General features: G+C 45.4%; 1 protein-coding gene across 5 annotated transcripts; it reads right to left on the reverse strand.

The window, feature by feature from the left end:
- Positions 1–40,409: 40,409 nt before the first annotated feature.
- PUM2 (pumilio RNA binding family member 2) lies at positions 40,410–99,912 on the reverse strand. Of its 5 annotated transcripts, none has more exons than XM_040427378.1 (22): positions 99,630–99,912; positions 85,827–86,133; positions 84,943–85,011; positions 83,363–83,468; positions 75,542–75,729; positions 73,055–73,227; positions 72,271–72,541; positions 71,545–71,647; positions 70,976–71,092; positions 68,494–68,648; positions 67,449–67,578; positions 67,226–67,369; positions 66,722–66,994; positions 64,583–64,729; positions 61,823–62,090; positions 61,494–61,623; positions 60,061–60,189; positions 52,356–52,493; positions 48,176–48,301; positions 47,517–47,638; positions 43,513–43,705; positions 40,410–42,752 (listed from the first exon to the last, which is right to left on the reverse strand). In XM_040427378.1, exons 2-22 carry the CDS (start codon positions 86,118–86,120, stop codon positions 42,621–42,623), a joined length of 3,408 nt encoding a protein of 1,135 aa, XP_040283312.1. In that variant the 5' UTR covers positions 86,121–86,133; positions 99,630–99,912; the 3' UTR covers positions 40,410–42,620. The 5 variants fall into 5 exon arrangements, with proteins under 5 accessions (XP_040283312.1, XP_040283311.1, XP_040283309.1 ...); XM_040427377.1 differs by having other exon boundaries at positions 64,493–64,729; positions 66,722–66,991; positions 99,630–99,911; XM_040427375.1 differs by having other exon boundaries at positions 64,493–64,729; positions 70,976–71,089; positions 99,630–99,909.
- Between the last annotated feature and the right edge of the window lie 31,262 nt (positions 99,913–131,174).

The following is a 131,174-nucleotide window of genomic DNA, read 5'->3' on the forward strand; positions in this document are numbered from 1 at the left end:
AGGCAATTATTGGAAATGAACTGTTCGTACCCAATAACTACCTGGTTCTCACTTGTATTTACTGTACATGCAACAATCATCTCCTCTGTATCGAGCTAGTGACCACTACAGCGATCATTTGTCCCCGTAGAAAATCATTGTTTCTGGGCAGCAGATCCCTGTTGAGCTGCACAGAAATGATGATTTTTGGTGCCAGCTGAAAGACGCAATCACCCGATGCCAGTTCATCAGGTCATCGCTGGTACTATACAAGGGCTAATTATCGGGAACGAGCGCTTGTACAAATACTCACTTTTCATTCTGTGTAAAAAGACCTTAAGGGGTTAAAAAATGGATAGATCAAGCCAAACCCATGGAAACAGTTAAATATTAATCATTATTCCAAGACGACAAATAGTGATATCAGCTCATAGAGGTAACTGCATGCACAGTGCCCCCTAGTGTACTAGAATGTAATTACAAGCTGCAGAGCATAGAGGAGTCAGAAAGGGAAGCGAATCCTCAGAAACACTGCAAGTTCAGATATTTTCCAAATGCATTTATGCAACATCTGCTCGCTGTGATCTCTACCATCCATCTGAATGGGGGGATTTTTGCAGCACGTGTCAGATGAATAGGAGAGTCAGATTTTTCTGACACTTATGATAACGGCAAACGTTGAGGATTACGCATGGTTTTTTCAGCTCAGATTCTCGTGTGGGAAAACTGCAGCGTAATGCAGTACCAGCAAAGCGTATGAGATGAACCCCTTCAGGACCTGGTGATTTTCAGTCTCTGTGTTTTCGTTTTTCACTGCCTGCCTTCTCAGTGCCATAACTTTTTTGTTTTTCGTTCACATAGCCATATGAGGGCTTGTTTTTCCCAGGACAAGTTGTACTTTCTAATGGCACCACTTAATATTGCATACAATGTAGTAGGAAGCTGGAAAAAAAATTCCAAATGGGGTGGAATTGGGAAGCAAACACAATCCCACCACTGTTTTATGGGTTTTGTTTTACGACGTTCCCTATGCGGTAAAAATGGCCTGTTACTTTCATTCTCCAGGTTAGTACGATTACAGAGACACCACATATATAACGTTTTTCTTGTAGTTTAATACTGAAAATAAAATTGAAAAAATTTGTTGTTTTTTTTCATCGCCATATTCCGACCCTCATAACTTTTTTACAGTTATGTCTATGGGTCATTTTTTGTGGGAAGATCTGTCGTTTTTACTGATATTAGTGCGAAAACTGCAGGATTTTATGGTTTTTGTTTAAGTATATTGACAGGTAAAAGAAAATTCTTTAAAAATATGTTAAACATAAAAATGTGATTTAAACAATAGGTCGTTTTCTGATGACACATTCCCTTTAACTGCATTTTAACCCATTAGTGACATAACTAATGTTAAAGAGGACCTTTCACCACTCCTGACATGTCTGTTTTATTAGCTTTATGCATTCCCCGTACAATACTGTAACATCTATTCTTATGGCTAGAAGTTATGAAAGAATTGCCAGCAGTCCGCAGTAAGGGTACAGAGGGGTGGTAACCAGTTGGGGGGTGTACCTGCACATACTCACTCTATCCAATCAGTGCTGCCATTCAGACTGTGCAGGTACCAGTGGCGTAGCGTGGGAGGGAGCGAGGGGGGCCATGGCAGTAAAATGAGGGCGATGGAAGCCTATGGCTCCCGTCCCCTCTGTTGTGCCTCATAGGCTTTAGAGCGGCGCAGGAGATCGCAATTACCTCACTGTGACCTCCTTTGTCGGGTCTTGCGAGATGATGTGATTACGCAGCACAGGAGGGCAAGGTGATGTTTTGGTGACCGCCTGCGCTGGGACGTCACAAGCGGTGATGGAGTGAGGAAGGCCGCGCTGGGGGCACTATGGGGTGAGGGCGAAAGTATACCAAGGAGGCAATTATATATAGAAAAAAAGGGGCCATTATTACAATAGCTATAGAGAGGGTCAGTAATAATACCACAGAGGGGGGCATTATAATAATGCAGAATGGCCCCTCTGTAGTATTATTATTATAGACCCTCTGTATAATTATTAAATATTATGGCCCCTATATTTAATAATTATACAGAAGGTCCATAATAATAAGGCTACATGCGAACGATAGTGAAAAACGGATGTGTGATGTGAATTTTTTTTAACGCCCATCACACGTCCATTTTAAGATTAATAGTCGTCTATGGGGTTATTCACACTGCAGTTTCTTTGACTGTCAATGAAAAACGGAAATAAAAAAATAGAACACGTTCTATCTTGTCCGTTTTTTACTGACAGACTTTCCCTATGCAATTGAATGGGTCAATGTTTAACGTCCGTTTCTCAGAAAGGCATCAGTGAAAAAAACATCCGTTAAAACTACAGTAAGGGTCATTATAATGCAGAGGGGCCATTATAATAATACAGAATGGCCCCTCTGTATTATAATAATGGACCCGTTGTATAATTATTAAATATAGTGACCCCTATATTTAATAATTATACAGAGGGTTCATAATAATAATAATAATAATACAGAGGGGGCCATTATAATTAGGGATGAGTGAATCGACTTCGGATAAAACATCCAAAGTCGATTCGCATAAAACTACGTTTCAATCCTGTACGAGACTTCGCATAGTAACTTCATAAATTGATTTATACTGTAAAAAAAACTTTTCTTGAACTCGGGTTCAGTTCCAAGTGGTACCTGTTTTTTTTTACAGTATAAATGAATTTCTGAAGTTATTATGCAAAGTCTCGCGAGACATCACGAAGTAATAACTTCGGCTCATCAGAGCCAATACATTCTAATACTAATGTTTCATCCGAAGTCGATTCGCTCATCCCTAATTATAATAATAATACAGGGGGACTAGAATATACAGGGGGAATAATATTATGGGGGACTATCTGTCTGGCACTAGCACAGTATTGGGGGCAGCAGGATGACAGTGTTGAGGCACCAGAAGAAGCCGCGGCACTCAGAAGGATAAATTCCAATTTCTTTATTTCACCTCTTGTGGCAACGTTTCGACCATAAGGTCTTTATCAAGCACAATACAATCATGGTATAGTGAACATATATACCTCCCCCTGGCCTCACATTGGCCACAATTCAAACATTCCCTTTTAACCCTCTATGTATATTCTGTGTCATTTCTAATATATACTACAAAGCACAAATCCTCATTAATTCGATTATACAGGTCTTAGCATACCGTGCCACCATGCTGTTCGAGCTCCGTCCGGGTCTCCATCGCTGAAATATGCCAATAAACTGTATAAACTGTGTATTTCCTCGCCGGGCGTCCCTTAGTTCAAACTGCGCCTGCGCCGACCGCGTCACTTCCGCCCTTCTGAGTCACTTCCGCCAGTCCCTCTGACCTGCGACGGAGCTCCCGATCACATGACTAGAGGTCTATAGTGACGTACTCACAGGTTGCTATGCTACCGGACGCCAGGTACCAGTTATACATACAGCCTCAGGGGAGAATCCTTCAGAGACATATTGCGGGCGATCAGGGGTACACCAGGACATCAATTATACCAGTTATTCTACTATATGTGAAACGCTGCAATATGGGAACTACCGATGTCATTCAGGGTCCATTTTCATATTCTATTCTATTCTGGGTGAATCACATGGTGCTATTCGATCACTGTCAGGCCTATCCACCATTCAATCTACAGCTGGTATATAGACCATAAGCTCCAGGGGAGTCAACCCCCAGTTCTCATGGCCATCCAGCCCTATAGACACATACATTCTTACGGAGTCAAGGGGATGGAGGACTATAATCCAAAAATTTGGATAAGTCATCTCCCTTACCCCTTTTAATTTTCATGGATAGAATGCCTGTTTCATTAGTCAGACTAGTCACCATCCCACTCCATTTCCATCCCTATCATCCCTAGAATGACAGCAGCAGGTTCCCCGTTTGCAGTCACCAATTGTTAAATCCGTTTTTTATCCGGTATACATCTGGACAGCACCACACTACCTCCCAAGGGCTCTCCAAATAGATTTTTAACTCCACTGAGAAGGCTTTTATAGATTCCAGGCACGGTACTTACACAGCATGTGCACGGCTGCATCTGAAAATCAAGATAAAAATATAAATGTGAGTAAAAAATGAGGATGCATAAAAATAAATATATTACATATACAGAGAGTATAATTCATATACAAAGAGGTAAAATTATACAAAAAGGGAACACACAGGGCTTTTGGCCAAGCGCGTACATCACACATCCTGACTTAGGGTTCAGAAGAGTGAGCCCACCTTAAATTCCCTATTCAGGCCCTTTGGCTCCATGGTCTCTAGTTCATAGATCCATCGTAGCTCTTTCTTTTTTAGTAGCCTCTCCCTATCACCTCCCCTCCTCAACTTAGGAATACTGTCTATTATTCTAAACCTTAGCTGGGAAACATTGTGCCTATTTTTCCAAAAATGCTCCGGTACCGGCAACTCGACCTCGTCCTCACAGTTCTGATTTTGCTGGCTTTCTTTTTTAGCAAATAGTTTGCGTATAGTGTACCTGTGCTGTTTTATTCTATTTTTACATGGTTGTGTTGTTTCTCCAATGTAAAGAAGCCCACACGGGCACTGCAAACTATAAATAACAAATTCTGTATTACACGTATAGCGCCCTCTGATGTCATATTTTTTTCCGGTTCTCGGGTGGGAGAAGGAGTCGCCCTTGATTAGGTTGCCGCAATTGCAGCAGCCCAAGCAAGGGTAACATCCCCTCTTCCCAACTTCCTTTTTCGTGATTTTTACATCAGCCGTGAACAGGCTGTCCCTAAGGTTTTTTGGTCTCTTATATGACATTAGCGGGGGAGATTGGAATTCTACCACCTTCGGGAAGGACTGTCCCAATATATGCCAGTTTTGTCTTATTATGTTGGAGATCTTATTACTCATATTTGTATATGTGGATACAAAAGGGATTCGACTAGCTTTTTGCTCCTTATTTTTCTCTATTGTACCTAATAGCTGTTGTCGATCTTGTTTCCTCACTTTTTCAAGATGTCGATCTATCAACTTTTTGGGATATTTCCTGTCCCTGAATCTTTGCCCCATTTTTTGTAGCCTATCCTCAACCATATTCTCATCCGATATTATCCTTCTTGCCCGTAAAAATTGGCTCAAAGGCAGGGATTCCACTGTCCTCCTTGGGTGTGCGCTATCAAAACAGAGCATGCTATTTTTATCCGTTGGTTTAATGAAGAGGTCGGTTTCAAGTCTACCCTCCCCAACATAAACCATTGTGTCTAGGAACTGTAAGGATTCCGGCGAGTGTACCATGGTAAACTTTAACTGGTCATGCAACTGATTCACAAAGTTAAAGAAACCGTGTAAATCTACCTCTGTGCCATTCCAAATGAGGAAAATGTCATCTATATACCTCATCCACCCCCTCACATTCGAGAAGAAGGTGGATGGGTATATAGACAACTCCTCTAAACTAGACATGTATATATTTGCATATGTCGGGGCCACGTTGGACCCCATCGCGGTGCCTCGACACTGCTCATAATACACATCTTTATTGGAAAGCTGGGATACCAGTGAGTAGTGCTGACCTAACAATATTTTTAGTGTTGAGGCTCCAGGAAGGAGAGGATGATAGTAAAGTGAGGAACCTAAAGAAAAACATTCTGTGAAACTCTGCAAAAACGAGACGCGGCTGAAAGAAGGTATCATGGTGGTCCTATCTCCGAATGAAGACATTGAGGAAAGAGTCTACATGACAGGAGATGTCACTGGATGTAAGAGGTATGTGGTGCTGTATTCTCCTGTATATATCATAGCAATGTATGTCATGTCCATCCATATATCTGTTTATGGTAGGATTTGGGAGGGGTGGATATAGAATTTGGCCCACACTGCCGCAGCCCGGCCCCAGACTTCAAGTCACACTGTACGTGTTCTGAATTCTGGGGCCTCACACCCATCTTCTACATTATCTGTACTCAGAGAGTTCTCACTGTGTTATCTGTGGTGTTACGTAGGACTGCAGGTGACATCTTCTACATTATCTGTACACGAAGAGTTCTCACTGTGTTATCTGTGGTTTTACGTAGGACTGTAGATGACATCTACTACATTATCTGTACGTGTTATCTGTGGTGTTACGTAGGACTTCAGGTGACATCTTCTACATTATCTGTACTCAGAGAGGTATCACTGTGTTATCTGTGGTGTTACGTAGGACTGCAGGTGACATCTACTACATTATCTGTACTCAGAGAGGTATCACTGTGTTATCTGTGGTGTTACGTAGGACTGCAGGTGACATCTACTACATTATCTGTACTCAGAGAGGTATCACTGTGTTATCTGTGGTGTTACATAGGACTGTAGATGACATCTACTGCATTATCTGAATAAAAATAAAATAAAAAAAGGGGGGGCATGACCACAGCAGGTTGAGTATTGTTATTACATGGGGAATGCATGTAGCTATAAAACAGTCATGTCAGGAGTGGTGAAAGGTCCTCTTTAACCTAGGTTGAAATCCAACTCAAGGACAACATCTGCATGGAGGTTGTATTTTCTCCCAAAGACATACTGATAGGGAACTGAGACAGCGAGCTCCACCGGAGACAGCGAGTGATGGTATCGTCTGTACAGCGCTGCAGAATATGTTTATGCTATATGAGTATAATAAATAATATACTGCATAATGTACTGTATCACTTATGTTCACTGCCTACCTCCGCTAGGTAAAGAATCATACTCGTCTGCTCTCTGCCGCTCCGATCCTGCCCATCTTCTAGAGTGTGACTTCTTCCCACCATGGTCACCTGCTCCTCTGCAGCCAACCACTGGTTTTAGCTGGGATATGTCTCTTGTGGACATGTCACTGCTGAAACCAGTCACCAGCAGAGCAGGTGACCATGCAGTGAGCGGGCAAGTACGACTCTTTCCCTAGCAGAAGCACTGGGCATCAGTGAAAAGTTATTTATCCCCAGATAACCCCTATAGGGCTCATGCACACAAGTATTTTTTTTCAGTTTTTTTTTTTTAACAGGCCCGTATGCGGAACCATTCACTTCGAGTCCGCATTCTGTTTCCGTATGTCCATTCTGCAAAAAAATAGAACATGTCCTATTCTTCTCTGTTTTCCACGGACAAGGACAGGCATTGTTACAATGGATCCGTAAAAAAAGAAAAACAGATGCAATAAGGATGTCATCAGTTTTTTTATTGTTTTGTTTTGCAGACCGCAAAATACATACAGTCGTGTGCATGAGCCCTTAGGCTGTTTTCAGGCGAGCGAGTGTCACGCTCCGGACTCTCAGCGCAGCTCCCGTACTGGACTTCCAGCACTGCCGGGGTCGCATAGCATTATATTGATTTATTATGATGCTATGTAACTCTTACAGTTCTGCAATGTACTGGATAACACTGACAGCATTATGTCAGTGTTATCCAGTACACTCCAGAGCTCTAAGGGTTACATAACATCATAAATCAATATAATGCTATGCGACCCGGATGCTGCGCTGCGATTCCGGAGCACGACACTGCCCATCTGATTATGAGCTCACTGCTCATTAGCCCTTTCAGCCCCAGAGGATTTTTGGTTTTTCACTTCCTGCCTTCTGGGGCCATAACGTTTTTATTTTTTTGTTCACAAAGCCGTATTAGAGGGCTTAATTTATGCGGGATAAGTTGCACTTTCTAATTCCACCATTTAATATTGCATATGATGTAGTGGGGAGCTGGAATGGAGTGAAGTTGGAAATTCTGCAAGTTTTATAGGCTTTGTTCTTGGACCTGTTATTTAAATTCCCCAGGTCATATGCATAGATTTTCTTGCGTTTTAATACTGAAAAAATATACACTCACCTAAAGAATTATTAGGAACACCTGTTCTATTTCTCATTAATGCAATTATCTAGTCAACCAATCACATGGCAGTTGCTTCAATGCATTTAGGGGTGTGGTCCTGGTCAAGACAATCTCCTGAACTCCAAACTGGATGTCAGAATGGGAAAGAAAGGTGATTTAAGCAATTTTGAGCGTGGCATGGTTGTTGGTGCCAGATGGGCCGGTCTGAGTATTTCACAATCTGCTCAGTTACTGGGATTTTCACGCACAACCATTTCTAGGGTTTACAAAGAATGGTGTGAAAAGGGAAAAACATCCAGTATGCGGCAGTCCTGTGGGCAAAAATGCCTTGTGGATGCTAGAGGTCAGAGGACAATGGGCCGACTGATTCAAGCTGATAGAAGAGCAACGTTGACTGAAATGACCACTCGTTACAACCGAGGTATGCAGCAAAGCATTTGTGAAGCCACAACACGCACAACCTTGAGGCGGATGGGCTACAACAGCAGAAGACCCCACCGGGTACCACTCATCTTCACTACAAATAGGAAAAAGAGGCTACAATTTGCACGAGCTCACCAAAATTGGACTGTTGAAGACTGGAAAAATGTTGCCTGGTCTGATGAGTCTCGATTTCTGTTGAGACATTCAAATGGTAGAGTCCGAATTTGGCGTAAACAGAATGAGAACATGTATCCATCCTCTGATGGCTACTTCCAGCAGGATAATGCACCATGTCACAAAGCTCGAATCGTTTCAAATTGGTTTCTTGAACATGACAATGAGTTCACTGTACTAAAATGGCCCCTACAGTCACCAGATCTCAACCCAATAAAGCTTCGTGCCCTGGATGTGCATCCCTCAAATCTCCATCAACTGCAAGATGCTATCCTATCAATATGGGCCAACATTTCTAAAGAATGCTATCTGCACCTTGTGGAATCAATGCCACGTAGAATTAAGGCAGTTCTGAAGGCAAAAGGGGGTCCAACACCGTATTAGTATGGTGTTCCTAATAATTCATATTAGGAACACCATTATTCAATACACCATATTTTGACTCTTGTAACTTTTTTGAAGTTGTGTATAGAGCTGTGTGAGAGCTCATTTTTTGCAGGGCGATCGTTCCTTTTCATTGATACTATTATGGGGTGTGTATGACTTTCTGATCACATTTTATAAAAAAAATTGTGGGAGGTGAATCAACCAAAAAACAGCAAATCAGCTATTTTGACATTTTTTTCCATTTCGCCGTATTGGATAAGTGGGATTACACTTACTGGTAATCTCTTTTCCTTGAGCCTATGACAGCACCCCTGAATAGTGACCGCCCCCTCCTCAGGACAGGAAACAGGAACCGCAACCTCTTTAAAAAGAGGGACCAGAGGGGGGGCGGAGCTAACCAATGGCCGGGTAAGACGTGCTTTACCTCGGCTCCCGACCGACTCCAGCTCTACCGACTCACAGGACACCCTCCGCTCCGCTGATCACATGAAAGGTCGCAGGAGGAGACCCCCATCGACGCCTGCTCCGACACGCCGCAAAACGGGAGCGATTTCCCGCTTCTTCGCCTCCTCCAGCCAGACAGACGCTGACAAAGAAGGAGATGATTCTCCCAAGATGGCGTCTAAGCAGGTCAGAGCAGCGTCCCCTATACAGCATAAGGACTCAGGCCCACAAGCCCCAGAGTCACTGCAGCAGCTGAGGGGTACACCTACTGGTTCACCAGCATCCTACAGTCATGTGAAAAAATTAGGACACCCTTTGAAAGCATGTGGTTTTTTGTAACATTTTTAATAAATGGTTATTTCATCTCCGTTTCAACAATACAGAGAGATTAAAGTAATCCAACTAAACAAAGAAAACTGAAGAAAAGTCTTTTCAAGATCTTCTGTAAATGTCATTCTACAAAAATGCCTATTCTAACTGAGGAAAAAGATAGGACACCCTCACATGTATTCCCTCTTAAATTGGCTCAGATCTCACACAGGTATATCACACCAGGTGCACATAATTAGTAGATCGTTACTCTGCATGTTGAATGAGGCTTGCCCTATTTAAACCTCAGACATTTAGTTTGGTGTGCTCCTGACTGTTGAAGTGAGAGTGAGCACCATGGTGAGAGCAAAAGAGCTGTCAGAGGACTTCAGAAAAAAGATTGTAGCAGCCTATGAGTCTGGGAAGGGATTTAAAAAGATCTCAAAAGATTTTGAAATCAGCCATTCCACTGTCCGGAAGATAGTCTACAAGTGGAGGGCTTTCAAAACAACTGCCAACATGCCCAGGACTGGTCGCCCCAGCAAGTTCACCCCAAGAGCAGACCGCAAGATGCTAAAAGAGGTATCCAAAAACCCTAAAGTGTCATCTCGAGAACTACAGCAGGCTCTGGCTACTGTTGATGTAGAAGTACATGCCTCTACAATCAGAAAGAGACTGTACAAGTTTAACTTGCATGGGAGGTGTGCAAGGAGGAAACCTTTGCTTTCCAAGAGAAACATCGAGGCCAGACTGACATTTGCCAGCGATAAAGTTGACAAAGACCAGGACTTCTGGAATAATGTTCTTTGGACAGATGAGTCCAAAATTGAATTATTTGGACACAACAGCAGAGGACATGTTTGGCGTAAACCAAACACAGCATTCCAAGAAAAGAACCTCATACCAACTGTGAAGCATGGAGGTGGAAGTGTCATGGTTTGGGGCTGCTTTGCTGCAGCAGGACCTGGTCAGCTCACCATCATAGAATCCACGATGAATTCTACTGTGTATCAGAAGGTGCTTGAAGAACATGTGAGACCATCAGTTAGAAAATTAAAGCTGAAGCGGAACTTGACCATGCAACATGACAATGACCCAAAACATACTAGTAAATCAACCAAAGATTGGCTGAAAAAGAAGAAATGGAGAGTCCTGGAATGGCCAAGTCAAAGTCCAGATTTGAATCCCATTGAGATGCTGTGGGGTGACTTGAAAAGGGCTGTACGTGCAAGAAACCCCTCAAACATCTCACAGCTGAAAAAGTTCTGCATTGAGGAGTGGGGTAAAATTTCCTCAGACCGATGTCGAAGACTGGTAGATGGCTACAAGAACCGTCTCACTGCAGTTATTTCAGCCAAAGGAGGTAACACTCGCTATTAGGGGCAAGGGTGTCCTATCTTTTTCCTCAGTTAGAATAGGCATTTTTGTAGAATGACATTTACAGAAGATCTTGAAAAGACTTTTCTTCAGTTTTCTTTGTTTAGTCGGATTACTTTAATCTCTCTGTATTGTTGAAACGGAGATGAAATAACCATTTATTAAAAATGTTACAAAAAACCACATGCTTTCAAAGGGTGTCCTAATTTTTTCACAAGACTGTATGCTGCGGCAGCAAGCTCCGGCTCGTCGGCGGCTTCATCTCCGGCATACGCAGGGTCGTCCTCAGCAGCACCTCAGGGACATTCCCCAAGAAGCCGCTGCTCCCAGGCCACGATCCTTGAATCAGGGGCGTCCATGACCCCACAAAGAGAAGATGAGGCTTGGGACTGGAAGGTTCACCTCAAATCCCTCCCCACCAGGCATGAAATAGATGCCTTATTTTCCAGGCTGGAAACGTCTCATAAAAGAGACATGGAGGCCTTGCAGCACGACTTGAAGCAGGTGGGTCAGAGGGTGGAGGAGGCTGAATCCATGCAAGATCAAGTACTGGGGGTCTTAGAATCACACCAGCAAGTCATCCAGACACACTCTGCTCAGATCCAAGATATCATCACACATCTGGACGATATTGAAAATAGAAATAGGAGGAATAACCTACGCATTAGAGGCCTCCCTGAAGATATTTTACCACAAGATCTTGAGAAATGGGCCATTTCTTTTTTAAATACATTACTGTCCAGAGATCTAGGACAATCCCTTGAAATAGATCGTATCCACAGAGCTCTCAGCCCTAAATTAAGCGATCCTAATCGACCCAGAGATGTCATATGCCGTATACATTTCTTTAAAGATAAGGAGGCCATCTTGAAAGCAGCCAGATCTGCAGGCAAAGTCATGCATGCTGACAAGGAAGTCATCATTCTACAGGATCTAGCTAGGCGCACCTTACAGCTACGCAAAGCACTGAAGCCGCTTTTGACAGCACTCAAAGCCAAGGACATTCCTTACAGATGGGGGTACCCATTTCAACTGTCTGCTTCTAAAGAAGGGAGGTCAGCTGTATTCAGATCCCTTGATGACCTCGCTAACCTCTGTGCAGCCTTTGATATCCCGCCCTTGGAGTTACCGGACTGGCCTAGTCTGAGGCAACCCATTCCCATCCCACAGAGGGAAAGATGGCAGATGACCTCACCCAAGCAGAAGAGGGCTCCTAGACGTGGGCCTAACCCTGACGATTGACTGTTGGGATATTCCTGCTCACTCACCTGAGGGGATCTTCACCCTCTTGTTGCCTTCATTGTTCTATATTGTTATAGAAGTTATGTGCACATTATTATTTTGTGGATGGGTCTTCTAGACCTTCATACACACCTGTCCTCTTACATCCAGCAAATGTTATGCTTGTGTTATTGTAAGTTGGAGTCCAGTAAGGAGACGGTCGGTCCTTGCTTTCTCCCTACCCAACTTAGGGACCGCGGCACACACCGCTGCGAACGACCTTAGTCGTCACCTAGCACCTTTTGAACCGACGATGTTGGTTCTTCCAAAAAAGATTCACATGTTCTATATTTGCACTACCTTGTGTTTTATTGTTCCCCTTTCTGTCTTCCCTCCCTTATGTGTACTTCCCTATACCCCAACTGTATTCCTGATGGTTTTGAAAGGATCTGGAAGATTATGCTTTCCGCTCACTAATATTCCTCAAAATGGCACCCATATCGTTTTGCACTTTTAATGTCAGGGGCTTTAATAAGCCCGAGAAGCGTATTCAGATTTTATACAGCCTCCATAAAAAGAGAGTTATGATTGCTATGATTCAGGAAACCCACTTTAAAGCAGGTGCCGTTCCCAAATATGCTAACCGTTATTATCAGAATTGGTTCCATGGTCCTAATCCCACCAGCAGGTCAGGGGGAGTTTCTATAGGACTCCACAAATCATTTAGCCATACAGTCTTATCTTCTGAGATAGACTTGAAAGGCAGGTTTGTTTTCATTAAGCTCTCTGTGGATCACTCTGTTATAACTGTAGCTAATGTCTATTTTCCTAACCAGGGACAGACAACCTATGGATCCAAGATTTTGAAAAAATTATCTAAATTTGCAGATGGTTCTCCGACCATACTTGGAGGCGACTTCAATCTAGTGATGGACCCGCTGTTGGATTCCTCATCTGGTAAGTCCTCAATCTCCCCGAGTTCTTTGCGCAGATTCAAATCTGAGCTCATGGCACTCCGCCTAGTGGACTTATGGCGCATTTTGCATCCAGGTGTCAGGGATTATAGCTTCCACTCTCCAATCCACAACAGTTATGGTAGACTCGACCATATCTTTATATCTCAACAACTGCTGGATTCTGGGCCTAAATGCTCTATTGACACCCGCCTGTGGTCTGATCATGCACCGGTGTGTGGTATTATTTCGTCCCAACCCTCTTGTCCCCTCTCCTTCTCATGGAGACTGAATGACAACCTGCTATCAGATATAGCCTGCTTAGCAGACATCCGGAAAGCTATCACAGACTTTACTGAAGATCATCTAACGGATTTGACTGCCCCCCCTATTAAATGGGAGGCCCTCAAATGCGTGCTTAGGGGGTGTTTATTTCACATGGCTCCAGACTGAAAAAAGAACGCTCCCACAAATTGAAAGCTCTTCTATCTGAACTTGCCATAAATGAAAATTTAAACAAAAATTCCCCTACTGACACCCTAAAATCAGACATTTCTTTAGTTCAGCATCAAATACTACAGATCCTCGATCAAAAATCCCTATGTTTTAGAGATAAAATTAGACACGGGTTCTTTGAATATGGTAATAAATGTGGTAGCTGGCTAGCTAGAGCCTTACATCCTCGAACTGCTCTGACTCACGTTCCATCAATTAATACAGGTGCAGGAGGTTCCGTACATAACCCAGTAGATATCACAGCGGAGTTTCAATCCTTTTACACATCCTTATATAATCTCCCTGCATCTACTCTCCCACGGGAATCCTTTGGGGATGAAACTCGTGAATACCTAACCCAATTTGGCCCTACCCCCATATCTGATGAAGATGCAGCCACGTTGGAAGATTATTTTACCCTCCCTGAACTAGAATCAGTGATCAAGAATCTGAAGAATGGGAAATCCCCAGGCCCTGATGGATTGACCTCTCGGTTCTATAAAATCCTCAGAGAAGATCTTACACCCTTATTGGTGAAAACCTTTAATTCCATCTCACCGGATTGTCCATTTACACGGCAAGCTCTTCAGGCACATATCACAGTCATTCCTAAGCCAGGCAGGGACCCAGCTTCATGCTCTAATTATAGGCCTATTTCCTTGCTCAATGTGGACCTCAAAATGTATGCCAAGCTTTTGGCTTTGAGGATCCATCCACACATTCCAGGTTGTATCCACAAAGAGCAAGTAGGATTTGTACCAGGACGAGAAGCCCGAGATAATACACTTAAAACGCTAGGGCTGATAGCGAGGGCTCAGCAAACCAAAATCCCGCTCTGCCTTCTCACTGTAGACGCTGAGAAGGCGTTTGATAGGGTAAGCTGGAGGTTCTTGGAGGAAACCCTGCGCCAAATTGGCTTAGGAGACAAAATGATCCATAGGATATTAGCTCTTTACTCCTCCCCTTCAGCCTGTGTTCGTGTTAATGGGCTTCTGTCTGCCCCTTTTGAGATTCGGAATGGAACACGTCAAGGGTGCCCCTTGTCGCCCTTTTTATACACTCTTGTGATGGAATCCCTTGCCAATGCTCTTCGGGCAAATCCTTCCATCTCGGGTCTCAAACTTGGTAATACGGAGCACAAACTGTCCCTGTTCGCAGATGACCTGCTTATATACTTAACCTCTCCCAGGATTGGCCTGCCCTCGATTCTTCGTGAATTTGATCTCTTTGGGCGCCTTAGTAACTTTAAAGTCAATGTGCAGAAATCAGAGATTTTAAACATAAACATACCCCAACGGGAAGTACATTCTTTAAAGGACTCTTTCTCCTTTAAGTGGACCTCCCAACATATTAAATATTTAGGAGTATACATTCCAGCAAATTTGACACATGTTTTTAAACTTAACTATTTACCCTTGCTTAGAGCTATTGAATCCAGTTTCCATAAATGGACTCCACTCCAGATCTCTTGGTTTGGGAGGATTAATGTGGTGAAAATGGACATTTTACCGCGCCTCCTATATTTGTTCCAGACGATCCCGTGTAAAATTCCTTTAACCTATTTTGCTAAGATCAGAAGAATGGTATCGGTTTTTGAATGGAAAGCACCCAGGGCTAGACTTAGTTATATAACAAAACAATAACAAACACATGTGCACTCTGCAGTATCACTAAATCCTCAAACTGATTTTAAAATTGAGAGATTAGTCAACATGTCCTACGGTGTAGAACATGTCTAAGCCCAGACACCGCGACAAGGTTTCTCAAGTAGCCCGGGACCCTACACTCTCCTACCTGAGCCGTATGGGTGATACCAGGAGCCAGTGGGCAAATTACAGGAGCATAAGGCCGACTCACAAACAACTCACCAGTTACCTCCAGCATAAAACCATGCTTGCAATAGGAGGAGGGAGGAGTCTGTGAGTCCCACTCAAGACTTGCTGATATGTCCCAGGCCTCACAGGTGCACCTAAATGTGGCCTGTAGATGGAAAACAGGCACATTTAAATAGGAGTTTATACACCTCCAGAAATCTATATATACAAACTAAGAAGACAGGTTGGCATTAGCAGGAGGTGCTTCAAACCCACATGCAGTTGTGCATATATATATATATATATATATATATATGTGGTTGCTGGTCTGGAATTTAGAGAATATATACCATGGGTGCTCTTGGATTTATTTCCGGAAGTCCCCACGGGCTTGTTACTTGAAAATAATGTTCTGTAATGCTAATCATAGAATGCACTACTACCTCAGACTTATTTCTATGACCAGTTTTCGACCTTTGTAATTTTCATGTTTATGTATACATATTGGATATATTTATTCATTACTCATTTATATGCTTTAATAAAATAATGATTGAACCGTAAAAAGAGGGACCATTCCTCTGCACACCAGTATTATTCCAAGAACTAAGGAAATAATCATCCAATAATAATAACTTTTTTATATATATATAACCCACAGACAGAAACACGTTCCTACGTTTTGACAGTAACCATCCCAGGAACACGATTAAACATCTTCCCTTTTCACAGTTTCTGAGAGCTAAACGTATAGTTTCGGATAGCAATATACTTACTTAGGGCCCTTTCACACTTGCGTTCTTTTCTTCCGGCATAGAGTTCCGTCGTCGGGGCTCTATGCCGGAAGAATCCTGATCAGTTTTATCCTAATGCATTCTGAATGGAGAGAAATCCGTTCAGGATGCATCAGGATGTCTTCAGTTCCGGACCGGAACGTTTTTTGGCCGGAGAAAATACCGCAGCATGCTGCGCTTTTTGCTCCGGCCAAAAATCCTGAAGACTTGCCGCAAGGCCGGATCCGGAATTAATGCCCATTGAAAGGCATTAATCCGGATCTTGCCTTAAGCTAAACGTCGTTTCGGCGCATTTCCGGATCCGACGTTTAGCCTTTTCTGAATGGTTACCATGGCTGCCAAGACGCTAAAGTCCTGGCAGCCATGGTAAAGTGTAGTGGGGAGCGGGGGAGCAGTATACTTACCGTCCGTGCGGCTCCCCGGGCGCTCCAGAATGACGTCAGGGCGCCCCATGCGCATGGATGACGTGATCGCATGGATCATGTGATCCATGCGCATGGGGCACTCTGACGTCATTCTGGAGCGCCCCGGGAGCCGCACGGACTGTAAGTATACTGCTCCCCCGCTCCCCACTACTACTATGGCAGCCAGGACTTTAATAGCGTCTTCGGTGCCATAGTAACACTGAACGCATTTTGAAGACGGATCCGTCTTCAAATGCTTTCAGTTCACTTGCGTTTTTCCGGATCCGGCGTGTAATTCCGGCAAATGGAGTACACGCCGGATCCGGACAAAGCAAGTGTGAAAGAGCCCTAATACACTTGAAGTTATGTCCGATAGATTTAAGAAAAGGGGATATCCACACAGTCTACTAAAAACCCAAAGGGAGAAAGTATCTATCATTGAAAGAAAGGATACACTGATTAGTAAACAATCCAAGGAAGCCTATACCAGAATTCCATTTATTTCAACATACACTGAATGTAGTGTAGGGATTAACCAAATAATCAGACGACACTGGGGTATCTTGAGAGGGTGCCTGGGTAAGATTACAGAATTTAAATCACCTCCATTGTTCTCGTACCGTAGGACGAGGAATTTACGTGATCAATTGACCAAAGCTGATGTTGGTCCCAAAAGTAAGATGATGCAGACTACATTGACACAGCCAGGCTTGGGCAGTTTCCCTTGCCTGTGCTGTGTCAAATGTCACTATATTTGTAGGGGTAGTGGATTTACACACCCCAATACAGGGGGGATATACCCTATTCGCTTCCATCTCACGTGTGACTCAAATTATGTCATTTATGTGTTAACATGTCCCTGCAAATTACTTTATGTGGGAGAGACGTCCACAGACCTAAAAACTCGATTAAATAACCACCGGTTGTCTATACGCAAAAAACGACGTGACTTACCTGTACCGAAACATTTCACAGACCTCAACTATGCAGAAAGAGATTTAAAGAGGACCTTTCACCGATTCTTACCCTATGAACTAACTATACAGATATGTAGAGCGGCGCCCGGGGATCTCCCTGCACTTACTATTATCCCCGGGCGCCGCTCCGTTCTCCTGCTATGCCCTCCGGTATCTCCGCTCACTAAGTTATAGTAGGCGGAGATACCAGTCCCTAAGTTATGGTAGGCGGAGTCTGCCCTAGCGCTGGCCAATCGCAGCGCAGAGCTCACAGCCTGGGAGGTTATTTTCTCCCAGGCTGTGAGCTCTGCAATGCGATTGGCCAGCGCTAGGGCAGACTCCGCCTACCATAACTTAGGGAACGGAGATACCGGAGGACATAGCAGGAGAACGGAGCGGCGCCCGGGGATAATAGTAAGTGCAGAGAGATCCCCGGGCGCCGCTCCACATGTATGTATACTTAGTTCATAGGGTAAGAATCGGTGAAAGGTCCTCTTTAAAGTGTTGGATTCTTGACCATGTCAAAGTGTTGGATTCTTGACCAGTAATAGAACATTACTTAAAAAAAAATGGAAGATGCATTGGCTTTATACACTCAACACTCTCAAACCAATGGGTCTTAATGTTGAGTATAATCCAGGAGTGCTTGTATGAAGGGCGGTTGGCCGTCGTAACCCTTTTTTTTATTTCGTTCCAATTACCTCATAGGTATATGGTGACATGTGAAATAACACAATTAATATTGTTTTATTGAATGATTTCAATAAATTCTCATCCTTGTTTCTTTTTCTCTGTAGATGCTGTAATGGACCGGTGTGGCAGTGTGGTGACCTTTGGCATGTGTCCATTGGAGTCGGATTACGACCTTCGTGCATATTTTTGGTGCATGCGCCGGCTTTCGGTCTTATGGATACCACTACCAAAATGGCTGCTGTTGGCTCACAATTGGAGTGCGCAGGCTCCGAGATGAGTCAGCGTGACCGCTTCCTGTTTGAAGGCTTACGATGCTTGGCGCAGTACATGTTACAGCACGCCGAGATTTCGCCTTTTTGAATGCATGAGGTCGCCTCCTCACCTGGATGGTATGTACAGTCGTCAGCCCTCTCCCACATTTCGGTGTGTTACACCATTATCTTGATTCACATCACCTGATAAGGAGTATGCACTTATAAGGATGTTCACTGATTAAATATCATGAATACACTGTATTTGTAACACAGATATGTTGTTACTTATGTTATGTCACTTATATCATGGAAGTATGTGATCATCACTCGATTTTATGTCATTTAATCAAGTCTTTTGACACGATTTTATCTAATGATTTGTTATTATTATCAATTATGCACTTATGATATTTATTGATTGGTTGGATTATAAATTTGCCAGTAGTCACATGTGTTATTTGCTCTATGGATGAGCCGAAACGTCGCTGCTGCTGCTGTATTGTTCCACATGGGTGAATAAACTTTTTCATTGTTTTATAGCTTTTGGAGTGCTGTCCATTTTTATATATAGGGTAACTGAAGTCTGTAGTGTCTGAAAAACGTGTGAGGGGAACTTGAAAGGAATCCATGTTTTTTTTATGTCAAAACCAATTCTGCTTTTTGCTGAAGTTTCATTTCTCTGTTAGAAATGAACTCTGATTGCTGTTAAGTTTCTTTTCTCTGTAACCCTGAATCTTATCTCTTTGGCACTACTCCCGGACAATATTCCTAATATGGAAGTTTTGTTTTTGTTTCTCTTTTTCTGTCTGTAGAATAGAACGTGTTAATATGATAGGTTGAATACATAACTTACGATGATATGCTAATAAAGGGGGTAAAGCCCCCTCTATATAACCTGTGTGCATTAAAAATAAACCTCAGAGTGTTCATTCAGTACATCACTGTTGTGTCTTTTATTACCTGCTGAGTGAAGCGCTCTCCTGACGTCAGAAAAGGACTCAAACCAAGCCGATACTAGAAGTTTGGTGCCAGGGGTACCAAGTGGGGCATTGAGATTCCTATCAGTTTGGGGGCTTGTGTCCGGGGATCGAGAAGGTCATCCTCGGGTCCGGTAAGAAAGGCATCTGTTATTGTCCTCTGGCCGATCCGAGGACCACGTCTCGATCTAGTAAGTAGAACCTACAACTTCTAGTATAATTACTGTATCAGGGATACAGGGAACAGACTCCGGGAGTCTGGGGGAGTGACCCAGGGACTCCGGGAGTCCGCCGTGAGGATCACTCAGAGAAAATATAGTGCGCACTAGATAATATTGTCTCAGGGAGACAAGGATGGAGCTTGGTTTGACTCTTTTAAAGTTGTTTTAAAGTATAAGAATATTAGAGTTGAGATAAGGATACTGATGTCCGGGTGGTAAGTGTACGGACTGAAGTTCACTATTTGCATAGAGTTTTAAGGACATTGCATTGTTGTTTTACTGTGTTGCGGAGGTCTGCAATATGCCCCACCCCCGGCTAGGAGCAATCCATTAACCCGGGGATAGGTGAACACAAGTGGCAGACCAAAGCAACAAATTATATGTTTGATGAAACTCTCTGATATTTTGTGATCAGACCGGAGTCCTTTGCCTAGTTGACAGGATTAATTTGTCGGAGCCTTAACGCTTCAGTGCAGCCAGTCCTAGGAAAGTAGCATCATTAAAATATCAGACGGAATGGGGTCACAAGGGTCTAAAACAAATTATCCCAAACCTGAGACGGGAGAAACATGCAAAGTTTATGTTGCACGGTGTAGTCCCACAAATTACTTCCTAGTTAACCCATGGGTGGATAACTTAGCTGGATGGACTGAGTTCATGCAAGCTGCTAGCCCCTTTTCCCAGGGACGGCGATAATAGCCCGTACTACATGGACATGATAAAGGGTCTTTGTCTGGGAGACAAAGAAGCATGGCCACATTTTGACCATGACCCGTCCTAGGATATGGATTACATGATACAAAGGGGTAGGGAATACTGCAGAGTAAGTGATGTTATATGTGTAATATTATTATAGAAGACAAAAAAAATTGTTCAATAATTTTCTTTCCCCAGCAGTGTAATGTGAGAATCCAGCTTTTAACAAGAATTATTATATATGTACAACATTAACTAAGACCACCTGACATATAAAATGATTTGGGTTTAACAAAATGACTGTATGATTATAACATGTATATTGTCTTCTTATAAGAGTTGATTAATCACAGAGTGAAGATCAGAAAACATTGGAAAACAGCACAACAGCGAGATATACTATCAGCAATTCTGTGTGTGGTGTGGCTATCTGTTTCCAGGAAAGCTGTGTTTGTCTGTGCTGCAAGTTTTGGGATGAAACAAAGACAATTGTGTGATTAGGTTGGAAGACTAATGATTCAGTGGAATGTGAATGGGTGTGGCTTTGAGTTGTAGTGGAGTTGAAAATGTGAAGACAAATGGATGCTTTTAGCAGATCTGTGTGTGCAATTCAGTTTTTATGTGTAAGGGCGTGGTTATGAGCTGTTTGTGAAAATGTATGTGAATGTGTATGGAGTACGATATTTTTTTTCATATAATATGCGTATTGAGAATTTTATTTTATTTTTCTTGGAAGTTTTTGGTTTTTATTGGTGCCAACAGCATTGATCAAGCTGTACATTTTTTTTATTGAAGTCAATGAAAAGTTTTTATGGGCCTTTTGTGTGTTAATGTCTATATTGTCAGATCTGTTTGTTTCAATGTTTGAAGTTATGTGTTACATGTTAAGTGTTGTGCTTCACATCAGAGCTCTGTTCTCATGGGCAGCTGGGACACTAATGACAGACAGAAGAAGGACCACAGCGTCCAACTAAAAGGGGTGGATTTAGATGACTGAGAGTAGGATTCATGGTAGATAGCAGTGCAACCTCAAGTGTGTTAAGTAAAGATTTGTTCATTAAGCTTGACTTACAAGTGTCAGCCAAAAATCAGGGCATAAGAGTACACTCAGATCTCATTCCAATCTCTACACCAGTGCCACTGATTCTTGCAAACATACAGAACCACCCAGAACTTAACAACATTAACCCTGCATTATGGTCTTCAAATAAAATATGACACAGGATTCATAGATTGCACACCTTACAAAGCTACTGTAAAACCAGGTGTCATTTCAGTGTTCCAGAAACAATACCTACTGCCAAAAGAGAAACTCGATGGACTTAGGCCAATGATAAAAGAATTCCTACAAAAGGGGAATCCTGGAAGAGGTGATTTCACCCTACAGCACGCCTGTAAATCCAGTGACAAAGGCAGATGGTACTACCCGCTTTGTACAGTATTTAAGGGCCATCAACAACATCATTGTGCCTAAAGCCCCTATTGTACCTGACATCACTGAATTACTATCTGCCATTCCAGCAGACGCTTTTTGGTTCAGTGTGATAGATCTGAAAAATGCATTCTTTTCTATCCCAGTTGACAAGAAGACCAGAATACTTTTTGCTTTTTCCTTTGACAGACGTCAACTAACCTGGGGATGTGCTGATTCACCTGTAGTGTACAGCATAGTCCTCCAAGCCACGTTAGAACCATGGTACCTCCCCCCAAGGTTCTGTGCTGCTGCAATATGTCGATGATTTGTTACTGTGTAGCATGTCAGCGGAGGCCAGCATTCAGGAGGGTTTATCACTGTTACAATGATTGTCAGGATGTGGTCACAAAGTGGCACTTAAGAAAATGCAATGGTGTAAAATGCAGGTTGAATACTTGGGCTTTGCCCTCACAAAAGGTGAAAGGAGAATCAACACAGAAAGAGTCCAGTCTATTGCGGGCCTGGTCACCCAGCACACCAAGAAAGAAAGGTTATCTTTCCTTGGGATGATAAACTACTGTAGACAATGGATTCCTGATTGCTCCTATTATGACAACGTTTTGAGGCAAGCCACTCTGGAAGAAAATCCAGATTTGATTAAATGGTCTTCTGAAATGTACAATGCATTTGATTATCTGAAATGTTCGCTCATGTCGAGTCCAGGGCTGGGCCTCCCTGACTATAATATGCCCTTCCACATAATTGCACGCCAAAATTGTTAAACCATGGTGGGTGTACTGATACAAGAACACGGAGGCAAGTTGCGTCCTTGTGTATTTTTCTCACATGCCGTCATGTCTGTGTTCTCTTGCAGCTTGTGCTATGATGGTAGAGTTGGCAACTCCTTTCACAATGTAACGTTACACCATTTTTGCACACTACACATGATGTTGTAGGCCTACTCAAGGGCATCCACACTCAACACAGCAGGCAGCTGAGCTCATTGCACTCACTAGAGCATGTATTCTGCATGCTGGCAGACCTGTCACCATCTATACTGCTAGTACATACGCACATGGGGTAGTGTGGGACCATGGTATGATTTGACAGAGGAGAGGATTCACGACAGCAGATGGTAAGGATCATGTCTCACAGGGCAATGCGCTGGCAGATAAGGTGGCGAAACGAGTGGCCAAATGCAACCCCACAGGTCCATGTAACCATTGGGAGATGCCATGTTTGGCACCTCCAACCCCTGAGATGTCACAAATGCTTACTGATCTTCAAAGATATGCCACTGAACAGGAACAACAAGACTGGTGTTATCCAGTATTGCAGAAAAATCCTAAGACAGGATTAGTCTGCAAAGAGGGGTAGGATATAACAGCATTGAGATTCCTTACAGATACTCATGGGAAGGCCTTTCCCCACCCCCTGGGCAAGACGCCCAATGAAAGTGCAGGAAGGGGACCTTGATTTAATAAGGGAAGAATATGTCATCAAATTGATACAGGTACTTAATAAAACTGAGGAAAAAGTTGCTTGTAAGTCTCCCTCTCTTCCACAGGAACCCACCCACCCATACAGGGTGGGGGATGAGGTAGTGATCAAAACACTGAAGAAAGGAAAATCCCAAGGTGACTTCGCATATGGCCCACCCACTACCGTGGTCGCAGTAACCAGAACAGCCGTGCTGACTGAACAGTCTCCAACTTGGATCCACGCCACCCGAGTGAAGCTTGTGAGAGCAAGAGAGGAAGCAAGAACGGAGGCAGACAGCCTTGGCCTTGAAGAAGGACAAGAGGTACTAACGGGGGCAGACAGCCCTGACCTCCAACGAGGCCCAGAGGTACTAACGGGGGCAGACAGCCCTGACCTCCAACATGATGAGCTCCTCACTCTTTTCTGGGAAATGGTTGAATGTACTGACTAAGATTGCTTCAATAATTTTGTTGATTTTACCAATTAGTAGTAAGGGAGAAGTAGCCGCAACTAGCAAGGGCGGCGTCATCACCTTTTGGTATACAACACTCACGTAGCTACCTACACCTTTTGTCTTTGAGATATATTGAAAACATGCTCATATTATAACTACTGTTCCAACAACTATGTAGAAGGACAGGCCTATATACAGTACAGACCAAAAGTTTGGACACACCTTCTCATTCAAAGAGTTTTCTTTATTTTCATGACTATGAAGGCATCAAAACTATGAATTAACATAATAATTAATATGTGGAATTATATACATGACAAACAAACAAGTGTGAAACAACCGAAAATATGTCATATTCTAGGTTCTTCAAAGTAGCCACCTTTTGCTTGGATTACTGCTTTGCACACTCTTGGCATTCTCTTGATGACCTTCAAGAGGTAGTCCCCTGAAATGGTCTTCCAACAGTCTTGAAGGAGTTCCCAGAGATGCTTAGCACTTGTTGGCCCTTTTGCCTTCACTCTGCGGTCCAGCTCACCCCAAACCATCTCGATTGGGTTCAGGTCCGGTGACTGTGGAGGCCAGGTCATCTGGCGCAGCACCCCATCACTCTCCTTCATGGTCAAATAGCCCTTACTTTCAAAGTTTTCCCAATTTTTCGGCTGACTGACTGACCTTCATTTCTTAAAGTAATGATGGCCACTCGTTTTTATTTACTTAGCTGCTTTTTTCTTGCCATAATACAAATTCTAACAGTCTATTCAGTAGGACTATCAGCTGTGTATCCACTGACTTCTCCTCAACGCAACTGATGGTCCCAACCCCATTTATAAGGCAAGAAATCCCACTTATTAAACCTGACAGGGCACACCTGTGAAGTGAAAACCATTTCAGGGGACTACCTCTTGAAGCTCATCAAGAGAATGCCAAGAGTGTGCAAAGCAGTAATCAAAGCAAAAGGTGGCTACTTTGAAGAACCTAGAATATGACATATTTTCAGTTGTTTCACACTTGTTTGTTATGTATATAATTCCACATGTGTTAATTCATAGTTTTGATGCCTTCAGTGTGAATCTACAATTTTCATAGTCATGAAAATAAAGAAAACTCTTTGAATGAGAAGGTGTGTCCAAACTTTTGGTCTGTACTCTGTATATATATATATATATATATATATATATAAAAAATAACAAATACCGCAGCAGCACAGTCAGACAGTGTGCACTGGGTGCAACTCCTCACAGAGGTCGGCTTCTCCTCCACGATATGTACTTTCCAAAGAACGAGGCAGCACTTCCAGATTTCGGTGGCAGGGTAAAGACCCCAAAAACTTTATTCCCAGCTGGGAATAAAGTTTTTGGGGTCTTCACCCTGCCACCGAAATCTGGAAGTGCTGCCTCGTTCTTTGGAAAGTATATATATATATATATATATATATATATATATATATATATACAGGTTCTTCTCAAAAAATTAGCATATTGTGATAAAGTTCATTATTTTCTGTAATGTACTGATAAACATTAGACTTTCATATATTTTAGATTCATTACACACAACTGAAGTAGTTCAAGCCTTTTCTTGTTTTAATATTGATGATTTTGGCATACAGCTCATGAAAACCCAAAATTCCTATCTAAAAAAATTAGCATATTTCATCCGACCAATAAAAGAAAAGTGTTTTTAATGCAAAAAAAGTCAAGCTTCAAATAATTAAGTTCAGTTATGCCAAAAGTGGCTTGACCTGGGGAATGCGGCACCTGTAGCCCATTTCCTGCACACGCCTGTTCACTGTGGCTCTGGATGTTTCTACTCCAGACTCAGTCCACTGCTTCCGCAGGTCCCCCAAGGTCTGAAATCGGTCCTTCTCCACAATCTTCCTCAGGGTCCGGTCACCTCTTCTCGTTGTGCAGCGTTTCCTGCCACACTTTTTCCTTCCCACAGACTTCCCACTGAGGTGCCTTGATACAGCACTCTGGGAACAGCCTATTCCAGGCATGGCCAACCTGCGGCTCTCCAGCTGTTGTAAAACTACAACTCCCACCATGCCCTGCTGTAGGCTGATGACTGTAGTCAGTCTGGGCATGCTGGGAGTTGTAGTTTTGCAACAGCTGGAGAGCCTCAGGTTGGCCAGCCCTGGCCTATTCGTTCAGAAATTTCTTTCTGTGTCTTACCCTCTTGGTTGAGAGTGTCAATGATGGCCTTCTGGACAGCAGTCAGGTCGGCAGTCTTACCCATGATTGCGGTTTTGAGTAATGAACCAGGCTGGGAGTTTTTAAAAGCCTCAGGAATCTTTTGCAGGTGTTTAGAGTTAATTAGTTGATTCAGATGATTAGGTTAATAGCTCGTTTAGAGAACCTTTTCATGATATGCAAATTTTTTGAGATAGGAATTTTGGGTTTTCATAAGCTGTATGCCAAAATCATCAATATTAAAACAAGAAAAGGCTTGAACTACTACAGTTGTGTGTAATGAATCTAAAATATATGAAAGTCTAATGTTTATCAGTACATTACAGAAAATAATGAACTTTATCACAATATGCTAATTATTTGAGAAGAACCTGTATATATATATATATTTATTTTTTTTTTTATTTTTTATTTTTCACCCGCCATGTCTGCGGAAAACCGCAATAAAATACCTGAAACTCCAGGTTCAGTTATTGTAGAGGAAGACCTCCTCCAATCCATTGTAAATGAGACAGTGGCAAAATCCGTACAATGTGTGGTCGATACCGCCATGTCGTCATTACAAAATATCATCAAACAATCTGTGGCTATGGCTATTACCAATACGCAAACTGCGCAAAATTCCAAAGACCCTACTACCCCGTCCTACCAATTTTGGTCTAAGGAGGAATCTACTTCCCGTTTAACGGAAGGTTTAAATAATTGAAAAACTGCCTTAAAGGCGCTTTTTTTACCGATCCCACTCCAAAAAGGTGCAAAAATTACAGGATAAATGGGATCAGGACAAATCTAAAGCTTTTTTAAAAAGCACACTTACCACTGCTAAAGCAGTTAATGTTGAACCCTCCACCCCTGAGGTTGTTGGCACGAAGCGGGCACCTAAGGCTTTAACTCTTCCCCTTCTGAATCCTCCTGTGAAGAGGATAATACTTCTGACAGTGAGAATATGTCTTTATATGAGGACATTTCCGATGAGGGAGACAAAAAGCTGGAAGAAGAAACTTTTTCTTAACCTATCATTTTAGATGGGTCAGGTGTCCCTTTTTTTGACCCTGGGACGATTAAACATCCTAGGTCAGGAGAATGGGTACCATTACCGCAGGTGTCCAAATTTGTTTCTTCATGGCTCAAAAAGCCATTAGAAAAATCAGCAAGGAACAAATTACAATCAGAATGCCCTAGACCCACTCTCCCTCATAAAATTGTGGACACTCCGGACATTGATCCAACCCTTGTAAAATTTTTGTCAAAATCGGGAAAAAAAATCCCCAAAAAAGAGTAGATCGTTCCTTTAGATCGATCCAAGACAGATTATTAGACGCTGTCGGTCCTTTAACAAAAATTTTAGATTTAGCTGAACAGGCTTCCACCTCGGGCGATCCAGTGGACTTATCAGTCCTGGAAGGTTGGTCTGAAAGGGCAATATGTTTATTGGGTAACACCAATGCAACTATATGCACAGAAAGAAAGAGGTCTATCCTCATCAGACTAGACCCACAACTAACACACCTTGCCACTGTACATAATAGCCCAGATAATAACCCATCTTCCGATGGTTTACTCTTCGGAGACTCTTTTGTAAAAGAAATAAATATGTAGGGCTATTTTCATCCCTGGATAAAAGGCCAAACTTCTTTAAGGCGAGTTTTTCAAGGCCGTGTTTTTGGAAGGGCTGGGAAACGAAAGTTCCGGTTTCCCAGCCGAGGGTCCCATGAGAGACAATATTTTAGAGGCCCCTTCCCTCCTCAACAGGAATACTCTACCTTCCCAACCACCTCCTACACCACCATCCCTTTCTTTCCCACAAGAGGAAGACCATGGCGTGCCAGAGGCAATAGAGGATTCCCAAGGTCAAGATCCTCTGCAGATAAGGAAAAATAAGGGAAAATAATACAGATCGGGTCCCCAGCCGGATCGTCACCTAGCAACCATGCGTGAAAATCGCACCGCATCCGCACTTGCTTGCGGATGCTTGCGATTTTCACGCAGCCCCATTCACTTCTATGGGGCCTGCGTTGCGTGAAAAATGCAGAATATAGAGCTTGCTGCGATTTTCACGCAACGCACAAGTAATGCGTGAAAACCAACGCTCAAGTGCACAGCCCCATAGAAATGAATGGGTCAGGATTCCGTGCAGGTGCAATGCAATCAACCCGCGCGGAATACTCGCCCGTGTGAAAGGGGCCTTACACTACAGAGCTCTTCAACGCTTAAAAGCACAGCATTTAAGGGAGGGGTTAGGCTATTCGGACGAAGTAACACTAACCCCGGATACCATGGAGGAACTAGTTTGGTGGCTACAACATATCCAGAACTGGAACGGGAAAACTATATTCAATTCCGTCCCAAATATAATTATCGAGTCGGACGCCAGTCGAGTGGGTTGTGGTACTCGGTGTGGCTCCCTTTCCACAGGAGGGAAATGGTCCGAAGAAGAATCTTCCCTTCATATCCATTGCTTAGAACTATTGGCAAGCTCTTTTGCCCTCAAAAGCTTCACGAAACACAAATTCCACTGTTGCGTCCTTCTTCGGATGGACGATATAGCGGCAGTACAATACATCAACCGCTTGGGAGGAACCAGATCAGAGACGTTAGCCAACATTGACAAAGATTTTTGGCATTTCTGCCTAGACAAACATATCACTCTGAAGGCAGAATACCTTCTGGGTTTATCCAATACCATTGCAGATTGGAACTCCCGATTTCTCTCAGATTCCAGCGACTGGAAACTAGACCCCAATATCTTCCATCAGATAGATTTGCTTTGGGGTCCAAAGTATATAGACCTTTTTGCCTCTCGACTCAATTATCAACTTCCTGACTTTTTCAGTTGGCGTCCCGATCCAGAATCTCTAGGTACCGACGCGCTCTCAGTCGTGGCCCTCGAAAATTTTGTACGCTTTCCCTCCTTTTAATCTCATCCCGAGAACTCTTCTCCTAACCATGTCACAACAATCAACTCTGGTATTAATAACCCCACACTGGACAACTCAAACCTGGTTTCCCCAGATACTGACAATGACTATAGATTATCCACAGATCCTTCCGATTCATCCATCAATCCTTTTAAATCTGACAGGACAACAACATCCTCTGATTCTATCAAACCTTCTATCCTTAATAGCCTGGTTCATCTCCGGCCGTCAGGAGTTGATTTAGAAATTTCACAATCATCTAACCACTCGTCCTGTAGTTAGGCGTCTACAATCCTACAAACCTAGAACTCTACCTCTCAGAAATCCATCGGTATCCCAACTCCTTATTTCATATTGTAAACCCCATTTAACAGTGTCACCAGCAACCCTAGCTAGATGGGTCTCTCAAACTATGTCCTTAGCTGGGGTGGATACTTCTCTTTTTGGAGAACACTCCACTAGAGGAGCTATGTCTACAAAAGTTAGACAAGCCGGAGGATCTTTATCTGACATTTTAAAAGCAGTCAACTTGACCTCCGAATCAACTTTTAAAACTTTTTATTTTCGACCGGAATCACACGTTTCCATGGTATTGGTCAATAACAAGTAACTAGGTCTTAATAATTTGTTTATAGTCATATCTTGGAACATAAGCTTTAAACATGCATAAGGAAGTCTCCTGTCTTGACATAAAATTGAAGATTTTCCTAGTTTTAATGAAGGAAAATATAGATTTTATGAAAGACCGGAGACGAACATTATCCCACCCTATTGACCCAACCCTTGTTGTTTATCTTTTCTTTTTTCCTTCTAGTTTAAAACACATACTATATTCAAGATCATTTGGTTCTCAACGGGTCATCGAATACAAATTTAGTCTCCGACGACTGTGTTTACGATGGATGTTTATCTTCCTAATTTTCCTGCTATCCTTCACCATATCATCAAGAAAGAAGGACATTGCCATGTTGGATTAAACCTTATATAACCTATGCTGCCTGCTCATTGGCTACTCCTGAATGCTGATTTACATATTTTTTTGTTCTCTGTTTATATTAACTATTTTGCTGCTGGGAGTAAAAAGAATGATCTTAGCATAATGTTGGTCTCCTGTCTTTCAAAAAATCTATATTTTCCTTCATTAAAACTAGGAAAATCTTCAATTCTCTACTATTTTTTAGGATAAGCACATAAAGAGGGTAAGGCTATCTCCTGAGAACGATGAAAAGACGACAACACCTGTGGCAAAAATGAAGGATCTGGTGAGATTATCACTCGATCATCCAAAATATTCAAATACGGTCTTTCCATATAAAGGGCCGAAATCTCACTCACTCTCCTAGCAGATGTAATGGCTAGTAAAAAGGCCAGTTTTAGAGTTATTAATCTTAAGGAGATTTTCTGGATTGGCTCTAAAGGATCTGACGTAAGGGTTGAAAGTACCAGGTTTAGATCCCTAGGTGGAATTTTAACTCTATGGACTGGAGATAATTTTAAACTGCAGTTATAAATCTTTTTATCCAGGGATTAGCAGCCAGCTTAAAATTCAAAAAGAGCACTTAAGGCTGATATCTGTACTTTTAAAGTACTAGGCCTAAGCTTCCTCTTTCAGCCCTCCTGCAGAAATTCTAATACCAGAGGGATATCAGGGTCTTCTAGAACATCCACCTGTCTATTTGCAAATACGCAAAAGGCCCTCCAAACTTGTAAATCGATCTCCGAAGTGATCCTCTAACGGCTTGCCAAAAGAGTGGTGACTACTTCCTCCGATAAACCTTTCTTCCAAAAGCCAGGCAGTCGAATGCAGATTCTTTACCTCTGGGTGAAGGATTGGACCTTGCGCTAGAAGTCCCTGGAAGACTGGAAGAACCCAAGGGGAGGCAATCGACATTTTTCTGAGCCAAGAAAACCAAACTCTCCTGGTCCAGAACGGGGCTATTACTATGACTATAGCACTCTCTTCCCTTATCTTTTTTTAGGACTCTTGGTAATAACTTCACTGGTGGAAATGCATAAAGAAGCCCTTCTCTCCAGGATTGAGCTAGAGCAGGCCCTCCAGCTGTTGTAAAACTACAACTCCCACAATGCCCTCCTGTAGGCTGATAGCTGTACGCTGTTCGGGCATGCTGGGAGTTGTAGTGGACGGTCCCCTGGGCAAAGAGAGAAGAATCTCTCTACCTTCTTGTTGGTCTGGGCGGCAAAAAGGTCAATTTCCGGAAGGCCCCATAGGGCAACTATTTTGCTGAAAATCTGCTGATCCAAAGACCTTTGTCAGGGAGAATGAAGATAGCGACTTAAAAAATCTGCTGTCATATTGTCCCTCCCTCTTAGATGTACTGCAGAAATTGACAAGAGAATTTTTTTTAGCTAGACAAAAAAAAACTCTGACTGAGGGATTTAAGGCTCGGAGATCTGGTACCTCCCTGCCTGTTGATATTGGCAACCGCTGCCGTTGTCTGAATAAATTTTCACATTTCTGCCTCTTATTATCTGGAGAATCTCTCTTAAAGGGGTTGTCCAAGTTATATTTATTGATGACCTATCATCAGGATAGGTCATCAATATCAGATCGGCTGGGGTCCGACACCTGGCACCCCAGCCGATCATCTGTTTGAAGAGAAGGCGCGCGCCGTGCCAGCGCTGCCTCCTCTTCACTGTTTACCTTCTATCCGTTGCATCTTCAGCGGTGAGCAGGTGTAATTACACCCAAGCCGTCCCATTCATTTCTATGGGACGGATCGCTCCTATACAAGTGTATAGGAACGAGCTGTCCCATAGAAATTAATGGGACGGCTTGGGTGTAATTACACCTGTTCAACGCTGCAAATGCAACGGATAGAAGGTAAACAGTGAAGAGGAAGCAGCGCTGGCACGGTGCGCGCCTTCTCTTCAAACAGCTGATCGGCTGAGGATAGGTCATCAATAAATATAACTTGAACAACCCCTTTAAGGCCATCAAGATGTCGTTTAGTTCCTTGAAATTGTGAGACTGGGACTGAACTCCCTGATCCCAAGATCCCTGAAGAAGAGATTCTACATGAGCCCCCCAACCGTAGGGACTTCTGTGGTCAAGGGTATGACAGCCTGTCTCTGCTACAGAACCTCCCTTTGAAGGTTCGCTAGATTCATCCACCACTCCAGTGAGGCAAGCGTCTGAGGTGACAGACGAATCCGCGAGTCTTTTTCGGTCCCAAATCTTCAGAATCTGCAGGGTCCTCGAGTGAAACTGGGCCCATTCTACCCCCGGAATGTGATAACAGGTACTGAACCTTGGATCTGATCAGACAAGCTTTGTGTAGGGGTAATAGACACATCTGAGAAGTGGAGTCTAGGATCATTCCCAAAAAGGTGCACACCTGACTCGGAAGCAAACTGGACTTTTCTATGTTTAGATCCCACCCTAACTTGTCCAACACCTCCCTGAACCATAAAATCTGTTCCTCTAGCTGCTTGAATGACTGAGAAAGAAGTAGAAAATCGTCCAGATATGGAATGACTACTAAATCCTTCTCTCTCAAATGGGCCATCATCTCTGCAATAATTTTTGTAATTACCCTGGGGGCCTGAGACAAACCGAAGGGGAGAGCTCGAAACTGCACATGTAGGATACCCTTCTCCAGCCGAATAGCCACCCTTAGGTACTTCTGATGACTAGGATGTATAAGGACATGGTAGTAGGCATCCCTGAGATCCAGAGACGCCATATAACAGTTTTGGAAACAGATTTAGAACACAGACTTGATTTATTCCATACGAAATCTTTCGTACACTAGATACCGGTTCAGAAGTTTTAAATGTATTATTGTACGGTAGGAGCCATTAGGCTTTATTACAAAAAAGAGAGTTGAATAAAACCGCTTTGTTCTTTCTTGTAATGGGACCTTCATCAGAACATTATTTTCTAACAGGGAAGATACCTCTGAAATTAGGGCCGCCTGTTTCTGAGAGCTTGAACAATGATCTGTTACTACACTGCTCAAAAAAATAAAGGGAACACTTAAACAACACAATGTAACTCCAAGTCAATCACATTTATGTGAAATCAAACTGTCCACTTAGGAAGCAACACTGAGTGACAATCAATTTCACATGCTGTTGTGCAAATGGGATAGACAACAGGTGGAAATTATAGGCAATTAGCAAGACACACCCAATAAAGGAGTGGTTCTGCAGGTGGTAACCACAGACCACTTCTCAGTTCCTATGCTTCCTGGCTGATGTTTTGGTCACTTTTGAATGCTGGCGGTGCTTTCACTCTAGTGGTAGCATGAGACGGAGTCTACAACCCACACAAGTGGCTCAGGTAGTGCAGCTTATCCAGGATGGCACATCAATGCGAGCTGTGGCAAGAAGGTTTTGCTGTGTCTGTCAGCATAGTGTCCAGAGCATGGAGGCGCTACCAGGAGACAGGCCAGTACATCAGGAGACGTGGAGGAGGCCGTAGGAGGGCAACAACCCAGCAGCAGGACCGCTACCTCCGCCTTTGTGCAAGGAGGAACAGGAGGAGCACTGCCAGAGCCCTGCAAAATGACCTCCAGCAGGCCACAAATGTGCATGTGTCTGCTCAAACGGTCAGAAACAGACTCCATGAGGGTGATATGAGGGCCCGACGTCCACAGGTGGGGGTTGTGCTTACAGCCCAACACCGTGCAGGACGTTTGGCATTTGCCAGAGAACACCAAGATTGGCAAATTCGCCACTGGCGCCCTGTGCTCTTCACAGATGTAAGCAGGTTCACACTGAGCACATGTGACAGACGTGACAGAGTCTGGAGACGCCGTGGAGAACGTTCTGCTGCCTGCAACATCCTCCAGCATGACCGGTTTGGCATTGGGTCAGTAATGGTGTGGGGTGGAATTTCTTTGGAGGGCCGCACAGCCCTCCATGTGCTCGCCAGAGGTAGCCTGACTGCCATTAGGTACCGAGATGAGATCCTCAGACCCCTTGTGAGACCATATGCTGGTTCGGTTGGCCCTGGGTTCCTCCTAATGCAAGACAATGCTAGACCTCATGTGGCTGGAGTGTGTCAGCAGTTCCTGCAAGACAAAGGCATTGATGCTATGGACTGGCCCGCCCGTTCCCCAGACCTGAATCCAATTGAGCACATCTGGGACATCATGTCTCGCTCTATCCACCAACGTCACGTTGCACCACAGACTGTCCAGGAGTTAGCAGATGCTTTAGTCCAGGTCTGGGAGGAGATCCCTCAGGAGACCGTCCGCCACCTCATCAGGAGCATGCACAGGCGTTGTAGGGAGGTTATACAGGCACATGGAGGCCACACACACTACTGAGCCTCATTTTGACTTGTTTTAAGGACATTACATCAAAGTTGGATCAGCCTGTAGTGTGTTTTTCCACTTTAATTTTGAGTGTGACTCCAAATCCAGACCTCCATGGGTTGAAAAATTTGATTTCCATTTTTAAATTTTTGTGTGATTTTGTTGTCAGCCCATTCAACTATGTAAAGAACAAAGTATTTCAGAAGAATATTTAATTAATTCAGATCTAGGATGTGTTATTTTTGTGTTCCCTTTATTTTTTTGAGCAGTGTATGAACCTTTCTGGCGGCAACCTCAGAAAATGTATTTTGTAGCCCTCTTTTAGAATGGAGATTATTCATGGGCTGTTTGATATCTTCTGCGATTGTTCTGTGAAGTGAGAAAGCCGACCTCCCACCGGGGCCCTGGCGTCATTGAGGCTGCTTTTCTGAGGCCTCTGCCCCAGAAAAGAGATACCCCTTGGTTTTTCTGTCCGGACCTGAAAATTGCTTAGACCCCTCTTTCCTCCTATATCCACCTTTATTAAACTGAGGACAAAAGTTTTTTTTTAGGGGGTAGCTGACTGGTGGAAGGAAAACCCTTCTTTTTGTCTGAGGCCTTCTCAAGCAAATCATCCAAGACGGGCCCAAACAAAAATTCTCCTTGACATGGAATGGCACACAGTTTGGCTTTGGAGGCAGAATCTCCCTTCCAATCTTTTAACCAAATGGCTCTCCTTGCCGAGTTGGTTAGGGCAGAAGCTCTAGCAGAAAATCTTAAAGAATCTGCTGAAGCATCCACCAAGAAACAATAGCATTAAATATGGTGGGAAAGGAACATAGCAGCTGCTCTCTAGGGGTTCCCTCCTCTAGCTCCTCGAGGGGTTTATATGCTCCTCTAGCTCCTTCATCCAAATCTTTAGGGATCTGGCTACAGAAGTGGCCGCTATGGCTGGTCTAAAGGCTCCCCCTGTAGCTTCCCAGTTCTTTTTTAACTACATTTCAGCCCTTCTATCCATGGGGTCTTTTAGGGAACCCGTATCCTCAAAGGGAAGAGCCGCCTTCCAGGATATTTTGGCAACAGGGGCATCCAATTTTGGGGCCCTATCCCAACAGGCAGACGCTTCCTCCTCAAAAGGGTATTTACGTTTAATAGAAGGGGGGGAAAAAAAAATTCTATCTGGTTTGCTCCATTCCCTATTAATCACAGCAGCAATATTTTCATGCACGTCAAAGCCCTTTATCTTTTTAGGACCCAGGCCATCAAACATGGAGTCTCGTATAGATTGTGGAGCCTTATAGTTGTCTAACCCCATGGTAGCTCTGACTACTCTAAGCAGGGAGTTAATGTTCTCAGCTTGAAAAAGCGGTCTTTCCGCTACATTATCATCAAAGGATTCATCCGATGAAAGTCTCTCTCCCGCTTCCTCCAATCCTGACAGTACATCCTTATCGCTGGAGGGAGGGAATAGATGCAGCTGCAGAGGTGCTGGGGTGAACCTCTAAGAGACTGCTAACCAACTCCTTAACTACATCCTGGATCATCTGCTTAAGACTGGTCATAAGAGACGGGGCCTCATCTAATAACTTGCTTATACAGACTTGACAGATAGGAGCTACCCTCGGGCTGGGGGAAGCCTTTGAGAAAAACAAATATTAGATTATTCTGGGGTATTCACCCCTCTTACCCCACCATGGTATCGAGGATTCATTGGTGGTTTCAGTGGGATCTGCGCGCTGTGTCTGCTCCATGTTCACACGCCGTAAGCACAATGGAGAAATCAACTGCTAGCTTCTTCTCCGGGCGCGCGTCGGCTCCCCCCAACTTCCGGTCTTCAGCCTACTGCTTTCTTCTACTGCCGAAACCAGAAGTACGTCAAACGCCAGCAGCCGAACGTACGAATACGGCCGCAGAGGTCCGCGCGTTCAGGAGGCATGCGGACCTCTTGGAACGAGAAGGGACTGGCGCGAGGGGAAGAGCCAGAGGTTCAGGCTCTGCAGCGGCTCCCAAAGAAGACTTACGCTGCCGGGTAGGCCCTCCTTATACTTTCACAAATGGGGAGCCCGCAGCTCTCCTTGTCCGATATATGGTTGCGATCCAGCCCTGTCCCTTAGGACAGGAAACAGAACTTGTGGTTCCTGTTTCCTGTCCTGAGGAGGGGGTGGTCACTATCCAGGGGTGCTGTCATAGGTGAGGGGGCATTTTTTTGGTTGCGGGGATGTCCATGTCCACTTTCTTTTTATAGTTCCCACAGGGAACTATAACAAGCAGATTGCCATTCTCATATACTCCAAAGCAATAAGGTTTTTCCATGTTCCTATGAAGGCCTGGGGGTCCCTGAGGCTCCATAGGAACTAATGTTAGGCAGCCTCTTGTCACTCAGGAGGACAGAGGCTGCCGCACACAGCATCCAGCTCCCTCGATCCTCGCCCATGGGGGGGGGGGGGGGGGGGGGGGGGGCTGGAACACACCTGTGTGCTTCCGGGTTTCTGCGCGTCCGGATGCCATGGTCACATTAAAGGGCACTAGTTGCAGACATTTGGCCCAAGTGTCTGCTGCAGGCACTCAGCAGCAATGGTGGGCTTTAAAAGGCCCGCCGGTCAGGAAAGGGTAAAGGACCAGTAACATTTTTTGCCTGTGTTCTAGTAGTCATAGCTTTTTTTATTTTATTTAGCTGTATGACACCATGAATTTTTTGTAACAAGTTGTAGTTTTTATAGGAACTATAAAAAGGTACACAATGTATTAAAGGGGTTCACCGAGATTTTTTTAACTGATGACCTATCCACTGGATAGGTCATCAGTATGTGATCGATGAGGTTCTGACATCCTGGACCCACCGATCAGCTGTTTGGGAAGACACAGCGCTCATAGTAGTGCCTCGGCCTTCTCTCAGCTCACCAAGATATACGCGGTACATAGGATAGCCGCATTCACTTCATTGGGGCCGAGTTGCATCAAGGTCATGTGACCAATGAACGTGATATCACAAGGCCTAGGTAAAGCTGCGAGCACTGCAGCCTTCTCAAACAGCTGATCGGCAGGGGTGTCAGACCCAACCAATCAGATACTGATATTTAGTGGAAGATTAAAAAAAAAAGAAGCAATTTCCACATTGTTTTCCTGGATTTATTTTACACTGAGTAATGGAAGCTCTTAGCGCACATACGTGTCGGGCCCAGTGTTAGGGACCCATCTGTGGAAGCCACTTTGACGCCTGGTAGATGGGCCCGACACGTATGTGTGCTAACAGCTTCCATTACTCATTTATAGTCGGTATTGTACCACTTTTATCTAGAATGACCCCTATTTCTTAGCTCTATTGTTTGTGTATGTATATATATATATATATGTATGTATATATATATATATATATATATATATATATATATATATATATATATATATATACACACACACATACATACACACACTGCTCAAATAAATAAAGGGAACACAAAAATAACACATCTTAGATCTGAATTAATTAAATATTATTCTGAAATACTTTGTTCTTTACATTAGTTGAATGTGCTGACAACAAAATCACACAAAAATAAAAAAATGGAAATCAAATTTTTCAACCCATGGAGGTCTGGATTTGGAGTCGCACTCAAAATTAAAGTGGAAAAACACACTACAGGCTGATCCAACTTTGATGTAATGTCCTTAAAACAAGTCAAAATGAGGCTCAGTAGTGTGTGTGGCCTCCACGTGCCTGTATGACCTCCCTACAACGCCTGTGCATGCTCCTGATGAGGTGGCAGACGGTCTCCTGAGGGATCTCCTCCCAGACCTGGACTAAAGCATCTGCCAACTCCTGGATAGTCTGTGGTGCAACGTGACGTTGGTGGATAGAGCGAGACATGATGTCCCAGATGTGCTCAATTGGATTCAGGTCTGGGGAACGGGCGGGCCAGTCCGTAGCATCAATGCCTTCGTCTTGCAGGAACTGCTGACACACTCCAGCCACATGAGGTCTAGCATTGTCTTGCATTAGGAGGAACCCAGAGCCAATCACACCAGCATATGGTCTCACAAGGGGTCTGAGGATCTCATCTCGGTACCTAATGGCAGTCAGGCTACCTCTGGCGAGCACATGGAGGGCTGTGCTGCCCTCCAAAGAAATGCCACCCCACACCATTACTGACCCAATGCCAAACCGGTCATGCTGGAGGATGTTGCAGGCAGCAGAACGTTCTCCACGGCGTCTCAAGACTCTGTCACGTCTGTCACATGTGCTCAGTGTGAACCTGCTTTCATCTGTGAAGAGCACAGTGTTCTCTGGCAAATGCCAAACGTCCTGCACGGTGTTGGGCTGTAAGCACAACCCCCACCTGTGGACGTCAGGCTTATATATCACTCATGGAGTCTGTTTCTGACCGTTTGAGCAGACACATGCACATTTGTGGCCTGCTGGAGGTCATTTTGCAGGGCTCTGGCAGTGCTCCCCCTGTTCCTCCTTGCACAAAGGCGGAGGTAGAGGTCCTGCTGCTGGGTTGTTGCCCTCCTACGGCCTCCTCCACGTCTCCTGATGTACTGGCCTGTCTCCTGGTAGCGCCTCCATGCTCTGGACACTACGCTGACAGACACAGCAAACCTTCTTGACACAGCTCGCATTGATGTGCCATCCTGGATAAGCTGCACTACCTGAGCCACTTGTGTGGGTTGTAGACTCCGTCTCATGCTACCACTAGAGTGAAAGCACCGCCAGCATTTAAAAGTGACCAAATCATCAGCCAGGAAGCATAGGAACTGAGACGTGGTCTGTGGTCACCACCTGCAGAACCACTCCTTTATTGGGGGTGTCTTGCTAATTGCCTATAATTTCCACCTGTTGTCTATCCCATTTGCACAACAGCATGTGAAATTGATTGTCACTCAGTGTTGCTTCCTAAGTGGACAGTTTAATTTCACAGAAGTGTGATTGACTTGGAGTTAAACAACACAATGTAAGTGTTCCCTTTATTTTTTTTGAGCAGTGTATATATATATATATATATATATATATATATATATATATATATATATAATGGCGTGCAGCCATCTTGTTTTTTGTAATTATGTTTGCTTCATGGATATGCACTTGTGATTCTGAAGGTTCTAGTCTAAATTTTCTTGCAATTTATTTTACACTGTTCGCTGTGTGATAGAAGTAACAATAACTTTATTCTGTGGGTCATAGATATATAAAAAGCAAAAAATCTATTAGCTATTCCGCTCTAGTGTTAATTCTTATTCTTATTACTGCAGAGTGTAATGATGTAAAGATAAGATATGGACAGGAGAGGAGCAGTGTAAAATGCTAACTTTATTGATGTTTGTGTGGGGGTTACAAGTGTGACTTATTTCATGATCAGGACGCTTGCAAATGTCTAGGTTTTAGACCCCTCACCGGTGACAATCAAAGAGCAAGTATGCAGATTAATAAGGGGTTGATAACATGCACAGAAGACTAGGTTACTCTCCCACTGGGGTCATGTTTAGTTATACAGGGAGAGAAGATCTGTGTCTCTCCTCCCTGAAGCCTCTATCTTCCTCCAAGCTGGTTGAGATCACAGCCGACTGAGGGGAGTGAGCATTTAAAGGGGTTGTCTGAGATATTGATACCGACAGCCTATTCTCAAGGTTAGGTCACTAAATATCAGATCGCGGGGGTGCGACTCTCTGACAATCTGTGGCCTCTTCCTAGTCTGGTGAAGTCACATGACCTAGTTGAAGCTCAGACCTATTTAAGTGAATGGGGCTGAGCTGCAATCCCAAGAACAGCTGATATCCAATGGACGGTGTCAGACCTTTGATCTGATATTGATAATCAATCCTGAGGAAAACCCCTTTAATATCTCAGGATCCTGTTGAGCTACAGCTGTTATCTTGGTTTTAATTTGAAAGCTGAGAATCTATTATTTAAAACAAGACCATGGCTCAAGCTGCTGGAGATGCGCTCTTCAAAATTCAGATTTGTGCAGCTCTCACTGGGACCAATTTCTAACAGCTGTCAGCGGTTTTATAGCAGCTAGCACTAGGATTAGCTTTAAATCAAGGCTTTAGCTCTAGCCCAATTGTTGCCCAAGAAGCAGACTCCCTCTGCAGCCACACAGCCCGAACATGGTTTGTTCAGTATTGTCCTCCCCTGCCCGAACAAACTGTGTGTGGGAGGATCAGAGGGTTAAATCACCTGTCCGTCAAGACCCCTCTACCAGCAGATGAAAGAAATTATGTGTTTGGATGGAAGGAAAAAAATACGACAAAGTAAAGGATTAAAAAGTCTTTTAATTATACACATGTGGTCACAATTCTGCCTTTTAAAAAGATCATTGGAAAATGTACATAAGGCCGCTCGTAAATGTACATCATCTATAGATTATTGATACACTGTTGTATGTTCACCAAAATTTACAATAATTTACATAAGTTTTTTTTTTTTATCTCTTGGCTTTGAGCAGGCTAATCAAAAATACAGTGCTATACAAAGCAAGCCACTGGCCTTATTACTCGCGAGGCTCCCCTGTGTGAACAGAACTTTATATACACGGACATCTAGATACCATTTCTACTCACTAAGCACAATGGACTGCGTTGTATCCCATCGACGTGTTAAGAGCCGTGGCGTAGAAACGAGAACGGGTTCTCCAGCGCTAGATAAATAGATAGCTGGTATTTATATATTTATAGAGACTTTTTACCAAGCTGTAGAAAGACCGGTTTAAAAAACAAAACAAAAACTTGATTTAAAGAAATTTACATTATACAACACTATTTGCCAAGGCAATATAGAGACACCCAAATGTACACTAAAATGCAAAAAAGTTTTTTTTTTTTCCTCCTTTTTTCAGCCCCCTTCCCAGATGAAGGGGTGAAAACGAAGTGACATATACAGCAAAAAAGGTTTACAAATGTACAATCTGTACAACCAACTACAAAATAAGCAAGGCTCGTATTAAACATCGAGACTGTAAACGGTCAACTACTCATTAGTTACACTTATACAATACAAAGCAGATATTTATATATGACCCGAAAAAGGAAAAATTACAAACAGAAATATATATATATATATATATATATATATATATATATATATATATATATTTTTTTTTTTTTTTATCCATTTTTTTCATGCGCAAAAAGGGACTTTTATCCACTATTTAAATCTATACGATTTGGCTAATCAAAAAAATCCTAAAAAAGGAAAAAAGAAAAAAAAAAAAAGTCACACCATGTAAAAAAAAACTAAACAAAGCAATGATTAAGCGCCAGTGCTTCGCTAGGTGCTAAAAAGGAAACTAAATGGGAGTCGCCTTTCTCGCCGACTCCTGTATTTTATCTGTGGATAGAATTTCATTCAGCGGGGACAATGAATAGAGGGATGAATTGAGGCCTCTATTGCATACCAACTGCATGATTTCTGCACCAGGTCCCTTTTTGAGTCAGTGCAAGGGAAAGAGTTAATGGGCCTTGATTACTAGAAATCGCCTTGGATGGTGCGTACATATTTAATAAAGAAAAACTGAAATTAGCCGGCGTCGTACATCGACTGCTGCTTTATCGCTTTTTTTTATTTATTTTTTTTAATCGCACAGGGAATTTTAAGGAAAAAAAAAAAGGAGGGGGGAAAATATAAATAAAAAAAATCCACAGTTGTCGTGTATCCACACAGAAATCTTTCCAACAGGTAGTAAAGCGTGACTGACCCAAGGCCTGCTACATAGAAACTAATGATAGTGTTCATCCATTCAGGCTTGAAAACATTGGTTCATAACCTGCAGACTACAACTCCCAGAGTGTTCTTGCACTTAAGCGTCGTTGAAGGGCAGCGGTTTGCAAAGCAATGCCTTTAGACTGCTTTCACACTCTGGACTCGGAGCGCGAGTATAACACAGCACCCGTCCTGACCTCCCAGCACTGCTGGGGTCGCATAGCATTATATTGATTTAAGATGCTATGTAACCCTTACAGTTCTGGAATGTATTGGATAACACTGACAGCATTAGGTCAGTGTTACCCAGTACATTCCAGACCTCTAATAGGGGGGAAAAAAAAAAAAAAAGTTTAAAAGAAATAATTAAGGATAATATGTCACAAAATAAGATTAGAACTTTATTTACAGATGCCTCCTCCGGGCTGATGGGAGACTGACCCGGCCGGCAAACCAGCATTATTAAAATACTGTACTTTCCCTTTAAAAACTACCACTTTTTACAGGAACTTTACAAGGTAAAAATTTACAAAATATGTGACAGCTTGATACAATTACATCATTTACAGGCTCTGGTTTTTGTACTGGCAAGGCGGCTGGGTAAGTCTCCCATGGTGGCCAGAGGGAAGCCCCAAATGTACAGGGAGGGGGGAGAACAATAAATAGTGTGGTACACATCGGCTACGGAGAGAGGAAGCGAGGTGGGAGGATCCTCGTTGATGACGGGTGTAATGTGCGGACTGGGTTCTAAATTCCTGGCTTTCCCTAGAGCATGCCATTCGACGGTCCAACCATTGGCCCCAGGTCACTGCTAGTCTTCATGTAGTACTTCTCCAGCTTGGCCAGTATGTGTTTCCCATAGGTGTATTTACGCAATGTTGTGATGTGTGGTCTGATCTATCAGGAGGAGAGGGGGAAAAAAAAAACCTGGTTATTTTGACAGATTTGTCGAACAGACTCCAAATTCTCATAGAGGTGTGTGTGTATATATATATATATTATATATTATATACACATATACACACTGGCAACCGTTGACCATGATATCCCATTCTCTTGAGCCTGTTCTACTCCCTATCATAATCCAGGGTGGAATACGGCTCATTTAATTTGCAGCCCACATTTCTCCCTGTATACTGAATTTTACCCATCATTTAAATCAATGATGATCTACCCATTTTCAGTAAAGCTCCCCCTAGTGGTGGGGATGATGAAAGACAATGTGTATGTAAAGGGAAACAGGATATTTGAATCTTTGACCCTTACAAAATGTATTATGAAATTTAGCAGCACCAAGTTTCAGACAGATTTAGATCTACCCCATTTAGGGTTTTCAAGTCTTCCTTAAAGTGGTTGTGCAGAGTCATGATAATGATGACCTAGGTCATCAATATCAGAACGGCAGGGCTCAGACTCCAGGCTGATCAGCTGTTTGAAAAGGCGCTTGTGCGAGCACAGTCTTTGTAGTGTAATTACAGCTTCCGATGAATAGGAATGGAGTGCAGAGGACGCAGCACTAACATGAGCGTGACAGCCTCTTCAAACAGCTGATTGTCAGGGGTGCTAGGAGTCTGACCCCCATCGATCGGATACTGACGGCATCCTGAGGACAGGTCATCAATATCATGAAACTGCACAACCCCTTCATTGTCTTTACCTTATGCATGATGATTTTGCGCTGAGCGGGCTCTGCCATGTCAATCATCTTCTGCACCACGTAGTTTGCATACTGGTCCTTCATCATGGTGTATAAGGCACTGTGAGGACCATCGTTCTGGCAGCAGACCTCGTCAATCAGCAGTGCCCTCTCCGCACGGGATGAGTGGGTAACACATTTCTCCACAACATTACTGAAAAGAGATGGGGGAAAAATACAGACAGGCTGTAAGAGAGAGCTGACAACATGCCAGATTAGCAGAGATTTCCTTTACGGTTTTAATTTATAAAGTGGCAACATATTCTGCAGCACTTTACAATCCGAGGATTAAAAGGGAAACGGTCAGCACCAAAATGGACCATAAACCGCCAGCAGTACCTCAAAGCTGTTATCAGGTTTCTAATGATGTTCTTGTGTAAGATGTCCAAGGAGCATGATCGCTGTAAAACAACTTTTATTCCCCCACAGGTCGTATGCAAATGAGGTTCTTGAAGCTTTTGCGTTTTAAGTCAAGCTCACCCCGCCTCCTTCCCATTTGATTGATGGCCATTTGGAATCTTTCAGGTACGATTCCATCCTGAGATTTTGTGCATGCGCCATATGATCTCGTTTCGGGCGCCTGCGCGTTGATCCCTGGTGTAGTGTACTTGGCTTCAGTGAGTCAATGCGCACGTGCAGACTCATGTAGGCAAGCACTTCGGAGAACGTTACCCTGCATCAGCGTCAGCCTCAGGATCAGGAGCGCCTGCGTGCTCACTCGCTGAACCAAGCACACTACAGTGGGGATCAATGCGCAGGCTCCCGAAACAAGCTCATACTGCGCATGCGTGAAATCTCAGGACGGAATTGCACCTAAAAGAATTCAAAAGGCCATCAATCAAATGCAAAGGGGCAGGAAGGAGGCGGTGTGAGCTTGACTTAAAGCGCAAAAGCCGCTGCCCCCCTTGACTTAAAGAACCTTATTTGCATACGACATGCAGGGGACTGACAGCCGGCTGTTCGGCAAAGCCAGCCGAACTCTCGTGCATAAGCGCTGTCAGTCACAGCGAAGGGGCAGGGAAGGGGGCACGGTTACCGTGACTTGAAGCAATGAGTCCGCTGCCCCCTTGACTTCAAGCATGACTAGAAAATCACGCGGGCAGGGGACAAAAACGTTTTCTGAGCTTTTGCTTCATCTGCCTTCAGGAAGAAAACGATCGTCGGAAACACGCTGCTGGCTACTCTCAGGTACTGCTGGCGGCTTTGAATGGTTTTTGGAGGTGACAGGTTCCCTTTAATGTACTGAGAATTAGGGATCGACTGATATTGATTTTTTAGAGCCGATACCGATAAGTTATACCAATATTCTGTGAATTTTCTTTTTTTTTTCTGTTACGGCATTCACAATAGGACTTCACACTGTCCCTGCTGCCCTGTGCATAGTACACAGCAGCAGGGAGACGACTATGGCAGCCAGGGCTTCAGTAGTGTCGCGTCCTGGCTGCCATGGTAACTGATCGGAGCCCCAGGATTACACTGCTGGGGCTCTGATCAGAAGCTGTCACTGCCAACAATGAGGAGGAGGGGAGGGGGACCATGTGGCCTCTGCCATCAATGACTAATACTGGGCAGGGGGGTTGGGTGGGGCGCACTGCGCCACCAATGATTTTAATACTGGGGGGTGGGGGACCCACTGCGCCACCAATGATAATTAACGTTTAATACAGGAGGCGGGTGTGTCGGTGCAGAATCACATAGCCAGCACCCTGCCTCTGACAGGGAGCTGCGATCAGCGGCAGCAGTTAACCCCTCAGGTGTGGCACCTGAGGGGTTAACTGCCACTGATTGCAGCTTCCTGTCATATAGGCTGGGTACCGCCTCCTGTATTTGTATTAGTTGTTAATGATCATTGATGGCGCAGTGCGCCCGCCCCTCCTCCTCCTCCCATATCTCCTCATTGGCAGCGCGGCACAGGAGGAGGGAGAGCGCGATTCCTTCTCTCCTGTGCTGCTGAGGGAACATGAGCGCGCTGACAGCAGCGCGCTCATGTTCTGTGATAGCGCGCTGGACGCATTATCAGCATATCGGCAAGGTTAGATGCTGATAACTTAATCATGAATATCAGCTGTTGATGATATCGGTAACCCCCGATAATCGGTCGATCCCTACTGAGACATTACAAAGTGAGGGTCCATTCACACGTCCGCCGTAGTGTATTGCGGATCTGCAATACACCCGGCCGGCACCCCCCCCCGCCCCCCATAGAACTGCCTATTCTTGTCCACAATAGGACATGTTCTATTTTTTTGCAGAGCCACGTCCCAGAAGTTCAAGGACGCGCTTCGGAAATGTGGAGAATGAATGGGTCCGCACCCGTTCTAGATATTGCGGAATGGATGTGGACCCATTTGCGGACGTGTGAATGGACCCTAACACTGTACCATGTCATAGTACATAAAGCTGCATAGGCCAGCCACCTGTCAATATATGCAGTGCGTCTGAGTGCATGGGGTATAGTGGATATTTGTTTCATGATGGATCAGGTTCGATATGCAATGTAATGTGGGGAGGTTATGGCCGATAACAAATGTATATTCCATCTCCAATTATAAGATCACAAATTTTCTCTCAAGATTTTGTGGGATTGTTGTAGGGATAGGGCTTGTGCCTGTGTAATTTTTATGTGGATGTACTGGTGTAACCGAATGTTGAAGCTATGGAAGATGGAGGGCATCGCAATGATGGTTTGTGGGGGGAGGGTATGTGGGGGTTGGGGCCTTATATTTGTATTATTATTAAAAAATGCCAATAAAAAATTACTTAATAAAAAAAAAAAAGGGTGGTGGTGGGGGTGAATGGAGACGCGTCATGGTAGAATTTTTGTATGATCCCCAAACAAGGGATCTTACCAGGTTAGTAAGGAGTTACAGCAATGAAGAGGAGAATAGATCAAGGCAACAATAAGAGGCTCTGGTTTAGCACTGATGACCCTTCAAAATGTTGCCCTGCACAGCAGCACTCAGAGCCAAGGGCTCTGTAGTGGAATACAGGATACACTCATTTCGGTCTTGCGACTGCAAATTCCTTTTAACCCACCAACCTTCTAATAAAGAGATGACTCTGCTCATACTGTCCCAATGTATACAGCAAAGTGCCATATGAGCTACATAAAGCAGGGCACTCATGTAAATAGGAATACACATTTATAGTATCCAACCTTTGTATATCTCTCTCTACTATACAGATGAAACTCGAAAAATTAGAATATTGTGAAAAGGTTCAATATTCTAGGCTCAAAGTGTCACACTCTAGTCAGCTAATTAATCCATACCCCCTGAGCAAAGGGTACCTCAAAATTGTGACTTTGGGGTTTCATAAGCTGTAATCATCCAAATTATAGCAAATAAAGGCTTGAAATATCTCACTTTGCATGTAATAAGTCTCATATGTTAGTTTCACCTTTTAAGTTGCATTACTGAAATAAATGAACTTTGCACGATATTCTAATTTTTCGAGTTTTGTGTGTGTATGTGTATATATATATATATATATATATATATATATAAGAATAAACACACCGCAGCACATCCGTATGGTGAAAAAATGGTGGGATCCTTTATTCACCCAAGCAGCGACGTTTCGGTCCGCTTGCTGGGACCATTTTCAAGCCAGCTTGAAAATGGTCCCAGCAAGCGCACCGAAACGTCGCTGCTTGGGTGAATAAAGGATCCCACCATTTTTTCACCATACGGATGTGCTGCGGTGTGTTTATTCTTCTGGTTATTTGACACTTTGGTCGAGTGTCGACACCGCTGGCACCCAATACTTGCTACAAGGAGTGCTGCCCTGAACTTATATATATATACACACATACATATACATATATATATATATATATATTTATTACACACACACACATACATATACACACACACATACATATACACACACATACATATACATCACGTTTTCTGGGTGGTTGTGAAATAATCTAGTTATTTTGAAAACCGAATTATTATTTTTACCTGGCAAACTTGTGCTGGCTCAACGCTAAGACTTTTCCTCTTATTTCAGACACAATCTTGCTCTTGTCCTCTGAACGTCCATGTTCCAGTACATGCTGGATGACATAATTCCCATACTGGTCCTGCAATGTGACATAAAGATGACAAAGTCATGAAACACGCTTCACATCAGCAGAGACTGTATCATCAGTGCTTTATAGGTGGAGGATAACAAAATACTCATGGGAAAGGTCAGGGGTCTCCAAGACCAGTTAGACCAATATCTTGTGCAAAGATTGTTGGTGCGATTTGACACATTTTAAGCCATGCCCCCCTTCTCTACACTGTCTAGTAAGACCCAATGGTGTCTAAAACACAAAAGTCTGGAGCAAAGCATGTACTCCAGGTTTATTCATTGGTACTTGCGATTTTAAATAGTAGTAGGTGTCTCACTTCCATGGGGTAATATGATAATAGTAAGGACATCTTTTGAACATCTCTCATTAAAGTTTTTGATTGTAGGAATTTTTTTTTTGCTACGTACGTCAACGTGTAGCCCCAGCTTCAGACATCAATTTTCCACCACCTGACTGGAGTCAGAATGGAGTAAACCTGGCATATAAAGCTGGGTCACGCCAATCTGAAGGTAATACCTCTGGAGTATGAAGAAGGAGCATTACCTGCACCAGCTGCTCTGTGCTCTGATGTAATTCTTCCAGAATAGGCATCGTCTGCTCAACTGTACAATGCTCCAAAATGCGCTGTATGACTCTACAGCCATAAGGATGAGTGGAAAGAACGTAAACCTGAGGAAGAAAGAGATATCAGCACAATGAAGAACATGACAGCCATGACATATAGTAGACCACAGCATGGGCGGCATTCCTATACCTTTTACTTATTAATGTAAACATGAAAATCAGACATCATTTAGTACATGACAATCTTTATCTAACAAAGCCAGAACCAGCCCTGCACCTCACATGGGTCCAGAGATCTCCCCATTCATTGCTCTGCTAGATTTAATTCAAGCTGGTATCTCAGGAGGCATGTCCTTTCTGCTGCAGCTCTCTCTCTATCACCGCTCAGGGATTGTGTCTAGAGATGAGCGAATTTCAGGTTATGAAATTCGTTCACGCTTCGTTTAATGGTTAAAGGTGAATTGCGCCATGGATTCCGTTACCACGGATCATAACGCAATTCAATGACGGAATGCATAACGGAATGTCTTCAGAGGCATCCCGTTATTCATTCCGTCATAATAGAAGTCTATGGGCTGCATAATGGATCCGTCCCGTTCTGCAGAGTAGTCCTCTCCTGCATAACAGAAACGGGACGGATCCGTTTTGCAGCCCATAGACTTCTATTAGGCAGAATGAATAACGGGATGCCTCTAAAGGCATTCCGTTATGCATTCCGTCATAGAATTGTGTTATGATCCGTGGTAACGGAATCCATAATGCAATTCACCTTTTACCATTAAACGAAGCGTGAACGAATTTCAAATATATGAAATTCGCTCATCTCTAATTGTGTCCTTTCTGCTGCAGCTCCCTCCCTGTAACTGCCACAGCTTCTAACTGGTTGGTGACAGTTGAAGGTTTACTGAGCGAGTGTGACCACCTCAGTGAGGAGGACAAAAAAGACAGAAAAGAACCAACAGCAGGTGGCGCTATATAGGTAAATTTTATTGAATAGCTCCATGGCTACACAAACAAGTACATGCAGTATAAAAGTAGATCCTGAATATTTTTCGTGGCACAACCCGTTTAAAAGGGATTGTCCGGGAATTAAGAAAATTAAAATAGTTTAATATTACTTTATAATAAATATATTCCCAAATACCTTTCATTAGTTATAATGGCTCGTTTTGTCTGGGGAGCAATCACCAGGGGAAACAAAATGGCCGCTGTCCTATTAGTACACCCAGAACCTGTCCTAATCACACAGGAGGACAAGTTACTTCACAACACTACTCACACTCTGCTGGCCAGGGATTAGGATTCTGAAAATAGCTAATAGGAACTGTAGCCAAATCTCTGGGGAATTTAATACAGAGAAGATGGACAGGACATACTGTGGTAATAGAGACTATATACAAGTGCCGCTGCTCATAAGCCACATGCACACACACGCTCCTCTCATGTCTCCTCATCATCTCCATTCCCACAGAGATTCACCTGTATTCAGGATCATAATCTCTGACAAGTAGAGCCGAGGAGGAGGATGAGGCAGCTCTTTAGCTCAGTGTAGTGAAGTAACTTGTCCTGTTGTGTGATTAGGACAGGTTTTGTGTGAACTAATAGGAAGGCGGCCATTTTATTTCCCCTGATGATGGCTCCCTAGCCAGGGCTTGACAAATTTCCTTGGAATCTAGGAGCCAGCTAAAAAAGTTAGGAGCCAGGCGGAGCCGCGTCATAAAGCCCCTAGTAGGTGCCCCCCCCCCCCCTACTTCTCCATAGAGCCCCCCCAATAATGCTGTATACCATGTTACATATACCGCCGCTCCGTCCCCGGACCCTATTGACTATAATGGGGACGGGGGTGGAGCTCCGGCGCAGCATGGCAGTTTGCGGTGAGAGGCCGCCGGACTAAAAAGTTGGACATGCAGTACTTTTAATATAAAATTCAAGATGGTGGCTCACTTCAAACGTGATTGCGGAGCAGGTGCTACTAGCCCTGGTAAGAGGGACACCCACCCTCTGAAAATGTGGATTGGAAAGCTATAGTAAAGGGCGAGCACACTTCATTTGGACTAACACTAAAATTTAATTTAAATCACACTTAATTTCACACGTGTATAACGGATAGATAAAAAGTTATAAAATACAATAAAATACAAAGTGAAGTGTATTTTATGCTTTGTATTTTATAACTTTTTATCTATCCGTTATACACGTGTGAAATTAAGTGTGATTTAAATTAAATTTTAGTGTTAGTCCAAATGAAGTGTGCTCGCCCTTTACTATAGCTTTCCAATGCAGTACTTTTAGTCCGGCGGCCTTTCACCATGCACTGCCGTGCTGCGCCGGAGCTCCACCCCCATTATAGTCAATGTGGACAGAGCTGCGGTCCGGCAGAAGGACGGATCCGACAGGGTAAACAGCCTGCCAGATCCATCCTGCCGCAAGTGTGAAAGTAGCCTTAGTTCTATAGCTACTGAATGAGACAGAAGAAGGGATGCCTTTAACATATAGATCTCCTTGAGAAGCCAATTTGATCCTAAAGGGTTAATTCAAACTGTAATCTAAACTGTGTCATCTGTCACTTCTCTCATCTCTGCTCCTGTCCCTTAATCTTATCACTGCTGCAACAAAAGCAGCCGACAGCCTCAGTGTAAACTGTTCTAGAGTCTGACTGACCTTTTAACTCAAAGAATCGAATGAGTCACTAACTAATTCGGATCTTTAGATTCTTTTAACCTGAGACTCATTCGATTCTTTCTTACTTAGACTCCCTCCTGTACGTGTGTCAGTGACTCGGACTCAGAGCTGCTAGTGCTTGCCTCGCCTCAGCTCTGATTGGTTGGTGGGCGGGGAGGGGAGGGGCTGGCAGAAGCAGCTTCCACTCTAGGATCAGATTCCACTCCTCCCGAGTCCCTCCCCTCCCTGCTGCCAGCGTCTCTGCTATTGTGTGCTGTGACCGAGCTGTTTCACACGGTGCTGCCTCCGGACAGAACGGCAGCTCCGCACCCATCGCCCGGGCACCTTTGAAAACGGGCTGACAAATACCCAAGTGCCAGGACTAAATTCCTGGTCGCCATGGCGACCTGGGATTTGTCGAGCAAAACAAGACATCAAAACTCATGAAAGGAATTTGGGAATATATTTATAATAAAGTAATACTTAAGTATTTTCATTTTCTTTCCTGGAGAACCCCTTTAAGTACAATATAGCCAAGGTACACTGAAGATACTTATTGTAATAATTTATTAGGGAGTCCTTAAGACTCAAAAACCTCCTGCCATAGATATGGATTAGTTAACAATAGTAATCGCATATTGTAGATTTTATTCAATCTGGTTGTGATATAAGAGCCAAATGGATGCTTTCCTAGTTTTCGTCTTGCCCCCTCATGCAGTTTTTAATGACACTGCAGCTTCGTCTACCTCCTTCATATCTATTCATTGAATCACTTTAGGTGGACTTTTTGAGGACCCTGAGAAACTACAGTCCCTAAATCCCGGCCAGTGCAATGTATGAGGAACCTGTAGATTGCACAGAAAGTTTTGTCTCCTTCAAACAGAAGGCCGTGGCTGGAGCGGGCAAACTCTTTACCTGCCACAGAGCTCAATTCTGTGATGGTCAGAGCCCTTACCACAGGCATCATGAACAGCCTTAGGGCTTATTCACACTTCGTGTAGCATACGTCCATGGTACACAGGACAGCACACAGATCCATTTATTTCCCCTTTCACATCTGCGTTTCTCTTTTCCCGTATTGAGAATCGGCAGAGGATCTCAATACCGGAGAAAAATGCTTCCATTTTGTCCCCATTCATTGTCAATGGGGACAAAAACTGAACTGAACAGAACGCACCAGAATGCATTTTGTTCCGTTTGGTTCCGTTCCCATACCGTCTGGCATGGAATGCAGAGCAAAACGGACACAATAAAAAAACGGATCCGGCACCCATTGACTGTCTGGCTATTTTAGAGATAATACAACCAGATCCGTTCATAATGGATACAGACGGTTGTGTTATCAGGTAAAAACGCAAGTGTGAAAGTAGCCTTACAATGAACCAGGACAGATGTCAGAAACCTCCTCCCCCATTTCAAATAATTTTGTGACAGACCCTCAAGATTATTAATTCTCCATTTATTAGGACATTTGGGAAATGTGCAGATACTACACTACCTGTCCTTTGAAGGCATCAATAATGAACTGGAGGGACTGCGGCTGGACACACTCTATACATTTCTGGACCACGTGGTTTCCGTTCTGATCCTTCACACACTTCAGAACATGTCCGTCCAGCTCCTTCACCATTTCACTCTGGAAGAGACACGTAACAGATTATTTACACTGCACTGATCACATGAGATCAAGTAAAATAACCCGAGGACAACTAAGAAATAACCACAGCAAATGAAGAGCACTATAACCCATCTACCACTGCTGTATTCTGTACTCACTGCCCTGTGAATGATTAAAGGGGTTTTCCGGAGTATTCCGGTTTTGTTATCCGCTATCCTGTGTATAGGGGATAACTATTAGATTCATGGGGGACCTACTAGTGGGACCCCTAGTGATCACAAGAACGAAGACCCCCGATAAACCCTCCCATCCCTGAAATGAATGGAGCAACCAGTTGGGTTTGCGTGCGGCTGCTCCATTCATTTGCAAGAAACCAGTGACGTATGGAGACTTACTGGAAGTGCTCCATGAGAAAATATGCAAACAGTTATTTCCCAAGGAAGATAAACCATCTCGCTAGCGCCACCGTGTGGAAGTGGATCACTATAAGTCAAAATCAGACTTTATAACTAAGGCAGCTTTCACACTGGCATTTTGGCTTTCCGTTTGTGAGATCCGTTCAGGGCTCTCACAAGCGGTCCAAAACGGATCAGTTTTGCCCTAATGCATTCTAAAGGGAAAAGGATCCGCTCAGAATGCATCAGTTTAGGCTCCATTCCTCTCTGGAGGCGGACACCAAAACGCTGCCTGCAGCGTTTTGCTGTCCGCTTGACGAAACTGAGCCAAACGGATCCGTCCTGGCACACAATGTAGTCAATAAGGAAGGATCCGTTTTCTTTGACACAATAGAAAACTGACCCGTCTCCCATTGACTTTCAATGGAGTTCAGGACGGATCCGTCTTGGCAATGTTACAGATAATACAAACAGATCCATTCGTGATGGATGCATGCGGTTGTATTATTGTAACGGATCAGTTTTTGCAGATCCATGACGGATCCGCCCCCAAAACGCGAGTGTGAAAATAGCCTAAGCCTTGGGATAAGACAAGGAAATAAAGGAGATTTTTTGTGAAACTCACCTGTAAAATCTTTTTCTCGTCTTTTCCATTGGGGGACACAGACCATGGGTATAGCCTAGGTCATTACTAGGAGGAGACACTATGCAAATAAAAAAAGAAAGCTCCTCCTCCCTGGGCTATATCCCCATGTTCCACCGGGAGGAGCCCAGTGCGTGCAAAAGCAGTAGGAGACCAAAGCCATAGAGACCAGAAAAACGGAATACCGCCATCGGACCGAAAACCTTCAGGACCGGAAGAACTAAACCAACCCTTCCTACAACAGGTAAGAATGGGAGGGAGCTGTGTCCCCCAATGGAAAAAACGAGAATTTTTTTTTACAGGTGAGTTTCACAAAAAAAAAAAAAAAAATCTTCTTTTCTCACACATTCCATTGGGGGACACAGACCATGGGACGTCTTAGAGCAGTGCATGGGGTGGGAAAAAAAGCCCAGTGGTCAAACAGGAACCACCGCCTGCAATACCTTGCACCCAAGAGTGCAACTGGTAAAACTTTGTAAAGGTATGCAAGGAAGACCAGGTGGCCGCCTTACAAAGTTGAGATGCAGAGGTCGCGATTACGCCTAGCCCAGGAGGCCCCCACCACCCTGGTGGAGTGCGCGTTAACCCCAGCTGGGGGAACCCTGCCACGGGCACGATAAGCTGTGGCAATAGCCGACCGAATCCATCGGGCTACCGAGACCTTGGAAGCCGCCAGACCTTTACGAGGCCCTTCTGGAATCACGAAAAGGGAATCCGTACGGCGGAAAGAGGCAGTGACCGACAGGTACACACGCAGTGTTCGGACAACATCCAGGGAATGGAGAGCGCGCTCCTTGCAGTTCGCCGGAGATGGACAAAAAGAGGGCTGGACTATATCTTCATTAAGATGGAAGGCGGAGACCACCTTGGGCAAAAATGAAGGGACCGGACGCAGCACCGCCTTATCCTGATTGAAGACCAAAAAGGGCTCCCTACAGGAAAGCGCGGCCAGCTCCTATACCCTCCTGATAGAGGTGATCGCCACCAAAAAGACCACCTTCCAGGTGAGAAAATTCAAAGAAACCTCCCTCAAAAGGTTCAAAGGGAGCCGCCTGGAGGGAAGACAGAACCAAGTTCAGGTCCCAGGGGGGCAGGGGAGGAACCGAATGCGCCACCCCTTGTAGGAAGGTCCTCATTGGACCGAGCAGAGCCAGGGATCGCTGAAAGAAAATGGCCAGAGCAGAGACCTGTCCCTTCAGAGAGCTCAACGACATCCCCATCTCAGGACCCGACTGGTGAAAGGAGAGGACCACCGGAACCGAGAAACTAAGGGGAAAAACACCCAGTTCCAGGTACGATAGTATATATACGGGATGAAACTGGTTTTCTGGCCTTGATCATGGTCTTCACCACAGAGTCCGAGAAGCCCCTCTTCTTCAGGATGGTGGTCTGAACAGCCACGCCGTCAAGCGCAGCGACCGTAAATTCTGGTGGAAGAGCGGTCCTTGAGACAGTAGATCCTCCCTGAGAGGAAGAGGCCACGGCACATCTGCCAGCATCAGAGTGACGTCCGAGAACCAGGAGCGGTGCGGCCAATCGGGGGCAATGAGAATGGTAGGAATCCCTTCCAACGTGATCTTGCGAAGGACCTTCGGTAGCAGAGGCGGAAAGACCTAAAGGAGAGGGAAGCCTCGCCACGGAGACACCAGCGCGTCCACTCCGTAAGCCTCCGGGTCGCGAGCACAGGCCAGAAACATGGGAACCTTGTTGTTGAGCCTGGACGCCATCAGGTCGACACCCGGGCGCCCCCACCTGCGACAGAGGTCCTCGAAAACTTCCGGATTTAAGGACCACTCTCCTGGATCCACCGTGTTGCGACTGAGAAAGTCCGCCTTCCAATTGTTGATCCCCAGGATGTACACTGCCGACCGTACTGGAACATGGGTCTCCGCTCACTGGAGGATCCTCTCCGCCTCCTGCATCACTGTCCGGCTGCAGGTCCCGCACTGGTGGTTGACGTAAGCCACGGCGGTGGCATTGTCCGACTGGACTCCTACGGGAAGACCTGCCAGGAGAGGAGTTTAGTGAGAAAGGGGGAGGAAAATTGCTCTGAGCTCCAGCACGTTGATCGGAAGGCGGGCCTCCTCCGCCGACCAAAGCCCCTACACTGTCAGGGTCTGTAGAACACCACCCCAAACTAGGAGGCTGGCGTCGGTGGTGACGACTGTCCAGGAGATCGGAAGAAAGGACCTCCCTGAGATCAAGTTTTGGGGGGACAGCCACCACAAGAGGTCCGCCCGAACCAGAGGAGGCAGACGGACTCGAGATGTCAGACCGCACGACGTCCTGTCCCAAAAGGACAGAATCGCCCGCTGTAGAGGCCGAGTGTGAAACTGGGCAAAGGGGACGGCCTCGAAGGAGGCCACCATCAGCCCCAGAACCCTCATGCACTCCCGGATGGAGAGTCGTCGGGAGCGCAGTAGGAGAGATGCAGATTCCTGAATTCGAGAGGACTTGGAACTCAGAAGGAATACCCGAGAGCTGCTGTGGTGTCCAGAACCATCCCTAGGAAGGTCAACCTCTGTGAGGGGAGAAGAGATGACTTCTGGGCATTGATCAGCCAGCCGAACTGCTCCAGGAATTCCCCTGGAAGAAGAGAAGCAATAACGGATAGGAGGGACTCCATCCGGAACCTCCGGACCCGCAGAGACCTGTTCAACAGCTTCAGATCTAGAACAGGACGCACCGATCCCTCCTTCTTTGGCACCACGAACAGGTTGGAGTAGAAACCTGCGCTTTGCTCCTCCAAGGGGACTGGAACAATCACTCCCCTGTCCAAAAGGGAAATGACCGCCTGCAAAAGAGCCGAGGCCCGGACCGGATCCCCCGGAACCCAAGAAGAGAAGAAACGCTCCGGAGGCCTGGAAGCGAATTCTATTTTGTAACCAGATGTTACAATTTCCAGGGCCCAGGCGTCCTGGATATGATCTCTCCAGACCTGTTGAAAGGAGAGCAATCGGCCCTCCACCGTAAGAGGTGGGGGAGCCCCTTCAGGCGGAAGACTGCTTGGCAGCAGCAGGGCAGGCTGGTTGTGGCTGCGGGCGCCAGGAAGACTGGGCTTAAAGGCAGGTTTCTTACGGGAGTCTTGAGAGCCACACTGGAAGAGGAGATCTGGAAGAGGAGAAGCGACGAAAGGACTGGTTCCTAGAACAGACCTCCAAAAGGTGCGCTTGGATCTAGATTAGGGCAGGTTGGTACTCTTGCCCCCCCCCCGTCGCGTCCGAGATGATCTCGTCCAGCTTAGCACCAAAAAGCCTGGAACCCGAAAAGGGGAGGTTAGTGAGGGAACGCTTAGAGGAAGCATCAGCGTCCCAAACCTTCAACCAGACTTCTCTACACTGTGTGACCGAAAGGGCCGAGATACGCACAAAAAGAATGCTAACATCAAAGGAAGCTTCGCAGAGAAACTGTCGCCTGAGACATCTGGAGGACAAAATTTAAGGTGTCCGCAGAGGCATCCTGCTCCGCCAGGTCCTGATGGTGGCGCTGCAACCATACGGAAAGCGCTCTGTATACCGAGGCCGAGGCAAAAGTGGGCCGCAGGCCAGTGCCTGCCAGAGTGAAGATGGCTTTTGACAGAGAATCCAAACACCTGTCAACTGCATCCCGTAGGGACGAACCGTCCAAGACAGGAATGGCCGTATTCTTAGCCAATCTGGCCACCGGCGGGTCAACCTTAGGAGAAGACCACTGCTGCACATTTTCTGCAGGAAAAGGATAACGAGTATCCATACGTTTCGTGGCAGAAAACCAGTGATTCGGACGGTCCCAGGCCTTAGAGGACCTTGTCGAACTCGCCATGTATGGGGAATACAACCGTTTGAGGTTTCCTCGAGTGGAAAAGAGGGAATTCCTGGCTACAAGCGGAAGGAGATTCCCCCTGGATATCAAACGTATCCCGGACTGCCGCCACCATAGTGGATAGCTTGGGCGAGGGCTCCAGCTCTGTGTCCTCGTCAGAACTGGATCTTTCCCCTTCCGATCTATGTTCCCTGCGAGGAGGGGAAGTGTCTGAACGGGCCTCTAGGCGAGGAGGGGGAAGCAGAATCATCCGAGGAAGGATGCTGCTGTGTACGCTGCCTCTTAGTGGTTGAGCATCCTCTGTGGGAACCACTGGGAAGCGGTATGGTGTTAGCCGCAGGATCCGTAGACGCCAAGCGCTCCATGAAGGCCATGGCGGCCCGAGAGTCTTGGGCTAAGTCAGCGGCCGCCCTAGAAATGGCAGAGGCCCAGGCGGGTTCCTCGGGCTCTGACAGGGCAGAGGGAGGACTGGGCTGAGTGAGAGGGGGAGGAGGGACGAGAGGATGATCCTGTCCAGAGGCAAGGCAAGAGTCACAGGATCCAGAGACCGAAAGTGGTAAGCAGCAAACCTTACATAACCCCAGAGGGGCCGACTTGGATTTTTGTGAGGCCCCAGGTTTTGGCATGATGGCGGTAATCCAGCAATGGAAGGGGCCAGGGTCTCCTACCGTTCCTGCAGCACGCAACCGGGAAGAGTGGAGCCGGAGCAGCCGAGAACGCTGAGCCGGAAGTAGCAGAAGACAGAGCGCCGCCCACAAATCGCGTCAGGAGGCGCGAAATATGAAAATAATAAGACGCGGCTGCCAGAAGGGTAGGAGAGACCGCCCCCTAGACACCGCAGAGGGAAGCCGGGAAGTAGCTGCTCATGTAGCGATGCCCCAGACAGGTATCCTCTCCCCCTTCAAACCCCCCCCCCCCTTCCCCCACCAAGCGGTCCTAGCGTCACACCGGGGAGACAGTGTACTTATCTGCGTCCTGTAGTCTACGCCCCTCAAATCCACACCAGCGGAGGTCACCTCTCAGTCAGCTGGCACAAGGAGTGGCAGTGATCTGGAGGAGGGCAGGAAGGTGACCCCGAATCTGGTAGGCCGCCGAAGCTGCAGATCGAGCCCGGTTCCACTTAACTTCTGGGGGAGGGTGGGAGGTAGCCGGGGACGTCAATTCGACCCCGGCGCTTGCTCCACCAAGAGACCAGGGAAGCAGAATTGCGACCCTGCGTCCACAGCAAAAAAATAAAACTGGAGTAGAAAGAATGTCATCCTCCTTATCCGACACTAAGCAAGAACTGGGGTCCTCCTGGTGGAACATGGGGGTATAGCCCAGGGAGGAGGAGCTTTCTTTTTTTATTTGCATAGCGTCTCCTCCTAGTAATGACCTAGGCCAGTGATGGCGAACCTATGACACGGGTGCCAGAGGCGGCACTCAGAGCCCTCTCTGTGGACACCCGCACCCTGGAGAAAGTCTATGGTGTACCAATATGCCTTAGAATTTGCCTGCCATTCAATAGTGCAGGACATGCTATGAACAGCACAGGCAGCACATTGAATGTAGGCAGGTTATTATAGTTAAATGATAAAGTACATGGAAGATATATGATATTGGTGTTTAGGTTAAATTGCTGTGTTGGCACTATTTAGATAAATAAGTGGGTTTTGGGTTGCAGTTTGGGCACTCGGTCTCTAAGAGGTTCACCATCACTGACCTAGGCTATCCCATGGTCTGTGTCCCCAGATGGAATGTGCGAGAAATAACCTAGCCAAACACCCATCCATACACAGCAGTTTTGAGGAACTTGTCCCTTGTCAGTAGGATTATGGGTGACACTGTTCTCTTTAAAGAGATCCAGCAGCCTGCTAGCCAGAATCCTACTCTGTGCTGATGAGTGGTACGCAGCCTGAAACAGCTGTCTATGGATAGATATTTGGCTTGACTATTTTCCCTTGTCAAATCCCAAAGCATGTTAAAACGTTGGATTTTGACTCATAGGAAGACACTTCCTCAAGGTGGCGCTAGCGTGATTGTTCTCATCCTTGGGAGATACTGATAGACATGACGTCATGGCTCCAGCTTTCACCCGACCACTGCGGATTCTTCATAAGTTGATCAGAGGGGGTCCAGGGAGTGGGACTCCCATCGTTCAGATATTGAATATCTCTATCTTGAGGACAGGTCATTAATACTTAAGATCTAGAAAACTACTCAGAAAGTAATATTTTCATTACAGAGATACCAATCAAGTTAAGTAAGCAATTTAAACATCTCAGAGTACCCAAGATTATGTATTACCACTAGGGAGGAGCGAATCGACTTCAGATGAAACATCCAAAGTCGATTCGCAAAAACTTCGGTCTAAGCTCCTGCTCCGTACAGTATTAGAATGTATTGGCTCCGATGAGCTGACGTTATTGCTTCGCGAAGTCTCGCAAGACTTCGTGCAATAATTTCATAAATTAATTTGTACTGTAAAAAAAAAAAAAAAAAAAACATTTCCGGTACCAAGGTACCACTTAGAACCGAACCAGAGTTCGGGAAATGTTTTTTTTAACAGTACAAATTAATTTATGAAGTTATTGCAAGAAGTCTCGCGAGACTTTGCGAAGCAATAACGCCGGCTCATTGGAGCCAATAAATTCTAATACTGTACAAAGCTCCTGCTCCGTGCTGTATTAGAACAAAGTTTTATGCGAATCAACTTCGGATGTTTCATCTGCAGTCAATTCGCTCATCCCCAATTACCACCATTTACCTGCTGATCTGGAGATATGGATTCAAGGGCCTTTTGAATAACCCGACAGCCATACATCTGTAATGCCAATGGGAGTACATGTCCGCGTATACGTGTTGCCAGTGCCAATTTCTGATCCATGCTGCCAAACTGCAAAATAAACATACCATCAACCGAATGGCATCAGACAAGCAAGGGGGATTTCAGACACCCTCAATCAATGTGAAAAATCCTATGTTTCATCATCCCATGCAATCGTGTTCCAGGTTACTAGGAATGTGGATTTCTACTTCCTCCCTCACTGATGTCACCAATTTTCCCAGCATCCCTTGTTTTATACAACTTATAGGCTATAAATTAGAGGAGAGGGTCCGGGTGGACGAACACTCAAATACGAAAAAAGTGTGTGACTGGCGTGTTCAAAGAGTATTCTTATCTCAGACATGGATGACATATTGTTAGAATATGCCATCAATGACAGAAGGGATCAGGGTTCAGATGTGAGACCTGTACCCATCTACAGAAGGGGGCCCCCAAAGTGAAGGAGAGCACACTGGGCATGTGCAACCATCCTCCATTCACTGCTATGGGAGTTCTGAAAACAGCCGAGAGGCCGGGCTCAGCTATTCTCTGAAGTCCCATAGAGTGAATGGAGAGCACACAGTTCATGCACGGCCACCACTATATTCCCCGCTATGGGACTGCCAGAGCTTGGCTATAATTGGCACTCCCATAGCGGTGAATGGAGGGTGGCCGCACATGCATGGCTGATCTCCCTTTACGTCTGAGACCCTTTAATCTGCAAAGCTTCATGCTGAGCCCACAAAAGAAAACCTTGCAGAAACCTGGCAAAGTAAACAGGGTCCCCCCCATTATTGGAGTGTGCTCCTGAGATAAATAAGGGTCTCCTATTTATGAGAGAGCAGAAGGAGAGGCTTCCTGTTATAATCTGTGGATTGCCAGAACATGGATGAGTAGGGCACAAAGATTTTTTTTTTTAATCATCCGCTTGGGTTCAGGACTAAAGCCCCTTTCACACTGGATAGTTTCACGCATTGGACTTGCATTGTGTGTCAGCGAGAGCTCCCGTCCTGACCTCCCTGCACTGACGGGAGGGGGGGGGTTGCATGGCATTATATTGATTTATGATGCTATTTAACCCTTAGAGGTCTGGAATGTATTGTATAACAATGACATAATGCTGTCATTCCAGGTCTGTAAGGGTTACATAGCATCATAAAATCAATATAATGCTATGCGACCCCGGAAGTGCTGGGAGGTCAGGACAGGAGCTCTCCCTGACACACGCTGCAAGTCCAATGTGTGGAACTCGCTTGTGAGAAAAGGGTCCAATAAGATCTAGATGGATGTCCTCGCTGAGCATTTTCTGTATTAAATGTTCACCTTGTTCTGACTTCTAAAAATGACAAAATAAATGAGGAAAAGTCACTAACTTCAAAAAACTTCTGGATAACGTAATTCCCAAAGACATCTGTCATCAGCTGATAGGCGGCTTGCAGGATCTCGCTGAAAACCACTTCGCGCTCGGCTGGAGTGGCTCGCTCTAGCTTCTGCTGGATAAACCTGGATATCAAATAAGGTGACGTTATACTCTCTATATGTTAAAGATTAACATTTAATAAATGTCTTGTAACTGGAAAAGTAGGGGCCCCCCATGACACTCACTGCACTGTTAAATCCTGCCACAAGAGGGGGCAGGCACAAGAAAACACCTGTGCGGCTCTACATTACAGTCTATGGGAGTGGGGCTCCAGTGACAGACCTGGATCCATGCTGGTCTTGGGAGAACTCGACAATGTGACCAATCAGATCCCTGAGCTGCAAGTTTGGAAAGCGGTTGTTGCGGAAGTCTTCCAATAGCCGGCTGCGCCCGGAGGGCATTATGTCAGATCTGTTGTATCGCAGGCGTGAAGGTGGGAAGAGCTGGCTACTGGAGCTGAAGAAACTGGATCCACTGGCAGCGCTGCGATACTTTGCCTCCGCTCCGGGGGCTGCGGAAATATACCGCCCACTGCCGTTTGTCAGCCCACCTATACAACAAAGTATCTCCATTAATATACAGACATGGATTAGTGACGATCAACTGACAGCATGGCCGATCACCATAACACTCTTCTACCTGCTGCCGAGCTCCCCCCAAGGGTTTTAGGACATGATGGCAATGACCTTTATTTTTTTTATTGTTTATTTTTAATTTGGGGAAAGAGGGTGATTAAAATGTTCCTCCAATAGACTCAATGACAGGTGTCAAAAAGTAGGACCTGTTCTATTTTGTCCGTTTACACGGTCAGACATCCCCCCCCCCCCCCCCATACCATTGAAGGGGATCTTTTTTTAATGGCCGTTTTTCAGAAAAGCATCAGTGAAAAAGCGGAAGTTGAAAATGGACCATTTATCTTTTTTTTAACTGACTTTTTACACTGGCGGAGTCACTTGAAGAGAAGGATTTGAGTGTACTTGTAGATCACAGACCAAATAACCGCACAGTGCCAGTCAGCGGCTTCTAAGGCTCGCAGAATACTGTTGTTGTGTATTAAAGAAGTTTTCCTGTCCTCATGTTAGGCTATGAATATCCAACACCCCCGCCGATCAGCTCGGCCCAAGAACTACAGCTACATCCATTGCAGGTAGTGATTGGAGCTGGTCACTCCCTTTAATACTTATGTACTCCTCTTCCCTTTCATTCGCACACCTTCCAATCTCTTGGTTGAGCTTCATGGACTTGCGTCTTTTCTCAATGTACTATAGACTATATGTAGGACAGGCCATCAATATGGTTAGGGATCTGATTTCTGATACCCCCCATCAATCAGCTGCAGCCCCATCCTCTTCATTATTTGCCAGGCACAGTGCCACACTTTTGTAAGTAGCTGTGCTTGGTATTGCAGCCCAGTCCCATTGATTTTGAATGGGATGAAGCTTAAGTGAACTGCAATAATAAGGACAGCCATTACTGTGCAGAGCGGCACCTGTCAAACAATGGAGGAAACACAGTGGTGCAGCTGGATAACCACCTTTAAGGGTAAATGCACACGGTCAGGATTTATGTGCGGACAACCCACACTGAAATCCGCAGGGAAATCCGTACAGTCAATCAGCATCAATTGGTGCGGATTTTCCTCTCCCCATTGAAGTGAATGGAGAAAATCCAGTCAGGAAAAATCAAATTGACATGCTGTGGATTTTAAAATCCGCACCGTAGGTCAAAATCTACGCGGGGGGAAAAAAATAAAATCTGCATAGTGTACATGAGAATTTTGAATTCTCATAGAATTCAATGTACATGACCTACGGTGCGGATTTTCTGCATGCAAATCTGCACTCGATCCAGATCGTGTTTATTTACCCGAAAGGCTATGGACACCTTAAATTTATTTGCATTTTACTTATTTTGGGCTAAAAATTATTTTTGTCAATTAGTCTTTATTAAAAATGTTCAGCCGTTTCTGAGATACAAGGGTTAAAAAAAACAAAAAACTGTCTGTTTGCAAGCTGTCACAGTCTGTGTTTTCTTGGAATAAAGTCTTCTGACGGCTCATGTGAAGCTCTTAACTCTAATCTCCTGACCGCATAAGCTATGATTATAGCTCAATATGGCTTAAAGGGGTTCTGCAGTTTTTAAACCGACATCTGATCGGCGGGGGTCCGACACTCGGGACCCCCGCCGATCAGCTGTTTGAGAAGGCAGCGGCTCTGGCAGTAGTGCCACAGCCTTCTCGCTGTTTACCGCTGGCCCAGTGACGTCACGACTAGTATCACTGGCCTGGGCGGGGCTAAGCTCTGTTCACTTGAATGGAGCTTAGCCGCGCCCACGCTAGTTGATACTAGTCGTGACGTCACTGGGCCTGCGGTAAACAGCGAGTGGGCCGCGGCGCTACTGCCAGAGCCGCTGCCTTCTTAAACAGCTGATCGGCAGGTATCCCGGGTGTCTGACCACGATCTATCCAGATAGATCATCAGTTTAAAAAAACTGCAGAACCCCTTTAAATAAGTGCTTATGAGATCAGGAGTTCAGACTTAAGAGTTACACATGAGCTGTCAGATGACAGGATTCGAAGAAAACAGACTGATAGCTTGCAGACTGATTTTTAACCCTGGTATCTCAGAAACGGCTGAACATTTTTTAATAAAGACTCATTGAAAAAATTATTTTTAGCTCAAAATGAGTAAAAAGGAATCTTAAAAAATGCCTCCGAAGGTGTCCATAGCCTTTAAAAAACGTGGCTAGATCCACATCATATAACTCATGTAAAAGAGACCAGCAAGGGAAAAGGCAAAAACCCCTACATGTTGTGGATTCACAACAAACAGTACAAAGCAAAGCAACGACAGGACATAAAAACACCTCCAAATAACAGATACTAAAACTGGAACACAGACACGTTCACTGCCACAGACGCACATAAAACAGCACAGACCAGGCTTTCTTTACCTAAATGCAAACTGGATGACGATCCATGTGATGGAAGTGACGGCGGCGGGGTTAGTGAATGCCCGGGCGTTTGGCTTGGAAGAGGCATACCTATTGGGCTTGGAGATGAGGAGAATCCCAGGCTATTGTAAAAGGGTTGCCCTATGGGTGCCAGGCTGCTGCCAGACCTTTTGTATAAGTCCGAACTAGCAGACAGAGAATCTCTTCTCGAGCCACTACCACCGGCAGAATTCCCGACTGTGTGGAAAACAGACAGAAATACACAACTGAAAACTAGACAGTGCTCATGAAGGAATATCCCAGACTGCAAGACGATGAACAGAGATGACACTGAAGAAAACTGACACACGCCGAGAGAGAGAAAAAAATCCTGTAATCCGACGTTTCGTAGACCTGATATCAGGCGTCTGAGGACAACACCTCAAGAAATAACTACTTTCTGTAAATCCAGTTCTTAGGGACTTTCAAATACTTCATAAAATGTTGATGTGATTCATAATCCGATCATAGACTTTTTTTGGAGGTGGTATTCACTTTTAAAGGGAATGTAGCACCTATATTTTCACTAATTAAACCACATACTGATATAGATCCTGCAGGATTTCAGGATTTTATATAATATAGATAATGACATGTACAATTTAAAATTAAAACAAAAATATGTTTAACATAAAAGCTAAATAGGTCATTTTTCTGATGACATACCCCCTTTAAATTTCTAACAACGTAAAAGGTCCTAGGCTTAAAATTACAACCTAGAATATCATAAAACTATGAATGCTGCTATATGCCACAGGTTCTCTGCTTAACCCCTTAAGAACCACTATATTTTTTGGCCTTAAACTGGTTGTAACGAGATTAAAACTTATCACCTATCCACAGAATAAGCGATGAGTGTTTGACCAGCGAGTGTCTGTATGACTGACCCAGCGGACACGTCTAACCGTGTCCGACTCTTTTTAAAAGCTATGTGGGAAATTTATTAAGACTGGCATTTCTTACTCTAGTGTGTGTGTGTATATATATATATATATATTACATACTAGCGTAAGATGTGCCAAAAGTATTGAGAGGCGCATGACCCTTCGGCCTCTTGAACACTTTTTTTTCTTCCGTATACAGCACCATTCATTTCAATGGGTCCGGAAAAAAAAATGGAATGTACACCGTATGCATTCCATTTCCGTTCAAAGATAGAACATGTCCTATAAGGGTCCATTTACACGTCCGTATGGGTTTTGCGGATCTGCAAATTGCGAATCCGCAAAACACGGACACCGGCAATGTGCGTTCCGCATTGCGGACAAGAATAGGACATGTCTGCGGACAGCACATTCCGGCCCTATTAAAATGAATGGGTCCGCACCTGTTCCGCAAAATTGCGGAACGGATGCGGACCCATTTTGCAGACGTGTGACTGGACCCTTATTGTCCACATAACGGATAGTACTGTTCTATTAAGGGCCAGATGTTCCGTAAAAAACTGAATGCACACGGATGTCATCCGTATTTTTTGCAGACCGCAAAACACTGAAAAATCCATACGGTCGTGTGCAATAGGCCTTAGAGGGAATCTGTCTCCCCAATTTTGGAGCATTATCTACAGTAATACATGAGTAGTACTGCTGATATGGAGTGCAGGTCACTTTCTTTTCACTTCCCCTCGTTCCCCATGCTGTCAGCGGTCATAGCCGCTTTGAAATACATTGTCAGGACTGCTGTGCGCGCTCACATGAGTCCTCTCCATTATGTTACAACAGCTCAGCAGTCCTGTGCATTTCCGTGCAGCTCACAGCGCTGACAGCAGGGAATGGAGTGCAGTAGAAAAATAAAAATTTGTGATCTGCTATCTTTTAAATATTTCCATATCTAAAGGAGGTCTGTGCACCAGAAAATGAAATCTATGCCAGCCAGGAGCTAGCTTAAAATTTCCACTGTAATGTATGGCACAGGTTTTGGTCAATTTGTTGGTCTGCTCCGTACCTAATAGCGGCGACTGACGTAAAAGGCAGTTTTCTGTAAAAATGCCAGTGCGTTCCGCACTAAAACATAGATCTCTGTCATCTGAAAGTCTGCCAGTATTTCATGCCGCTTGAGGTTAGGGCATCATTAATCTATTTAAATGTTTTCTGTAAAATTAAACATGGAACACAATCTCCATTTACAATATCCTTTCTCCTAAAAGCACTGACTGTCAGCTTTTCCATATCTCCAGGATCACCAACGTACCTGATGATCCAAAGCCGCCAAAGGCCGAGCCAATAGCTGCACCCAGAGAGGTGCTGCTTCCAAATCCCAGAGATGTGTTTCCAGGTTGCCCGGGTCCATGAGAAAACAGAGAACTGCTCTGGGAGCTGTTGGTCAGGGAGTTATTTCCATAGAATGAGCTGGAATGGAGGTTGGCATTAGGCTGGGACTGCTGCTGCTGAGGGGCCAATTGGCGGAAGATGCCATTCGTGGCTGCTGTGAGGTTGTTTGCCCCACTGGCAGATACTGCAGCTGCTGTCAGGAAAGAATGAAAGGGGGTGAATTTAGAAATCAGTTCAAAAAAATACCAGCAGCTTGTAAATTATACTGGAGGGCAGCGTTTTTTTTTGTTTTTTGCACGGATATAGTTACAATAATTGTGTGTAGTATTTCATTTTTTTGTGGGATAACCTATTAACATACTACAACCAGTATACAAGCATGAACCCTTGTAATACTGCTAAACAATCTACCACATACACATACCTGCTTGTGCAGCTGCAGGGCTGATGAGGACTGGCGTGGATGCCACTAGCCGCACTTGGGCAGCAAGCCCTGCTCTTGCTCCAGGACCGACCACCAAGGCACCATTCTGATCGTAATAGGCAGTGGGAGCAAGAACTTGGTAGCCTGCAACGGGAAAAATAAAAGGAGTTCCACCACTGTTCTGTACCAACCATCGGTCAAGATGTATATTACCTCATCACACCTGACATGCTAGTAGCCAGACTTTGTCCAAATGCAAGGGCAGAATTTGCCGCTGCGAGCGAGTCAGTCTGTTGTCCCTGCTGTCCTTGGCTGGGAGTGAGTGGACGCTGGTTGGCTGCAGCCCTCATTACCTAAAACATATCCGTTATTGTGAGCTAAATAGCAGCGCTGGTCAGAAAATATACAAATATAATATAGATTGATATTTGGCAGTTAAGTCAAATTTAAAGGGCATCTGTCAGCAGATTTGTACCTATGACACTGGCTGACCTGTTACATGTGCACTTGGCAGCTGAAGGCATCTATGTTGGTCACATGGTCATATGTGTCCACATTGCTGAGAAAAATGATGTTTTAATATATGCAAATGAGCCTCTAGGAGCAACGGGGGCGTTGCCATTACACCTAGAGGCTCTGCTCTCTCTTTAACTGCCGCGTCCTCAACACTGTCAGGACCAGGCAGTAGAAATATCATTATGACTGGCCCTGTCAAAGTGGAGAGGGCGTGGCAAGTGCAGAAAGAGAAGAGACTTTAGGTGCAATGGCAACGCCCCAGTTGCTCCTACAAGATCATTTGCATATATATTCAAACTTCATTTTTCTCAGCAATGTGGGCACATATAAACATGGGACCAACACAGATGAATATGCGCTTGGTAGCTGAAGGAAACAGGTCAGATAGTTTAAAATGTACAAATCTGTCAACAGATGCGCTTTAAGATCTACAGCAATTGGTTTAATTTATAATTTGACCACAGTCATGCCTCATTCACACGTCAGTGATTTTGAGGCAAAACCAGGTGCGGCTCTAAACACAGACCAGGAGCAGATCTTTCCATTACACCCCATGTCTGAGGAGGCTCTGCACCTGGTTTTGGCTCACAGTCACTGACGTGTGAATGAGGCTTTCTTGTCCTCTGCGGCTAAACGGTAGGCTGGCACTGACTGAGAATGGCTATAGCCTGACGCATGCATGATGGAAATGTTGTGCTTACAATTTTATATGCAATCCAATTAATTTAGATGAACCTGCGTTGGATCAGTACCTGCTGCTGACCCTGGTTTGCTTGTGTTGCCGCCTGTTGGTTGTTGCTGTTAGCGGCAGAGGCCGCAGCGGCGGCGGCAGCCTGCTGTTGAAACAATCCAGCTGGATATACTCCCCAGGGTACGCCATAATATTGTGGAGGTACGACCGCAGGTCCTGTGAGGAAACACCAATAAAAGCCTCATCAGTAATTCACTACTCTATTAACTTACCAAACAAAAAGGAGATTTTTGTATAACTTCCCAGTAAAATCTCTTTCTCGCTCTTCATTGGGGGACACAGAGACCGTGGGTATAGCTATGTCCTCTAGGAGGCGTTGACACTAGATAAAGCTGTCAGCTCCTCCCCTGGCAGCTATACCCCCTCCAGCCTGGAGAGAGAGCTTCAGTTTGTGTACAAGCAGCAGGAGAAGCAAGCCAACCAAAGAGAAAAACACGGAACACCAACCATGCCAAAAGACCCAACGGGGTTCAAACCAGCAATTGCGCAGGTGGAGAATTATCAACCAACGACCCAGGAGAGTGGATTGGGAAGGACAGAGATCCTCCTTGATTGCGCGGGTGGAGGATTGTCAGCCAACAGCCCCGGAGGGCGTATTGGGAATTCTGCAGGGGTCCCTGTATTGCGAAGGTGCATGCAGAATTATCAACCAAGCGGTCGTGTAGGGCGGATTGGGACTATGAGAGAGGTCCTCCTGTGACCGGGACAGGGCACGGGCCCAGTCTGGTACCGCACGGTTATGATGTGCGCTGAGGGGGGCAGGGGCCCGTATTAAATGTTCTATTATAAAATATATATAATTTATATTTCTTTTTTTTTAACATGACTGGATTAAGTGGAGGAAGGGTTAAACCTTGAATATTAAGAACTGCACTGTTTATTTAACCCCTTGATGACCCTGTGCCGGCCTAATAAGAAATGGCTGGCCAGGAAGGGTTAAACGTGCCTGAGACCGGGGCGGTACTCAGCTGGCTTCTGGGGGAGGGGACAGCTAGGCGGGAAGAATTCACGCCAGCCCGCATTAACCCTTTCGGAGCGGAGTGCTTGGCGCCCGCTTCCTAAAGGGGTGGAATATGGTGCTGGGTAGCGGGGAGTAGGAGCCACTACGCTCCTCTCTCTCCCACCGAGTGAGCAGTCCTGAGGAGGAAAATTTTCCCCAGAGGCCAAACTATTAACCCCCTATGAGCCGGACCTATGGAGGGGGATGAGGGGGACTGCCTTAGGGGTCTTGTGCATACCGCACACCAATAAATAAACGCCCCAGGCAGCCTTGTGTGTCCCCTGTAAGACATAAGTTGTGGCCTTGTTACTGCCCGCACTAGTTAACCCTTGAAACTATGCCAAGGGGGAGGGATGGGGTTACCTAGTCCCGTGTACTCACCTCATCTTCTGTCTTGCCGCCATCTTCACCCTTCCTCTGGTCCAGCAGGGTCACCCCTTCAGCTACTGGCACCGTAGTGGCAGGACGCTGGAAAAGGGGGGCTTTGATGTGTGACCCCTTGGCTGGCGGGATGCAGGGGAGCGAGGCTGCCCTGGCCCTCCTTGTCTTCTGTAGTGTCAACGCCTCCTAGAGGACATAGCTATACCCACGGTTCCTGTGTCCCCCAATGAATATGGGCGAGAAAGGCGGATTAACATTAAAAAGAGCTAACTAAACTTTTATACAAGTTAATTTTAAACTCTTCTAAATAGCCCCAAAATAATTTTGTTAATAAACTTTATTAATAAATTAAGTTGTTTTGTAACTTAAAAAGTTATCCAAAATTCTTGACAGTACATCATTCCCGTACAGTGCTGGCTTGTCAGCGCTGTACGGATTTCTGCTGATGTACAGAACTCTGCAGCGGAGGGAGCACAGATCGCTGTCCTGCCTGTGGTCCCCCAAAGCTAATTCTGGCACAGCACATTGGTACCCTGTATTGATGTGCTCTGCCAGGTTTTAGCTGATTGGTGCAGGCTCCTGCCTGTGCACGCGCTCCTCTCAGTTCCAAGGCTCTCGTACCGATGTGGTATAGAGAGCTTTGAGCTGAGAGGAGCGCGTGCACAGGCAGGAGCCTGCTCCAATCAGCTAAAACCTGGCAGAGCGCATCAGGGCTCGCATTGGTGCCTAGCAGTGCTGGGGTCCTGGGTTAGAATCTGACCAAGGACAACACCTGCATGGAGTTTGTATGTTCTCCCCGTGTTTGCGGGGGTTTCCTCCCACACTTCAAAGACATGCTGATAGGCCTGATGCTAACGTCTGTAAAGTGCTGTGGAATATAGCAGCGCTATATAAGTGCATAAAATAAATAATAAAGTTTAGTTATTCTTTTTGTCTTACAAGTTTCACTTCTGTGACAGGTAGAAGCAATGTAAGGCTTACATAATTCATGATATAGGTGTCCCATTGATTAAGCAAGCTCTGAGTGCATGAATAACTAGCTGCACAGTGACTGTACATATATACGGGTAACTAATGCAACACCTAACATGCATACACATACCTAAAGTTGCGGCAAGACCAGCAGCGGTGTATGGATCTGTGCCAGGGTGAGCGGTGCTAATGATGTAAGGGTTTGGCATGAAGGCAGCTGGTGCCAGGCCTGCAGAGAACATGCCTGCTGGAGGACAAAGAAACCTTTATTAAAATCATGAAGCACGAGCAAGTGAAGGTCAGCAGCGCGTCAGAGAAAATAAAGAGGAGCTTAATCACCCAGATACATTCATGCACGTAGATGACAAATATTCAGAGCCACCTATATATTATGCATAAAAGCGTAGGTTAGATTGGGAGAGGTCCGGCTGCAGGTGCCCGATGCCTCATCTAAACACCTCCTAACTGTAGTCCTGTTGGAGAACATCTTGGAGTTTGATAAGGGTCCCAACAGTTGGACCTGCAGCAGCCTAACACTTATCACCCATGGGGTGGTTAATATACATCCAATGCTCCTGCAGGCCGTACTTCCTCCTTCCTCCATACACTGGCCTAGATACATATTAGGCTAATGTTATGTATATGAATACAAAAGGCTAATGGAACCCAGTAGTTATATAAAAGGAAATTTTCACATACCGATGTGTTGCTGCTGTGCTGCCGCCAGTGCATACTGTTGTTGCTGCTGTTGCTGGGCTGCATTTAATTGCTGCACCGTTAATGCATTAGGCCTCTGGAAGAGCTAGGGGGAATGAAAGCATTTTACAGATTACTCATGAAAACACATTATGCTGAATTACAGGGGTTGTCCCAAGATTGAAACTTAGCTTCTATCCATAGAATAGATGATAAGTGTGATTGGTGGGGGCACAACTGCTGGGACCCCACCAATCATAACAGCTGGAGAGCCGCAGGTTGGCCATCCCTGGGCTAGATGTATGAAGACATACTGGAAGTTCTCCATGGTATGGAGACTTGTTCGCAATGCTCTATGGGAAAAGAATACAAAAGGCGGTATCTCCCAAGGAAAGAGACCCGTGTCACTGTCGTCACCTTGACTCGTAGGGAGCCAGTTCCAAAAGGTGGTGCCAACGAGCTGATTCTCTTTCCCTGGGAGATACCTCTTTGCATATTCTTTTCCCATGGAACATTGCCAACAAGTCTCCATACACAGCTGGTCTCTTTAAGACCTGTATCCAAGGCATCACCCTTGGCCTGTAACTTTGTGATTTATTTACTCTTACAAAATGTGGTCATGGCAGGAGTGGTAGTACTGCAGAGCACTTCAAACTTTGATAAGCCCAATCAAAAAAAGAAAATGTTCCTTTTTTAGGAAACTAACAGTAATACCACTGAAGAACCAACCTGCTGCTGGGTGTTGTAGTCAAACAGCCCTACACCCCCTCCTGCTGAGTCCATTGGTAGTGGGTTCCCGGGGTAGTCAAACTGCAGTGAATCCAGGCCAACTTGTTCTATGCCATCCAGGTTCTGTCCTTCAGGGCTGACAAACTCATCTGTGAGGGGCTTGTTGACCATAGGATTTGAAAGCTGCCCTAACCCTTCAGTCATATTTTGGTTCTGGCCAATTCTATCCGCTATTTCTGTTGGAGAAGCTTGGCGGCTTCCTGGAGTGCGACTGTCAAAAAAAGCACAAATGAGTGATACAATAGAGAAATAATAATAGTAATTACCAGAAGAGAAATAATATCAGATTGAGAGGGTTCTTTAAAGGGGTTGCTCACTAATTTTCTGACCTTTTAGACTGGCGGGAGCCACGCTGGTGATTATACTTACCTGATCCCCAGTTCATTCGCTCCCCGGCCTCCTCTTGTCTTGGGTCCCTCTATGTAAACTACCTGTTTGATGCCGCTGCTCCCCTTACGTCATGTCAAATGCTCAAGGGGTGCAGACCATTGTTGTGGACAGTGATTGACTGGAGCGGCGTCAAACCATAAGTTTAGATGGAGAGACTGGAGACAAGCAGCGGAGACTAGGGAGCGAATGAGCCGGGACCCAGGTAAGTAAGACCAATAACGAGGGTCCCGCCAGTCTGAGAGGTCTGGAAATTAGTGCACAGCCCCTTTAAGACTCCAGCGATTATAGACAGAAATTCTCAAAAATGAAAAGGGAAAAAATTCTTCATTCTTACTTAAATTCTTTGCAGTCGGCATCAATCCCGTTAGGAAGCCCTCGGCCATTTAATTTGGATACTTCGTCACCGTCAACAGACATCAGGTCACGTTTCTTTTCTTCTTCGAATGCTGAAGCTTTGCTTTTCTGCTCTGCCTTCTCTGGTCCATCTAAATCACAGTCTCTAACACCCTGCAGATAAGAGGAGTGATTAAATCTTCCCATGTCATAGACATCTTAATACTGTGGCAGTAATGATCCCTGATGGAAACCCCATCCATCATTTGGTCCCATTTAGGCTCATTCACAGTGGGGTCATGAGGAAGAATACAATGGGTCCGTCAGATGTATTTATTTTTCTGGAGAGAATATCACAGCAGGCGACACTATACTGGCCGTCAAAGAGCAACTAATGAAAAAGAGAAATGTAAGTGTAAACTGAGCCTTAAAGGGGTACCCCAGTTACTGCAAGTTATCCAAGGGGGCAGCACTCCAGCTGTTAAACTACAATTCCCAGCATGCTCCATTTATTGCTATGAGTTCTGAAGACCAGACCTGCTCAGCAGGGAACCTGCAATATCTACAGTGGTGCTTGAAAGTTTGTGAACCCTTGCGCATTTTCTAAATTTCTGCATAAATTTGACCTAAAATTACATATAAACCAAATCAAATAAGTCAAACATATTAGACTTGGTCATTTATTTATTAGGGAAATTGATCCAATATCAAATGGCAAAAGTATGCAAACCTTTTGGATTAGAAGATAATTTGAAGGTGAAATTAGGGTGTTTTCAATCAATGGGGTGACAACCAGGTGTGAGTGAGTAAAGAACAGAGATCTATCAAAGTCTGATATTCACAGCACGTTTGTGGAAGTGTATCATGGCAAGAACTAAGGAGACTTCTGAGGACCTCAGTAGAACAGCTGTTGATGCTCATCAGGTTGGAAAAGGTTAAAAAATAGTCTAAAGTTTGGACTCCACCAATCGTCAGACAGATTGTGTACAAAAAGAGGAAATTCAAGGCCATTACTATCCTCTCCAGGAGGGGTCAACCAACAAAAGATCACGCCAACAGCAAGGCATGTAACAGTTCACCAGGTCACAAAGGAACCCAAGCTAACCTCTAATCAACTAATGGCCTTTCTCCCATTAACCAATGTTCATGAGTCCATCATCAGGAGAACACATGGAACAACAATGGTGTGCATGGCAAGATTGCAAGTACCAATATGCTGCTCTCCAAAAATAACATTGCTGCCCATCTGCAGTTTGCTAAAGACCAAAGCCAGAAGGCTACTAGAACAATGTTTTATGGACGGATGAGTCCAATACAAGAACTTTTTGGTTTAAATGAGAAGCATTAATTTTAGAGAGAAAAAAAAAGAAAAAAAAACACTGCATTCCAGAAGAGCTTATCCCATCTGTGAAACATGGTGGTTGTGGTAGTATCCTGGTATGGGCCTGTTTGATACACCTGGGCCAGGACAGCTTACCATCATTGATGGAACTATGAATTCTGAATTATACCAGCAAATTCTAAAGGAAAATGTCAGGACATCTGTCTGTGAGCCAAATCTCAAGTGAACATGGGTCATGCAGCAAGACACTGACCCTAAGCACACAAGTTGTTCTACCAAAGAATGGTTAAAGAAGAATACAATTAAAGTTTGGGAATGGTCAGGTCCAAGTCCTGACCTTAATCCAATGGAAGTGTTGTGGAAGAACCTGAGAAGTGAGCAGTTCATGGAGGAAACCCATCAACATAGAGTTGAAACTGTTTGTAAGGAGGGATGGGCTAAAATTCCTCCAAGCCGATGTGCAGGACTAATCAGCGATTACCGGAAATGTTAAGTTGAAGTTATTGCTGCACAAGGAGGTCACACCAGATACTGAAAGCAAAGGCTCACATCCTCTTTCCACTCACGTACATGTGATATTGGATCATTTTTCTTACTAATATTTTTGACTCTTGATTTGGTCATCTTACTTTTAGGACTTGTGTGAAAACCTGATGTAGTTGTAAGACCCCTGTATTCCTCATGTACACGACCGTATGCCCTCCGAGACATGCGGTCCGTGAGCTGGCCATATGTCCCGGAGCGGCATACATCGTGCGCATGGGAGCGCACAGCATCATAGGTTACTATGATACTGTGTGCATTGGGCCGCCCGCGGGACTATTGTCCTGTATTCATATGAGTGCAGGACAGTAGTCCCACAGGTGGCCCGATGCGCACAGTATCATAGTAACCTATGATGCTGTGCGCTCCAGTGCGCGCAATGTATGCCGCTCCGGGACATATGGCCCGCTCACTGTCTCGGAGGGCATACGGTCATGTGCATGAGCCCTAAGTCTCCACACGACAGGACTGCACGGCATGGCACAACAGAAGTGACCCGTTGCATCCTCGGCAGCAGAAACATCTCACAGTCAACACTGCACGTAGACATCTAGGTGTACGTCCATGTGCTGAATGACGCAGGATTCTATACCGCACACTCACGTAGGCTCCTTTCCTGAATCTTGGGTCGAGTTTATCGGCTGGTGAGGAGCTCAAGACATATTCCACCATGCTGACTCCCAGACCTCCGCTTTCTGAGCGTGGCGACAGCACAGAGTTGACGTCATGATTTCCCTGAAAGCCTTGCCCGGGTCTCCTCTGTACCATGATCGGCTGTGACATGGAATGGTCTACAAGAGAAGAAATGGTAAAACCATTAAACCCAGCTCCTGCCCTCCACATCTCAGGTCTTACATGTACAGATGTATTTGGCAAGCATGTTGCACGCAAGCAACAAATTGGAGAAAAATCACTTACTGTGGGACACATTTTCATTCTTACTTTTTCAGGCGTCCAGTCCTAGTTTTTGACTAAACACAATTATGGGATCCACACGCAAAACAAAAGCTCTGAACATCCCCTGAACTCGTACAAAAATTCAGAGATCCTCAATTATTAAGAATCATGTGGCAGATACCAGGGTCCTTTTCTTACTAGTGGTTCCTGTTCATTCTGACTAGGCTGTAATGTACTAACTGGCTAGTAAGTAAATCTGCAGTATTAAGTATGGGAAGGGACGAAGCCCCAGATGTCATAGGAAAGAGGACCTGGAGACTACCTGAAACTCCTAGTAGAAAAGAAAAACAAGGGAAACACTTTTCAATTTTATCCAAGTCATGCCCCTCGTTGGACTAGGCACAGATAATTATGCCTTAGGGTAAATGCACATTATCAGGATTGCGTGAAGATTTTCCGTGCGGATTTGAGTGCAGAAAATCCGCAGCGTAGGTCATGTAAACTGTATTCTATGAGAATTTGAAATTTTCCTGCACACAGGGCAAATTTTTTCAGTGCGGATTTTAAAATCCGCAGCATGTCGTCAATTTAATTTTATTTTTCCTGACTGGATTTTCACTTCAATGGGGAGAGTAAAATGCGCACCATTTGATGCAGATTGACCGCACAGATTTCCCTACGAACACTTGTGGATTTTAGTGCAGACTGCAGATTGTCTGCACATAAATCCTGAACATGTGCATTTACCCTTATTCACATGGTCAGTTAGGGCTGCAACGATTACTCTATGCAATCGACAGAAAAAAATCCTCACAGTTTTCCTGCATCGAGGATTCGTTCTGATCATGTGACAGGTCTCCCGTCGGCACCACGCTACACTGTACTAGGCCTGGCGTGCACACATCGTCAGCGTGCGCTGCCTGACGTTGTGGTCCTTCTCCTGCGGACTCTATATCGGCCAGCCGCGCACCCTGCCAGGAAAGGTAAGTATTACAGGGGGGAGTTTTTTCTTATTAGAGTACTCAATAAATCGTTGTATTAATCGATAGAATACTTGATTACTAAAATAATCGATGGCTGCAGCCCTACGGTCAGTGTTTGGTCAGCGATCTGCACAAGGCCTCCTGCACACGAACTTGTGCGCCCCTTGGCCGTGTTGCAAGGAACTGAGCCCTTAGCTAGAACAAAGAGATGCTCTACAAAATCCTCACATGCCAAGGCCTCTGCCCCGCTATCTATTATATGATCAGCTATTCATTTTTCCTATAGACAAAACAGGCCTCATCAAGTGTTCAATGTCCTGCAGCGGAATCCAAGAATAGCACAATTTCCTTTGAAATTTATGTGTTGCTGGTGTGATGTACTGAAGCGCTGGGACATCCAGAACCAGAGGCGGTCGTATCGATTCTGGTCAACCGAGGAGGGTCCCGAAATCCCCTCACAATTTGAAAACGAGGCTATTTACACAAGCCCACCACTGTAAGATCACATATAATTATGCATAGAGGCACCCTGGCTGGAGATCAGCCCCATAAGGCTACCCGACACGTTGCAGATTACACATGGAAAAAGCGCAGCGTAATACAGTAGCAGCAAAGTGTGTGAGATTAGACAAATCTCAGGTGCACTCTGCTTTTTTGTTTAGTGTGTAAGACCTGTGGAAAATATGCATCAATTCCGCAACAAAAAAACGCAAGGAACAAGTGCAGTTTTTGGGGCGGATTTGGTGAGGAAACACACAGAAATCCACACAAAAAAATAAAACATGGATTTTGTTTTGAAACCCACAACCGTGCGCACAGGTAGCATTAGGGTTCCCTCACACACAGTTATACCTCAGGCATTTTTTTTGTGAGGGGGGGGGTCCATCAAAATGGACCTGACTTGATCAGTTTTTTTGAGGCGTTCTTAGGCCTCTTTCACACTTGCATTGTTGGGATCCGGCGTGCACTTCCGTTGCCGGAGGTGCCCGCCGGATCCGGAAAAACGCAAGTGTACTGAAAGCATTTGAAGACGGAACCGTCTTCCAAATGCTTTCAGTGTTACTATGGCACCCAGGACGCTATTAAAGTCCTGGTTGCCATAGTAGGAGCGGGGAGCGGGGGAGCAGTATACTTACAGTCCGTGCGGCTCCCGGGGCGCTCCAGAATGACGTCTGAGCGCCCCATGCGCATGGATGACGTGATCCATGCGATCACATGATCCATGCGCTTGGGGCGCCCTGACGTCACTCTGGAGCGCCCGGGGAGCCGCACGGACGGTAAGTATGCTGCTCCCCGCTACACTTTACCATGGCTGTCAGGACTTTAGCGTCCCGGCAGCCATGGTAACCACTCTGAAAAAGCTAAATGTCGGGTCCGGCAATGCGCCGAAACGACGTTTAGCTTAAGGCCGGATCCGGATCAATGCCTTTCAATGGGCATTAATTCCGGATCCGGCCTTGCGGCAAGTGTTCCGGATTTTTGGCTGGAGCAAAAAGCGCAGCATGCTGCGGTATTTTCTCCGGCCAACAAACGTTCCGTTCCGGAACTGAAGACATCCTGATGCATCCTGAACGGATTTCACTCCATTCAGGATGCATTAGGATAATCCTGATCAGGATTCTTCCGGCATAGAGCCCCGACGACGGAACTCTATGCCGGAAGACAATAACGCAAGTGTGAAAGAGCCCTTAGTATGTATTAGCACCTGATTTGTATTATTTATTTATTTTTTAGGGGAAAGTATGTGCCCTTCTGTAATGTCACATAAGCATTGGTAATAAAAAATCCTGCAAAAACAAAATTTAAGAGGACCTTTCATGGGTCCAGACATTATAAATGATCAGGATACGTAGGGCATAGTGCAGGGATCTAACTGCACTTACTATTTTTTTTCTGGGCGCCGCTCCGTTTGCCCGCTGTGGCCCCCGTTGTATTCTCCCACCTGGTATGCTAATTTTAGCATCAGAGCAATGAGGAGGAGACAGAGTCTTTCTCAGTGGGCGTCTCCTTCTCCCTGTCTGTAGCGCTGTCCAATCACAGAGGAGAGCATCACAGCCAGGGAGAAAAAAAAAATAACTCACCTTCTCCCTGATGCTCTACTCTGTGATTGGACAGCGCTACAGCCAGGGAGAAGGAGACGCCCACGGAGAAAGACTCCGTCTCCTCCTCATTGCTCCGATGCAAAAATTTGCATACCAGGTGGGAGAATACAACGGGGGCCACAGCGGGCGAACGGAGCGGCGCCTAGAAAAAAATAGTAAGTGCAGTTAGATCCCTGCACTATGCCCTACGTATCCTGATACTTAATTTATCATGGAAATAAAGCGATGGATCCAGCATCGAAGTTAGAAAATTTTGTGGGTTCCTTTAATCAGTATAGTACAGATCCATACAGTGACAGCATCACCTCAGTGTTTCAAATGAACGTCTACGCGTTTCGAACAAACATGTTCTTAGTCGTGACCTAAACTTAATTTATAATGTCTGGAGTCTCTGGACCCATGAAAGGTCCTCTTCAAGGCCTAGTTCACACTTCAGTAATATCCATCAGTTAGGCCTCTTTCACACAAGCGAGTTTTCCATCAGGGTGCGAAGTGTGATGCAAACGCATAGCATCTGGACTGAAGCCCGACCCATTCATGTCAATGGGTCTGTGCACCTGAGCATCGTTTTTCACGCATCAAAAATTCTGATTTATTCAGATCTTTCCATTATACTGTATCTCTGAGTAGGGTCCACTACTGGTTTTGGCTCACAATAAGGACTCATGCACACGAACGTGTGCCGGCCGGGTCAGCCATATGCATGGGCACCGACAGTGTGCCCTCCGTCTGCGGACCCATTCACTTGAATGGGGTCCAAGATCCGCATCTAACGGTCCATACTGCATGTACTACTATTTTGCGGTGCGGAGGCACGGAGAGAAAACCCACGGAAGCACTATTCCCTGCCTCTGTTCCAGATTGTAGACCTATTAAAGTGAATGGGTCCACATCCGTGATGCGGGGTGCATAAACGGCTGGTGCACGTATATTGCGGATGCGCTGCTTCCGGGCCGCAATATGGGCACAACCAGGCAATGGCCAGGAGCATGAGCCCTAACTGATGGAAATAACTGCCCAAATAACTGAAGTGTGAACTCAGCCTTAAAAAAAAACATCACATAACTGCACAAACTTTTTTTTTTAACCATCAAGAAAAGAAAAAAAAAGGTCCATGGAAGAAAACACCAGGCAATAAGAAAAAGCAAAAAGCAAACCCAGAGGATATTGCAATTTGAAAAAAACAACACTGATAAAAAAAATAAAAAAATAAAAACACAAGGGTGATAACACCCCAAAATAAAACTGCTTGTTCTTCCTGTGTAATACTTGCATGTAACATCTAGGCTGCGGCACAAAACCCCAGCAAAAAGAGAAAACACCAAAAACTGCAAAACAAAAAATGCACAAAAAAAAAAAAAAAAACATGTCTGACATACAGAAAACTTCTCTGCACTAATGTTTCAGAAATAAAAGCACGTGGAATTGTGACTGAGAATTGAGAGAAAAAATAAAACCCCAGATTGAAGAAAACTGGAAACTCATTGCAAAAAATAAAGTCCACATTCACCGGTGACTCAAACCCCATGAGAATGAGGGACTTATTGTAACCGAGATGACGAAGCAGTTTCCTTGTTATTCCTAAATAAACGTACTCAAGGGAAACTGGCGCCAGAGCAAATCCATTCAGATTAGGACATTCATAGGATACCCAATCACGGCTTAAGAGTCTGTCCAGGATTAGAAAAACATGGCTGTTTTCCTGGTGTGGTATTCTAGCGCCACCTCATTCACTTCAATGGAGCGGAGCTGCAATACCGCACACAACCTGATGACAGGGGTGGCGCTGTTTTCAGAAGAAAGCTGAAATGTTTTTCTAATTCTGTATAACCCCTTTAAAAGGTAATCTGCAACCACGATTTGGGTTATTATCTACAGTAAGGGCTCATTTAGACGGCCGTATGTGTTTTGCAGTCCGCAAAATACGGATACCGGCCGTGTGTGTCCCACATTCTGCCAGCCCTACGATAGAACATGTCCTATTCTTGTCCGCAAACAAAAATAGGCATTTTTTTATCATCTTTGTGGGGCCAGAGAAGGGAAGTACAGATGCAGACATCACACGGTGTGCTGTCCGCATCTTTTGCTGCCCCATTGAAATAAATGGGTCCACATCTGTTCTGCCGAACGGACGCGGAGACATAAATACGGTCGCGTGGATGAGCCCTAATACATTAGTACTGCAGATATGGAGTCCAGATCACAATTTTATTTTTTTCCTACCGCCCCCCCATTCTCTCTCACAATAGTACTGAAATACAGAGTCAGGACTGCTGTGCTAACATACTGGAGAGGACTCCTGCACAGCAGTCCTGACAACACATTTCAGTAGGTAAATCGTGATGTGGGCTCCTCATCTGTAGCACTACTCATGTTGCTGCAGATAAAAGTCCAAGTTCCTGGTGACAGGTCCCCTTTAAAAGGGACATTATAGAAAGCACAGATACACAGAGTGCATTGCCAAAGGGGTCAGTCATGCACTGCTTCCTAAGGCCCAGCACTAGGCATATTAACATGTCAAATTTTTATGAAGCGTTCCTTTAATAAGTTCCACACTAGCCTAAAAGTATACCTGGGAGTCCGTAAAACCTGGGAGCCGCCAGCAACCAGGAGGCTCTGTCCACTCTGTAGCTGCCGGCCCCGACATACTGCAGCACAGCACACATTGACTTGAACAGGAGCTGAGCTGCAGTACCCTACACGGCCACTACTTGGAGCCTTCTGCTTCCAGTTCCTGCACTGTATGGTTTCTGGTGGCAGAAGCTGGCCAAAACAGCTGGTCCCGTGGAGGTGTCCTGGGGGTGGGCCAGGAGTATCCAAGTCCAGGAACACCCCTTTAAACAGTGGCAGTTGTGTGTGTGTGTACGTGCATACAAACATAAGGGCAGGATCTGCACACACAATAGGCCAGATTAATAATCCAGCTACAAAAGTTTGTTGGCATAACTGCGCAAGAATGGCTTTGAACTGGAAATCATATGTATCCAGCCAGGCTGGCCTGTAAAATAGTGGCGGTATCCAGGTGTAGTGTGTACAGCAAATTCACCAGGTACAATCTATGTTGACGGGTGCAACGTATCCGCCATATACAGAGTATGACTGGTGTATGGAGTCTTCCAGACGATGCTCCCTGAGAAAAGGTATGCAAATTAGCTCTCCTCCAGAAAGAAAACGCTCTAGTGTCATCTACCCTGTGAGCCAGACTCATTAAATGGATTTCCGGGATTTTTACACTTGCGACCTATCCTCAGTGGGGGTCAGACACCCGGGACCTTTACGGAGCAGCTGTTTGAGAAGGCAGCGTTGTGTGACGTCATGTTCATCGGTCACATGGCATAGGTGCAGCTCAGCTCCATAGAAGTGAATGGGGATGAGCTGCGATACCAAGCATGGCCACTATACAATGTACGGCGCTGTGCTTGGTTTACTGAGAGAAGGCTGTGGCGCTACTGTGAGAAACAGTCCTATTAAAGAGAACACAGAAGTAGATTGACATGAGCTCTAAGAGACCCTACAGATAGGCGAATAATACTTTTCATGGGATGACACCTTAAGGCTCCATTCACACGTCCGTATAATGGGGTCCGCATCCGTTCCACAAATTGCGGAACGGGGGCGGACCCATTCATTCTCTATGGGGACGGAATGGATGCAGAGAGCACACTATGTCTCAATTGCGGACAAGAATAGGCAGTTCTATGGGGGTGCGGATCCACAATGCACTACGGACGTCTGAATGGACCCTTAAAGGTGTATTCCAGTTACATTAAAGGGGTTCTGCAGTTTGTTTTAACTGATGATCTATCCTAGATCATCAGCATCTGATCGGTGGGGGTCCAACACCCGGGACCCCCGCCGATCAGCTGTTTGAGAAGGCAGTGGCGCTCCAGAGGATAGATCATCAGTTTAAACAAAGTGCAGAACCCCTTTAAAGGTATCCCCCCATCCTGTGGACAGAGGATAGCCATTAGATCAGTGGGGGCCCCTACCTATGGGACCCCCACAATCATGAGAACAGGGGCCCCGTATCCACCTGAAATAAACGGAGCAGCCAGTTAGGCACGTGCATGGCTGCCCCATTCATTTCTATGGGAGTTCAGGAGGCTGTCACCTATCTCCAGAATTCTTTTAGAAATGAATGGAGTGGCCGTATGCATGCTCAACCGGCTGCTCCGTATATTTCAGGGGGTCACAGGGGGTAAGGGACCCCTGTACTCCTGATCAGTGGGGGTCACAAAGGTATGACCCCCCCCCACTAATGTAATAGTAGATATTTATCCCAGGGATAGGGGATAACTTAATGTAACCAGAATACCCCTTTAAAGCCACAATATAGCTGGAGTATTAGCAGAAGAAAATAGTCAACCCCAGCGCTTGAACAGAATCCACTAAAATCATTTAAACATTTTTTTTATTTTTTTTTAGGAAACAGAAAAACTTACGAGACGCTCCCCACGTATTCTCCCGCCATTCGCCTGGAAGGAACATGCCTTTCTCTCCATCTTTGGCTGGGTCTTCAGGATCCCAAAACTTTTTGGCCGGTAGAAGCTTTTGAAAGAATCAAAGAGACAGGATTCATAAAAACCGTGAAAAGGAGGACATCAGGGTATTGCCGCTTGTGAACAACTGACTCAACCGCAGCACGTCTGTGCAATAAACCAGAGGCGACAACTACAAAGCCAAATACCCACATGAAACGTAAGCGTCCTATAAGACAGACAACACAGACTTCAAAGCCCAGAGACAGCCCCCACCCCAAATATAGCAGGAGGACTGCCGGGTGACTCTAGGATAACCGCTCCAGATACAGAGTCAAAGAAGTGGATATTGTCTGATCCCTTCAGGATCTCCCAGTATAGGGAGCAGTTAGTACGAGGTGTTTTATTTGTTCTTTCACTGGTGGTTTAGTCCTTACTGGTTTAGTTTACAATTATTTTATTTTTGACGTACCCCTTCAACACATTGAACAAGCAAAGTTGCAGTGAAAAGCACAGAGGACGGATGAAACAACAGCCTTTGATTCATCAGATTTCCAACTACCTGAAACTGGTCCAGTTTGTGTTTAGAGAGAAAAAAAAAATAAAAGACTAAAAATATTTAGGTCCAAAACAGACCCTATAGGAAAAGGCTTTTTAAAGGCGCTGTCTAAGGTTCTTCCACCCATTAATAGCGCCACTCTTCCCCACAGTCTGAACAGGGTTTTGCAGGTAAAACCGATTTACTTGACTAAAGCTGAGCTGCCGTGCCACATGCAGCCTGTGCAGGTAATAGTAGGAAAAATACATTTACAGTGCACCTGCAAAAAACAAAAAAAGTTTGATCTGTGATAGTGACATACCAAAGGGTATGAGCGCTGAGCCCCCCACTGATCACTAGAATGAGAAGAGACTAGGGCCCACATAGTGTGCTGTATCTCTGTGCTGCAGGAGGCAGAATCGAGACAGGCCCACAGACTTTGGGCTCATTCAGACAGCCGTATGGACGAGTCCGCATCCATTCCCCAATTTTGCAGAACGGGTGCAGACCCACATTTCAAACGGAGCCACAAAAGAGGAGGACAACACGCTGTGTGCTGTCCGCATCCGTAGTTCTGTTCCGTGGCCCCTCAAAAAAAAAAAAAAAAAAAAAAAAAAAAAACATGTCCTATTCTTGTCCATTTTGCGGACAAGAATAGGCATTTCTATCACAGGCCACCCGTTCCGCAAATCACTACAGCTGTCTGAATGAGCCCCCACTATTGAGCCCGTCTCCTGCAGCGAGGAGACAATGCACTACACAAGTGCCTCTCCTTCCTCGTTCTAGAGATCGGGGGAGGGGGGGCCTCAGTACTCAGATCCTCACCGAACAAAACCTTTGATATGTCTATCACATATAGATTAAAAATGATTTTTGTATAAACAAAACATTGGGTGAACTGGACCAGAGCAGGTCAGACAGAGGAGGATTTGTCAATACTTTCTAAATGGTCTACTGAATCATAGGAGAACTGTGTGCGCATGTGTACGGCGAGCGCCGCTCTTACCTCTCCCATTCCTCGAGATTCTAGAGCCAGAGCCTGGAAGTCATGATTCATGTCATCTACAGACCTCACCTAGAAACAAGACACAGGCGGTCACTATCCTGCAGAACTACTGTCTATACACAGCACTATCCTCAGCCAGCCCCAGAAGACTGAATACAGAGGACGCCTGGGCTATACAGGACACACAACAACGCAGGGAGTTTAGCCATAACGCCTCTTTTTTTATTTTAGGTTTTTAAGATGACATAATAGGCAAATTTTTTTGAATTTATGCTGTTTTTATTAGAATTTTTAGGCCTATAAATAAAAAAATTAAAATTTAGCCATTTTTTCTGGTAATAAAACACCGAAAAACACCTTTTTTTTGTATTCATCATTGTAGACCGTAAATTTTGATATATTACAAGTCCATTTTCAGGCTAATGGTGCCGCCATGATTTGCAGGGAACGTTTTTTTTGAAAATGATATGCGCCTCAAAATGGTCAAAAAAAAAGACCTTACTTTACACTCCACATTTCCACTGTAACGGGGTCTTCAGTGGTCTTTCAAAGCAGAGAATCCAACATTAGGCAGTCAAATTGCTTGGGCAGCCGGCTAAAGCCTGTGCAGTAAATATACAATCACCCAGTGACATGACCCAAGGGTGACACATCATGTGGGAGACCCCAGACCTGCGACACCTGCAGGGCAGCGATGGAGCCAGAACCCAGCGGTGGGGGGGGGGGGATCAGGCAAGTACGATTCCCACCATAGATCCGCTCAGGCTGGGGGTTTGCAAATAAGGTCTCCAGGGGTGAACGAACCTCTTTAGTTATTGCGGGTTCTCCAGACGTTAAGAAAAAGCAATGTAACAGCAGAGACCTTAGTCATAATGGATACTTACCGAAGCTTCCACGCTATCCCCTGTCGGCCAGCGGTGCTTATTCGTGTAGCCGTTCACCTGTTCTCCAGCTTGCCTCTGGAAGAAATATCCCACTGTGGCATCATCCTGAGAGCGGCCGCTCAGAGGCACCTGGGTGCCAGGAATGGCATGTGGGTTATTTCCAATGGGCCCCGATGTTGCTCCTCCAGAGGGGATCCCAACCCCCAGTGCCTCCTGCCCATTGCTTGCATGCATTATTCCCCTGGTCTCTTGCCAAACCACTTCATTCATGCCGACGGTACATGGAACGTTCATTCCACATAGGCACCTAAAGGAAAGGAAAAAAAAATATTTAAAAAATTAAAACTTTAATTAAATTAAAGAGACAGACATACAGAGAGAGGAAAAGAATCGGATCCCCACAAGACAAGAAAAACACCAATCTGACTGCACAGGCTCCGTTACCACCTTAGTCTGAATACAGAGCTTTATTCACAACGCCAAATATCTGCTATGACAAACGTTTGATCCCTGGGGGTCCCTCGTTCCTCACGAGCAGCAGACGAGGATGCACGCTGCCATTCAGTCTATGGAACTTCAGCTGTTCTTTACATCACTGCCCATAGACGTATTATTTATTCCATTCGTACCTCTGCCATATTAAGGGGGCAACCAGCGACCACAGTGTCGCCACTGCCTCTACTTACTGCACATTTATAAAAGGACTTGCAACTTTTTTTTTTAACAGGTCATGCAACAGTATTTAGTCGCACGGCCGGTTTTACTCCAGGTCCACCAGTTGGGTGTGCCCGGGCCTCCAGCCTGGAAACAGGCGTAAACCTTAGCGGAAAAACTACGCCAGCCAGGTGCAAGGACTGCCACTGATGAGCCTAATTTAAGACAAAACGCACGCCTCGTCATAAATTAGAAGAATCTTAGTAAATGTGCCCCTCGGAGAACCATGTATGCTGGATAGTAGGAGGCAGAAGCGGTCCTTTCCGTCAGGGGCCCGGCTGTCAGGAATCCTCGCTGTATACACAGCCCTAAGTGGGGTGAAGGATACGTTGACCTTCACAACCAAACTTTTTGTAACTACAGACCCAAAGTTTCTGAAATGAAAAAATGAAGCAGCTATGTAAGAGGTCTTCGTTATTTCCTGTTGATTTGTTTCTACGGCTCCTCTACAGAGCTATGCGTCTCCAACAAGTCAGCCCTACGCAGTCTGATCCGGCAGCCATACCACCGTCATCATCCGTATATTCTGTGGTTGGGAAGACGTGGGGGCAGATATATATACGACTGCAGGATCCGACTACACAGGGTTTGTGCGTCGTCTGTTACCATGGAGACGCCTAGGTCCGCATAGGAGCTGTTGCAATTGGGAATCTGAAGTTGCTTCGTTCTTCATTTCAAATGCACTGGACAATAATAACTGGTTGTGAAGGTGGAGAGGCCCTCGAAGCCTAGATCATAGGGTGAGAACCTGTATTAAAACCTCCTTTTGCTTTCTTTCCTGCTAGCCCTGTAATCTGCATAAAGGAGAATCAGTACGGGGGAACACGTTAAATACTTGCATCAGAAGTAAAAAGGTTACGCCAGCTTTTAGATACGGATAACACATCCTCAGGATAGGTCATCAATATCAGACGACGGGGGTCCTATACCCCGCACCCCTACCGATCCGGTATTCAGCAGCTGCTGGCGCTGCAAACTAAACAGCCGTGCCAAGGTACTGAAATTCAGCGCAAAATTCACTTGTAGAACTCCTTCAAGACTATGTACCTTTAAGACAAGGGCTATTGGCAGATATCAGTAGGACATCCTAGGACTGAGTGAAGAGGACTTCTGAGCTAAATCCACAGGATAAGGGCTCATTCACACGTCTGTTCCGCACACCATGTGCTGTCCGCATCAGTTGCTCCGTTCCGTGGCCCCACAAAAAAGATACAGCATGTCCTATTCTTGTCTGTTTTGTGGACAAGAATAGGCATTTTTATAAATGGGCCGCCCGTCCTGGAAATTGTGGAAAGCACACAGGCGGCATCTGTGTTTTGCGGACCGCGAAACATGGCGTGTTCGTCTGAATGAGCCCAAAATTTTGGCGATTGAAAATCAGTTCCATTCATCTAAAAACGGAGCTTGAAAAAATCCAGACACCATTCAGATGAATGTTAGTGATTTTCAGTGGCAGAAAATTTCTGCAACAAAATCTGCGGCGTGTGAAGGCGTCCTAATAATCCTGAAGAGACGCCACAACAGACTAAAGGAAATGGAGGATAGACACTAAACTCACATGCCGGTATGTCTACGAACAAACCACTAGAGCTGCAGACGGGGGACCCGGGATCGTTATAAAAGGCTCTACATTTGATCCGAATTTTTTGCTTGTCAGACCGGAGCAGTCGTCCTCCATTCCATGGCCGCCTGCAGCCCGCAATGTTAATGGGAAGTGTTTCCGGCTTTATTACAGGGTGAGGGGACAACGTGTGGTACAAATACTCCGGTTTCCCGACAGTAAAGGGACGTAGCCTGCAACATGAGAAGTGTGAAGCTGCTGGAAAGGACCCGAGGTAAGAGGAGAACTCCACTCCTGTCTTGTAAGGATTACGTCACAGAACAGGAAGACGATATGCAGTCAAACGGAGAAGAATAAAGGCATCCAGATGAGTCAGGACATGCTGGAGCCGCTCCAGGAGGGCAGGACACCACACTGCACCCGCCAATCTGAGAGGTCATCACCCCCAATAAAGCTGCGATAAGGGCCGACACGGGGAAGAATTCCTCCATACAGGATGGATCAGACACAGAACTTCTCCATTAGGTCTTATTCACACAGTCAGTGATTGGAGGCTACACAGACAGAAGGTATAAGGGAAAGATCTGCACCTGGTTTTGGCTCAGAATCACTGACCGAACACTGACTGTGTGAATAAGGTCTTACTCTCCTGTCATAGATTACCTAATGAGCAATAAGGTCCCATCCACAGGAAAAAAAACAAATAGGCTTCTTTTACACAAATTTAGTATGAGTTTTTTTTTTTTTTTTTTACATGAAATGCTTTTTTGTGTATTTTTCTGGCATGAGTAATTTATTTTTATTTTTTACAAAGTGTTTACCCGCCATGGCTTCCAGAGGCATCCGTCAGGACGCTGTGCCGAGAAAGGACACGTCCCTTCTTGGCACGGTTGTGGCTTTAAACGACTGATACAAATGGCAGCGAAGCCTCCTACAGAAAACAATGGGACACAAATTCCGCCGGCCATATCAAAATCCATGGTTTCACGCAGAATTTTAACAATTTTTTTTTTACATGTATTTTGGTGTTTTTTTTCTTTTTCTTTAACCACTGTCCCCAGCTGTAAGTCTATGGGAAATAGGAAACCCAGTATAGACACGCAGTTTTTTTTATTTATTACCTTTTTCATTCGCGTTTACTTGGATTCATGGCATTTAAAAAAAAAAAAACACACACACACACCCCCCAAGCTCTGGCATTTTACCTGGGGGTCAATTAAATCAGCTTTGCTTTACAAAGACATGGAGCGCTGCGGTTCTCACTCTGGGGCTTGGACGCTGGAGCCTGAGGGTGCCTTCACACGCCGAAAATTGTGTGGCAGAAATAATTTCCATCCACCTTAAAGGGGTTATCTGAGACTAACAAATGCTCCCCCATATGCCAGGCCCCTCACACTGAGGAAGGGGAGCAGCCAATGGCAGGTGGTGACTAGCCTCACTCACGATGCTAGAGAGTAGGGAGGCTTGTCCCCATCACCGCTTGCCTCTGGCTGCCCCACCATGGGGAGCCAGGTAAATTGATTCAGTGTGAGGGGGCCCGGCATATGGAGGAGCATTTGTTAGTCTCAGATAACCCTTTATGTGCCTATCCCTGCACTACACCTGAGCCCCTGTGATAGATCGGGCGCAGGTCTAGACAGCCGGTCTAAGCTTAGTAAATCAGCCCGAACGCTTGTAGGCCGATCCAGCTGAAATCAGCAGGTTCCTGCAATTCTGTATAACAAAACATGCAATGCAACAGCTCTCAGCAAACCAAATAAAGTACAAAATTGCATTCTTTGGTGGCCATTTGGCACCAGGAGAGGTGTGGAGTGGACCATGCATGTGGAACCTACCCTCCCTGAATTGTATGGCAGCCGTCATGGCACATAACAGGTAGAATTTAGTGTTAGGAACCAGTCTTAAAGAGATCGCCTTGACGTGTGGCAGACGGGCTCAAATAATTTTGTACAAAATGCATTTGCCAAGTATCTCTAATCTATAAGGCTGCATTCACACGTCCGTGGTGTGTTGCGGACCCGCAACACACCAGCCCGGCACCCCCATAGAAATGCCCATTCTTGTCCGCAAGCTGCGGACAAGAATAGGACATGCTCTATCTTTTTGCGGAGCTGCGGACCCAAAGATCGGGGCCGCGCACCGCAAATGCGGATAGCACACTGTGTGCTGTCGGCATCCATTCCGTCCCCATAGAGAATTAATGGGTCCGCACCCGTTCCGCAAAATTGCGGAACGGATGCGGACCCATTTTGCGGACGTGTGAATGGAGCCTAAGTAAAGCACTAGCAATTATTATGCATTTTCGTACTTTATTTGGTTTGCAGAGAGCAGTTGCATTGCATGTTTTGTTTTACAGTGTTCTCAGCCGTAGCAACGTGCTCCTGCGCATTGGGATGTGCTGACTGACCCCCTTTTTACTTTGCAATTCTGTATGGTCAGAGTGGCTAAATACAGTATACAAACCATATCTGCAGCCATTAATGGGGTTGTCCAGGTATTCCATGAGCAGGTGATTATATCCGTTTTGCGATTGGATACAGATATAACCCGCGTTGCATTGGAATTTGATGTCAACAGCAGACAAAGCATAGGACGTGTTTTGCCTTTCTGTGCAACGGATGCAGAAAGCACACGGATCGTCCGTGGCCTCTTTCTAGGCCGGTGACGTCACGTTCAGCGGTCACCTGACCTAGGCGCAGTTCGGTCCCATTTGAGTAAATGAGGCTGAGCTGTGATACAAAGCACAGCTGCTATCCAATGCAGTGAGCACAGCGGCCTCATTACACAGCTGATCGGCGGGTGCCGGACCTCCACTGATCAGGTACTGACGACCTATCCTGAGGATAAAGTAGTATAGTATATTTTGCCAATTAAATATTGTGTAACAACACTATTACTATTGCTCTATTTCCATGCGAGGGAGTGCCAGTCTCATACTACATGATATATACTATCTATAGTAAACACCCAGGACACCCCTTTAAGCAGGACGGCAATAACAGCAATCCGCAGGTGCCTTGCTCTGGAGTGCCCTGTGGTTTGAATGGCATTATGCCCGCTGGGAACCGGTGACTAGCTATTTTGGGGCTGTTCTCTGACACAGAGTCTCCGAGCTGCTTTCTAATCTTGCACAAATGATCATTATCCTCCAGCGCCTCGTGTTGGGGCCTTTCTGCGTCGTGTCAAGACCCAAACCAACTGGAACGTGTACAGAGGGAGCTTCCCTTTGATACGGCTGCTGTCTGGCCGTGCATTAAGCTGTCGACTAGTTTATTATTGAGCGTGTCGCTCAACGGGTCATTTAATAAAAATGGGGTCTATGTGTTTGCATCTGCCTGGGTGGTGTGCGCACATCTACGTCTGGATGCCAGGATGAAAGGGGCGCTGCAGATATAACACGTATGGCTTCTAGGTCGTATCCCACGCACCTGCGGCCTGGATTACTTCACACTAATCCCGTATACCTACAGGAGGTTATTACACAATCTACCCTTTCGGGACCCGGCCAAATCTGATTCTGTTTTTTGTCCCACCTTCCAAGAGCCATATGCTTTTTTTTACTTTTCTCATTTACAAAACCGGAAAATGTATTTTCTTTTTTGTAGCACAAGTTGTATTTTTATTGGCCAAATCCTGCATTAAAAATGGGGGGGGGGGGGATCTGTGGGGTGAAACTTGGAAAAAAACACAATTTCACAAGTGTTTTTTGAGGTTTGTTTTTAAAGGGGTTCCCCCAGGAATAAAGATTTAAAAAAAAATTTTAATCTGTGTAAACTGGAGATTCAGGGTACCTGCACACGGTGTAGATTTAGGTGCCGAAAACCCGCAACAATGCTGCACTATTTATTGCGTTTTTTTTGGGACGTTTTTATGCGTTTTTTGGTGCTTATATAGTGCTGATTTTACACAGATCCCACCATTCTACTGAAAAGGATGAAATCCGCAAAAGAAAAAACGCACTACAAGTCAATTACCACACCTAAGAAAGCAGCAAAGTGTACATGGGGTTTGTCTAATCGCAGAATTTGATGGTAATTTATTACGCTGCGGTTTTTCTGATTGAAATTTGCGCAGGAAAAAAACGCACGTAATCCACACCATGTGCAGCCACCCTCATACTTACCTGCTTCCCACCGCTCTGGTCCTCCTTACTGGCTTTTGCACGTCCCCGGACTGTTTACATCCAGCGCTGCAAGGGCATTCTCACATGGTCCGCTGCAGCCAATAACTGGCTTCAGCGGTGATGCGCCACTTGTTGCTTGTAGCCAGCTATTGGCCGCAGTGAAGCATGTGATCATGACCATGCAGCACCGGATGCAAGCAGTTCGGGGAGGACATGTGGAAGGCAGCAGGGAGGCTGGGAGCAGGAAAGTACGAATCTTCTATTTACGGAGACAAATTATTCCCTTTAAGGCAGAAACGATATGTCCACTGTATTCTGCAGGTCAGTACGATTATCGCAATACCAAATATATAGTGTTTATAAGTTTTACTAATTTAAAAAAAATATATATATATTGTGGAAAGTACATTTTTCAACATATTCTGATCAGCAGGGACGTGCGGTGCCAGCTGATCACATGGTGAGGATAGGCCATCACTTGCAAAGTAGTGGACAATCCCTCTAAGAACAGCCATATGGTTCAGAGTCGCGGGTAGGTTGAACTTGACAGCGCATCAGCTTGAACACAATACAGAAAAAATAAAACTAAAACAACTAAATAAACCACATGTAAAAAGAAGCCAGAGTTGGGGCGGGAGGTCCGGTCAGTAAACAAACTAAACCTCCTCTACAAATTCCAAGCTACTCAGTCTCTGACCAAAACAGTTTACGCACTGAATCCCAGGGATGGTAACCTCCGAGCTCTACAGTCAGATGTGGAGGAAGGGATGCGCGGATTCCGCACACAACGGCCTCTGCTTCACCGTGCCGCCGGAAAAAAGAGCCGACTGAGGGGTACCCAACGTTACACAACTGCGCCAAGGCTGCAGCCGACCACTGCGAAAACCCCAGGGAGCCGTGACATGGGAGGCGCCAATGCTGCCCACAGCTACCATACAAGAGCGCAGAGAGAACCAGACACAACCCACATGAAAGTACTGCACATCATGACACAAAAGACAAAACAAAACTACAAGACGGCAGCTCAGAAAACCACTGAAGGCCTACAAGAGCTATCTTCCCGAGAAACTAATCTCGAGAAAACCTAAGGTTACCCCATGCATTGTCCTCAGACACAAAAACACGCGTGCTCTACAGAAGTGGGAATTAGACCACCCCAGGGAAAAAAGGGAACACAACCCATTGGTTCTTTGCCTGCTTCATACAATAGTTGGGGGTCTCCCAAAAATAAGTTGATCACAGGTCCTCCAGAAATCAATTGGGGTTAAAATGGTTTTCTGAGGAGTCGTCGCCCCCCCCCCCCCCCCCCCCCGATGACCTTTCCTCTGGATAGGTCATCAGTATCTGATCCGGGAGAGGTGCACACAGCAGCAGGGAGCTGACTATGGCAGCCAGAGCTTCAGTAGCGTCCTGGCTGCCATGGTAACCGATCGGAGCCCCAGGATTACACTGCTGGGGCTCCGATCAGAACTGCCACTGCACCACCAATGAGGAGGAGGGGGGGGGGGGGGGTGGCCACTGCCACCAATGATTTTAATACTGTGGGGGGGGGGGGGGGGGCGCTCACAAGCAGCGCCCTCATGTTTTGTGATAGCGCGCTGGACGCATTATCAGCAAGGTTAGATGCCGATAACTTCAAAAATCATGAATATCTATGATATAAATCGATCGATCCCTACATTGTGGTACCATTCAGACGCACCAAGCCCAGTAACCATTATTCCAGGGGCTTGTGTGCCCCTGATCCCACCAAAGATATAAACCACGCGGAGAACCTTCTGCCTGAGCTTAAAGTGCAGGCCTCACGTCTTTTATAAGACATATGAAGTTCACCTGCAAGCTAAGGCTACTTTCACACTCGCGTTTTTGCCTGATCCGTTACTGATAACACATCCGTCTGCATCACGAGACGGATCAGTCATGAACTCCATTGAAAGACAATGTGGGACGGATCAGTTTTCTCTGACACGATAGAAAACGGATCCGTCCCTATTGACTTGCATTGTGGGTCATGTTTTGCGCCGAATCCCAAGATAGGATTCACATTTGCTCTCCGGTATGAGAACGGAACGCATTTTGGAGCACTCTGTTCTGTTCAGTTACGTTTTCTCCCCATTGACAATGAATGGGGACAAAACGGAAGCATTTTTGCCCGGCATTGAGACCCTATGACGGATCTCAATACCGGAAAATATTAATGCTAGTGTGAAAGTAGCCTTACCTGTACAGTGGAGCAAGTGACCCACGTCTTACAAGATGATAGTCATATCCATGTGGAACAGAATCCAGAGGTCACAACGGGAAAAATGCCAACATGGTCAAAGCCCCCATAAAACCAGTTAAAGGGACATCTCCCTCTGAACACTCCTCCACAGGATATGCCAGAAATATCTGACAAGTGCACCTATTTCGAGCACAGGCCCCACTTTAGCATAAGGTGACTGCGCATGCGCTGTTCTGTCCTTTCACTTCTATAGGAGCCATCAAAATAGCAGCGGCCGCGAGCTCACCTATTTTCATAACTTAAGTAAAAACGGTTTTCCACGGGTGCAGTTCCAGGGCATTTTATACGTTAAAAATCCCAGTTGTGTTCCACCCTCGGCAAAACTACAAGTTCCAGCATGAGAGACTATCCGCACATGCTGCAGATGGCGCACGTTTTTTTTTGTTGCAGGGAAAAACTGCAGCAAGTGAATGGGATTTCACAAACCATACCAGTGTATGGCATCAGCCTGAGGAATCCGTTTAACGTATATGTTTTATGTATATGTTAAACGGATGGGAAAAAACGTGATGTGAACTCGCCCTAACATATCCAGACTTTGGTGCGGAAATGCAGAGAAATAAAAGCAGAAATTCAGTTTGAAAATTCACATCCGTGTGAAGGTAGCCTAAGGCCCCTCTCGCACGGGCGAGTATTCCGCGCGGATGCGATGCGCGAGGTGAACGCATTGCACCCGCACTGAATACCGACCCATTCATTTCTATGGGGCTGTTCACATGAGCTGTGATTTTTACGCATCACTTGTGCGTTGCGTGAAAATCGCAGCATGCTCTATATTCTGCATTTTTCACGCAACGCAGGCTCCATAGAAGTGAATGGGGTTGCGTGAAAATCGCAAGCATCCGCAAGCAAGTGAGACGATCATCCCGAGACCCGATCATTATTATTATTATTATAGATTGCTATTATTTTCCCTTATAACATGGTTATAAGGGAAAATAATACATTCTGAATACAGAATACATAGTACAATAGCGCTGGAGGGGTTAAAAAAATAAAAATAATAATTTAATTCACCTTAATCCACTTGATCGCGGCCCGGCATCTCCTTATGTCTCCTTTGTTGAACAGGACCTGTGGTGAGCATTAATTACAGGAACAGGACCTTTGATGACATCACTCCGGTCATCACATGGTACGTCACATGATCTTTTACCATGGTGACGTACCATGTGATGACCAGAGTGATGTCATCAAAGGTCCTGTTCCTGTAATTAATGCTCACCACAGGTCCTGTTCAACAAAGGAGACAGAAGGAGATGCCGGGCCGCGATCAAGTGGACTAAGGTGAGTTAAATTATTATTTATTTATTTTTTTAACCCCTCCAGCGCTGTTTTACTATGCATTCTGTATTCAGAATGCTATTATTTTCCCTTATAACCATGTTATAAGGGAAAATAATACAATCTACAGAACACCGATCCCAAGCCCGAACTTCTGTGAAGAAGTTCGGGCTTGGGTACCAAACATGCGCGATTTTTCTCACTCGAGTGCAAAACGCATTACAATGTTTTGCACTCGCGCGGAAAAATTGCGGGGGTTCGCGCAACGCACCCGCACCTTTTCCCGCAACGCCCGTGTGAACCCAGCCTAAAGGTGGAAGGGTAGGGACACGCGCAAAACCATGCGGTCATTAAAGGGGTTGTGCGGCAAGTAAATACTGATGACCTATCCTCGGGACAGATCATATATGATTGGTGGGGGTCCGACACCCAGGGGTCCTGACGATCAACTGTTTGAGGAGGAGGCGCAAGGTTACACTGTGCGTCGTCTCGCTTGCAGCATCGGCGCAACGTCATTACAAGTGCTCGGCGCGGAACAAGCACCGGTAACTAATCCGCACGCCAAGACTTCAGACACGCAGTGTGATACCGACGAGGAAGACTCTCTTCCGCAAGCACCGCCTCCTCTTCAAATGGCTGATCAGCGGGGGTGCTAGGAGTCAGTTCCCCTCTGATCAGATATTGACGACATATCCTGAGGACAGGCTGCATAACTATGAACCCCAACCGCACACGGGTGTAGAATTCCCCCGCCGCTGTGCGCGTCCTTACCCTTAGGCCTTATTCACAGTTGCGTGTTGTCCGAATTCTCCACACGGATCCACTGAACTCAACCTGTATTCATCTCGTTTTTTAACCCCAATCCGTGGTTCCGTAGAAATAAAACGAAACACAGAAGTGAGCGCTACTTTGGCCCGTTTTCTGAAGCAAACTGGAAAGACGGATAAGCTAAAAGCGGCCACCTTACATTTTTCTCATGCACGGATGACACATGGATGTAAAAATAAATAAATAAAAAGGGCAAAAGGTTGTTGTAGAGGCGCTGATGGGGGGGGGGGGGGGGGGGCAGAGTGCCACCCCGTTATGACACCCCGGCAAAAAACATGCATTTATAGCAGTTTTAACCAACGGCAGTTCACGACAAAACCACGTCAGAGCAAAAACGGCAAACGGGCAGCTAAACCCGCTCAGGTTCACATGTGGCGCAGAAAATCCACAGGCCAACCGGCACCCCATACCCTGTGGAGCCCCCTAAAAACGGACGGCGCGTTGGAAAAGCACGCTGCCACTCCATTCATTTTTATAGGAGACAGCCAAGTACAGCTCTCAGGACCCCCACCGATCTGCTGGATAGGGGATTACTTTCTATAACCGGAATACCCCTTTAAAGGAATTTTCCACAGCAGGTCCCTTAATAAGGGCTTATTCACACTTCCACGTGCCGTACGGGTCCACTGAAATCTATGTGGACTCCAACATCCCCGTTTTTCCAGGGAAAGCCGCGGGAGCGTGAACTACTTCAGCCCAGGTTGCTGCCAGAGCATGCCCATTCTATTCGATGGGTCCACGAAAACCCACACTGGTGCCACCCATGTCTGGTCAGTTTTTTTTCATTGACCCACTGCATAGAAAAGTGTCAAATATTTGTATTTTTTTTTTAACAAAAAAGTTGCTCTCTTTTTGAAAAAATAAATAAAAAAAAATAAAAAATAAAAAAAATCACACAAGACCTTCGTGGATGCAAATCTTGGATTCGAAAGATGTTTCTGCATCCAGAAAACAAATATGGATGTAGGACTCAGCCCTCAGGGTGGGTTTTCCCATGGCAGGCGCAGGGCGGTAGTATGCCAAAACCATAGCAGCTTGGCGCAAATTGCCACGGTTTCTCTGCAAGCACGAATCAAGCGCACGGAAGTATGTCAGTCACGTGAGAACCCAACCTGTGAAACTACAACCCCCAGCATTCTGACAGACAAGGCATGCTGGGAGCTGTAGACCACTGCTATGTAAGATCTGCTCTAGCGCAGGAAGACGGAGGATGAATGGTTTTCCTGAGTACATTGTTATTAAGCGTCCACTGCTGTGATGTGACCAAGACGTCTTCAGTCAGAGGAATGTTCCTCGAGGAAGTGTCGGCCTTGGCCCGTTCTGTCAGCGACTTATTCAGGGATTATAGGAGTTATCATTCTGCTTTTCCAGACCACAAAACAGCACCCGCCTCCAGGTATAATACTCTGCCCACTACCTACAGAGAAACATGACCAGGCAGGTGCGAGAACCGAAGTCTGGGAAAGTAAAAAGTGACAACCCCTGTAAGACCTGTAATGGTGGCCCCAAGGTTGTCACCCGACAGAAGCAGGAACTCCATTATTTATTGTGGTGTTTTGCCAAGGGTGAAGTCCATCACCTACTACGACCCTCAGTGATCGAGCAGAGCTATGCCTGTCACTAACGGGGTGAGAACCATGGATGGTCGGCCAGGCAATCGAGTTAGTGGTCAGAACCATGCTCAAGTCTGGACAAATTCTAAGGAGGTCATCAGAAGTCATGAGCCAAGCTTCTTCTGGACCCTCATCTCCACCAGAGAGGCATGATAACTGCCCCTGAAGACCCAGGAACCATTCCTGACAGGGAACTCAGAAGGTGGATGAGATGCACCCAGAAGCCATTCCTGCCAGATGCCCATGCCAGAAACTTTCCACAACAGAAGCCAGTTCCCCTGAGGCACCCCAACGGGCAAGGTATCTGTCCCCTTACATAAAAGACCATCCCCACTAGGTGTCATCACAGGAAGACCTACTGTCCCTGGGAGGGTTCCCCCATAGGCCTGCCAACCGTCCTCCACAAGCCCTGCGGCCGCCCCCCGCAGGCCAGGTACTCTGGCCCACGAGGGGCCCCACCCCCGCAGGCCAGGTACTCTGCCCCACCCCCGCAGGCCAGGTACTCTGCCCCACCCCCGCAGGCCAGGTACTCTGCCCCACCCCCGCAGGCCAGGTACTCTGCCCCACCCCCGCAGGCCAGGTACTCTGCCCCACGAGGGGCCCAACCCCCAAAGGCCAGGTACTCTGCCCAACCCCCGCAGGCCAGGTACTCTGCCCCACGAGGGGCCCCCAGGCAGGCCAGGTACTCTGCCCCACGAGGGGCCCCCAGGCAGGCCAGGTACTCTGCCCCACGAGGGGCCCCCAGGCAGGCCAGGTACTCTGCCCCACGAGGGGCCCCCAGGCAGGCCAGGTACTCTGCCCCACGAGGGGCCCCCAGGCAGGCCAGGTACTCTGCCCCACGAGGGGCCCCCAGGCAGGCCAGGTACTCTGCCCCACGAGGGGCCCCCAGGCAGGCCAGGTACTCTGCCCCACGAGGGGCCCCCAGGCAGGCCAGGTACTCTGCCCCACGAGGGGCCCCCAGGCAGGCCAGGTACTCTGCCCCACGAGGGGCCCCCAGGCAGGCCAGGTACTCTGCCCCACGAGGGGCCCCCAGGCAGGCCAGGTACTCTGCCCCACGAGGGGCCCCCAGGCAGGCCAGGTACTCTGCCCCACGAGGGGCCCCCAGGCAGGCCTGGTACTGGCAGTCATTGGATAGGAGCAACTTTGCCAACAACTCTGTAGGAGCGCCCTCCCTGCCAGTAACATCCCCCGTGTCGGGCAGCAGCCCCCTCCCCACTCGGTGCCGCCCGGTGCTGGCTGCACAGCCCCCGCACACCACAATGCTCGGACCTCCATGTAGTGTCCACTCCCGGGCTCTCACACACACACACTAGCAGCCTGCCCCCTCCCTTCCCAGCGCGGCCTACCCGTCCCTCCCGATCCCCGGGCTCGACTAGTCTGCGCGCCGCTTACTCACCGCCTGGTTCGGTGACAGCTCCAGAGCGAGGCTCGGGCCTCATAGACGGAGTGTGAAGGCTGCTGGAGGCCCGAGTCACTGCAACATGGCGAGGAGGAGAGCGGCGGCCCAAGTGCTGCTGCTACTACTACTACACCTCCTCCTGCGCACTGCAGCCTGGGAGAGAGGGAGGGAAGGAGGGAGGCCGGGCGCCTCCTCACTGCGGCCTCCACCTGGCCGGCCTCACCTCCTGCAAGAACCTGCGAGTACAGCAGTGCAATCCCCACTGTGCAGCGAGGCAGCCGGAGGGAATTGCATGTCAAGCAATTTCTATATATATAATGCAAAAAACCAAGTTGGACCAGCACCTCCAAAAAGGGGTTCAGGTGGGGGCGGCCCAGGCTGCAGCGTGACACCTCCCCCAGCCAAAATCTCAAAGAGGGACAATAGCACCAAATTTCGTAATACTAAGCTTCGCCTCTAACTCCGCCCAATCCATATCTATACACGCCCGATCACACAGCGCGTTTTACGCACCAGCGTCCGTGTCCTCTGTGCCTCCCATACATCCATGTCCGTTCTCGGCGCATCCGCAGCTTTAAGTCGCCAGCGGGTTTTGGGAGAAATTTAGGCATGGCAGTCTGCACCAAAATTACGCTGTAAAACCTGCCGTGTGAACTAGGGGTGAGCGAATCGAGCTTCGGATCCAAGATCCGAAGTCGATTCATTCACAAACTTTGTATTATCGCTGTACGGAGACCTGTCTCTGTACGGCACTAAAATGTACGCGCTTCGGCGAGGCAAAATTCGTTAAGTCCGAAGAGTTCGGTGAATAACATCGGGCTTCAATTCTACGACTTTAAAAACACTTTAAAACAGTTAAGGCTACTTTTACACTTGCGTTTTTGCAGGGCTCAGCAAACACGCTTCCGTTACTGATAATACAACCGTCTGCATCCGTTATGAACGGATCCAGTTGTATTATCTGTAACATACCCAAGACGGATCCGTCATGAACTCCAATGAAAGTCAATGGCGGACAGATCCGTTTTCTATTGTGATCCGTCTTGCTCCGCACTACATCACGCAGCGTTATTCTGTCCGCGATGAGGATGCAACCAAACGGAACAGAATACATTCTGGTGTACTCCGTTCCCTTCAGTTCAGTTTTAGTCCCCATTGACAATGAATGGAGACAAAACTGAAGCGTTTTCCTATGACGGATCTCAATAGCGGAAAGGGAAAGTGCCGAGGTACCAGCCGGTACCTTAGCCGACTTCAGATTCCTGAACAGGCCCCTAGTGCCCCTTCACAGAAGATATATCTACTTGTGCCCCCTTCACAGTAATTATGTCCACATTGTGCCCCTCACATAGTAGATATGCGAACACTGTGCCCCTTCATAGTAGTTTTGCCCACATTGTTCCCCCACAGTAGTTATGCCCACATTGTGCCCCCACAGTGGTAATGCCCAATTTGTGTCCCCACACAGTAGTTATGCCCACATTGTGCCCCTTCACAGTAGTTATACCCACATTGTGCCCCTTCACGGTAGATATTCCCATATTGTGCCCCCACAGTAGATATGCCCATATTGTGCCCCTTCACAGTAGTAATGCCCACATTGTGCCCCAACACAGTTATGCCCATAGTGTGCTCCCACACAGTAGTTATTTCCCCCTTTCAGTAGTGCCACTTCCATTAATAAAATAAAAAAAAACACTACGGCAGTTCCCCCGATGATCGGAGCACATCCTGTGCTCCCCAGCGGGCATGATGCAGTCACACACACACATTGTGCCCGCTGGACTGTATAGAAACATAGAATGTGTCGGCAGATAAGAACCATTTGGCCCATCTAGTCTGCCCAATATACTGAATACTATGAATAGCCCCTGGCCCTATCTTATATGAAGGATGGCCTTATGCCTATCCCATGCATGCTTAAACTCCTTCACTGTATTTGCAGCTACCACTTCTGCAGGAAGGCTATTCCATGCATCCACTACTCTCTCAGTAAAGTAATACTTCCTGATATTACTTTTAAACCTTTGCCCCTCTAATTTAAAACGATGTCCTCTTGTAGCAGTTTTTCTTCTTTTAAATATTCTCTCCTCTTTTACCTTGTTGATTCCCTTTATGTATTTAGCAGTTTCTATCATATCCCCTCTGTCTCGTCTTTCTTCCAAGCTATACATGTTAAGGTCCTTTAATCTTTCCTGGTAAGTTTTATCCTGCAATCCATGTACTAGTTTAGTAGCTCTTCTCTGAACTCTCTCCAAAGTATCAATATCCTTCTGGAGATATGGTCTCCAGTACTGAGCACAATACTCCAAATGAGGTCTCACTAGTGCTCTGTAGAGCGGCATGAGCACCTCCCTCTTTCTACTGGTAATGCCTCTCCCTATACACCCAAGCATTCTGCTAGCATTTCCTGCTGCTCTATGACATTGTCTGCCTACCTTTAGGTCTTCTGAAATAATGACCCCTAAATCCATTTTCTCAGATACTGAGGTTAGGACTGTATCACTGATTTCATATTCTGCTCTTGGGTTTTTATTCCCCAGGTGCATTATCTTGCACTTGTCAACAGTAATTTTCCCTCCAGGAACATCAACCCTGTTACAAATCTTTGTGTCATCAGCAAAAAGACACACCTTACCATCGAGGCCTTCTGCAATTTCGCTGATAAAGATATTTAACAATATGGGTCCCAGAACAGATCCCTGAGGTACCCCACTGGTAACAAGACCATGGTCTAAATATACTCCATTGACTACAAACATCTGTTGTCTGTCCCTCAGCCACTGCCTAATCCATTCAACAATATGGGAGTGTCACGGATGATGTTGCAGATAGCTGCAAGTTATGGATAAACATCCGACTGGCTTGATCCCAAACTAAGGAGCATAAAGGTGAGCCCTATAAAAACCTAAGAGCTCACCCTGACTGCTAAGCACATACAAGGGTCTCAGAGGTAGATGATTGCATGCCCTCGTACCTAGACCGTGTGACACCTGAAAACCCTATAATAGTGAGGGGACATGACCACCGGCTCCCTGCACTTAATACGGAGGGAGTCAGGGTCACCTAGAATCAAGCCAGCAAGGAAACACAATAAGTGAAAGAACTTAAATGAACAAGCAGCAACAGAAGTCTCCAGCAATGAGCAGTGAACACTTCAATCCAGGAAGTAGTATAAACCGCAAAGTGAGGCAGAATGGGAGGGAATATAAAGGAAAGAGGATTAGTCTAAATAGGTGACACCTGGGAGAAAGAAATGAGATGACAAAGTGAAACCAAAACAAAGAACATCATGCAAGAGGTAGAAAAGGACGTCTGTCAGACCTTCTCACAGAAGTGGCGGTGACAGTACCCCTCCCTCTACGGGTGGACTCCGGACACTCAGAACCCACCTTCTCAGGATGAGACCTATGGAAAGCCTTGATGAGACGAGTGGCCTTAATGTCCGCCACTGGGACCCACATCCTCTCCTCAGGACCATAACCCTCCCAATGAACAAGGTATTGGAGAGAACCGCGGATAATGCGAGAATCCACAATCCTAGAGACCTGGAATTCAAGATTACCATCAACAAAGATCGGAGGAGGAGGCAAAGAGGAGGGTACAGTGGGTTGGACATAAGGTTTTAATAGGGACCTATGAAAAACATTATGGATCTTCCAAGTCTGAGGAAGATCAAGACGGAAGGCAACGGGATTGATGACGGACAAGATCTTGTAAGGCCCAATAAACTTAGGACCCAACTTCCAGGAGGGAACCTTCAGTTTGATATTCTTTGTAGACAACCACACCAGATCACCCACATTCAGGTACGGACCAGGCACACGTCTCTTATCCGCCACACGCTTATATCTCTCACTCATCCTCTTCAGATTACCCTGAATCTTTTGCCAAATAAATGACAAAGACGAGGAAAATCTCTCCTCATCAGGTAAACGAGAAGACCCCTCTCCAGAGAATGTCCCAAACTGTGGATGAAACCCATATGCACCAAAAAATGGTGACTTATCAGAGGACTCCTGGCGACAATTATTTAAAGCAAACTCAGCAAGAGACAAAAAAGAATACCAATCAACCTGATTCTCCGCCACAAAACAGCGCAGATATGTCTCCAGATTGACGCGTTCGGTCTCACCATTCGACTGCGGGTGAAAAGCAGAAGAAAATGACAAGTGAATCCCCAAGCGAGAAGAGAAGGCCTTCCAGAATCTGGAAACAAATTGCGTGCCCCTATCCAAAACAATGTCTGAAGGAATGCCATGCAATTTAACAATGTGATCAACAAACGCTTGCGCCAACGTCTTAGCATTGGGTAACCCAGGAAAGGGAATGAAATGCGCCATTTTGTTAAAACGGTCGACTACCACCAGAATCACAGTCTTCCCCGAGGAACGAGGTAGGTCCGTAATGAAGTCCATGGACAGATGCGTCCAAGGACGGGAAGGAATGGGTAACGGGAGGAGAGAATCCGATGGCCGTGAATGAGGGACCTTGGCACGAGCGCAGGTCTCGCAGGCTGCCACAAAACCCTCAACCGTCTTACGAAGAGCCGGCCACCAGAATCTACGAGCAATGAGATCTACTGTGGCTCTACTCCCTGGGTGCCCAGCAAGGACAGTATCGTGGTGCTCCTTAAAAACCTTGTGTCGTAAAGCGAGAGGCACAAACAACCTCCCAGGAGGACAAAGATCAGGAGCCTCTGCCTGGGCTGCCTGAACCTCTGCCTCCAAATCAGGATAAAGAGCAGAGACGACCACCCCTTCAGCCAAAATGGGACCCGGGTCTTCAAAGTTCCCCCCTCCCGCAAAATAACGTGACAGGGCATCCGCCTTCACATTTTTAACCCCTGGGCGGAACGTGACAACAAAATTAAACCTAGAAAAGAATAACGACCATCTGGCCTGTCTCGGTTTCAGACGCTTGGCTGATTCCAAGTAGGCCAGATTCTTATGGTCGGTAAACACGGTAATAGGGTGTCTGGCTCCCTCTAGCCAATGGCGCCATTCCTAATAATTTGATGGCCAACAACTCCCCATCTCCCACATCGTAATTTCTCTCTGCGGAGGAGAGTTTCCTTGAGAAAAAGGCACATTTGGCTGGAGAGGGACCCTGAGATAAGACCGCACCCACACCCACCTCAGAAGCGTCCACCTCAACAATAAAAGATAGAGAGACATCAGATTGTACCAAAATGGGAGCGGAAGCGAAACTGTCTTTCATACTAGAAAAGGCCTTAAGCGCATCTACCGACCAGGAGGAAAGATCTACCCCCTTTTTAGTCATATCAGTGAGTGGCTTAACAACAGAGGAATAATTAAAAATGAACTTTCTGTAATAATTGGCAAAACCCAAAAACCGCATCAGCGCCTTCTGATTCTCAGGAAGCTCCCAATCAAGCACAGCGCGGACCTTCTCAGGGTCCATGCGAAAACCAGAAGCGGAGAGAAGAAAACCAAGAAATTGAATCTCCGGAACCGCAAACACACATTTTTCCAGTTTAGCGTACAATTTATTCTCCCGCAGAATGAGCAAGACCTGACGTAGGTGGTCCCTATGAGTTTTGAAATCAGGAGAAAAAAATCAAAATGTCATCTAGATACACCAGTACAAATTTCCCCATTAAATGATAAAAAATGCTGTTCACAAAATGTTGGAAGACGGTCGGAGCATTCATCAAACCAAAGGGTATAACCAAATTCTCGAAATGACCCTCAGGGGTATTGAAGGCCGTCTTCCATTCGTCCCCTTCCCTGACCCTGACTAGATTGTATGCCCCTATTAAATCCAACTTAGAAAAATCTTTAGCCCCAACAATCTGGTTAAACAGGTCCGGTATCAGAGGAAGCGAATATGGGCCACGAATTGTGATACAGTTCAGCTCCCTGAAATCCAGACAAGGTCTTAAAGAACCATCTTTTTTCTTAACAAAAAAAAAAACAGCGGCAACAGGTGACTTCGAGGGTCGGATGTGTCCCTTTCTCAGGCTCTCAGAGATATAAGTACGCATAGCGACTCTTTCAGGTTGGGAGAGATTGTATAAACGTGATTTTGGCAGCTTGGCGCCTGGGATGAGATTAATAGGGCAATCGTACTCCCGGTGAGGGGGCAACTCCTGGACACCACTCTCGGAAAACACATCCGAAAATTCAGAGAGAAAAGATCGTACAGTCTTGGTAGAAACCTCTGAAAGAGACGCTGTGAGGCAATTCTCTCTGCAAAAGTCACTCCAACCATTTATTTGCCTTGCTTGCCAATCAATGGTGGGGTCATGTTTAGTGAGCCAGGGTAGCCCCAACACTAGAGGAGTAGGTAATCCGCTTAGGACGAAACATGACATATCTTCAACATTAGCATCACCCACAGTCAAACGGATATTGTGAACTATGCCCTTTAACGATTTTTGAGAAAGTGGAGCGGAATCGATAGCAAAAACAGGTATATCCTTTTCCAAAGTGCATACCTGGAAACCATGTGTTATAGCAAATTGATTATGAGATTGACAGCTGTTCGACTATCTACAGAAATCTCACAAACAATGTTCTTGCTATCTAGCGCCACCCTGGCAGGTAGGAGAAAACGGGAACTACAAGCAAACGGCAAACCTTCAATTTCCGCATCAACCTTGCCAATAATAGCAAATGGAAAGTTTTTAGAGGTTTTTTTTCTTTTTGTTTCTTTATTACCCTCAGAAAACTCCCTGAATCTCCTAGAGGGGCAAACATTAGCCAAATGATTTATACCACCACAAAACAGAAACAAACCCTCCTCTGAGAGCTGAATCCTCTACTATCAGAGGCAAGCAAAGCCAGCTGCATGGCCTCCTGCTCAGAGGAAATTGAGAGAGACTGAGGCCCCGCGCACTGAATGAGACAGCCCCACTGTCCTTAAGCTGAATATGACAGGAAGGAGTGGTCTCTCCTCTCTCTCTAAGACGCCTGTCAATACGAACAGCTAGAGACATGGCAGACTCCAACGAGGCAGGTCTCATGAAAAGCAAATGCATCTTTCAATCCCTCCGAAAGACCATGGCAAAATTGACTTCGGAGTGCAGCATCGTTCCAACTAGTATCAGCTGCCCATCTCCGAAATTCAGAACAATATATCTCTGCGGACTGTTTACCCTGGCATAAAAGACGCAGTTTAGATTCAGCCAGAGCAATACGATCCGGGTCATCATATATCTGCCCCAGGGCTACAAAAAATTCTTCCACTGATCGGAGGGGCCGTGCCCCCACCAGCAGCAAAAAGGCCCAAGACTGAGCGTTATCCCTGAGCAGCGAGATGATGATCCCCACCCTCTACTCCTCATCACCAGAGGAATGGGGAAGTAGGCGAAAATGGAGTTTGCAAGCCTCTCTAAAGCAAACAAAATTTTCACTACCCCCGGAGAACGTATCTGGAAGCGAGATCTTAGGTTCGGAACAAACTCCATGAACGCAAGCAGAACCGGTCACCTGAAACTGAGACACAGTTTTACAGAGATCTGCTACCTCCAGTGAAAGACCTTGCATGCGGTCAATCAAGGCTGAAACCGGATCCATGCTTAAGACGGTTAGGAAACACAATACATACAAGGAAACACAATACATGAAAGAACTTTTCTGAACAAGCAGCAACAGAAGTCTCCAGCAATGTGCAGTGAACACTTCAATCCAGGAAGTAGTATAAACTGCAAAGTGAGGCAGTATGGGAGGGAATATAAAGGAAAGAGGATTAGTCTAAATAGGTGACACCTGGGAGAAAGAAATGAGATGACAAAGTGAAACCAAAACAAAGAACATCATGCAAGAGGTAGAAAAGGACGTCTGTCAGATCTTCTCAGAGAAGTGGCGGTGACAGGGAGTCCAAGCTCAAAGACTGCAATTTATTGATAAGCCTTCTATGTGGGACAGTTTCAAAAGCCTTACTAAAGTCCAGATAAGCGATGTCTACTGCACCTCCGCCATCTATTATTTTAGTCACCCAATCAAAGAAATCAATAAGGTTTGACATGATCTCCCTGAAGTAAACCCATGCTGTTTTTCATCTTTCAATCCATGGGATTTTAGATGTTCCACAATCCTCTCCTTAAGTATGGTTTCCATTAATTTCCCCACTATTGATGACAGGCTTACTGGCCTATAGTTGCCCGATTCCTCCCTACTACCTTTCTTGTGAATGGGCACATTTGCCAATTTCCAATCTTCTGGGATGACTCCTGTTGCCAGTGATTGGTTAAGTAAATCTGTTAATGGTTTTGCTAGTTCGCCGCTGAGCTTTTTTAATAGCTTTGGGTGTATCCCATCAGGCCCCTGTGACTTATTTGTATTAATTTTAGACAGCTGACTTAGAACCTCTTCCTCTGTAAAGACACATGCATCAAAAGATTCATTAGTCTTCTTTCTTAACTGAGGTCCCTTTCCTTCATTTTCCTTTGTAAAAACTGAACAGAAGTATTCATTGAGGCAGTCAGCTAGTTTTTTTATCTTCTTCCATATACCTTCCTTCTTTTGTTTTTAATTTGGTAATTCCTTGTTTTAGTTTCCTTTTTTCATTTATGTATCTGAAGAATGTCTTATTGCCTTTTTTCACTGACTGAGCTAATTTCTCTTCTGCCTGTGCTTTAGAAGCTCTTATAACTTGTTTGGCCTCTCTCTGCCTAATCTTATAAATTTGCCTGTCATCCTCGTTTATTTTTTTTTTTATAATTACTAAATGCGATCTTTTTGTTTTTAATGATTTTGCCCACTTCTGCTGAGTGCCACAGTGGTCTCTTCCTTTTTATGCTTTTATTGACAAGCCTAATGCAATTTTCAGTTGCCTTCAATAGTGCTGCTTTTAAGTAGTCCCATTTCTCCTGGACTCCATTGAAACTGTTCCAATCTGATATGGACTCGTATACCACTAATCTAATTTTAGAAAAGTCAGTTTTTCTAAAATCTAAAACTTTTGTTTTTGTGTGGTGTGACTCAGTCACTGTACTTATAGTAAACTACACTGACTGGTGATCACTAGATCCCAAGCTTTCCCCTACAGTAATATCAGATACCAAATTCCCATTTGTGAATACTAAATCTAAAATGGCCTCCTTCCGGGTTGGCTCCTCAACTACTTGCTGTAGAGATAATCCCAGTAGGGAATTTAGAATATCTGTACTCCTGGCAGAACTAGCTATTTTGGTTTTCCAGTTTACATCAGGAAGATTAAAGTCTCCCATAATGATAACTTCCCCCTTCAATGTCATTTGAGCTATTTCCTCAACTAGTAGATTGGGTCACTGTCACTAGTGGAGTACCTCAGAGGTCAGTATTGGGCCCTATTCTCTTCAATATATTTATTAATGATTTTGTAGAGGGCTTGCATAGTAAAATATAAATTTTTCGCAGATGACACTAAACTGTGTAAAGTAATTAACAAGAGGACAGTATACCACTACAGAGGGATCTGGATAGACTGGAGGCTTGGGCAGATAAGTGGCAGATGAGGTTTAACACTGATAAATGTAAAGTTTTGCACACGAGAAGGAATAATGCAAGTCACCCGTACATACAAAATAGTAAAACACTCGGTAACACTGACATGGAAAGGATCTAGGAATTTTAATAAACAGCAAACTATGCTGTAGAAACCAGTGTCAGGCAGCTGCTGCCAAGGACAGTAAGATAATGGGTTGCATCAAAAGGGGCATAGATGCCCGTGATGAGAACATAGTCCTACCACTTTACAAATCATTAGTCAGACCACACATGGAGTACTGTGTACAGTTCTGGGCTCCTGTGAACAAGGCAGACATAGCAGAGCTGGAGAGGGTCCAGAAGAGGGCAACTAAAGTAATAACTGGAATGGGGCAACTACAGTACCCTGAAAGATTATCAAAATTAGGGTTATTCACTTTAGAAAAAAGACGACTGAGGGGAGATCTAATTACTATATATAAATATATCAGGGGTCAGTACAGAGATCTATCCCACCATCTATTGCAGTACGCAGCCCTGCAGGGTGTAGCGATGTGAGGTCACGGTTACTTAGGCAAACGAGGGTTGCTATGGGTTACTCACAGTTTGTAGGAAGACCCTGGGCAGGCGTACAGCAGTGATGGAGAGGCTGGCACAGAAGTGCTCTGGGGCACTCTCTGTATATATGTCACGGCGGACGTGCACAGTAAAACAGATAACACTAACCAGGCTCTGGACGAGAGACGGGGGAAGGGTCACCTCCTAATTTATCCCTGACCTCTTTCCCTACAATGCTCAGCCCACAGACCAAATCTTGATGGTAGATTTGCTGTGTCCACCAGCCTATGCTAACAGAACCCTGAACTCCCTGAGATGGTGAAGTGGGGAGAAAGGAGCTGCCAGCTCGCACAGAACCTGGATGGGATAGATGACATAAACAACCAAACAAGAAAATACACTTATCTGCTGAGAGCAGGAACAAACAGCCAACCTTCCTTCCAAGACCACAATGAAGAGTATAATCCGCTCAGAGCACCTTGGCTGGAGACTATTTAAACTAATGACTCCACCCAGTGCACCTGATGCGAGGCGGATCCAGCACAGCATCAAAACAAATACTAGACTCGTGCTGCAATCCTGGCTGACCTCCGCACATCGTCAGAGTGGGGCATGACAATATAGGGACCAGGCCTGATGGTGGGTGAGGTGCCCTGGATGTTGCAGATGTTTAATGTGCCTAGGGCAAGTTCCTTTTAAGGTTCGTGACGCCAGTGCCTGTAACGGTGGCACACCGGTTGATAGTGGTAGGAGTAATAAGTGAGGAACACGTTGTTGTGGTGAACCAAACTTTTCTTTACTGGAAAACGTTTAACTTTATTCAGTCTTTTATAGGTTCAGTTCCACATAGCAGTATCACATCACAAGCAGGCTTTACATCAATGGCAGGCAACAATGTTCTTTGCAAGATACTCATAGGGTTAAACAACACTCACAGACCAGGCTGTACCTTCTCCTCAGAAATACTGTACACTGCTCCTCAGAACTCCTGTCTGTCTTTATCCCAAGGCCCGTATGCCCTAATGCTGGCTTTATCCTTGGTAGAAATCTTCCTCTCGTATATATATATCCTTGCTTTAAAGTATAAATCCTTCTGCCCTTCAGCTTACTTGACTTAGCTGGAACACTGGCTATAATCCTTCACTAGACTCCTGGTGGCAACTAGAAGCCTGGGCTGTCTAGTTGCATGTCATGAGGAGGCCCTCAGCTTGTCTCTGGCTGGTGCCCTCTCACTTCTGTCTCTCCACAGACTCCTGACTACAGACTAACCCCTCCCTGTCTGGGTCTAAGTATATATACTAGGGGCTCCCTAGCTCCCTCTAGTGTCTAGGATGTTAAACTACACCATAATAGGCCTGCTGCACATATCACAGGAAAAATACACATTAAATACATATTAAAATGCATTAAAATGTACTGTGAAATACACTGCCACTGTCCCACAGAAGGTGGAGAACAACGTGGCCCAATTGACCCTTGTGTAGTGCCCACATTTACCTAGTGGGACACTACATACCCCGTTGCTGTAACATTGCCCGTCCTCGGCGCAACACAAGGGGTCCTGCCCAGCTGGAAAACTGCACCTGAAAGACAAAAATAATGCAAAGCAGGAACACACATCTACTTTTGCAAATACATATATATATACACACTCACCTAAAGAATTATTAGGAACACCATACTAATACGGTGTTGGACCCCCTTTTGCCTTCAGAACTGCCTTAATTCTACGTGGCATTGATTCAACAAGATGCTGATAGCATTCTTTAGAAATGTTTGCCCATATTGATAGGATAGCATCTTGCAGTTGATGGAGATTTGAGGGATGCACATCCAAGGCACGAAGCTCCCGTTCCACCACATCCCAAAGATGCTCTATTGGGTTGAGATCTGGTGACTGTGGGGGCCATTTTAGTACAGTGAACTCATTGTCATGTTCAAGAAACCAATTTGAAATGATTCGAGCTTTGTGACATGGTGCATTATCCTGCTGGAAGTAGCCATCAGAGGATGGATACATGGTGGTCATGAAGGGATGGACATGGTCAGAATCAATGCTCAGGTAGCCCGTGGCATTTAAATGATGCCCAATTGGCACTAAGGGACCTAAAGTGTGCCCAGAAAACATCCCCTACACCATTACACCACCACCACCAGCCTGCACAGTGGTAACAAGGCATGATGGATACATGTTCTCATTCTGTTTATGCCAAATTCGAACTCTACAATTTGAATGTCTCAACAGAAATCGAGACTCATCAGACCAGGCAACATTTTTCCAGTCTTCAACAGTCCAACTTTGGTGAGCTCGTGCAAATTGTAGCCTCTTTTTCCTATTTGTAGTGGAGATGAGTGGTACCCGGTGGGGTCTTCTGCTGTTGTAGCCCATCCGCCTCAAGGTTGTGCGTGTTGTGGATTCACAAATGCTTTGCTGCATACCTCTTAAGGTGCAAAATAAAATAGGCACAACTTGGCTTTAAGTTCTTTGAAGCAGGCAGGAGGTCCTGTAAACAGTATGGCCTTGTAGCAATTGGTAATTTCAGTGGCCTACCACCACCACTGAGCCGTGGGTAACTGGCAGCAGCAACATAGGGCCAAAACGAAGGACTCCTGTCCTGGAAGGGTTAAATCCTCAGCAAAAGAAATCAGCAGAATAGTGGCCTGGCAGGCCTACTCACAGGTGTGTATAAGTTCCACTTGGTACATCAGTGGCACATCCCGGTTCTGCTTGCAAACTGGGCCGGACACGAGGGTCCACATAAGGATGGGCCCACAAAATAGTATTGGGCGGCAGCTGAAGCATGAATGGTCCCCTTACTGGTATAGGCTCCATAGGCCTAGGGGTAATTATGGTCGGTGGCTGCATGGGCCCAGGCATGGTTACAGTTGGAAGCCCTGCTGGTCTAGGTACAACCGCAGCAGGAGGCTCTGTGGGTTCAGGTGTCACCAATTGCACGCAATGGTGTCTGGAATAGGTGAGTCTCCTTGGCGCCGCAACAGCAGCGGCGGTCACAAGGGATAACTGGCTGGTAGGGATAGGCACCCTTACCTTTGGCTCAGAGACGTCTGAGTCCTTAGTTGTACTTTTTCTTTCCAGTGGCGGAGACGGTATCTTGGAGGCGGCAAGCTGGCACAGGCCTCTCAGTTGGAGTTCGAGTCGCACGATCTGGTCCTCCAGGCTCTAGGACGTTGCGTCGCGGCAGGGATTTTCCAATGTCACCGCAGGGTCAGGTAAGGACTCCGGACTTGGCTTGCGCGGCCGCTGCAGGTTCTGGTGCCGTATCCAAACTTTTTCCTCTCCGCAGGGCATCACGGTAAACTTCTAGCCTAGCGATCCGTTCTTTCAGAGTCTCTTGCGATGCGGTCGTTTTGCGAATCGCGGCAACACGTATCTCGGCCATCAATGTAGTCCATTGCGCACTGGGCCGGGCAAAGTTTTTCCATGAGACAAGGCTCTCGTATATATATATCCTTACTTTAAAGTATAAATCCTTCTGCCCTTCAGCTTACTTGACTTAGCTGGAACACTGGCTCTGCTCTGCTCTGGTTAGTGAACTGCAGGTTTCTCCCAGGAGGCAGATAGAGAGTTGTTGGCTATCAAGTTGGCCTTTGAGGAATGGCGTCACTGGTCTCACCCCGTTACGGTATATACAGACCATAAGAATTTGGCTTATCTGCAATCTGCCAAGCGTCTGAACCCTAGGCAGGCCAGATGGTCACTGTTTTTTACCAGGTTCAATTTTGTGGTTACCTTTCGCCCAGGGGTCAAGAACGTCAAGGCAGATGCCTTGTCTCGCAGCTTTCCTGGGGGAGGTGATTCAGAGGATCCTGCGCCGATTTTAGCGGATGGGGTGGTGGTCTCCGCTCTGTACCCTGAATTGGAGATGGAGGTGTTGGGAGCCCAGGAGGGGGCTCCTGGTTCTTGTCCCCCATGAAGGTTGTTTGTTCCTGAGGGCCTGCGATACAAGGTGTTCAAGGAACATCACGATACTGTCCTCGCTGGACATCCTGGTGGTAAGTCCATCTGTGATCTAGTATCCCGGAGGTTCTGGTGGCCAGGGTTACGTAAGAGCATTGAGAATTACGTGACAGCTTGTGAAACCTGCGCTCGGTCAAAGGTTGCTCATACTCGACCGGCTGGTTCACTTCTTCCATTGTCTATTCCGTCTCGTCCTTGGACGCATTTGTCTATAGACTTTATTACGGATCTGCCAAGTTCCTCCAGGAGAACAGTAATTTTGGTGGTAGTTGACCATTTCAGTAAAATGGCTCACTTTATACCACTAACTAGTCTGCCTAACGCTAAGACTCTTGCTCACATTTTTGTGGATAATATTGTGAAATTGCATGGTATTCCTTCGGATGTTGTCTCTGATAGGGGCACGCAGTTTGTCTCCAGGTTTTGGAGGGCGTTCTGCTCTCGGCTTGGCATTCAACTTTCATTCTCTTCGGCTTTTCATCCGCAGTCGAATGGTCAGACGGAGCGTACTAATCAAAACCTGGAGACCTACTTGAGGTGTTTTGTGGCTGAAATTCTGTCCTTAGCAGAATTTGCGTTGAATAACCGTAGGCAGGAGTCCACGGTTAAGTCGCCATTTTTTGGCGCATACGGTTTCCATCCTCAGTTTGGTACCTTTTCTGGGACTAGTTCCTCTGGGATTCCAGAGGAGGAGAGATTCTCTTCTGCCTTATCCTCCATCTGGCGGAGGATTCAAGGAAATTTGGAGAAGATGGGTGAGAGGTATAAACGAATGGCTGACAAGAGACGTGTGACTGGTCCGGACCTGTGTATGGGTGATCTGGTGTGGTTGTCCACTAAGAATATCAAATTGAGAGTGCCATCTTGGAAACTGGGTCCAAGATTTATTGGTCCGTATAAAATTTCTGCAGTGATCAATCCTGTAGCGTTTCGGCTGGATCTTCCGCAGACTTGGAGGATCCATGATGTGTTCCACAGGTCTTTACTAAAAAAATACGTGAGACCGGTGGAACCATCGCCATTGCCTCCTCCTCCTGTTCTAGTCGAGGGAAACTTGGAGTTTGAAATCTCCAGGATTCTCGACTCTAGAGTTCTTTGGGGTTCCCTTCAGTACCTGGTGCACTGGAGGGAATACGGCCCTGAGGAGAGGATGTGGGTTCCGGCGCTGGATGTCAACGCCAGCCGACTGGTGAGGGCTTTTCATAGGTCCCATCCGGATAAGGTTGGTCCAGGGTGTCCGGAGGTCACCCGTAGAAGGGGGGGTACTGTCATGCCCCGCTCTGACAATGTGCGGAGGTCGGCCAGGATAGCAGCACGAGTTTAGTGTTTGTTTTGGAGCCGTGCTGGATCCGCCTCTCATCAGGTGCACTGGGTGGGGTCATTAGTTTAAATAGCACACCATCCCAGTGCTCTGAGCGGATTATAGGAATCACTGTGGTCTTGGAAGCTAGGAAGGAAGGTTGTCTGTTCCAGCTCAGTAAGATAAGTGTGGTTTTAAGTTTGGTTGTTTTGTGTCATCTCTCCCATCCAGGTTCTGTGCGAGCAGGCTGCTCCTATTTCCCCTCTTCACCATCTCAGGAATTTTAGGGAGTTTCAGCCCAGGCACGGGGACACATCATACCTACCACCAAGGTCTGCATGTGGGCTGAGCAGTGCAGGGAAAGAGGTCAGGGATTAGCTAGGAGGTGACCGTTCCCCTGTCTCTCGCCCAGAGCCTGGTTGGTGGTTCATTTGTGAGTCTGAGTGCATGTCCGCCGTGACAATATCATTTCCAAGTGTGTGAAAAGCTTCCTTCACCTTTGAAACCTCATTGCAAGCCAGATCATTTGTCCCAAGATGGACAATAACATCCACCTCCCTTTCCTGCTTTGCTTGCCTAACAATATTAAGGATCCGTCGTCTATCCCTGCTAGCCGTAGCACTGGGGAGACATCTCACAACACCATTTTCTTCAAACTTCACACCTCTTATGATGGAATCGCCCACCAACAGCTGCTTACTATCAATCCTCACCTTCTCCTTTTTGTCTTTGGCGGCAGTCTTGAATATTTTAGGCATGGGAGATGATTGTTTCTCACCCACTGTGCTTGAGCCATCCTCCATGTTGCTCTTGCACTCTGAAAGTGCTGCAAATGAATTATGGAGAGCCACAGACTGTGGGACATGTCTTCTATCAACAACTCTCAGTCTACCAGAACCTGCAATAACCCATCTTCCATTTCTAGGGGGCCTCTGTGGCAGTGGCATTGCAACGTTCTCAGCCTGAGTTTGTTTAACGGTTAATTTACAAATCTCTGATTTTTAAAATGTGATTTCCTGCTGCATTATGGAGAGCTGTCTACAGATCAGACAGTATCCAAACCTCTGAAGAGTGGAACCTGAAATAATAGCACAACAATTCCTGCGCAGAACTGGGTCTGCTATTTTAAAGAGGGGAAATATTATAAACAAACAAATCTTACTTGTTTAGATTGTATCCACGTCCAGATTACCTCCTGAGTATCTTCTGAATATCTCCAATGCACTTATAAAAATCAGCACTTGGAAAAAGCAGCAAGCTATAATTAGGCAAGCTAATACTAACCACCAGTGGTCAACCACTGAGGAAGTGGTGTAGACGCCCCGAAACGCGTCTGGTGATATGAAGAAGCGCCCACCTAATCCACTGGACCTCTACTAAAGAATTGCATGGCCATGCGATAGGTAAATCTTCAATTATAACTACCGCTGCAGTATACAACAACGGACGCTACTGCTAAGGCAATAATCCTGCCCATACAGTCCCGCGATAGTGTGACGTCATCTGGTTGGGACGTGCGACGCGAGACGCCGAAGCAGCCGGCACCGCTCGCACCTCGTGGAAAGACCGTGATACACAACAGCGGGATGCAGTACCAGGAATCAGGTAGGAACCTGAATTGCTAATGTAAGCAAAAGTGATTTAAAACTTACCGTTCTGGGCGGCCAATAATTGGAAGAAGATAACTGTTTGGAGGGACTTATTGAACCATAGTGCTGGAACTATATACCATCCGTATACACTAAGATATAAACCAGCATTTGGGACACTTCCATTTGAATTGCGGATTGCGGCACAATACTAATAGTGATTTTATCAAATGTGACTTTCACTTTAGGAATCAGGTGCCTTTCAGTGATATCACTGTCCAAGGATGTGCCTATAAGGTTTTCACCCCATCACCAGTATACTTATATTGGTACCAATTTTTTATTGTATCTTTTATTGATTGTATTTTAGTGCATGTTTTGTGTGACTGTTACTCATTTATTGGACTGAGCAGGTCCTTTATCAATAAATATAACTTATATCCTATGGTCCAGGTGTTGTGAGTGCTCACTCCCCTATTTTCCTTTATCATTTATAAATAAATAGGTAAGATGTCGCACTAAGAACACCTAAACGGCACCAGGTGCTCCTGTAGATTGAGACCACTCACTCAATACAAAAGAGCATATATTATATAGTAAACAGGGCACTCAAGGAAACCGTGACCATGTATTGGAAGCAATTATGAGCTTTATTAATAAAACAAATATAGTTAATAGATAAAATGGTAAATCACAATTGGAGATGAAATGCAATAAACTACAGATAAAATATAATCGACAGATAAAATATAATCGACAGATAAAATATAATCGATTGGCCAGACCAAATAAATAATCGATAATCCGATCTGATATATCTTCGGTCCAATATTTATGAACATCCGAAAAAACTTGGTCATCCGAAAAAACTTATTGTGGATAAGTTTGCTCGTTTTATCGAGACCACAGTCATTTGACTTACAATTGTTCACTTTGTTACGGCGGCGTCCCGCCGAAGCAACGTGGGTAGCGGCACTCGCTACTGAAAAGCTTGCAAGCGAATATAATCCTTTACCTTTGAGTCGACCAAAAAATCATCCGATAATATCACAAGAGTCTTCAGATGTACTCACTCCCAGGATATGCCCTTTGATGTTTGTAGCAATATTCAATCAGGAGGTTGGCAGCGGCTCTCTGTTCGGTTATGGTCGTTTCATTGGTAAGGTAGGTCTCTCAGTGCAAAGATGGGGTGTAGCACCAGACGCGTTTCGGGGTTCAACCCCTTCCTCAGTGGCATGCTTCACCCCAGTCCAAACCCCTCTTTTATACTGAATGTTCTATACTTTCATTGGTCCCAATTTGATCGTCATATCCTGCTTGTCGATTCACTTCAGATGTTCTTCATTATCACTCAATCACAGAGAAAATGTCAGAGAAAATGTCATGCAGAGAAACTAAAAAGTACTTTTAACAACTTTAGCAATTCATCATTTTTCTACAATTTCATCTGGTTATATATTGCAAATTCCTACATACATTAAAGCAAAAAACGCATCTGGGCACTCTGCGTTTTTGATGCGGTATCTGTGCGCTTTTTTGCTTATTCAGTTAAACAAGGGCTCAAATTGCCCACCCAACATACTATCAGTATATATTATGTCTAAAACAATAAATAACACCACTAAAAACTCCCTTACTGCACTTAAAGGGAAATATGTTAACTAAGTGACTCTTTATAAAACTCTATTTGTCGACTCCATAAGTGATGTCAATCAGTGTTACCATGCATAAGTATTTACAGACATGGTAAACAGACAAAATCAATGAATTGTTGCATAAAAAATTGCTGCATAAAAAGTTAAAATGCACAAATTTTGTAAAAGCTGACAATAAAATTTACAATAAATATATGATAAATATGTGTTGATTCGAGGGTTGTGCTATGATGGGCATAGATTGGGAATAGAACAAATCGATTTTATAATAGAAGGGATAGACTTCATTTTAAATCATAATTATTTTAATTTCGAGGGTGATTTTTACTTACAAATACAAGGGACTGCCATGGGCACCAGGTTCGCCCCCAGCTATGCCAATCTATTCATGGCGGAGTGGGAACGGTTGGCCATACAACCTAAGCTGGGGACGGACCTGGTGCTCTGGCAACGCTATATTGATGACATCCTGTACATTTGGCAAAGTGGGAATGAAAGCCTACAATCCTTTCTGAAAGACATTAATTCTAATGATAGGAACCTCAGATTTACAGGGGTAACGAGTCAGGAGAAAGTTGAATATCTGGACTTAAATATTAGTATCGTGAATCAAGATATCATTTGTAGTACGTTTATTAAGCCCACTGCCAAGAACAGTTACATTTTGTTTAATAGTTGTCACCTCCCCAGTTGGTTGTCAAATATCCCACAAGGACAATTCCGAAGAATAAAGAGAAATTGCACATTGGAAACACAATATGAGTTGGAGGCTAATAAGATGAGAGATAAATTTTTGGAGAAAAATTATCCCACAGAGATCCTGGACAAAGCATTGCAACAGGTAAATAACATGGACAGGAAGTCCTTTTTTGAGGAGAAAACACAACATTTGGAGACTCCACAAGAAATTTTGCGATTAATCTTGCCCTTTAGTGACGACTATAGAAAAATACGCCAGATTGTAACTAAGCACTGGCATCTGTTACAAAAGGACAAGATTATAGGAACCCTAATGCCGGTAAATCCAAAAATTACCTTCACAAAAGCACCTAATTTAAGCTTAAAAGTGGCCCCCACAGTGAAAAAACAACTAAATAGGGAATCCACTATCTCAAGTTGGATAGGTTTACAGGGTTTTTTCAGGTGTGGTACCTGTAGAAACTGCAAAACAACATCTTTTCAAAAAAGAACCAACGAATTGGTGTCTGCTAATAATAATCATTGCCATCCAATAAAGGATTGTCTAACGTGCAACTCAGAAAATGTAATCTATGCTATAGAATGCCCGTGTAAATTACTATACATAGGTAGAACCAAAAGATCTTTAAAAAAACGTATTTCAGAACATATTAATAATATACGGAAGGGATTTGACAACCATTCGCTATCATACCACTTTAAAATCACACACAATCAGGATCCCTCAGGCTTGAGGTTTCTAGCTATTGATAAGGTGGAGAAAGAATGGAGAGCAGGCAACCACATAGAAAGGATGTCTAGACTTGAAACCAAGCGAATCTTTGAATTCGATACCCTGATTCCCAGGGGGCTCAACGCAGAATTTGAGCTCTTTGGATTTCTATGAGAAAATGGTGGGCACCGATGTTTCGACGATTAACCGGCTGTTTGTATTACAGTCGGTTTCTCCTCTAGACGTGGGTGCCCATCATAGCACAACCCTCGAATCAACACATATTTATCATATATTTATTGTAAATTTTATTGTCAGCTTTTACAAAATTTGTGCATTTTAACTTTTTATGCAGCAATTTTTTATGCAACAATTCATTGATTTTGTCTGTTTACCATGTCTGTGAATACTTATGCATGGTAACTGATTGACATCCCTTATGGAGTCGACAAATGGAGTTTTATAAAGAGTCACTTGGTTAACATATTTCCCTTTAAGTGCAGTAAGGAAGTTTTTAGTGGTGTTATTTATTGTTTTAGACATAATATATACTGATAGTATGTTGGGTGGGCAATTTGAGCCCTTGTTTAACTGAATAAGCAAAAAAGCGCACAGATACCGCATCAAAAACGCAGAGTGCCCAGATGCGTTTTTTGCTTTAATGTATGTAGGAATTTGCAATATATAACCAGATGAAATTGTAGAAAAATGATGAATTGCTAAAGTTGTTAAAAGTACTTTTTAGTTTCTCTGCATGACATTTTCTCTGACATTTTCTCTGTGATTGAGTGATAATGAAGAACATCTGAAGTGAATCGACAAGCAGGATATGACGATCAAATTGGGACCAATGAAAGTATAGAACATTCAGTATAAAAGAGGGGTTTGGACTGGGGTGAAGCATGCCACTGAGGAAGGGGTTGAACCCCGAAACGCGTCTGGTGCTACACCCCATCTTTGCACTGAGAGACCTACCTTACCAATGAAACGACCATAACCGAACAGAGAGCCGCTGCCAACCTCCTGATTGAATATTGCTACAAACATCAAAGGGCATATCCTGGGAGTGAGTACATCTGAAGACTCTTGTGATATTATCGGATGATTTTTTGGTCGACTCAAAGGTAAAGGATTATATTCGCTTGCAAGCTTTTCAGTAGCGAGTGCCGCTACCCACGTTGCTTCGGCGGGACGCCGCCGTAACAAAGTGAACAATTGTAAGTCAAATGACTGTGGTCTCGATAAAACGAGCAAACTTATCCACAATAAGTTTTTTCGGATGACCAAGTTTTTTCGGATGTTCATGAATATTGGACCGAAGATATATCAGATCGGATTATCGATTATTTATTTGGTCTGGCCAATCGATTATATTTTATCTGTCGATTATATTTTATCTGTCGATTATATTTTATCTGTAGTTTATTGCATTTCATCTCCAATTGTGATTTACCATTTTATCTATTAACTATATTTGTTTTATTAATAAAGCTCATAATTGCTTCCAATACATGGTCACGGTTTCCTTTATCATTTATACCACATTGGGTCGGGCACCCGATTTGTGAGCTAGCAGCACCCGTCATAGCCACTAGGCGAGAGCCAACCACCCATTTATTTTCAAGCTAATACTATGTGGCTATATATACACACACTCCCACAAAAGCTCTTCCCCAACAACAAATTTAACACCTTAATCACCTATGCTCATTTGCAATCAGACAATAGTGATAACCTGTCTAACAAATTCCTCACCTGTTTTGAAACACAGTGTCTGAGTATCCACCAGAAACACCGCTGAAGTTCTGCTACAGTGGAAAAGCTCTGAGTTAGTCTAAGTTAGTCTCCTGAATATCTCCAATGCACTTATAAAAATCAGCACTTGGAAAAAGCAGCAAGCTATATAGTATAGAAGGGCACAGGATGATTCCCGGCCTGCACGCTCCTCCTACACAGCCCTGCAGCGTTATGTATGATAACACGGTGCCTGTGGGGAGCGCCAGCAGCTGAATGGAGAAGCAGAGAGAGGACGGCTCTCTGCTTCACCATTGCAATAAACTGTCTCTGCGTTCTAAGGATGCAGAAACAGTTGAGAGCAGGGCATACCTCAGCCCTCCCGGGACCACGGGACAGCCACCAAAATCCAGGACTGTCCCGCTAGATCCTGGATGGCTGGGAGGTATGCATTAGCTATAACGCAGGGGGCTGATCACACATGCTGGGTCTGCGCTCCCCTGACTCTTCACCTCAATGGCTAGTTGGATTTTTAGAGGACAGGGACCCCCATTTTAGTAATTGGTGGAGGTCAGCTGGACTCCTGCCCATCTACATTTATCCTGTGGAAATTGGGATAAATCCACAGGATTACATAATATGATAATATAGTTACCACTGATACCATTGGTTGGCCGGCAGAGGTGAAGTGCTTGAAGACGGCACGTCACTCTAATGGTCTGGCAGAGATGGGAGCCGCAGAACTGGAACCAGGAGGCTCTGACCAGTTGAGTGGTCTTTTAATTCGGAGCCCATGGCCGACAGGTATTAGACAACCCCTTTTACGACTGGTAGGGATCTGATCTCAGGAACCACTCAGAAGAGTTTCTTCAAAGTTTTATCTGGGAGACCTACTAAGCAGGAAAAAAAACTTTGAAGGAGCCCTTTCTTCTGAGGATTGGAGGTGAACCAAGGTCCCAAGGAATGACATTGCATGTATCACACTGCACTGTAAAGTGAAGGCATTTGTGTTATTGAGGACATCTGAGGCAGGTGCACACCGTTATGAGGACATCTGAGGCCGGTGCACACTGTTATGGGGACATCTGAGGCAGGTGCACATTGTTATGGCGACATCTGAGGCAGGCGCACACTGTTATGGGGACATCTGATGTAAGATCACACTGTTATGGGGACATCTGATGTAAGATCACACTGTTATGGGGACATCTGAGGCAGGTGCACACTGTTATGGGGACATCTGAGGCAGGTGCACACTGTTATGGGGACATCTGAGGCAGGTGCACACTGTTATGGGGACATCTGAGGCAGGCACACACTGTTATGGGGACATCTGATGTAAGATCACACTGTTATGGGGACATCTGATGTAAGATCACACTGTTATGGGGACATCTGAGGCAGGTGCACACTGTTATGGGGACATCTGAGGCAGGCACACACTGTTATGGGGACATCTGATGTAGGATCACACTGTTATGGGGACATCTGAGACAGATGCACACTGTTATGGGGACATCTGAGGCAGGCACACACTGTTATGGGGACATCTGAGGCAGGCACACACTGTTATGGGGACATCTGAGGCAGGCACACACTGTTATGGGGACATCTGATGTAGGATCACACTGTTATGGGGACATCTGTGGTAGGACCACACTGTTATGGAGACATTTGAGGCAGGCGCACATTGTTATGGGCACATCTGAGGCAGAAACACACCTATGCGGATATCTAAGGCAGGCGCATACTGTTATGAGGACATCGGAGGCAGAAACACACTTATGCAGACATCTGAGGCAGGTGCCCAGTGTTATGGGGACATCGGAGGCAGGTACACACTGTTATGGGGACATCTGAGGCAGGAGCACACTGTTATGGGGACATCTGAGACAGACGCACACTGTTATAGGGACAGCTGGGGCAGGATCACACTGTTATGGGGGCATCTGAGACAGACGCACACTGTTATGGGGACAGCTGAGGCAGGCGCACACTGTTATGGGGACAGCTGAGGCAGAAGCACATTGTTATGGGGACATCTGAGGCAGAAGCACACTGTTATGGGGACATCTGAGGAAGAAGCACACTTATGGAAGTATCTGTGGCAGGTGCACACTGTTAAGGGCACATGTTTGGCAAGTGCACGCTGGTATGGGGTAATTTGCAGTAGAAACACCCTGATATGGGGGTAATTGTATTAGGCCACTTTCACATGGCTATAATACAACGCATTTTAGCATCTGCCGTATCTCATCCTCTGGGCTCTTTCCATCACTGAGTCACTGCCGCACAGTCCTCCCCATCCCCTCCCTGCTATGATCAGCATTACGCTTATGAGGCAGGTATGAAACCTGAACCTCTTCAATGCCATAGACTAGTGGTGGGGAACCTATGGCTCCCGTTTCCAGAAGGGGCACTAAGAGCCCTCTATGTGGGTACGCGCACCATGTAAAAAGTCTAAGATGCCTTAGACCTTTCCTGCCATTCACCAGCGCAGGGCACGCTATGAACGGAACAGGCGGCCCAGCGATGCTGACGCTGACTGAAACAACCAATAACGAGCCTCTATACAGAAAGGAGCTTTGTTATTGGTCGCTTTGAGCGGGCTGACTGAGCATCCGGCGCACCGCTTTGAAGATGTGGTGGTGCGTGCACAGTTTTCACCCAGAGGCGCCCAGCAGGGTAAGCGGCCTTGCTGGGTGGTGGGGTCCCTGATGTTGCAGTTGTGGGCAGCAGGCTTTATCGGGGGTCCCAGTTCTGAGACCCCCGGTGATCTCTATGACGAGCAGTCTGAAGCGCTCAGTAGGGTGGGTTTTCTCACTGCTGAGCGCTGTAGTGAAGATATTCTCAATATGAAGTCTATGCGATGTCTTCACTAGTGATGAGCGAAGCTTTGTATAATTTGATTTGGCTGCTTCGCCGAATTTTACCAAAATGTAATCAAAAGAAGTGCATTTCTTTGTAAGCAGTGGGTGCAATGACAGGGAGAGGCCGGGGTGGTGACGTCGTCATGTAGGATTTCGGACTAGATCTTCAATCAAGATGGTGGCAGGCGGCCGTGTTGGCAGTTTGCGAGAAATAAGTGGGTTTTGGGTTGCAGTTTGGGCACTTGGTCTCTAAAAGGTACCCCATCACTGCCATAGACCATTCGGGATGCTTAAGTTAACCCCTTGACTGCCCTGAATGCCAGTATCCAAGCAGTGATATTGGCAATGACTCCTTCAATACCCAGAATTGCAGACCTTGAGGCACTTAGTTCCTTACCTTCTCATATGCCGCTATCCACTGTCAGAGGTTAGGAACCATCTTGCCAGGAGTTATCCTGGGGCTGTAGTTCTTGTGGCATGGCTGTTGACTAATGGGTGACTACTCTGCCCGCCACAAGAGCAGGGACATCCAGTTTAGTCATTTGCAGGCTGAGCAACTTGTTGCTAGGTGATGACCCAAAATTACTAAGGTTCTGTCATCTAAACAGGGATTTTGAAAACAAGGTTTTGTCAGTGTTGCCCTTTAAGGGTCTCAAATTGACGATCCCTGACCATATGCCCTGTCAGCGCATATAGCGGTCATAGAGATATGCCCCCTGCTGGGGACAGACAGACCCAACCCATCCATGCATTGCACACCAGGTATGCTACATTTGCTCTGGAGCAGTATGTTCCCTAGAAGCGGCATCCTCGTCAGTATCATCTGATTGCCGGGGGTGAGAGAAGCCGACTGTGGGTAAAAGTAGGCGAAGCACTGCCAACCTGCCCCATTATCAGTGCATAGTACATACATCATGGCGGTAAGATAAAATACAGGATTATTCTCCAGAGTCTTGGATTAGATCATCGGAAGAATGGAAATAGAACGTGGCTATCTGCTGGGACATCAACTGCTATTAATAAGAGGGAGAGGAGGGATCCATCTTCCGGACCCGATAAGCACATTGCCAGGTGGAAAGGGAAATCCCAGCAAAGTCTTTAGCTAGGAGCCTCCCTGTTAGAGCATCGTCTAGTGGCCGATCATGTGTATATGTCTTTGACATCCAGGCCTATTATACTGCATGCTGTACGGTATAATCAAAAAGCACAGGGATAATACACACATCTTCTTTCAGGAAAAATACTGCTACATAATAATTCACTAACCCAGAGGTTGGCAGATGTAAAGTCAGTGTTTTCCATCAGTGATTCTGAGCCAAAACCAGGTGTGGCTGTAAACACAGAACAGGTGCAGATCTTTCTCTTATACCTTATGGCCTTTTGCACACGAACGTATTGGTTCCGTTCCGTGCATTGGGGACCGCAATGGGTCCGTGATCCGTCCATTCCACAAAAGGATAGAACAAGTTCTATTTTTTGGCGGAACGGAAGCACGGATCAGAACCCCAAGGAAGCCACTCCGTAGTGCTTCCGTGGGGTTCCGTTCTGTGCTTCCGTTCCGCACCGCATCTCCGGATTTGCAGACCCATTCAAGTGAATGGATCCGCATCCGTGATGCAGAATGCACACGGACGGGTGCCCGTGTATTGCGTACCCACCGTATTCGGTCCGCAATACGGGAACGGAACCAATACGTTCGTGTGCAAGAGGCCTATGTCTGTAGAGGCTCCACTCCTGGTTTTGGCTCACAATCACTGATGGAAATCACTGACCAAACACTGACGTGTGAATAAGGCTACTCTCAGGGGTCATGCACACAAACGTATTTTCTTTCCGTGTCTGTTCCGTTTTTTTGCGGCCCGTATGCAGAAACATTCATTTCAATGGGTCCGTAAAAGAAACGGAAGTTACTCCATGTGCATTCTGTTTCCGTATGTCTGTTCCGCCCAAAAAAAGAAGATGTCCTATTATTGTCCACATAATGGACAAGAATAGGACTGTTCTATTAGGGGCCAGCTGTTCCGTTTCGCAAAATACGGAATGCACAGGAACATCATCCGTATTTTTTTGTGGATCCGTTTTTTGCAGACGGTCGTGTGCATGTGCCCTTAGTTCACACTGAGTTTTTAAGCACTGATTTTGGAGCATTTCTGCCTCAAAATCAGCTATAAAAAACACCTCAAACCACTCTCCCATTTATTTCAATGGGGAGCAGCTCTGAGGAGAAGGACCTCAGTTGGGAAAGAAGACTAATGAATCTTTTGACGCATGTGTCTTTACAGAGGAAGAGGTTCTAAGTCAACTGTCTAAAATTAATACAAATAAGTCACAGGGGCCTGATGGGATACACCCAAAGCTATTAAAAGAGCTCAGCGGTGAACTAGCAAAACCATTAACAGATTTATTTAACCAATCACTGGCAACAGGAGTCGTCCCAGAAGATTGGAAATTAGCAAATGTTGTGCCCATTCACAAGAAAGGTAGTAGGGAGGAATCGGGCAACTATAGGCCAGTAAGCCTGACATCAATAGTGGGGAAATTAATGGAAACCATACTTAAGGAGAGGATTGTGGACCATCTAAAATCCCATGGATTGAAAGATGAAAAACAGCATGGGTTTACTTCAGGGAGATCATGTCAAACTAATCTTATAGATTTTTTTGATTGGGTGACTAAAATAATAGATGGCAGAGGTGCAGTAGACATCGCTTATCTAGACTTTAGTAATGCTTTTGATACTGTCCCACATAGAAGGCTTATCAATAAAGTGCAGTCATTGGGCTTGGACTCCCATATTGTTGAATGGATTAGGCAGTGACTGAGGGACAGACAACAGAGGGTTGTAGTCAATGGAGTATATTCAGACCAAGGTCTTGTTACCAGTGGGGTACCTCAGGGATCTGTTCTGGGACCCATATTGTTTAATATCTTTATCAGCGAAATTGCAGAAGGCCTCAATGGTAAGGTGTGTCTTTTTGCTGATGACACAAAGATTTGTAACAGGGTTGATGTTCCTGGAGGAATACACCAAATGGAAAAGGACTTAGGAAAACTAGAGGAATGGTCAAAAATCTGGCAACTAAAATTTAATGTTGATAAGTGCAAGATAATGCACCTGGGACGTAAAAACCCAAGAGCAGAATATAAAATCAGTGATACAGTCCTAACCTCAGTATCTGAGGAAAGGGATTTAGGGGTCATTATTTCAGAAGACTTAAAGGTAGAGCAGCAGGAAATGCTAGCAGAATGCTTGGGTGTATAGGGAGAGGCATTACCAGTAGAAAGAGGGAGGTGCTCATGCCGCTCTACAGAGCACTAGTGAGACCTCATTTGGAGTATTGTGCTCAGTACTGGAGACCATATCTCCAGAAGGATATTGATACTTTGGAGAGAGTTCAGAGAAGAGCTACTAAACTGGTACATGGATTGCAGGATAAAACTTACCAGGAAAGATTAAAGGACCTTAACATGTATAGCTTGGAAGAAAGACGAGACAGAGGGGATATGATAGAAACTGTTAAATACATAAAGGGAATCAACAAGGTAAAAGAGGAGAGAATATTTAAAAGTAGAAAAACTGCTACAAGAGGACATAGTTTTAAATTAGAGGGGCAAAGGTTTAAAAGTAACATCAGGAAGTATTACTTTACTGAGAGAGTAGTGGATGCATGGAATAGCCTTCCTGCAGAAGTGGTAGCTGCAAATACAGTGAAGGGGTTTAAGCATGCATGGGATAGGCATAAGGCCATCCTTTATATAAGATAGGGCCAGGGGCTATCCATAGTATTCAGTATATTGGGCAGACTAGATGGGCCAAATGGTTCTTATCTGCCGACACATTCTATGTTTCTATGTTTTGTTTTGTTTTTGTAAGTCCATGCGTTTTTTGTGTTTTCTGCAAGTTTTTTGGCGCAGATCTGATATTTTCAGTGTGTTTTTTAAAATCAGTTGTGTGAATTGGCCCTTACAAAGAGCCCAAACTGTAAGACCTCTTGCACACGACCGTATGGCTTTTTCAGTATTTTGCAGTCCACAAAAAACGGATCCGCGAAAAATACGGATGACGTCCGTGTGCATTCTGTTTTTTGCTGGCCCCTGATAGAACAGTACTATCCTTGTCCGTAATACGGACAATAATAGGACATGTTCTATTTTTTTTGCGGAACAGAAATACGGACATAAGGAAACGGAAAGCATACAGAGTACCTTCCGGGTTTTTTTTGCCGATCCATTGAAATGAATGGTTCCGTATACGCAACGGAAAAAATATATGTTCGTGTGCATAAGGCTTAACTTTCAAATTACTGGGGGTTCAAGCAGGTTACTTTCAGATACCCTTCCAGATATGTATGAGATTATTTAAAACAGAAATCCCTTTTAAAGGGGTTGTCCAGGATTTTGGTATTTTTCATCTATCCTCAAGAAAGACCATTAAAGAGATATTGCAGCTTCTGATATTGATGACTTATCCTCAAGAAAGGTCCTCAATATCAGATTGGCGTGGGTCCGACTCGGCTGTTTGAAGAGATCACAGAGCTTGCATGAGCGCTGTGTTCTCTTCTCTGTTTACCTGCTCGCCGTCGACATCACAGCAGCAATCAGGTGTAATTACATCTGCTCCTTCCCATTCAAGTGAATGGGACAGCGGAGCTGTAATTACATTGCTCGCTGCTGCGATGTTGATGGCGAGCAGGTAAACAGTAAAGAGAAGGCAGGGCTCATACGAGCACTGAGTTCTCTTCAAACAGTAAATCGGCGGGGATGCAGAGGGTTGGACTCTGGCCGATCTGATGTTGATGACCTATCCTCAGGATATCGGTAACTGGACAACCCCTGTAATATCAGATTGGAGGGGGTCTAACACCCTGCACACCTGACGATCAGCAGTTAACTTGTTGTTCTGGTGCCAAAACTCAGCATCAGAACTACATAATAAGGTCCATTGTTCAGTTGAATGGAGCTGGTAACTGCAGTGGACCCCTGCTGATCTGATGTTGATGGCATGGACAACCCATTTAAGGTCTTTTTCATGTCTTTAATTGTTGGATGATTGGCTATATCATCTGCCTTGTGATAAAAAGTCAAAGAGGCAATCTTCTCCAATATATAATTCTTGCAGAGTGAGCTGTAACCTGAGTCTCTGCTAGTAATCATGCATCCTCCCTGTGCCGCAGTTGTATGGGCACCTGCCTGGAGTTCACCAGGGAACGTCCAAAACAAAACACAAGTAATGGCTGCTTATAATAGACGTCGGCTCTGAGGGGAATTTAACACCTGTACACAATGGAGCCTTCAGCCATATTTTATGAGGCATTTACAGCCATGTAATGCAGACAGCTCCGGACTTCAGTCCTCCTGTATTATCCTGTATAGTTGCAAGAAAAAGTATGTGAAACCTTTGAAATTATATGGATTTCTGCACAAATTGGTCATACAATGTGATCTGATCTTCATCTAAGTCCCAACAATAGACAATCACAGTCTGCTTAAACTAATAACACACAAAGAATTAAATATTACCATGTTTTTATTGAACACACAATGTAAACATTCACAGTGTAGGTGGAAAAAGTATGTGAACCCCTAGACTAATGACATCTCCAAGAGCTAATTGGAGTGAGGTGTCAGCCAACTGGAGTCCAATCAATGAGATGAGATTGGAGGTGTTGGTTACAGCTGCCCTGCCCTATAAAAAACACACACCAGTTCTGGGTTTGCTTTTCACAAGAAGCATTGCCTGATGTTAATGATGCCTTGCACAAAAGAGCTCTCAGAAGACCTATGATTAAGAATTGTTGACTTGCATAAAGCTGGAAAGGGTTATAAAAGTATCTCCAAAAGCCTTGCTGTACATCAGTCCATGGTAAGACAAATTGTCTATAAATGGTGAAAGTTCAGCACTGCTGCTACTCTCCTTAGGAGTGGCCGTCCTGTAAAGATGACTGCAAGAGCACAGCGCAGACTGCTCAATGAGGTGAGGAAGAATCCTAGAGTGTCAACTAAAGACTTACAAAAGTCTCTGGCATATGCTAACATCCCTGTTAGTGAATCTACGGTACGTAAAACACTAAACAAGAATGGATTTCATGGGAGGATACCACAGAGGAAGCCAGTGCTGCCCAAAAGAACATTGCTGCACGTTTACAGTTTGCACAAGAGCACATGGATGTTCCACAGCAGTACTGGCAAAATATTCTGTGGACAGATGAAACCAAAGTTGAGTTGTTTGGAAGAAACACACAGCACTATGTGTGGAGAAAAAGAGGCGTAGCACACCAACATCAAAACCTCATCCCAACTGTGAAGTATGGTGGTGGGGGCATCATGGTTTGGGGCTGCTTTGCTGCGTCAGGGCCTGGACGGATTGCTATCATCGAAGGAAAAATTAATTCCTAAGTTTATCAAGACATTTTGCAGGAGAACTTAAGGCCATCTGTCAACCAGCTGAAGCTCAACAGAAGATGAGTGTTGCAACAGGAAAACGACCCAAAGCATAGAAGTAAATCAACAACAGAATGGCTTAAACAGAAGAAAATACGCCTTCTGGAGTGGCCCAGTCAGAGTCCTGACCTCAACCCGATTGAGATGCTGTGGCATGACCTCAAGAAAGCGATTCACACCATACATCCCAAGAATATTGCTGAACTGAAACAGTTCTGTAAAGAGGAATGGTCAAGAATTACTCCTGACCGTTGTGCACGTCTGATCTGCAACTACGGGAAACGTTTGGTTGAAGTTATTGCTGCCAAAGGAGGTTCAACCAGTTATTAAATCCAGGGGTTCACATACTTTTTCCACCTGCACTGTGAATGTTTACATTGTGTGTTCAATAAAAACATGGTAACATTTAATTCTTTGTGTGTTATTAGTTTAAGCAGACTATGATTGACTATTGTTGTGACTTAGATGAAGATCAGATCACATTTTATGACCAATTTGGTCAGAAATCCATATCATTCCAAAGGGTTCACATACTTTTTCTTGCAACTGTATACATCATCCAAGGATCTGA

Source organism: Bufo bufo, chromosome 4 (genome assembly GCF_905171765.1).
Source record: "Bufo bufo chromosome 4, aBufBuf1.1, whole genome shotgun sequence".
Lineage (NCBI taxonomy): Eukaryota > Metazoa > Chordata > Amphibia > Anura > Bufonidae > Bufo > Bufo bufo.

Coding starts and splice junctions, on each gene's coding strand:
- PUM2 (XM_040427373.1), bottom strand. CDS start 86,120: ATGAACGTTCCATGTACCGTCGGCATGAATGAAGTGGTTTGGCAAGAG. Junction 71,093..71,544: donor AGCACAGCAGCAACACATCG/GTATGTGAAAAT, acceptor TTTGTCCTCCAG/CAGGCATGTTCTCTGCAGGC. Junction 52,494..60,060: donor CCATATCTCCAGATCAGCAG/GTAAATGGTGGT, acceptor TGTCTCTTCCAG/AGTGAAATGGTGAAGGAGCT.